Genomic DNA, 110,056 nt, shown 5'->3' with positions numbered 1-110,056 from the left:
AAGATTCTAATTCTAATTCTAAGACTCTAATTCTAACTTTAACTCTAAGATTCTAACTCTAAAATTTAACTTAGATACTTTGTATTACTCGTAGTGTTATACTAGAATAAAAGTGTTATATATATATATATTCTAAATTCATTCTAAATTAGTTCCAACCTCGTGTATCTCCAAGCCTATATTATTTCTAAAACGCATCTCGAATTCTCTCGCCTGCACATGCCGAATAATCCATTCCTAACAAATTATTATTCTATAACATAGAAATATTTTCTGAACCTCGTAGTGATTATTCAGAGAGGACGAACCGCTCATAATCTCTCGCCGAAAGCAACAACAAACAGTGAGGACCGCCGCACGTTAATTATTGCAGAAGCGAAACGACGTTCAGAACGTTTAAATTTTACAATGCCTAAAACACGCGTCAAGTAATCCATTCCTAACAAATTATTATTCTATAACATAGAAATATTTCCTGAACCTCGTAGTGATTATTCAGAGAGGACGAACCGCTCATAATCTCTCGCCGAAAGCAACAACGAACAGTGAGGACCGCCGCACGTTAGTTATTGCAGAAGCGAAACGACGTTCAGAATGTTTAAATTTTATAATGCCTAAAACACGCCGTGCAGGAAGAAAGAATCAACTACGGCGTATAACAGCACGACTACATCGCACTGAATCAACACGTGGTCTCTCTAATTTCATTGGAATCGACTATCATAACGACGCGGAATACGATAGATTGTTCGGCGACTCCGTGCCTTTTAGCATTAATAATAATAATAATAATCACGCGGACGTTAAATTACGGGAGTGGCCTACGCAATTGCACGCGATCGAAATCAAGAATTCCAAGGTGCCATTGAACGACATCCCGGACAACGATCCACGCCGTACAAGGTATCTGCAGAAAGGTCTGGCATCCTGTACACCCTCTACAACGCGGGTACCCCGGATCATCGCCATCCAGTCGTTGTCCATTCCTTGGAAATTAAATAAGGTAGGTGCTCAAGATATTTCTTTACAACACGAGCCTCCCTTCTGCCCGGGAACCCGCGAAATACAAGAATCTATTTCGGAAACTACGTCTACGCATTTTTGAATCACTTAACAATAATAACTAATAAATTCTCTTGCAATTTTAGAAATATTAGCTTACCACGTGGTTTCCAGAATATTCTCTGCGCGTCTTAAATTTTCACCATCTCCCAAAAAGAGAAATCGTGCGAAACCTTTTTTTTTATCAAGGGTCAGTTTATGGCCCTCATAAAACTGCAGTAGGTATCCTACAGTCAACCCTTTGGAAAATTCTAAATCTTTCCAGAATATCTAGAAACTTCGTGAACGTGTTAGAACATTCAAATCGACCTCATGGCAATTATTTATTTTAACTAACATTAGTTTAAACAATCAACTCCTATGTGTCCAATAATACCGTCACACTTGGACATCCCCACCACTTTGCTTCTCCCCGAGGATGATTCCGAGGAAGAAACTATTGAAGAAACCCTAAATAACCTCCCGTATTGCCAACGGATAATCGGTTTTATTAATAAGGAAACAAGTGCCGCTCTCTGTACGGATTGCCATATGCGTTTACCTATTGGCGTGCAATCTGAGTGGTTAACTTGCGCTAAGCATCTCCTCGTTATCGGCGACGTACCGACCGGAGTCGTTTGCTCAGTCTGCAATTTTTACCGACTGTCGAAAACACGTGACATCGACCACCCTTGTTATCATTGCCAACGAGCTTACCTTCTGTACCGCCGTGGTGAAGAACCCTACCGTATCGACTCGGATGGTAATACAGTAATCACTATTTTCCACTCCGTCAACGATTCACTCGAACGATTCCGCGGATACATGGACTGATTCGTCAGTAATCGAACCTATACGAAACGCTCCCTTTCTCCCAAAACGCAACCGTGACCATAAAGGAAATACCTGTCGTCGTGGGTATCCCCGGAGTAATTCCGAAATACGACGTAGTCCGCCCCGCAGTTCGAGTTCGTAGGTCGCGATTTAAATTTCGTAAAATTTACGCCGCAACTGCACCCCCGGACGTAACAAAACTGGTGACAGCGGTGGGATACTGAAATTTCCGAGCTATGGTCGGGACGCGCGGAAGACAGGGAGATAAGGAAGAATCGGTTGAAAAGGAATTCGCGGGAAAGGAATTAACTGAAGCACAGCTCGCGGATATACAAGCAAAATTAAAGCAAAAGGAAGTCGAAATTATCGAAGCTCAGAATCGTATTAGAACTAGGGAAGCTCTCGCGAAAACCAAAGAAATCAGCCTAAGAGAGGAGGCCGCACTCCTCGAAGAGCAACGGAAAAGAGCAGATAAACGAGAACGCGAAATCGAAACGCTCCGCGAAAATATGGAAAGGAATCCGGGAAAGAGCCAACTCCAGGGCACTATCCCTGAGGATATGAATTCCCTCAAAAACGATCTCCTCGCGGAAATCGAAATATTACGCAATGAGGTGAATCGGCTGCGGCGAGAGCCCAGTCCGTCTATCAGACTCTCGGGCCAACCTCTACTATCGCTCGACGACTCCGCCGGGCATTCCGAGTTACCATCCGGACGACCCCAGTCCCCCAAGGTCTCCTTTCGCGAAGCGACCGAAACCGTGCCTACTTTCGACGGTTATAATATACCGTTAAGGCAATTTACACGGGCATGCCAACGCGCGAAAGAAATAATTCCCCCGACATCCGAACGCAACCTCACCAAACTCTTACTTAATAAGCTTAGCGGGCGTGCCTATAGCGCCGTCGAGGGGGAGCCCTGCGAAAGCATCACACAACTGATCGACCTATTAAATAACGCATTCGGGCCCGCGAAAACGATCGATCAATACAGGGGAGAACTTAGTATCGTATACTTAAAACCCCAAGAGCACATGTTAGATTACATCAGCCGCGTCAAAGATCTACGATCCGCGATTCTAGACGCCGAACGCCGCGCAATGGGACGCATAGATAATGAGACAGCCCTAAGAATCGACGAACTCACGGCACGATCCTTCTGCGAAGGACTCCCTCTGCAGTACAGATTGCAGATGGATAGACGATTATACTCCGTCCCGTCTGAGGCGTTCGCGAGAGCGAAAGAACTCGCAAAACGGGAAGAAATAGACCGCGATCGATATAAAACACGTGACCGCCGCGAACCCGAACCACCGCGAAACGAACATACGCGTCGAGGATACGCTAATACGCCTCCGCGCAACGAAAATTATTTTCGGGAACGCTATCCGAACAATACGCGTAACGATCCGGTGAGATTCTCCGACGAACGCCCAACATATGGCGATAGACGCCAAAATTACAATAATACTAACACAAACACTAATGCGCCTACTCGTTACAATGACCGTCGCAATAAATGGTGCCGCTATTGCAAAAACAACGGGCACGAGATAGAAGAATGCAGAAAACGTGAATATAATAATAACGTGCAAAAAAATGAGTCGGGAAACGCACCGAGCCCCGCGGGAAGGTCGGGTACACCTCACCAAGGGGCCTCTTCTCAAACGAACCGCCCGATAAGAGCGATAAGCACGGAACACGATCCGGAAACACGCGAATCGCAATGTTAACTCCGAACGATTTTTCACATGCGCCCGCGGTCACCATAGCCGCAGGTGGATTATCGACCGAGACATGCTTTATGATAGACACAGGTGCAGCGCCTAATCTTGTTAAACAAGGACAAATACTCCCCAGCAACGACATTGATAAAAGTTCGACGATCTTCCTTAGCGGAATCACGAACGATAAAATCAAAACGCTCGGGACTATTAGCATAAAATACCTCGGTCACCAAATCAAACTCCACGTCGTCACCGACGATTTTCCAATCTCGCAAGACGGAATCTTAGGTTCCGAATTCTTACAAGACGCGTCTAAAATAGACTACGTCAAACGCTGCATCATTTGGCATGGGGCTTCAATCCCTTTCAACGCCGAACAAACATTCACGATCCCAGCAAGATCGCGAACTACACTACCGCTCCGTGTTAGCGATACCAACGTTAGCGTAGGGTATATATCACGGATCCACGTAAACGATGACATCTACTTAGGAGACGCCATCGTCACCAACCGCAACGGCATAGCCTACATAAAAGCCGTCAATACAAGCGATAAGGATCTCAAGTTCAACTTACCTAGAATAAGTCTTCAAGAGATAGAAAAACTCTCCACATCCCATCCTCGAGACCATGAGGGCTCACCGCCCCCTTCTAAGAGTCGTAAAAGCACTCTCTCCAAATCTCATCCCTCGACCAAGAGTCATAAAACCTCCGAAGCCGCTCTCCCAACCTTAGGGCATGAGGAGACCTTCGCTAAGAAAACACAGTACGTCGCAACACTAAGTAAACAAAACACATCCCGTCCCGACGAGATTAAGACACTACTGCGACTCGATCATCTAAACACGGAAGAAACGAAACACGTACATAACCTAATACACACTTACAATGATCTGTTTCGCCTTCCTACCGACAAACTACACTCTACTAACGTCACCACACACACCATCCCAACGACCGACGAACTTCCGGTACACACAAAACAATACAGATACCCGCCGATGCACAAGGAGGAGATTAACAAACAAGTGCAAGAACTCATTGAGAATGATGTAATCCAACCATCTATGTCACCATACAACTCCCCCTTGTGGATCGTGCCCAAAAAACCGGACTCACAAGGTAACAAGCGTTGGCGAATGGTAATAGATTACCGAGCACTGAACGAAAAAACAGTCGGGGACGCTTACCCCTTACCAAACATAGTAGAGATCCTCGATCAGCTGGGGAGCGCGAAATACTTTAGTGTGTTTGACTTGGCATCGGGTTTTCACCAGATAAAGATGAACGAATCCCACACACATAAAACCGCGTTTTCCACTCCGTATGGGCATTATGAATTTAAACGAATGCCATTCGGGCTCAAAAATGCCCCCGCGACCTTCCAAAGGCTCATGGACCAGGTACTGTCGGGACTTCAAGGTGCCGAACTCTTCGTGTATCTCGACGATATAGTATTGTATTCCAGTTCGTTGCGAGAACACGAAATCAAATTCCACAAACTAGCGGAACGACTCAGAAGGGCAGGACTGCGCCTCCAGCCCGACAAATGCGAATTCCTCCGCAAAGAAGTCACATACCTGGGCCATGTAATAAGTGAAGCCGGAGTGAAACCCGATCCCAAGAAAATAACAGCGGTCGAAGATTTCCCTAGACCCAAACACGCGAAAAACATAAAACAATTCTTAGGACTCGCGGGCTACTATCGAAGGTTTATACCTAACTTCTCCAAGATAGCACAACCTCTCACGAATCTGCTAAAGAAAGAGGAATCATTCGTCTGGAAAGAGGAACAAGAGTCGGCTTTCACGCAGCTCCGCAATGCGCTTTGTAATGAACCGATTTTGCAATACCCAGACTTCACTAAACCGTTCATTGTAACTACCGACGCATCCGGATATGCGGTTGGAGGAATACTTAGCCAGGGCACTATAGGGAAGGATCTTCCTATAGCCTACACATCGAGACTATTGAATAAAGCAGAAATAAACTACTCTACCATTGAGAAAGAACTGTTAGCAATAGTATATAGTGTAAATTATTTCAGACCATACCTATATGGCCGACAATTCCAGTTAGTAACCGATCATAAGCCTTTAGTATGGCTACACTCAGTAAAGGACCCATCATCGCGTTTAGTCCGATGGCGTCTAAAATTACTAGAGTACGAATATAAAGTAGAATACAAAGCAGGTAAAATAAATGCTAACGCCGACGCGTTATCTAGAAACCCTGTTATCGAACAAATTCTCCCGCTTGTAAACACATCCGACTCCGACGAATCACTATTTTCGACTAATCAACATAAGAAAACACAAGCCCCAACAAATGTCGATTCTCCCATACCAACAAATGTAAATTCATCAACAAGAAATAACGTTGATGATACCGCAGAAAATGAATCCGACAAAGAAATCGAGACTGACGATAGCTCCAGTTCAGACGAAGAGAATCAAATCTTCGATAACCCTAGAACCCCCTTTGAATTACGAGAACCGAACGCGAGATTCAAAATAACAACTATTCCAGATAATTTTATAACCAGAAAAGACAATCTTGTTATATTTGCTACGCAACAAGGCGTACCGCTGGGACGAGGAGCTCAAATGTTGCATGATAATAACATACTACCCGTAATTAAAGACGCCACGTTGGGCAGAACAAAAGTTAATTGCAACGGTAACAGACACTTAATATCACTTATCGCTAAAGAAAGAGTCTCAGCCGCCACTGAAATAGAAATTATCAAAGAAACGCTACGCTCACTAAAGGACGTAGTTACAGAATTGGACCTACAGTCAATCTCGATATGTCAAGACAATGTAGATAGCATTACCTGGAATATCATATATTCATTGCTGCAGCGTACATTAAGCGACACTAATCTTAAGATATTCGTATGCGCAAACAAGATCGAAATTCCACTCCCTGCAGATAGAGAAAGAATTATAAAAGATAACCACAGCTCAGCGATAGGAGGCCATAAAGGAGTAACCAAAACGTATAACCGACTAAAAGAACGATACTCCTGGCCAAAGATGAAGGAAGACGTCTGTGAATATATTCGTAAATGTAAAGATTGTCAACTGAAAAAATTAGTAAGAGTAAAAACTAAACAACCAATGGTGCTTACAGATACGCCAGGCACAGCATTTGATAAAATCTCAATGGATATAATGGGACCTCTTCCTACAACTTCTTTAGGAAATACATACATTCTTACCATACAGGACCTTTTAACTAAGTATTCACTAGCCATTCCATTGAAGCACGCATCCGCAACCGACGTAGCCGATGCACTCACTAACGAATTCATATGTATATACGGCGCTCCTATAGCTTGGTTAACTGACCAAGGGTCACATTTCCTTAATTCTCTGTTGCGCAATATAGCACGTAAGTTTAGAATTAAGCAATATAAAACTACAGCTTATAGACCGCAATCGAATGGTTCGATTGAAAGATCCCACCATGTACTATGGGAATATCTTAAACAATATGTTAATAAAAACCGCGAATGGGATCAATTTTTGAAGTTAGCTACGTTCTCATATAACACTAGTGTACACGAAGGCACGCGATACACTCCGCACGAACTTATATTCGGCAAAATAGCGCGTGTCCCCTCCAACGATCCGCCACTAGAGAACGAAGAAAACGAAACATACTCGCATTATCTTCGAGAATTGTTCTCTAGAATCCGCGACGTACAAGATAACGCGCGCGAAAATTTAATAGAAGCTAAGATTAGATCTAAGAAATATTACGATAGGAAACTAAATGTAAAGGAATTTAAGGTAGGAGATAACGTATACCTATTAAAAGAACCCAAAAAGGGGAAACTATCCGACCAATATACAGGCCCCTATAAAATTATACAAATCCTAAAAAACCATAATGTTAAGCTAGCTATAAGTAATAATAGGTTTAGAATTGTACATATGGATAAGCTAAAACCCTCGCCACATCAAGCCCCTACCCCGGAATACCCCCACTCCGAAGATGACTATATCTCGGACACCCCGACGGAGGACGGGCCAGTAACCAGCCAACCACGACAGAATGAAGACCTACGCAAGCATACTAACTGCAATCGCACTGTTAGCCCTAACCTCTAATGGGCTAATAGGGTACGACTGCGGAGGCCGCGGTTTAAATATCACTACGCTCTCACTATTGGACATAGAAGAATGCAAAGTCGACGACATCGAGCCAAAGAAGGAAGAGGTCTACGTACAATTGCTACAGTTGAGCGAATTCGAGCACACATCAGGAATCCAGTGCAAAATTGAAGTCGACCGAACTGTCTATTACTGTGGGATGCACTCACACATATCTGCCGTACATAACGGCAGACGCGAGTACATTCACGAAACATCGGCCGATACTTGTAGAAAACTGCACGAAACGGGAACCATCTCCTTAGGATTAAACGGACATCTCTCCGACATTAAACCAAACGCTACCAATCTGCGCGCAGTAACATTCGCAGGTTCCGTAAAAACCGACGGAGGATGTAGCGGGACTCAATACAGCGATCCGTACGGCACCTGGGATAACGCAATCGTCCAAGCCTCAATACGGATCACTACCCGGAAGCTGGAGTTACCCGTTAAACACAACACTAACGAGGTAATACTCCCCTCAGGTGTTCGCTGCCCCGTGACAACAGGAGAATGCAACGACGCAGACGGAGCCTCCACATACTGGTCGGTGTTACCTGCCGACAATTGCCATTTCGGCCGATACGATGTCCTATACGAAGGATTGGCACATCGCTTATCACCGAAATCATCGCATAAGGACTCCCCAACGGTCTACACGGTAACGACACAAGATACCACGTTCGCGCTGGCACGCACAACCGAGACAAACATCTGTGGATATAAACTCCTGCGAACTGAGCACCCCAAGCTCTGCGTCCTCGAAACGCAGCCAGGACGCGTGTTCAAAGGTCGTTCAAAAATCAAAATCGACAATCTTGATATTTTCTCGTACGTAAACTCCAAGTTTATTTACGTAGAAAAACACCTCAGAACACAGCTATCACAACTATACAGAGACATAATGGAACAGAAATGCGCCCTAGAGAGACAAATCCTGCTCAACGCTCTCTCCCTTGCAAGCATTGCACCAGACGAGATGGCGCACAGAATTATGAAATCACCAGGGTACACCGCCATTACAGCTGGCGAGGTTATCCACCTCATCAAATGCGTACCTGTGGAATGCCGAGTACGACCCGTCGACAATTGCTACAACGAGCTTCCCGTCACCCACCAGAATAAATCCCTTTTCCTACTACCCAGATCAAAAATACTCACAAAATCTGGAACACTCAAGGACTGCAACGAACTCCTACCAGCGATGTACCAAGTGCACAACATATGGTACCGACTGACACCGAAACCAGTGGAGTCAATCGCACCTCCGACAATCCAGCCGTTGACCAAGCCGTCATGGAGATACGTAAGCCCTGACTCGCTCGCCTCCAGCGGCATTTACACCAGCGAAGACCTGGATCGTCTGCGCGACCACATCATGTTCCCGATGGAAAAACCCTCAATGCTCAACACGATCGCCAGGGGAGCAATGGGACACGAAGTCCCCACAGGAAGTCTATCCATGCTAAACCTGCTAGACGAGAAAACACTCGACAAGCTAGCAGAAAACACGGGAGCACGCTTATGGAAAGGTTTCATAAGCTTCGGATCCGCCAGCGCCGGAGTGCTGGGCATCTTTGTCGTCGCACGACTTGCCAAATTAATAATAGACACACTGATCCATGGCTACGCGCTTCACTCCGTTTACGGATGGAGCCTACACCTCCTGGGAGCCGTATGGACATCAGTCACGAACATATTATTACACATGGGAAGACCGGCCGACGGAGGACAAAATAACAAAAGGAAGCAACCACCACTGGGACCACTACCCGTACAGGAAGAATCAACACCCCTAGCCCCCCCCTCACAAGAAGAAGACTCCCCACAAATACAAAAAGTGAAAAGTGAAGCGCATGTAAATTATAAAGAATTGCGCAACCTCCTCAACGAAGAGGTATAGACTCGTTCACCACTAAGAAATAAGAAAGTGTTAACCTTAACATTAAGCATAAATAAAATTATACCCACTATGATATAGAACTGAAAAAGTTAGACATGGTCCAACTTTTTCTTCTAAGGGGGGAGGTGTCACGTCCGGCTACTTAAATTTTTTCACTCTTATGCAAAATAATTCTAAGTTCTTATAACACCGTTCGAAATGCGCGCCAATGCCGGCCATGACATCTAACTCCGCCTAGTGCCTGAGCGCGGCGCTCCGCAGCACCTGGGAACTTCCCTACCACGGCAACTCCCTACCCTAGAGAGTTCCCCCACTCTCGGCCGCCGCAACCGAGCTGCCGAAAACCGAAGGACCTCAGAGCGAGCCCAGAGGAGCTCAGTTCAAATCGCGCCGTCAAGCAGAGCAGTCACCTTTAAGACTCTCTCCGAGTTCTAAAATTCAAATTCTAACTCTAAGATTCTAATTCTAATTCTAAGACTCTAATTCTAACTTTAACTCTAAGATTCTAACTCTAAAATTTAACTTAGATACTTTGTATTACTCGTAGTGTTATACTAGAATAAAAGTGTTATATATATATATATTCTAAATTCATTCTAAATTAGTTCCAACCTCGTGTATCTCCAAGCCTATATTATTTCTAAAACGCATCTCGAATTCTCTCGCCTGCACATGCCGAATAATCCATTCCTAACAAATTATTATTCTATAACATAGAAATATTTTCTGAACCTCGTAGTGATTATTCAGAGAGGACGAACCGCTCATAATCTCTCGCCGAAAGCAACAACAAACAGTGAGGACCGCCGCACGTTAATTATTGCAGAAGCGAAACGACGTTCAGAACGTTTAAATTTTACAATGCCTAAAACACGCGTCAAGTAATCCATTCCTAACAAATTATTATTCTATAACATAGAAATATTTCCTGAACCTCGTAGTGATTATTCAGAGAGGACGAACCGCTCATAATCTCTCGCCGAAAGCAACAACGAACAGTGAGGACCGCCGCACGTTAGTTATTGCAGAAGCGAAACGACGTTCAGAATGTTTAAATTTTATAATGCCTAAAACACGCCGTGCAGGAAGAAAGAATCAACTACGGCGTATAACAGCACGACTACATCGCACTGAATCAACACGTGGTCTCTCTAATTTCATTGGAATCGACTATCATAACGACGCGGAATACGATAGATTGTTCGGCGACTCCGTGCCTTTTAGCATTAATAATAATAATAATAATCACGCGGACGTTAAATTACGGGAGTGGCCTACGCAATTGCACGCGATCGAAATCAAGAATTCCAAGGTGCCATTGAACGACATCCCGGACAACGATCCACGCCGTACAAGGTATCTGCAGAAAGGTCTGGCATCCTGTACACCCTCTACAACGCGGGTACCCCGGATCATCGCCATCCAGTCGTTGTCCATTCCTTGGAAATTAAATAAGGTAGGTGCTCAAGATATTTCTTTACAACACGAGCCTCCCTTCTGCCCGGGAACCCGCGAAATACAAGAATCTATTTCGGAAACTACGTCTACGCATTTTTGAATCACTTAACAATAATAACTAATAAATTCTCTTGCAATTTTAGAAATATTAGCTTACCACGTGGTTTCCAGAATATTCTCTGCGCGTCTTAAATTTTCACCATCTCCCAAAAAGAGAAATCGTGCGAAACCTTTTTTTTTATCAAGGGTCAGTTTATGGCCCTCATAAAACTGCAGTAGGTATCCTACAGTCAACCCTTTGGAAAATTCTAAATCTTTCCAGAATATCTAGAAACTTCGTGAACGTGTTAGAACATTCAAATCGACCTCATGGCAATTATTTATTTTAACTAACATTAGTTTAAACAATCAACTCCTATGTGTCCAATAATACCGTCACACTTGGACATCCCCACCACTTTGCTTCTCCCCGAGGATGATTCCGAGGAAGAAACTATTGAAGAAACCCTAAATAACCTCCCGTATTGCCAACGGATAATCGGTTTTATTAATAAGGAAACAAGTGCCGCTCTCTGTACGGATTGCCATATGCGTTTACCTATTGGCGTGCAATCTGAGTGGTTAACTTGCGCTAAGCATCTCCTCGTTATCGGCGACGTACCGACCGGAGTCGTTTGCTCAGTCTGCAATTTTTACCGACTGTCGAAAACACGTGACATCGACCACCCTTGTTATCATTGCCAACGAGCTTACCTTCTGTACCGCCGTGGTGAAGAACCCTACCGTATCGACTCGGATGGTAATACAGTAATCACTATTTTCCACTCCGTCAACGATTCACTCGAACGATTCCGCGGATACATGGACTGATTCGTCAGTAATCGAACCTATACGAAACGCTCCCTTTCTCCCAAAACGCAACCGTGACCATAAAGGAAATACCTGTCGTCGTGGGTATCCCCGGAGTAATTCCGAAATACGACGTAGTCCGCCCCGCAGTTCGAGTTCGTAGGTCGCGATTTAAATTTCGTAAAATTTACGCCGCAACTGCACCCCCGGACGTAACAATGTGGTATATTAGGCTGTCTGTGTCGGTGTACATTACCCGGCATCTGTCATGATACAGCGGTGACATGTACTCATGATGAAATTCATATAAACATGTTTTGGAGATGTCGAGTATGCACATGCCAACATAGATTGGTTTATAAAATTTTACCTCGAGTTTGCGTAATTCGACAGCGATTAGATTTTCAGAAAAGATGCTTCTACTGTGGAAATTTGGTTTCGCAATCATTGCCTCTGCACCGTATCTTCCTTCCCAATGTGTGATAAGTTTTACATCAACCTGATAACGCACATTTTCCATCGTTTTGCCGAATACTGCATTATTCATCAATTTATATAAATTTTTTTCAAAATCAATTTTTGCTTGCGTTCTAAATTGCGTATTAAGTTCGATATAATTTCGAAGCCATGGAGATTGCGCGAATTGTAATATGCGATGTATTTTTGCAACGCGAAGGCCGTGACGCGTACATTGCTGCAGGTTGCGGTAGTGTATCACATATCGCTTCTTGTCGTGCTGACAAGCGAGAAGCTTATCTTCCCTGGCAGCTTGTCGCGTGTCGGGCAAAACGGTAGGTCAGTGTGCGTGTCGTGAAGATGTCGCGGATATTCTAAATCTACCTCGAGGATGTAGCCTGTGGATGAATCTAGCAATAGATGATGTGTCGAAATTAGATACATCGTCGACCCATTGAAAATCATCATAAGGCAATGGTTGACACATTGCCCATCCATACAAATTATTTACATCGAAATACATTAGATATGAAGATGGTTTCAATGGATCATACGACTGCATGTACTTGTTATTAGCATGTGCATATCTGTTTGAACATTGACTCAATCCACCGCGTATACCGCGATCGATAAACATTACCATGTCAACGTCTGTAAGTAATTCGAACTTAATTTTTGTGTGGTTTAACATGGCATCCCATGTATACCCGGGTAGAGTATAGTAATACGCGGGGTCAAGCTCATAACTTTTAATACAACTATCGCGGAAATTTTCAAAAATATCTGCTGTCACGTCCGGCCGCTAAACATTTTTCATTTTCTTATGTTTCTCATACAAATAATTCTAAGTCCCCTAACGCTGTTTGAAAAGCGCGCCAGCGATGGCCATGATGCCTAACTCCGCCTAGTGCCTAAACGTGGCGCTGCGTAGCGCCTAGGAACTTTCCCACCACGGCGAGCGTTCCCACTACGGCAAGCGTCCCCCACCATGGGCCGCCGCAACTCCGAGCCGCCGAAACGAAGGACCTCAGATCATTCCCAAACTTAGCCAGTTCTAATCGCGACTCCAACCAGAGCAATTCTACTCCGAACGCTCTCTAACTCTAAATCCTAGTTCAAATTCTAATTCTAATTCTAAATCTAATAATAAGCTCTAACTCTAAGATTTGATTTTTTTGTATTAAGTGCGTCTGGTGTTAACTTTAAATAAATTGTGTGTTTTATATAAACAATTCTAATATTTATTTGAAAATACAACCTCATCTTTAAGATCACGCGTTTCTAGTTCTACATCTTATATTTATTCTCAAAATCTCTAAATTCAGTTGTTTCTCCAGCGTGCACGTGTCGTATAATTACTTATTAAATAAACTATTATCGATTGAATTCTAGGCTGCGATTTAGAGAGGACGAACCGCTCATCGTTGCTAAACAATTCATTTCTTCTATTAAATTCTGGAACCTGTAATGACTGTTTCGAGAGGACATCCCGCTCACAGTCATATACCGAAACAATAACCGACAGTGAGGACCGCCGCACGTCGACTTATTGTGAAAGTAACGCAGTCTCCAGAATGTTCTATATGATTTATAATGCCTAAGACACGCCGTGCAGGAAGGAAGAATCAGCTTCGTCGAATAGTCGCGCGTTATTACCACCCGGCAAAACCAAACGAATATTCAGCTATTATTGGCACAGATTATTACAACGATCCTGAATACGAGGCATTATTCACCAAACACGTGCTATTAAGAGAATGGCCCGCGAAATTATCGCAAATCGACATCGAAAAACCTGAGTCCCCGCCAGTCGACATCCCAGAAAACGACCCCCGCAAATCCGGTTACCTCCAACGCAGAGCTGAAGCCTTGCACGAGCAATACGAGAAGCCACTCCAAAACATCGTGGAACTGCCACCCACCAACTACAAGCTCGACTAAAAAGTAAGTAGAAAAAATATCTCTCGTCAACTTATGATCCTTCGGTCACTTAAAAGTAACAATAACGTTCTATTTTAACTGTAAATGAACAACTTCTTCAACGGGCAAACCAAACTAAAATAGTACGTAGCTACAGAGTAATAAAAGTGAAACTCGGGTCATGATAGAAAAAAAGGGTCAGTCATAAAAGTGAAACTCGGGTCCGATAGAAAAAAAGGGTCAGTCATAAAAAAAAAGACAAAGGAGCGATTTCTCTTTCCAAATTCTTTAGCCGGTTTCGCTTTTCGTGCTAGAGTAAGAGAACGGATATTTTCCAATATTAACACGCTTTAATTGTTTAAACAATATATTACTCATGTGTCCGCGTAGTTTTTCCAACTATATTATTCCACCCTTTGAGGAGGAATACGAGACAATCGAGACTGTCGAGACGATTTATTGTCAACGTGCCACAGGGTACATTCATCTAGGTACGGACGCCGCGTTGTGCATACGTTGTTACTTCAAATTAAGCACAAGCGAAAAGTCTAATTGGGTAATTTCAGTAAAGCACCTCCTCATAATCGGTGAGTTGCCCACTGGGATAACGTGTTCCGTGTGTAATTTGAACAGATTGACACAAACTCGCGACCCACACCACCATTGTCTCGTGTGTCAAATCGCATATCTAAAGTATCTCGACGGAGAAGAAACTCCCTACACGAACAGTGACGGCAATACAGTAGTGACCGTTTTCCACGCGATTAATTATTCGTTCGACAGGTACCCAGAATACCTCTAACTAAACAACGCAAATTCGTGTTTCCTATTCACTCTTGTATCTATCCGTTCTGGACGCGTGACCATATATTCGGATAGCCTCCGTCGCGGGCAATCCCCGGAAGTAAATCTCCGAAAAGCGACGTTGTCTTGCGCAATAGTCCGAGTACGTTGTTCGTGAAAATATATTCCGCGAATTATACCCCGCGACTCCGCGCGGACGTAACACTTTACCGATTTCTCCCTGACTCAAGACTCCTCCGACCGCGTACCCTGAAGCGTCTGTTGTGACGATGAAAGGTCGCGTAAAATCGGGAAACTGGAGAATGGGTTTAGAGCATAGTGCGTCGCGGAGTTTCGTAAAGGCTTTTTCTTGTTCATCCCTCCAGGTAAATGGTTTGTCCTTCTTTAATAAGTCGGTAAGAGGTCGTGCGATTTTAGAGAACTCAGGGATGAACCTACGATAATAGCCAGACAGACCGAGGAACTGTTTTATGTTCTTTGCATGTCGGGGTCTGGGGAATTCTTTAACCGCGAGTAACTTAGACGGATCTGGTTTTACTCCCTCGTCACTGATTATGTGACCTAGGTATCCGACCTCTTTACGTAGGAACTCGCATTTATCTGGTTGGAGTTTTAGGTTAGCCCTACGCAATCTTTCGGCCAGTTTGTTGAATTTGATTTCGTGTTCGCGTAATGAGTTCGCGTACAATACTATGTCATCGAGATATACAAAAAGTTCAGTTCCCTGTAGTCCGCATAGAACCTGGTCCATGAGTCGCTGAAACGTCGCTGGGGCATTCTTTAAACCGAATGGCATTCGTTTAAATTCGTAATGCCCATGAGGTGTTGAGAAAGCCGTCTTTTGCACGTGCGACTTATGCATCGGGATTTGGTGGAAACCGGATGCGAGGTCAAACACGCTGAAGTATTTTGCGCTCCCTAACTGGTCGAGGATTTCGGTTATATTTGGTAGCGGGTACGCATCGCCTATTGTTTTTTCGTTTAACGCTCGATAATCGACGACCATTCTCCAACGCTTGTTTCCCTTTGAATCGGGCTTTTTAGGGACGATCCACAGGGGCGAATTGTAGGGAGACTCCGAGGGTTTTATTACGTCGTTGTCTAATAATTCTCTAACCTGTTTGTTTATCTCGTCCTTGTGGATAGGCGGGAATCGGTACTGTTTAGTGTGGATCGGCTGGTCGTCGGTTGTTGGGATTTTGTGAGACATTTTGTCTGTGTAACCAAACATCTCGTTCGATAGACGGAATAGATCGTTATGTGTTCGTATCAAATTGGTAACGTGTGTTAACTCTTCTTCATTTAGGTGTTCTAATCGGAGAAGCTCTCGGACGGCAGTGGCTCGATCTTGAGTATGTTCGTCTGTTGCGAGAGGGGATTTAGTAAACACCTTGCTCTTTCCGGTTGGAATATCGTTCTCGCGTTCGGCGGAAATTTGGTCGATCTCTTGTAGATCTATCGTCGGGATTACTAATTCACGGTCGGTGTCGCTAGCGTTAATAACGTGAAGGTATGCTTTCCCATTTCGATTAGTGACTATCGCTTCCCCGAGGAATACGTTCTCGCAGACGCTAAGACGCGGAATGTATCCTACTGCGATGTCGAGATTTTTTATATTGACATAGAATGTCGAGCACGATTTGGCAGGCACTACCACGGTTTCGCGTTGGGAAAATGGAATTCGAATATTTTGCCAATGTACTGACCGATCTTTAAAATCGATACTACTAGCATCTCTAAGAAAATCGGATCCTAGGATCCCTTCTTGAGGAATTGGAAAATTGTTTGACACCGTGTGGACGTAGAGGGGATGTCCCATGTAAAGAACTTCGGCGGATCCGAGGGTTTTTATCTTTCCGTCTGTTATACCGCTAAGGTACAACGTGTCGTGTTGTTGAATTTTCGTCTCGGGATGTAAGTTTCGGATTTTAATTAGATTAGGATAGGCCCCTGTATCTATCATGAATGTTGTTTCGTGTAAAAGCTCGTCAGCAACTAACGCGACGGTGGGCGCGTGCGAATGCCCTTGCAGATTTAGAGTTGCGATTCTGGCTTCTCGGTACTCGTCCCTTCGACTAAATTTACCGGACCGGTCGTTGAGGGGGATCCCCTTGGTGAGGTGTACCCAACCTTCCCGCGGGGCTCAGCGCGTTTCCCGGCTCGTTCCTTTGTAAGTTGTTATTATACTCGCGTTTCCGGCATTCTTCGATTTCGTGGCCGCCGTTCTTGCAGTAACGGCATTTGTTGGGACGGTCGTTATGGCGAATAGGAGCGTTCGTATTAACATTGGTGTTATTATACATTTGTCGTCTATCGTTGTATGTTGAGCGCTCCTCTCTCTCTCGCGTTACGGGGGGTCTGACTGGATTGATACGTAGCGTATTATTCGGGTAGCGATCGCGAAAATAAGTTTCGTTGCGGGGTGCTGTCTGGGGGTATATTCGACGAGTGTGTTCGTTACGCGGCGGTTCTGGTTCGCGGCAATCACGCGTCTTATATCGGTCCCGATCCAGCTCTTCTCTTTTTGCGAACTCTTTTACCTTAGCAAATGCCTCAAGGGCGGCGCCTTGGGCGTGAACTTCTGAGTTCTTTTGCATTTTCTCCTGGAGGAGTTCTATTTCGCGACCTCTTTTATCCTGTTTCTTCCGCTGATCTGCCAAGAAGATGGTTTCGTCTCTCAAACTATTTTCCCTGTCTTTTAGCTGAGTTTCTTTCGTCCTAAGTCTATTTTGAGTTTCGGCTATCTCGGTTTCCTTTTGTTTAAGTTTCGCTTGTATCCCTGCTAACTCTGATTCGGTTAGTTCTTTGCCTGCGTTCTCCCTTTCTACTGAATCTTCCTTATCCCCCTTATTCCCGCGCGTGCCAACCATATTACGGAATTTTCTATCCCACCGCTGTCACCAATTTGTTACGTCCGGAGCGCAATCGCGGCGTGAAATTCGCGAGAAATAATTATCGCGGTCCACGTGCTCGGACTATCGCTCTGAACAACGTCGTATTTCGGAAAACCTTTCCGGGGATGCCCACGACGAAGGGTGTTCCGCCAAGTCTACACGCAACGGTTCAATGCTTGCGGAGTGGAGGGTGTCGCCTTAAGATTCGTACGAGGGAGTTGCAAATATTACTCAGGAGTATGGGGATATTATCGAATATAATCCTGAAAACGTTCGAGGGAATCATCGACGGAGTGGAAAATTGTAATTACGATGTTACCATCGGTGTCGATACGAAAGGTTTCTTCGCCGTTGATGTACCGTAGGTAAGCGATCTTGACAACGGTAACAGTGGAGTTGAGGGTCGCGAGTTACCGACAGTCGATGGGAATTACACGCTGAGCAAAGTATTCCGGTTGGTAAGTTACCGATTACGAGCAAATGTTTGGCAATGTTCAACCATTCGTTTCGAGCAGTACCGCGTAAGCGCATATGGCAATCTACGCAAAGGGCGGCATTTGTTTCTTTATTAATAAACCCGACTGATATTTGGCAGTAAGGGGTTCCCTGTTCAATAGGCTCTTCTTCCTCTTCGGGAAGAGGCAAGATGTACGGGGCGGTGAGGTACTGAGGCCTTATTGGGCACATGGGTGAATTATTTAAATAAATGGAATTAAATAAATGAATAAAACGTTCGCGTTATTTTATTCGGAATTCTAGAATATTCATTGAGTGTGCTACGTTAGCTTAGTTTGCAAAAGAGAAATCGTCGAGACCCCTTTTTTTTATCAAGGGTCTAAGGGTCAGTTTTATGACCCTAGGCAAAAAAAACAGAGTTTCACTTTTATGGCCCTTGGAAAACGCAATTTTCCAAGGGTCTTTACGAATATTCTAGAGACCACGTGTAAAGTTATATTTCAAATTTCGTAGAAAATATAAATTTTAAATATGTTTAAACAATAATTATACACGCACGTATGTGTTTGAAATTATTTTGATAATTTGGCTATTTGTCACGGCAAATAGTCTTATCCTTTAGTATTAGAATCTTAGCGTTGAATTTTATTATTTATTTCAATTGTTCATAATAGTTGAGACTTACCTTAGTTGATCTCTAGGGGGTGGACAGTGGTACCCCGATGCTCTGGAATAGGCGCGTCATAATGGGTGTGCAGGATGTCCGCCCTGATTTGCAAGTACCGGGTGCGACGAGGATCGTTGTCCGGGATGTCGTCTCTCGGAATACGAGGGTTCTCGATTTCGATTGGAGTCAATTGCACTGGCCACTTTCTCAGTTTAACGTCTTTATTATTAACAGCGAACGGCGCGGTTCCGTCAAATAAATTATCGTACTCCGAGTCGTTATGATAGTAGGTGCTGATGAGATTTGAATATTCACTCGATGATGCTGAATAGTAGAGTTGCGCGGTTAAACGGCGAAGTTGGTTTTTCCTGCCTGCACGGCGTGTCTTAGGCACAATGATTTATAATATAAAACATCCTGAATATTGCGTCACTTTTACAATAAGTCGACGTGCAGCGGTCCTCACTGTCGGTTATTGTTCCAGTGCGTAACTACGAGCGGTTCGTCCTCTCAAAGTAGTCACAGCAGAATTCAGAAATTATAAGAAAAGTGAAAACGTGCGGCAGCGACGAGCGGTTCGTCCTCTCTAAGTCGCAGCTTGGATTCCACTAAGAAAATTATTTATATAATAGATTTTCTCTACACGTGCAGATTGGAAGAACTCATTTTAGAATATTTTAGAAATACTAAAATCGTAATATTAGAATAGTAATAACATTAAAGCAAAATATTATATTGGAAACGCGTGAAATTGGAATTGGAATTGTTTAAAATAAATGTGGAGAATTATTATAAATGAAACACACACTTTTATTCTAAATTACACTACACGATACAAAGTTAACTAAAGTTAAAGTTTTAATACTAGAGTTAGGACTTATAATATTAGAGTTAGAATGTTAGAATTGAATTAGATTTAGAATTAGGAGAGCGTTCAAGGTATGACTGCTCTAGTCGGAGTCGCGATGTGATCTGCCGGATTTTGGGACCGCTCTGAGGTCCTTCGTTTTCGGTGGCTTGGCGCTGCGGCGGCCGAGAATGGGTGACGCTCGGTGTGGCGGGGGCGTTTCCCTAGTGGGAAGTTCCTAGACGTTACGCAGCGCCTCTCTTAGTCACTAGGCTGAGTTAGGCATCATGGCCGGCACTGGCGCGCTTTTCAAACAGCGCTTAGAGGACTTAGAATTTATGTCATGTGAAAGTAAAAATTTTATGTGACCGGACGTGACACATCGCGATAAAGTGAAAGAGTTAATAGACGAGTGGGAGAAACAAGGGATAATCGCGAAAGCGGCGAAACCTTACATAAGTCCTCTCGTTGCAGTGATAAAAAAATCAGGCGATATTCGTGTATGCCTAGACGCGCGCGAAATAAATCGTAAAATGATCGGAGACTCGAAATGATCGACACAACCTCCAACGATAGATGAAGTGTTTAGTAAAATGGGGAATCGGAAATTCTTCACAACGCTAGATATAACACAAGCCTTCTGACAAATACCGCTAGAGAAGGAAAGTCGAAAATACACAGGTTTTATGTTTTAAAACCAAACCTACGTTTTTAAAAAATTACCATTCGGTCTGAAAACGGCAGGGGCATCGTTCACGAGAGCGATGAATCGAGCATTAGAAGACGATGCGTTGGATTTTGTAATCGTATATTTAGACGATATTCTAATCGCGTCAAATTCACTCGAAGAACTTTTGCAACACATAGATACTGTATTAGAAAGACTAGATAAGGTAGGATTCACAATTAATAAAAGCAAATGCGAGTTCCTACATAAAAAGATTAAATTTTTCGGACACACGTTCGACGAAATATCCGCGAGTATTAACGAGGACACGAGAAGTTCCGTTAAGAATTTCCCAAAACCTAAAAACAAAAAAGCAATTCAAGCTTTTCTAGGGCTAGTTAATTGGGATAGACGATTCATAAAAAATCTCGCGAGACTCACAACAGCTAGAAAACCTTCTTAAAAAAGACACAAAGTTTACGTGGACCGGAACGGAACAGGAAGCGTTTAATAATATAAAGATAGCATTTGATGAAGCACCAACGCTATACCTAATAAAATCGAAAATGAATTTCGGGGTAGACGTAGACGCGTCAAAGACTGGTTTAGGCGCAAGACTATCATTTCAATGAATCAGAACCGGAAAAAAGTTAACAATCGCATATGCGAGCCGTAGCCTAAAACCCGCAGAGAAAAACTATACGATAACGGAGTTAGAATGCTTAGCATTAGTATTTGCTCTAAAAAAATGGCACGTTTTATTAATGGGAAGACGCGTGAAAATAAATACAGACCACAAAGCTATTCAGTTTGTGAGCTCGTGCGCGAACGCAAGCGAGCGGATAGCTAGATGGATGTCGTTCTTAATGGAATTCGACTTGCAAATAAATCATATTCTCGGTAAAGAAAATATAACGGCAGACGCGTTATCGAGACAATTCGCGGAAAATAGCAGCGCAGCGATTAACGACAATGAATTCAAAATATACCCGGTGTTAGCACGCGAACAGCGACACGATTCAATTGCATGGATCGAAATGATTAAAAAAGCACAGCAAAACGACATTGAATTGCAACAAAAATTAGTATCACAACGCGATAGATACAAAATTAGAAATGATCTAATTAGAATAGAAAACGGACCGGAAGAGCGAATAGCAATACCGGACAAAATAGCGTGGAATCTAATAGATTCAGTCCACAAGTTCCTATTGCACTTCGGAACTGACAATACGCATTTACAGCATTTACAAAGCAATATTTTAAAATCAGAAATCTAGACAGATTAGTACGTGACGTAGTAGCGTCATGCGAGACGTGTTTAGCGACCAAGTATTATACCAGACCTACGCGAGGACCGGAATACTACGAGTTACCGGGAGATAAAAATAAAATTATATCAATGGATATATTTGGCCCGTTACCGAGAACACAATCGCAAAATAGATATATATTAGTTACTATGGACTAATTCTCGAAGTTCGTTAAATGTTATCCGATGACAAATCAAAAAATTGAAACGATAATCGCGAACATAGAGAACAATTATTTACGCGAAATGAATACACCCGAGACTGTGGTAACAGACAACGGCGGTCAATTTCTTACCGAACGGTGGACGCGATACGCGGAACAAGCCGGTTTCCAGGTGAAACGCACATCGCCATACAACCTGCAGTCAAATCCAGTAGAGCGCGTAATGCGTGAACTCGGACGCGTGATTAGAGCGTATTATCACGATCGACACACACACGATGGGACGAGATAATTCAAAGGTTCCAAGATACGATCAACAACACAAGTCACTTCAGCACAGGAGAAGTACCGACGGATCTATATCCACAGCTGCAACCCAGCCTAACAATCGATCCAAGGTTACAACCCGAAGAACGTGAAAACGTAAATCAAGCTGAAAAAATCGAGAAAGTCAAGCGATATCTCGAAAAAAAGGCAAGTGACAGGAAAAAACAAACGGATAAACGGCAAAAGGATGAGGCGGCAAAAAAATTCCAACCGGAAGACAAAGTCTGGGTGAAACTTCGCAGATCTGATGCAAGCCGGAAAACTACTAAGAAGATACATCTGGTTTACCAAGGTCCGTACAAAGTACGACAGGTAATCAGAACCAACGCCTATTTAATAGAAACGTTAGACGGAAACGTCATAGGCACGTACAATACAAGGCAGTTGCGACCACACAGGGATCCGACATTAAAAACGATCGACGAAGAAGATGTACCAGCGATAAATGTCATCACAGTAATACTGATCGAAAGATTAATTGAGACACCCGGAATACTGCAAAACAAAAGAAGAAATTCCAGTTTAGAAGGGGGCGTCGTAAACAAGAAAAATAACAACGCCGAGAAACCTAAAAACTTACCGGAATTAAAGGAAACGAAGAAATTATCCTTTTTCATCAGAGACACATCTGAAACACAAGAGAAACAATTGGGAAAATCAAGATCCAAGAGATACTTACCTGAGTCGAAAATCCATCCTGAAGGAACAGCAACGAAGAACCCAATACCTGAAAATAAAAAGAAAGGGGATATAAATCAAATTGATTTTCAAATATCTACGGATAATTCAAAAGTCATACTTAACAAAAATTTGACGAACCAAATTTTCAATTCAGAAGAACACTTGTCCAAGAAGGAGGGCGAAGAACAGCTTTCAGCGACAGCGAAGATCAATTCCGATCGAGAACCTGAAAGTGATGTCACGTCCGGCCGCTAAACATTTTTTCATTTTCTTATGTTTCTCATACAAATAATTCTAAGTCCCCTAGCGCTGTTTGAAAAGCGCGCCAGCGACGGCCATGATGCCTAACTCCGCCTAGTTCCTAAACGTGGCGCTGCGTAGCGCCTAGGAACTTTCCCACCACGGCGAGCGTTCCCACTACGGCAAGCGTCCCCCACCATGGGTCGCCGCAACGCCGAGCCGCCGAAACGAAGGACCTCAGATCAGTCCCAAACTTAGTCAGTTCTAATCGCGACTCCAACCAGAGCAGTTCTACTCCGAACGCTCTCTAACTCTAAATCCTAGTTCAAATTCTAACTCTAATTCTAAATCTAATAATAAGCTCTAACTCTAAGATTTGATTTTTTGTATTAAGTGCGTCTAGTGTTAACTTTAAATAAATTGTGCGTTTTATATTAACATTCTAATATTTATTTGAAAATACAATTTCATCTTTAACCTCACGCGTTTCTAGTTCTACATCTTATATTTATTCTCAAAATCTCTAAATTCAGTTGTTTCTCCAGCGTGCACGTGTCGTATAATTACTTATTAAATAAACTATTATCGATTGAATTCTAGGCTGCGATTTAGAGAGGACGAACCGCTCATCGTAGCTAAACAATTCATTTCTTCTATTAAATTCTGGAACCTGTAGTGACTGTTTCGAGAGGACAACCCGCTCACAGTTATATACCGAAACAATAACCGACAGTGAGGACCGCCGCACGTCGACTTATTGTGAAAGTAACGCAGTCTCCAGAATGTTCTATATGATTTATAATGCCTAAGACACGCCGTGCAGGAAGGAAGAATCAGCTTCGTCGAATAGTCGCGCGTTATTACCACCCGGCAAAACCAAACGAATATTCAGCTATTATTGGCACAGATTATTACAACGATCCTGAATACGAGGCATTATTCACCAAACACGTGCTACTAAGAGAGTGGCCCGCGAAATTATCGCAAATCAACATCGAAAAACCTGAGTCCCCGCCAGTCGACATCCCAGAAAACGACCCCCGCAAATCCGGGTACCTCCAACGCAGAGCTGAAACCTTGCATGAGCAATACAAGATGCCACTCCAAAACATCGTGGAACTGCCACCCACCAACTACAAGCTCGACTAAAAAGTAAGTAAAAAAATATCTCTCGTCAACTTATGATCCTTCGGTTTCACTTAAAAGTAACAATAACGTTCTATTTTAACTGTAAATGAACAACTTCTTCAACGGGCAAACCAAACTAAAATAGTACGTAGCTATAGTCATAAAAGTGAAACTCGGGTCATGATTGAAAAAAAAAGGGTCAGTCATAAAAGTGAAACTCGGGTCCGATAGAAAAAAAGGGTCAGTCATAAAAAAAGACAAAGGAGCGATTTCTCTTTCCAAATTCTTTGGCCGGTTTCGCTTTTCGTGCTAGAGTAAGAGAACGGATATTTTCCAATATTAACACGCTTTAATTGTTTAAACATTATGTTACTCATGTGTCCGCGTAGTTTTTCCAACTATATTATTCCACTCTTTGAGGAGGAATACGAGACAATCGAGACTGTCGAGACGATTTATTGTCAACGTGCCACAGGGTACATTCATCTAGGTACGGACGCCGCGTTGTGCATACGTTGTTATTTCAAATTAAGCACAAGCGAAAAGTCTAATTGGGTAATTTCAGTAAAGCACCTCCTCATAATCGGTGAGTTGCCCACTGGAATAACGTGTTCCGTGTGTAATTTGAACAGATTGACACAAACTCGCGATCCACACCACCATTGTCTCATGTGTCAAATCGCATATCTAAAGTATCTCGACGGAGAAGAAACTCCCTACACGAACAGTGACGGCAATACAGTAGTGACCGTTTTCCACGCGATTAACAATTCGTTCGACAGGTACCCAGAATATCTCTAACTAAACAACGCAAATTCGTGTTTCCTATTCACTCTTGTATCTATCCGTTCTGGACGCGTGACCATATATTCGGATAGCCTCCGTCGCGGGCAATCCCCGGAAGTAAATCTCCGAAAAGCGACGTTGTCTTGCGCAATAGTCCGAGTACGTTGTTCGTGAAAATATATTCCGCGAATTATACCCCGCGACTCCGCGCGGACGTAACAAAGAAAAAAGAAAATTCTAGTCAATAACAAGCGTACAATAAAAGATTACGAATTGACAAGGAATGAAGACAGATTAACAATAATAAATAAAATTCCACTAATTGTTAATACGAGAACGAGAAACATAAGAGTTGTCAACGCAGGAAGTTCAAGCGAAGACGAAAGCACTACTGCTCACGCAGGGAACGAGAGTGGGGTTAGCGATCGAGACGAAGAGGACGACCGAGCGGCAGACACAGTATACATTCGTCAAGCGGCCAAACAACTTGCCGAAATGGACAAGCGACTAAGAATATTAGATCAACGCGAAAAGGAACTGCGAGATCGTGTAAATCAGTTATCTGAAACACGAATGAACGCGTTTCACAGCGAATCGCGAAAAAAGGAGCTAATAAAGAGACTCGAAAAATTAGTCGAGATGCTCGAAAACGCACCTGAAGTACCTGAAGATAGTGACGGGGATGAGACTTTAACCGACCTAATACACAAGATCGATAGAAGTTCACATCGCACCGAAACTACAATTGACAAATTCATCTTTGTAAAGGTGGATGATGGCACAACATTCTCCGTGACGACCAGCACCACGATAAGATCGAGTGCAAATCAAGAAAAAATTAAAGACAAGAACATTCGAATCACTAAAGACATGATAGATTCGACAATAACATCAAGATGCGAAGCACCGTGGGCGACTAAGCTAATCGTATGCGAGATGAAAAACTCGAATATGGAAGTCGAAGGCGATAGAAGAATAATCGATCTGAGAACATTATCACAAGACGAAAATAAACTCAACGTGATTCAGTAGAATGAAATTCCATCCACTTCAACAGCTGAACAAGAGATCTGACAACGACTCTGTTTCAAATTCATCGAGACAGACAGCGATTACCGGAAAAAGCGACAAAAAGAACAAATTTGCATTGAAACCCAAACCAATTCTCAAAGACATGCAAATGGTCAAAGAAGTTCCAAGAGAATTAAGAATAATACTCGATTCTCTTGATATTGACCGAAAGAAGAGAGAGGAGACGAAGCGAACACGCAAAAGAACTTCGTACACTGAGGAGCCATCCGAAGAGGAAGACGACATCATCTGCAAATTCAAAAGCGAAAAACGCAGAAAGCATTGGAGATGAGGTAAAGGCGGTAAAATCGACGAAAAGTTTAACAAAAATGACGACGAAACGGACTTACCCGAGCTATCCAAATCGGCTGCGTCAACTTCCAAGGCATCTGACGAATCCGAAGAAGGGGGTATGCGACCGACAGGCGCTAACAGCTCGAATATTCCCGTTTCAGCAGCAGAGCCGAGACCTGGATCTTCCAAGGAGTGAAGCCAAGGTACCTGTAAATAAAAAGAGAGACATGTATATATAGTTAGCTATAAGTTTATTTAAAATAATAGTTATAGAGTTTAAAAGAAAAAAAAGAATTATAATTAAAGTTATAATTGGAAAAGGAATAAAAAGTTAAATAAAGTTAAAATGTAAAATAATATAAATTTTTAGAATTAGATTAAAATAGATTTAAGTTTTAAAGATTGAGTTTTGAATAAAGAAAAGTTGTTTTTATTTTGGTTAGCAAACTTTAGGTTTGATGAGATTCTAATTATAGAGTGCGCAAGAGCAAAAGTTAATTTAAATAATAAGAGCGCAAAAGTAATAATTGATTTTGATTTAGAATCAAAAGGAAAGATAAATCCTATAGTTATTTTGAGTTGAAACATTAATTAAAATATACGCACGATAGAGCGTACGAACAGAAGTTTGTAATATAATTAATCATAACATTTTAATAATTAGAATAAGTTTATAATATCGCAAGAAAGCCAAATATATGAAAACAAAATAAAAAGAAAAGAATTAGAGAACGATCCGTATGATCAGTGCGAGGTCAATAAACGAAAGTTGACGTATTGTTATAAAACTCTAATGACGTAACCCTATACATATTTAAAACACATTCCAATCACTAATTCAGTCACGAAATGATTTTGAAATAACGTAATGCAAAATCAACAATAAACAAGTGTCGAAAAATGAAAACACTGATTGAAAGTTATTTTATAATTTAAAACAAGCAGACAGATGCTATTCATTTTAAGTTTCATTAGAATTATTAATTGACGTTATTTTTAGTTGTGAAAATCAATCATGGTATGAAGTCAATTACCAATATTAATTTATCAATATTATATTTGAGAAATAAATGATGGAAGGTGAAAATATGTAAATATGTATGTACAGATAGTTTTAAGCATTTTAATATAAGCGAAGCGTCCGCTAAGTACGCGAGAAGGGAAATGATGCGATTGGCTAGCGCGAGCGCGATGGGGATGACTAGGTGACTACCCAGGGTCTGAAGCGCGGACCATAACGAGAGGCCCAACGCGCCATTGGCGCGCTGAACTACAGCCAGCGCGGAGGACACGGATTGGCCGGCGACCCAGCAATGGGGAGACGTATTATAAGAAGCGGCGATCCGAGGACTCGAGAGCTTTAGACTCACCAACTGCCGACGCGTAAGGATCGCTCGGCGATGGGGCTTCCGCTCATACCCTCGTACCGCGTACAAAGAACACGTTCAGACTCGTTGACGCGAACGCGACAAAACCTGTAACGAAACGTGACGTGATGTAAGTGCGAGAATTGTAACCGCGTTAATACCTGCCATAGTAAAACAGCGCGAGTTAATTTAATTGAGATTCCCTGTAATAACACAATTTCATTAAAATAAATATATATTCAAATATATATGACGTGTCAATGACAATAAAAATCAAGTGTTCACTTACCTGTAATACTTACCCAATCCTAATCGGTTGAGTTGACCATCCTTGTGACTGGTTGTCCTGTCGATGATTCCGGATCCTACGGGCAGTGCATCGATGTCCAACGGCGACCTGAAACAGAAAAAGAAGGAAGTCTAAATCGAGGAAATAGGGAAATTGGCCTGAAGAAGGATCTTTGGCCAAAGTTGTCCATCGATACTTATCAAACAACCAAACCTTGGTATTTCCATTGGTTAAAATACCTGGCGACCGATGAAACTTGGCGAAAGCGTTGCAACCTGGGGACTGGTGAGTGATACGTACCACGCGTTACTCTCTAAAGACCGGTCACAACGTGGGAAGAGAGGAAGATGAAATGGATGTTGGGAGAGATTGTGTCACGTCCGGCTACTTAAATTTTTCACTCTTATGCAAAATAATTCTAAGTTCTTATAACACCGTTCGAAATGCGCGCCAATGCCGGCCATGACATCTAACTCCGCCTAGTGCCTGAGCGCGGCGCTCCGCAGCACCTGGGAACTTCCCTACCACGGCAACTCCCTACTCTAGAGAGTTCCCCCACTCTCGGCCGCCGCAACCGAGCTGCCGAAAACCGAAGGACCTCAGAGCGAGCCCAGAGGAGCTCAGTTCTAATCGCGCCGTCAAGCAGAGCAGTCACCTTTAAGACTCTCTCCGAATTCTAAAATTCAAATTCTAACTCTAAGATTCTAACTCTAATTCTAAGACTCTAATTCTAACTTTAACTCTAAGATTCTAACTCTAAAATTTAACTTAGATATTTTGTATTACTCGTAGTGTTATACTAGAATAAAAGTGTTATATATATATATATTCTAAATTCATTCTAAATTAGTTCCAACCTCGTGTATCTCCAAGCCTATATTATTTCTAAAACGCATCTCGAATTCTCTCGCCTGCACATGCCGAATAATCCATTCCTAACAAATTATTATTCTATAACATAGAAATATTTTCTGAACCTCGTAGTGATTATTCAGAGAGGACGAACCGCTCATAATCTCTCGCCGAAAGCAACAACAAACAGTGAGGACCGCCGCACGTTAATTATTGCAGAAGCGAAACGACGTTCAGAACGTTTAAATTTTACAATGCCTAAAACACGCGTCAAGTAATTCATTCCTAACAAATTACTATTCTATAACATAGAAATATCTCCTGAACCTCGTAGTGATTATTCAGAGAGGACGAACCGCTCATAATCTCTCGCCGAAAGCAACAACGAACAGTGAGGACCGCCGCACGTTAGTTATTGCAGAAGCGAAACGACGTTCAGAATGTTTAAATTTTATAATGCCTAAAACACGCCGTGCAGGAAGAAAGAATCAACTACGGCGTATAACAGCACGACTACATCGCACTGAATCAACACGTGGTCTCTCTAATTTCATTGGAATCGACTATCATAACGACGCGGAATACGATAGATTGTTCGGCGACTCCGTGCCTTTTAGCATTAATAATAATAATAATAATCACGCGGACGTTAAATTACGGGAGTGGCCTACGCAATTGCACGCGATCGAAATCAAGAATTCCAAGGTGCCATTGAACGACATCCCGGACAACGATCCACGCCGTACAAGGTATCTGCAGAAAGGTCTGGCATCCTGTACACCCTCTACAACGCGGGTACCCCGGATCATCGCCATCCAGTCGTTGTCCATTCCTTGGAAATTAAATAAGGTAGGTGCTCAAGATATTTCTTTACAACACGAGCCTCCCTTCTGCCCGGGAACCCGCGAAATACAAGAATCTATTTCGGAAACTACGTCTACGCATTTTTGAATCACTTAACAATAATAACTAATAAATTCTCTTGCAATTTTAGAAATATTAGCTTACCACGTGGTTTCCAGAATATTCTCTGCGCGTCTTAAATTTTCTCATCTCCCAAAAAGAGAAATCGTGCGAAACCTTTTTTTTTTATCAAGGGTCAGTTTATGGCCCTCATAAAACTGCAGTAGGTATCCTACAGTCAACCCTTTGAAAAATTCTAAATCTTTCCAGAATATCTAGAAACTTCGTGAACGTGTTAGAACATTCAAATCGACCTCATGGCAATTATTTATTTTAACTAACATTAGTTTAAACAATCAACTCCTATGTGTCCAATAATACCGTCACACTTGGACATCCCCACCACTTTGCTTCTCCCCGAGGATGATTCCGAGGAAGAAACTATTGAAGAAACCCTAAATAACCTCCCGTATTGCCAACGGATAATCGGTTTTATTAATAAGGAAACAAGTGCCGCTCTCTGTACGGATTGCCATATGCGTTTACCTATTGGCGTGCAATCTGAGTGGTTAACTTGCGCTAAGCATCTCCTCGTTATCGGCGACGTACCGACCGGAGTCGTTTGCTCAGTCTGCAATTTTTACCGACTGTCGAAAACACGTGACATCGACCACCCTTGTTATCATTGCCAACGAGCTTACCTTCTGTACCGCCGTGGTGAAGAACCCTACCGTATCGACTCGGATGGTAATACAGTAATCACTATTTTCCACTCCGTCAACGATTCACTCGAACGATTCCGCGGATACATGGACTGATTCGTCAGTAATCGAACCTATACGAAACGCTCCCTTTCTCCCAAAACGCAACCGTGACCATAAAGGAAATACCTGTCGTCGTGGGTATCCCCGGAGTAATTCCGAAATACGACGTAGTCCGCCCCGCAGTTCGAGTTCGTAGGTCGCGATTTAAATTTCGTAAAATTTACGCCGCAACTGCACCCCCGGACGTAACAATTGCAGACGTGGAAAAGAGGAAGGGGAATAGAGTGTGGACAGGATATGGGAAAATTAGAATTAATGAATGCTGGTGGATATGGGATGAAGGGGAAGGTAGGCTTAAGAACTGTAAGGGAGTGGTAAGAGAAGTGAGTGAAGAGAAGGGGGAAGAAGGGGACGGAAGAGGGAAAAGGAATAAGGAAATGTTGAGAGGGGGGTGCGGAAAAAGGGGATAGGAAGGAGTAAAGGAGAGAAAAGATAGAGGGAGAGGAGGGGATGAGGAAATTAGAAAAGGAAGGAGGGGGGAGTGGAGAGAAGAAGAGAAAAGGTGGAAGGTGGGTTTCTGGAATGTGGCAGGAGTTAAGAATAAGGGGGAAAAATTTTGGAAGGAGGTTAAAAAGTGGGATGTGGTAGTGATGGTGGAGACATGGATGGATGGAAAAAGTTGGGTCAAGGTAAAGAGAAGTCTGCCAAAGGGATACAGATGAGAGAAACAGCTGACGTGAAGGAAGAGTAAGAAGGGGAGGCCGATGGGTGGGATTATTATCGGTGTCAGAGAGGAAATGGGGATGGCAAAGTTGGAGAGGAAGAGGAGGAGGAAGGAGTGATGATGGTGGAGGTAGGGATAGGAGAGGAGAAATGGAGAATTGTTGGGGTATATGCGAAAGGGGATATAGAGAGAAAGTTAGAAGTGATAAGGGTTTGATTGGAGGAGCAAAGAGACGATAGGTGGACGTTGATAGGAAGGGACTTCAATGCGAGGACGGGCACGGGGAGAGGGATAGGAAGGGAAGGAGAGGACGCGGAAGTAGAAAGATTGTCGAAGGATAGAAAGATAAATGGAGAGGGGTGGAGATTAATAGAGGGGATAGAGAAAGTGGGATGGGGAATTTTAAATGGGAGTGTGGAAGGAGATGAAGAAGGGTAGTTCACGTATACGAGGCAAAGAGGAGAATCGGTAATTGATTATGCTATATGTCAGGAGAAAGTGAGAGACAGGGTGATAAGATTGGAAGTAGGAGACTGTATAGAGTCAGATCACCATCCGATAATAGTGTCATTAGAAAGGAAGAGTGGGTGGTAAAGAGGGTGGAAGCGGAGTGGAGAGGAAGGTTGAGGGGGAAATGGACGATAAGGGGAGGAGAAAGGATAAGGGAAAGGATAGTCTGGGAGGGGGGAGAGGATGGATCCCTAGAGGAAGAATTAGAGAAGAAGGTGAGACAGATAGGAGAGGAGCTGAGGGAGGGGGTAAAAGAATGTGGATGTAGGTTAAGGAGTGGCTGGTGTGACGAGGAGTGCGAAGCGAAAAGGAAAGAGGCGAGGAAGGTTTTAAGAGATTGGAGAAAGAAAGAAGGGGGAGTAGGAGGGTACAGGACAATTAGGGCGGAGTACAAATTGCTGTGCAAGGGAAAAAGGGAAGAGGAAAATGAAAGATGGATTAAGGAAGCACAAGATGCAAGGACGGAGGGGGAAGTCCTGGAGGATAGTGAACAGGGAGAGGAAAAGATAGAAGGGAGTAAATTAAGGGATAGAGTTGAAGGAATGGAAAGAGTATTTTATGATGTTACTGGGAGGGGTGGAAGGTAGAGTGCTGAAGGGGTAAGAGGTAAGAGGACAGCGGATGGGGAGCAGGAGATAGAAAGGAATGAGATAAAGATAATTTTGGTGAGATTAAAGAAGGGGAAAGCGGTGGGGGGATAGCGTGCCGAACGAATCGTGGAAATTTGGGGGGGATAGGGCAGAAGAGTGGGTGAGGAAGTTTTGCAATAGAATATGGAAGGGGGAGGAATGGCCGGAACAGTGGAAGGAAAGGATAATAGTGCCGTTGAGGAGAAAAGGGGCGGGAGACAGGGTGGAGGATTATAGAGGGGTGACGCTAATCCCAACACTGTACAAAGTATACATCGGAGTTTTGACGGAGAGGTTAAAGGAAGAGATAGAGAAAGTAGAAATGATCCCACCGAGCTAAACAGGTTTTAGAAAGGCGATGGAGGTTGTAGACATCATTTATGTGTTGAACTATTTAATGAACAGGCAGGTAGGAAGAAAGGGGGGAAGGATGGTTGCAAGCAGCGATGCCAATTTTGCCGCAACTTACAGCATACGCACACAAGCGAGCGGTCGTATCGGTGCGCTCGGGCAACTTCGGGCGGGCTCGGTAGAAGAGTACAGTCATGCTGTCTCAACTCGCCGATCGCCGAGCTATAGCTATAGCTAACATCGCCAGGGCCGCTGACGCGTGAGCCGCGAGAATGCTAGGCGTGTTTATTTCTATCTCCCCGCTCGTATGCCCTTTCTTTCTCAGATTGAATAATTAAATAAATCTTTATGTAAAATTAAAATATGTATAGAATACATGAAATAAAGTAATATAATTATATATAATAAAATACAAAAGTATGATATACAGTAATGATATAAAATAATTAAAGAAATAAAGAACACAAGAAGCGTAAATGATAAATAAATCCACTCTTGGCCAATATGTACGTTTTTTTCTTAAACAAGCACCGTTATTAATTAGAAAAATAACTTAGTGTTAATGTAAGAAAAGTGAAATTAAAAATTAAACTAAATGTATATTTTGTAAAAATTATTATATTAGTACAATCCCATATTATTGTAGTATACTTTTAACTTGCTAATAACAAATACATCTAGTAAAATTAAAGGAAAATATATTATTTTTGTAATAACAGTTCTAACATATTTCATTTTTACAAATGGATTACGTACATATTGTTGCTCAACGGAAACCGCGAGAAGGTGGTGGTTTCTTCCGTCAATAGGAAATGTAAAAAATTTTTTTTAACATTGTAATAATGTTAAAACAACAATTTTTTACATTTCCAAAGAATGTGGATAGGATAGGTATAAATCAGAGCTGTCCACGTTTTGCACTTTTCGGCCGATTTCCGAGGCTCACCGCCTAGCGGCCCCCACTTACGCTCGAGACCTTAGCAACTACGGTTATCGGGCCACGCGTTGCTAAGGCCTAGCGGCCCCCACTTACGCTCGAGACCTTAGCAACGCGTGGCCCGATAACCGTAGTTGCTAAGGTCTCGAGCGTAAGTGGGGGCCGCTAGGCGGTGAGCCTCGGAAATCGGCCGAAAAGTGCAAAACGTGGACAGCTCTGCTCTAGTATTAAAAGGAAAAAAGTGTACATGCTTTATACCTAATATAATATTAAAAATAATACATATGTATATGTATAAAGAGAGTACAAATATGTTCGCGTAAATTGTATAATTATGGCTAAACTACTATGGATATGCGCTATGACTTATTATTAAAGTTAGTAAGACATATATAAAAACTTTACTGAAAACAACAGGGATAAAACTTAATTTATTTACCACAGGGATTATCATGTAATAAAAATAAAAATAATATTTCTTTTTTACACATAATGATCTGTGGGAAATAAAATGCTTTATATTATTTGTTGCTTTCTGTTCTCGATCGGATTCTCCACCAATAAAAGTCGCTGAAAGGAATCATTCATTAAAACAAGATCATAATAATAATTAGAATGAGCGCCCGGCTGCAGGGGCGTACGATCGCCCCTTACCCCATCGCGTCTTAAAATAAACCATCGCTCTCGTATAAAAGGTAAAGCTATAGATGAACGCCGCGGTCGCTTGAGTGGAAACAAAAGATTAACAAAGTTAGAGCCGTTATAATCGTTATGATGATTTATTCTTTTCCTTAACGACCTTTCCATTTTCACAACGCTCGAAAACAATCGAGAACGTTCGAGAAAGCTATAGCTATATAAACCTCCCCTCGAGAGACCGCGGCCCTGATTCGACTTAGCTATCGAGGAGAACAGAGTGCATTTTTGAATAAGAAAAGTATTGCTCGTCCTTCCTTTACGCGTACCGTCGCTCGCGGAGGTCTCGATTTATTACTCTCTTTGTTACTGTAAATTCTTTATTGTGTTGACTTGTGATTAATTGTTATAAATATAGTTGTTGACGTTACGTGTCGCTTGACTCTATTGCCCGCCAATCTCACTCCGACGTTCCGTCGTTCACATAAAAGTGGTCCTTCGAGCCGAATATTCTTCGTGAACTGCATCTTTACTCAGTGTCGACGGGATAGTGCCTGTGATTTTGTGCAGCTGAAACAAAGGAAAGGATGAGTCCAGAAGTGAAGGCGACCGTGGCTACTGCCAATATACTGTATGATAAGATATCACGAGCCCACGAAAACTTGCTGAAGTTCGGCGTCGAGAAAATCACCGTCGGGGCGACCCAAGCTCGCTTGCAGAACCTCGAAAAACTGGCAGAAATTCGACGCCTGCAACGACATCCTTCTAGATCACCTTGACAAAGTAAAGTGTAGGCTTTAGGTCAGGATCAAATCGGGAATGTCAACGTTTACTGAGATAATATCCTTCGGATATATGTATATGTTTATTGCGTAACTCAGTGGTTGACAATGTAGTTTCGGCGGTATCAGAGTTCCGAGAGAGAGCTCTTCCTCGTAAATCGACGCTTTTATACGTGGTTCCCAGAAACGCCCTACTCCGAAACAGCGGGCCAATTAGAGTCATTTTGACAATGAAGGTAGAGGTGAAGACATCGTTGCTCTTTCCAAAAGAGAACTCTCGAACGCGATCTCAACGAACGCGAAAATAAATAATAATCTCGGTCAAGATACAATAACACAAGGTCGCGAACAAAACATTACAGAATAATGGCTCTCTCTCAGACGACATACATATAAAATGCCTACAAAAGGATGATCCATATATGACGCAGGATGTACCTTCTCTTGCGGAGGAGGCTTACCTTTCAAATAAAGGCCTGATGCTCGATTTGATGCGCAGGCGTCGAGGCTAAGGCACTCGCTGCCGTTGCACCGCTTCCAGGGACGTCCACACCAGCGCCTCGTACCACGCTCCCTCGTATCCAGCTGCCGATCTTCACTGGGAAATATGAAGAATGGCCTGCTTTCCGTGACCTCTTCCAGTCACTCATCGGGAAGGACAAAATCACCAAACCTGTGAAGAAGTTGCATTATCTTAAAAGTTGTGTCAAAGGCGAAGCGGATCTCTTCATACGCAACCTCTACACCACGGAGGATAATTTCGATCGCGCCTGGCAAACATTAAGCGCGTATTATGAAAATAAGCGGTTACTAACTCGCGCCTATTTAGTCAACTTCTTAGCGCTACCTAAGATGAAGGGAGAATCTGCGAACAAACTAAGGAAGATCTTCCACGGCATCAAATCCACGGTCAACTCGCTGGAGAGCATTAACCGGCCTGTGGACACTAGCGAGGACCTGTTCATTTATCTTGCCGTCGAACTCCTCGATCCCCGCTCTCGCCGCGAGTGGGAGAACTGCATTAGTGACTCGAGCGACCCGCTGACATACCTCGTTGGAACTATTTCTCGAACGGCGTCTATCACACGTTGGAATCCATGTTCCCCGCGAAAGTCGACGGCACAATAAGCAGAACCAGCGGAGGAAGTGGAGATTCGGAAGCTACGCGTAGCCACCACGCGCGGAAGCAAGACTCGAAGGATAGGGCACACGACCGCTGTTCTTTCTGTCAGGGCGACCATTTTGTAATGTTCTGCGAGGAATATAGAAGGAAAACGGCTTCAGAGCGCAAGCAACACGTGTCGGACAGTAACTTGTGCGCGAATTGTCTCGGACGACACAAGGCAAACGAGTGCTCCTCGAAAAAGAACTGTTCCGTGTGTGGTAATCGGTATCATTCGTCGCTCCACGACGCCTTCTGCGAATCCGAGACCGTCAAGACGTCGCACGTCGCGCAAAAATTGATCTCGGCCCCTGTGTCAGTGCTCCTCGCCACAGCTCGCGTTCGCGTACTCGATCACCATGGTTCCTGGCATCCCGCTCGCGGTCTCGTCGACCAAGGTTTGGAATCGTCTATAGTTTCGGAACAGCGGATGAAGCTATCTCGATCGTCGGCCTCCGTCACGGTCTTCGGGGTCGGCGGGAAAAAGATTGGCGTATCGAAGGGAAGAGTAACACTAACGCTGCAGTCCCGATACGGCGGTTCCTCCATCTCCGTCGCCGCGCTGGTGCTACCAAAGCTCACTATCTACGTCGGAGGGTGCCGCAGTCGGGCGCAGAATTGGCCCCATCTCCAGGGATTGGAGCTCGCGGATCCAAACTTCCACTCAGAGGATCCCGTGGACATCCTTCTAGGAGCTGACGTGTACGCTACAATCCTTGGTCAGGGCCTGCGAAAAGGAAGGTCTCATGAGCCAGTTGCACAACACTTCGCTAGGGTGGATACTGTCGGGTGCCGTTAGCGAGACGACGACCGGACATCACATCATCACTCACCAGTGCCGCATTGAAGAGGACCTCGCTGGCCTGGTGTGTCGCTTCTGGGAGCAGGAAGAGCTTCAATGTCCTCCCCAGCCCTTCTCCAAATCAAAGCTGGAGTGCGAAGAGCACTATCGGCGCACCCACTAGCGGACGGCCGAGGGACGATATATTGTTCGCCTTCCCACCATTGAGCCTCTACCCGACCTCTCTGGAACTAGACGGGCGGCCAGTAGAGCGCTGCAACAAGTGACGAAGAAATTTGAGAGGGAGTGTGGCTTTCACTGCATGTACGCTGAATTCATGCAGCAATATTTAGCCCTCGATCACATGAAGCTAGCGTCATCAATATCCGCCGATTCAATGCAGAGGGCCTGCTATCTGTCACACCACGGCCTTCTGCGCGAGGCCGGCGCTTCTACCAAACTGAGGGTTGTCTTTAACGGCTTGAGCTCCTTGCCAAACGGAGATTCCCTCAATCACTTCCTGATGACGGGACCCAATCTGCTCCCCTCCTTGGCCGACACCTTGCTCAGATGGAGACGACACCGATACGTATTTGCAACCGACATCGAAAAGATATATCGGCAGATCCTGGTGTACGCTGATGACCGGAGCCTGCAGAGAATTTTATGGAGAAAGAATGCAACGGAAGACATTAGAGTATACTGGCTGACAACCGTCACTTACGGATTGTCTTATGCCCCGTACCTAGCCATCCGCACTTTACGCCAGCTCGCGGAGGACGAAGGCCATCAATACCCTCAGGGAGCCACTGTTCTTCACTCAGACGTCTATATGGACGACATCCTGACCGGCGCAGCCTCTCTACCGGACGCCAAGGAGATCCTGCGACAACTGGTAATGATCTGCAGGGCGGGCGGCTTCCCGCTCAAAAAATGGTCTGCGTACCACGCTGACCTGTTGGAGACCTTATCTGCCGAGGATTGTCTGCAACGAGAGTCTAGATGGTGGCTGCCTTGAGAGAGCCAAACCACGTTGGGGATGCGTTGGCAACCTTGTGAAGACCGCTTTTCCTTCTCTACACGCCAAATTCCACTCTCCTCGGGCTCGAAGCGATCGGTCTTGTCGCTGACTGCCAAACTATTCGATCCTCTCGGTTGGTTGTCGCCGACTAGCGTGCTCGCCAAGATCCTCATCCAGTCGACCTGATTGCTCGGGATCGATTAGGACAGCCCACTCCCGGACGCCGAGGTAAACAAGTGGCGCCGTTTCCAGACCGAGCTTCCGTGTCTGGAGAGCCTTCACGTTCCGCGATGTTTGGGCGGAGGAGTTCCTGATTGTAGCCTTGAAGTACATGGTTTTGCTGACGCCTCAGTTCGCGCCTACGCCGCGGTCGTTTATCTAAAAACGACCTGAAAGGGGAGGAATGATGTCGTACTGGTCGCTGCTAAGACTAAAGTCGCCCCCCTAAAACAGGTCTCCTTACCGCGACTGGAGTTATTCGCTGCCACTCTCCTGGTCCGATTGGTCGCCCAAGCTCTTCCTCACATCGGTGCTGAAAAGGCGCTCCATCTATGGTCAGATTCCACCGTCACTCTTGGGTGGATTCGAGGACACCTGTCGTCGTGGAACACCTACGTGGCCAACCGGGTCAGCGAGATCCAAACTTCGCTCTCGGATGCCCTCTGGCATCATGTGCCCGGTCGCGACAACCCGGCCGATTGCGCTTCCAGGGGCTCTTCCCGGGAGAACTGGTGGAGCATCCTATGTGGTGGCAAGGACCCTCTTGGCTCCTGACGAAGAACGGCCCTTGGGGTATCTACGGCGAGGACCTCAGTGACGTCGACCTTCCAGAGAGACGCAGCCGCTCTCACGCCGCCACTGTCGACGACCGAGGAGACGACGAACCGGAACTACTGCTACGCTATTTCTCGTTAAACCGACTGCACCTAATAACTGCATGGTGCCGACGTTGGTTGCGAGGGCGCCGACCTTTCCGCCTCCACGCCCACTCTCACGGAGGGATCAACGCTGACGAGCTAGACGAGGCCCGATGTCACTGGCTGCTCATCATCCAGGCTGCAAAATACAAGGAGGAATTAACGGCTCTGAGAGGGAGAAAGCCGCTGCCGACAAGAAGCTCCCTCAACAAACTAAGTCCGTTTTTGGATGAGGCGGGAATCCTTCGCGTCGGCGGGCGACTGCGCCACGCTCGGATGCCGTACGACACTACTCACCCTGTAATACTACCGGGCAACTCACGATACACTCACCTCGCCATCGATGCACACCATCAGCGAACACTGCACGGCGGAACCCAGATGACCTGGTGCTTCATCCGCTAAGAATACTGGATTCCTCGAGGCTGTATCCTGGTCAAGGGCCACATCCACCGCTGCGGTAAGTGCTTACGATGGCGAGCGGCGACCTCGCAACCGTTAATGGCGGATCTTCCGGTACCAAGGGTCACACCAGGACGTCCTCCATACCGGCGTCGACTACGCCAGGCCAGTCTGGTTGTGCACCACAAAGGGTCGCGGTCACAAGGCTACAAAGGCATTCATTGATATTTTCGTTTGTCTGAGTTCCAGGGCTGTCCACCTTGACGTTGCCTCCGACTACTCCTCCAACGCCTTCGTTGCTGCCCTGCGTCGATTCGTCTCCCGGCGAGAAGTGTGTCATGTCGCTTTACAGCGATTGCGGCACGAACTTTGTGGGAACTGACTCCCAGCTGAAGGAGCTGTTCTCCTCTACTACGCGGGAAGGTCAACGGGTCGCTGCATTTGCTGCTCAGGAGAGAATTCGATGGTTTTTTAACCCGCCGGCGGCGCCCAACTTCGGCGGTCTCTGGGAATCGGCGGTCAAATCGAAGAAGTACCACCTTCGTCGAGTGATCGGTGATGTCACCCTCACCTATGAGGAGATGGCCACCTTACTCTCCCAGATAGAGGCCTGCCTAAACTCTCGACCGCTTCAAACTTCGTCGGACGATCCTGAGGACTTCAGCGCTCTGACACCCGGGCACCTGCTGATCGGCTCCGCCCTCACTGCCATCCCAGAGCTATCTCTCGCCAAGGAGCCTCCGTCACGTCTCTCCCGGTGGCAACTGCTGCAGCAAATGAAGGATCATTTCTGGCTTCGGTGGTCCAGGGAGTATTTACATACCTTGGCTCATCGACCGAAATGGTGCAAAGTGAACTGGGAGGCTCGTGTCGGACGGCTCTGCCTGCTGCGCAGCGAAATCACGCCTCCTACGAAGTGGCCCCTAGCACGCGTTATCAAGCTGCATCCGGGAACGGATGGCCACGTGCGCGTCGTCGAGATCCGCACCGCAACCACCACTTTAACGCGCCCCATCAGCAAACTGGTCTTCCCCGACGCTGACGAACCGGCCCTAGCGAACTCATAATAGACGTAAAAAATCGGCATTACACACGTTTCATGTCACTATTCATTCACTTCTTACTCACCTGCATCCATTTTCATCCATGCTTTCGTACTCACCACTTACCATAATTCTGTAGCACCACACCCATACATGTCACATTTTCACTCTCGGCCCAACTCGCGTTCATTGTATCACTTGATACGCGCGGTTCGATAGACCTGCCCGAACAGCTGTAGCAAAATCACTGAATAGCGCCGAATTCCAGCGTCACGCTCGATACATGCGCTTGCACGCGCGCGACACGTGTTTTTACCACGCGAGAACGTGCGTAGTCGCGTGATCTCTCGCTCGCGCGAGGAATTTCTTGCGATGCTAAATTCTTTGCAGGCCTGTACCTGCAAGGCGGGCGGAATGTTCTCGATCGGATTCTCCACCAATAAAAGTGTTTCATGAGCTTGAAAAAAAGCATTAAATGCGTTAAAAAAATTTTAAACATATTTTAAAAATAGAAAATAAGCTTTAGTGTCTACATTGCTCATTACAGATAATAAATATTCTCCCGATTTTATTTTTTCGCTCACGACTATTTCATTAAGGAAATGTTTTATAGTGTCCCACGATTCTAGAACTCTATCGACACATGAATAATGTGAGCGCCACCGCGTGGCGCATAACTTCAAAATTTTGCGATTTTTTTCTTGAAAATACTCACAGAATTCTTTAAAAATAGCCGAACGTTTTGGACTGCTGGTATATAATTCGCAATTTTGCGGAGAAATTCTTCACAAAATTCGGGTATTTTAGTACATGCAGCGTGCGCGGCTAATGCGGCGGAATGGCAAGGACATGAAAATGTTAATAAGTTTTTACATTTTTCTTGCAGTTTCTTTTTAAAAGATAAATGTTTTCCTATCATAACAGACGCATTATCGCACGACAGGGATTGAATATTTGAAAATGGAATTTGTAGTTTATACATTTCTGATTTAAATGCATTAAATAATTTCTCTGCACTACAATCTCTTGCATCAATATCAATTAATTTCATCAATTGCAACTGAACATCTAAAGTCTCAGAATGTACGTATCGAACAAAAAATGTCATCCATTTATTGTTCGTTATATCGGATGTTTCGTCAATAAAAATAGAAAATTTCGTGTTCTGAATGTTATTAACAACACGATCCGTCTCTACCGGACATAAAACATTCGATATTATATTTTTACATTTCGTTCGACCCAAAGTCATGGCTTTCAACACTTGGGATCTTCTCCCATCTGTTGAAACATTTTGAGAAATTTGTTTGCTGTTTGATGAGAAGTATTAGTTTCTGCAATTAATGCAGCCAATCGAATCTCTGCAACATTTTTACGCTCATCAAACAACAAAAGCGGTTTGTCACTTTGCGTATTCAAATCTTCATTCGATTTGTTCGCTTCTCTACTATTTTTCGATTTATTTCTATGCATTTTGGATTCTGCGTGTCGATATATTGGTGTTAAACCGCTGGTTGTTAAACCAATTGATTTATTACAAAGCAAACAAAACGCAGAGTTGATATCAATTGGCATTTCGCGTAACCATGATTTAAAATCTTCTATATCCAACCATTGTTGTTTAAATTTTATTTTGTTTCCTTGGTTTCCTTTCATACTATTTTTGTGACACGCAGAATCCGCGTGTCTGGAAACATGCGATCAACCACACTGTTTGAATAAAAGGCAATTACTATTAGGTAACGCGAAACTTGAAATAAAGCAATAAATAAAGCAAATAATTCAATCGTTTGGTGATTATTATTTCTACGATATTTACACGTTATTTACAGGCAGATTGAAAAGGCAAGCGACCTTATTCATATCGACTTAGTAGCACGACTAAACTGGCAACGAGGTGTCTCGAATTATACAGCCAGAAAAAAAGCCCGGAATGTCCGTATGCGTCGCTTTTATTCTCTCGGCGTTCTCGAATCTTCTCTAGCCTTCTAGAAAAATTCAATTTTTGCCACCGGCGGTGACTCAATATTTTGGTGTGCTTGTTTGTAAATTTAGAAGGTGATTGTCGAGCGGCGACAAGCTGGAATAACATCTGTTACTACAGCGCTCCTTAATACTCTCGACAAGACAAATAATATATAGGTATATATAATACTAAGGTGTTGTAGAGCGACGCTCAGGCTTGCATTTCGAACACACACAAAAAATTTTTGTTGCATATATTGCAGTGATATAAGCTATTATCATGCGATACTTGGCTTATCCAAGACTTGTAGCGATCATCGCTGAGCCATGCTTCAACAAATTTTCGCTTACAAGATAGTTTTGATTTATCGCATGTCTCCATGATGAAAGAACAGATATAGAAAAAAGCAAGGAAGCAGAAAACACGAAAAAAGAAATAGAGAAAGAAATAGAAGCAGAAGCAAGCACAGAAGAAAATGAGAATGAGAAAAGAATTGTGAAAAAGAATGAAGAAAGAAGAAAAATGGAAAAAGAGCTAAAAACAATGAAAAGAGAAATTAGAAAAATTAAAATTAAAAAGATTAGAAATACCGTGAAATTAGGAGGAGCTCTCTAGGACACAGGATTAGCGATCAGGACAACAGCAAAATGCTCTTTAGAGATAGCAATGAATGCGTTGTTCTTGGCATCGAAAAAAACAGACGATCGCATAAGCGAAGCGCTTGCACAGGACCGTAATATTTAGGAGTAATATTTAATTTGCTGTACGACAAATTTTTAAACGTGAGACTAATAATATTGTTAAATATCCTAATTTAAGATCACTTCTGAATGCGATTAGAGCACTTCCGAACTCAAATGCCGATTCAGAAAGAACATTCTCTATGTTAACAAAATTGAAAACTAATAAAGGAGAAACAGACTTTCTCCTACCTGTATTAATGCGACTTGCGTATTCAAGTCTGCGTTGAAGACGAGGGGGGAAAGTGCATTAGACATGAAATACGTAAATGAAAAACATTTATCTCTCATGTCTACAGATAAGCTATATGCAACCCCTGCAAAAAAAGCTAAAAGCACTTTAAATCTATATGCTGCGGATATACCAGGTCCCTCCTCATCTAAAGATGCGCAATAGTAATGTTCAAAAAATAAGACATTATCTATTGGACATTATAATACATATTATATGAATAATAATGTTAAAAATTAATACATTCTCTCTTTGTTTTTGTCTCTCTCTCTCTCTCTCTCTCTCTCTCTCTCTCTCTCTCTCTCTCTCTCTCTCTCTCTCTCTCTCTCTCTCTCTCTCTTTCTCTCTCTCTCTTTTATAACATTATTGTTCATATAATATGATGTATGGGCATACAAAGTTTCAAGATCTTAGAACACACACACACACATGTACACATAGATACACACACACTATTATTAGTTTGAAATAGGATTTTTTCCTTGACAAGATTTAAAGCTTTCTTTATTTTATTCTGAATGCCTAGATTTCAAATCAATAAACATCATGTTGTTTATTGATATGAGATAATCGATTTACATTTAAAATGTACAAAAGGTTTATTACATTTCATTAAAATCATAAGATATATATTGTTCGAAGTTAATATTGCATTATGTCCATTTGTAACGTATTTCCAAAAGTTTGAAAAAAGCAAAACAAATATGTAATTTATTTATTGAAAGCAACAAATAATATAAAGCATTTTATTTCCCACAGATCATTATGTGTAAAAAAGAAATTTTATTTTTATTTTTATTACATGATAATTCCTGTGGTAATTAAATTAAGTTTTATCCCTGTTGTTTTCAGTAAAGTTTTTATATATGTCTTACTAACTTTAATAATAAGTCATAGCGCATATCCATAGTAGTTTAGCCATAATTATACAATTTACGCGAACATATTTGTACTCTCTTTATACATATACATATGTATTATTTTTAATATTATATTAGGTATAAAGCATGTACACTTTTTTCCTTTTAATACTAGAGATACTGAATTATTTTTTAATTGATTTCTTAAATTAATATTTTGTTCGTGTTAAAAGTGAAATTGTGGAGAATTTTACCACTTAATTATTCTCTTGAATATAATGAAAACTGCATAAAAATGCGGCTTTAACACAACGAATTCAATATTAATTTCAAAAAACAAAAAACGTGAATTATAAATCATGAAGAGTGACCTTAAAATAAGCACATTCTCTATGCATTGCGTGTCTCTTTCTATGTTCTATTTTTTATATCTTTCTATCAATTTATAGCTTAATCTGCAGCTTTTCTCTCTCCTTTTTTTCTATCTATCGTCTTTCTATCTTTTCTTTCTATCTATTTCTATCTATTTCTTTTACGTGTGTCCTTTCTCTCTCTCTCTCTCTCTCTCTCTCTCTCTTTATGTATCTTTTATACCTATCATTTATACCAGAGCTGTCCACGTTTTGCACTTTTCGGCCGATTTCCGAGGCTCACCGCCTAGCGGCCCCCACTTACGCTCGAGACCTTAGCAACTACGGTTATCGGGCCACGCGTTGCTAAGGTCTCGAGCGTAAGTGGGGGCCGCTAGGCGGTGAGCCTCGGAAATCGGCCGAAAAGTGCAAAACGTGGACAGCTCTGTACTAGAGATACTGAATTATTTTTTAATTGATTTCTTAAATTAATATTTTGTTCGTGTTAAAAGTGAAATTGTGGAGAATTTTACCATTTAATTATTCTCTTGAATATAATGAAAACTGCATAAAAATGCGGCTTTAACACAACGAATTCAATATTAATTTCAAAAAACAAAAAACGTGAATTATAAATCATGAAGAGTGACCTTAAAATAAGCACATTCTCTATGCATTGCGTGTCTCTTTCTATGTTCTATTTTTTATATCTTTCTATCAATTTATAGCTTAATCTGCAGCTTTTCTCTCTCCTTTTTTTCTATCTATCGTCTTTCTATCTTTTCTTTCTATCTATTTCTATCTATTTCTTTTACCTGTGTCCTTTCTCTCTCTCTCTCTCTCTCTCTCTCTCTCTCTCTCTTTATGTATCTTTTATACCTATCATTTAATTTATACCTATCCTATCCACATTCTTTGGAAATGTAAAAAATTGTTGTTTTAACATTATTACAATGTTAAAAAAAATTTTTTACATTTCCTATTGACGGAAGAAACCACCACCTTCTCGCGGTTTCCGTTGAGCAACAATATGTACGTAATCCATTTGTAAAAATAAAATATGTTAGAACTGTTATTACAAAAATAATATATTTTCCTTTAATTTTACTAGATGTATTTGTTATTAGCAAGTTAAAAGTATACTACAATAATATGGGATTGTACTAATATAATAATTTTTACAAAATATACATTTAGTTTAATTTTTAATTTCACTTTTCTTACATTAACACTAAGTTATTTTTCTAATTAATAACGGTGCTTGTTTAAGAAAAAAACGTACATATTGGCCAAGAGTGGATTTATTTATCATTTACGCTTCTTATGTTCTTTATTTCTTTAATTATTTTATATCATTACTGTATATCATACTTTTGTATTTAATTATATATAATTATATTACTTTATTTCATGTATTCTATACATATTTTAATTTTACATAAAGATTTATTTAATTATTCAATCTGAGAAAGAAAGGGCATACGAGCGGGGAGATAGAAATAAACACGCCTAGCATTCTCGCGGCTCACGCGTCAGCGGCCCTGGCGATGTTAGCTATAGCTATAGCTCGGCGATCGGCGAGTTGAGACAGCATGACTGTACTCTTCTACCGAGCCCGCCCGAAGTTGCCCGAGCGCACCGACACGACCGCTCGCGTGTGTGTATGCTGTAAGTTGCGGCAAAATGGGCATCGCTGTTTGCAAGCTTTGTGGACCTGAAGGCGGCTTTTGATTCGGTGGACAGGGAGGTACTGGGGGAAGCGATGAGAGAGAGAGAGAGAGGGGTTAGAGAAGGGCTGAGGGTGAGGATAGAGGAGAGCTTTAAGAAAACGAAGAGTAGAGTAAGAGTAAGGGTGTGGCAAGGGGAGAGTTTTTGGCCGGCAAGGGGGGTAAGGCAGGGGTGTCCGATGAGTCCATATCTGTTTAACTTGGTGGTGGCAGACGTGGATGAGGTGCTAAGGAGGCGAGGATGGGGGGGAGTAATGTTGGGAGAAGAGAAGGTATATTGTTTGGCGTATGCGGATGATATGGTTTTGCTCGCGGAGGATGAGAAAGGGATGAAGCATATGATGGGGAAGCTGGAGGGGTACTTGGATGTCAAAAAGCTGGAGATTAATGTAGATAAAACAAAGGTGATGAGGTTCAAAAGAGGAGGTGGTAGGATGAGGAAGGTGAAGTGGAGATGGAAAGGGAAAGAGGTAGAAGAGGTGAAAGAGTTTACATATTTAGGGTATAGGTATATGTTGCAGAGAAACGTGGGTCAGGAGGCACATGTGAGAGAGAGGGTTAGGAAGGCAGGGGCGGTCATTAGACAGGTATGGGAGATAGGAAAAAGGAGGTTTGCGGGGAATTGGGATAGAAGAATTTGGTTATGTGAGAAGCTAGTAGGAACGGTGATGGAGTATGGAGCGGAAATATGGGGTTGGAAAGAGAGAAAGGAAGTAGAGACGATGCAAGATAGGTGGATCAGATGGACATTAGGAGTTGACTGGTGTACGCCGGGGTACATGGTAAGGGAGGAGATTGGGAAATATAAGTTTAGGATGGAAGCAGGGAAAACGGCGGTGGGGTTCGAAAAAAATAGAAGAGGGGAGAGGCGGAAAGCTGGCGAAGAAATGCCTGGAGGAGATGAAAAAGAGGGTGAGGGAATGTAGAGAGCTATCGGGTTGAGATGAGGAAAGGAAAAAATTCTTCGAGGAAAGGGGAATAGAAATAAGGGAGATGGAGGAAGGGGGATGGAGAGAGGAAGAGGTGAATGAAGGTTGGGAGCAGCGGGACAGAGAATTACAAAGGGAGGAGAGATGGGAAAAGATTAGAGGTTTAAGGAACAATAGATGATATGGGGAGATAAAAGAGGAAGGGGTATCGGCATATCTGAAGAAGGGAAGGGGGAAAGTAGATGGAAGAGGATGATTAGGTACAGAATGAACAATGAGATGAGAGGTGCGAAGTACTGGGAAAAAGAGGAGAAGAGGATGTGCAGGAGATGTGGAGGGGGGAGGAGATATGGGAGCATGTGTTGGGAGAGTGCATGGGCGAGGAGGGGAAGGGAACTGGTGGGAGAGGATGAGGGAGATCTTAGAGCAGCAAGAGGGAGGAGAATGGTGGTTGAGGGAGTTAGAAGGGAAAAGAGAAGGGAAAAAGTAGGAGGATGAGGCAGGGGAGAACGATGGCGGGAGGGGTATGGACGGATGGAAGGAGAACGTATGAAGGAACTGGAAGTCGAGGCGGCGGAGATTAGGGTCAGATCTCTCTTTCTCGATAGTTTAGAATAGGGTATACACGTAAGATAGTTCGTAAGATAGTTCGTAAGATAGTCGTAAAGAAATGTAAGAATTGTAAGTAGTTGTAAATAAGATGTAAGTTAGTTTAAGGAAGCGGCGGAACGAACAGAGAAATGGAAGAAAGGCCCGGTAAGAAAGGAGAAAGGAGGAAAGGAGAAAAGAGGATAAGGGGAGAGGAAAAGAGGATAAGGGGATATGGAAGAAGAGGAAGAACAGAGGAGGAAAAAAGGGAATGAAAAAAAAGATGGGGAAAAGGGGGGAAACGGCTGCTAATAGTGGATTGTGAGGTCGCATATGGCGAGCGGGATCCGTTAGCGCACGGTGCGATAGCGCACAACCCGATAGCACACGAAAAATTGAACATAATTCCCGATAGCCCACATCCCTTTAGCACACATCCCGATAGCACACAATGCAAAAGGCGCATCATCCCGATAGCGCGCAATGAAAAAGGCACATTATCCCGATAGCGCACAATGCAAAAGGCGTATTGTTCCGATAACACACATCCCGATAGCACACATCCCGAAAGCGCACGGTGTGATAGTCCACAGCCCGATAGTACACATCCCGATAGCACACATACCGATAGCGCACGGGGCGATAGTCCACAGCCCGATAGTCCACAGCCCGATAGCACACATCCCGATAGCACGGGTCCGAAGCACCCCCTCCATTCCATATGGTGCGCGTTAAAGTCTCCCAATAAGATAGAATGAGAGAAAGAACTACAGAATTTAAAAAGCGAATTGTACTCCTAAAGAGAAAGAGACTCTGCAGGATGTCTATATACCTCCCCCGTGGGTCACCACCTTGTCGTGGTAGGGGGGCTCACCCATCTCGTAGAGAGATGGGTGCCAAGAGTGACCCGTACCTAAGTCTAACTTGGGTACAACAACTCTCTGGACTCTGGGTGTTCTTCCAGAGACTAGGGGGCGTGAGATAGAGTCTCCGGGTGCTGGTGGAGGGCTTGCTCTCATCTCAGCGTCCCGGGGACGGCCACTCCCGGGCCACCCGGGCGTTTCCGGGCTCGGGTCGGTAGGGGCGGGGAGTCGCCGGGGCCGCTCGGACGTATTCCGTGGCAGGGCCCGGCGACGAGAGGTATACTTCCGGCCGGTCGGGACCGTTTCCCCTTCCGAACCAGCCGGTCGGAAGAGGCGCCTGCCCACTGCTGGCATTCGTCCCCCAGCGGTGGGCGTGCTGGTCGCCACGGCGGGCAAGACTGGGTCGGGGAGCGGTGATCCAGTCCCAACCGTCAAAACCCTCGCACCTGAGTAAAGGGCTGGGACCCGGGAGGGGGGCTTTTGGTCCTTCCTCTTTGGGTGTATGCTGTCCCCCGGGGCTTACCCCGGGCCCCGACCGGAGATGTGGTCGGCCAAGTTTCGGGGCACCTCTGGTCGGGTGGGAGATACGCCGGAGAGCGGAGCCCTGCCGGGAAAGTGGGATAAACCACGATGCAGAATACAAATAAAAACAACACGGCGAAAAACAATAAAAAAGCTCCAAAAAGGAGCAGCGAAAGCGAACTACAAGAGGGAGTGAGCACGGACGATGCAAGCTCTGTGAGGTCATGTGCCTCACCCCAAAGGATTGGCAGATGGCAACTGGAAAGATTCCAGCTGTCATCTTAACAAAAGTTAGCCCAGCGGCGAGCCTCTCATCTTTGTATGCAGGGGAAGAAGAGAAGGGAAACCCCCCTCCTCCGGGAGGAAATAACAGCCAGCCAACAACAACATCAGCTGGTGGTAGTCTAGCGGACCCTAATAACGCGGCCCGCTCGACGTACAATAAGCTGTTTCCAAGAGGAGAGGAGGATGAAGCGCCTGTCCCGGTAATTCCTGAGACAAGAGGACCTGGTGGGGGTGAGACGACCGGGGAATATTGCCTAAAGCAAGCGAGGGAAGAGGAGAGGAAGATCCGGGCAGAGATAGAGAGGCTGTAAAAAATCCTGGATCCTCGAGAGAAACCAGAAAAAACCAAATCCTACATGGAATTTGTTGAGGTCAGGAAAAAGGAGGCCGAGTATAGACAACGACCTATACCTGATCTGGAGGCACTAGCAAACAAACAAGCTATTGTGCTATATAAGATCGCCGTGAAAAGCAACAAGATGCAAGGAACACTGGCAAAAGGGACAAAGGAAGCGGCCGCACAAATGTGCGCGGCAGCAACCGCTCTGGCAATCAGGGCCCAGAACCTAGCTGACGTTCCAATAGACGAGCAACTGAGAGATCTGAGGACCGAAATAGCCAAACTGAGGCACCAGAACGAGACTGCCAATCTCCTCCTTAAAAAATATAAAAGGGAAAATAGTGAGAAAAAGGCTCTTGTATCTGTAGAGGGAGGGGATTTCTTGGAATGAAACTCGGGAACTTCACTACCATCAGAGGATGGGGAAATCCCAGAGTTTCAAGAAAGGGAACCGCCACTATCCCAAAGGCCAAGGAGGAAGAACGCAAGGAAAGCAAGAAAGGGATGCGAGGAGGCCTCGCTTCTGCCCGAGGACAGGGAGGCCTCCACGCATCAAGAGGAATCTGGAACCTCACTTCCGCACGTATGCGGGGAAATCCCAGGCCCCTCGAGGATGGAGGAAGAGGAGGAGGACGTGGTAATGGAAGAGGATACCGAATCCCTCGCCACATGGAACCCCTCACCTGCGAACGTATTATCGCAAACAATCGGCAAGACAATGGGAGGAGAAAAGGAGCAGCAGGAGCAGTTCTGGGCGAAGATGGAAGGCATGGTGGAGCGCCTACTCGACAACAGACTAGGCATTCCACCAAAGAGCCACGACCAATGGAAAAGGGAGAAATTGAGGGCGATCAACAGCCCTCAGCAAATTAGCGCCGAGCCAGGCCCCCCTGAGAAGAAGAACAATGCATATGGGGGGGACAGCGAAAAAGCGAAGGAGGGAAAGAAGGGGAAATCGGTGGCGGCGACTACATTAAATCCCCCTGCCAATCCGGAGAAAAGGATGGTCGCAAAGCCCCCGAAGAAGAGGAAGGAGAAAGAGAAGGCCCCAGAAGCTGTAGAACAGCAGCAGCCGATGACCACGAAGAGTGGACAAAAGCTGCAAACCGCCAAGCCGCAGCAGAAACAGCAACAGCAAGCGGTAAGGCCTGCGCAGCAGAAAGGAAAGGAGGACAGCACCTGGGCCACGGTAGTAAGCCGCAAAACGGCCCAAAAAGAAAAGAAGGCGGCGCATGCCGCCACACAAAGGAAGGCAGCCAATGCGGAGAAGAAGGGACCACCTTCGGCCTCCAAACCAAAGAACGAGACAAAGGCCAGGAGGGAGCCAAAGTGACCGTCACATGCCTTCCTGGCCAGTATGAAGAGACAATGAGGGAAGCCAGGATGAAAATCAACCTGGCTTACTTTGATATCAAGGAAGGGGTTAAAATCAGGAGAGCGATAACCGGGGCCCTCATATTTGAGGTCCCCGGAAAAAATGGCAACGCACTAGCGGACAAGCTAGCGCGTAACCTCAAAAAAATATTCGCGGAGGGACAATATCAGGGTGGATAGACCCACCAAAATGGCGGAGATCCGCCTGCGAGGACTCGAGGAGTCCATCACGCCCCTGGAGATAGCCATGTCAGTGGCGCTATCCGGAGGATGTGAAGTGGAAGAGATCAAGGTCGGGAGCATTCAAATGTCTCCAAATGGAATGGGGACGGCCTGGGCAAAATACCCCCTCACTGCGGCAAACAAGATCGCAGCCGCGGAGAGGATTAAAATAGGATGGGCAATAGTTGGGGTACAGCTGCTCGAAAACAGGCCCCTCCAGTACTATAAATGCCTGGAGGGAGGCCATGTCAGGCAGCGGTGCCCCAACAAGGAAGACCGAAGCAAACAATGCTTCCGATGCGGCAAGGAGGGACACGAGGCGAGGTCCTGCCGGAAGAAGGCAGAATGCCCTATATGCAGGGATAAGAATCTCCCGGCGGGCCATCGCTCTGGAGGCAAGGCGTGTCCCTCTATAAAGAAGGGAACAAGGGGGTTAACTCTTAATACTATGAGCAAGAAGAACCACCCCACCATACAGGAAAGAAGAAACGAGGAGGAAAGGAGACTAGCCTCCTCCTCCTCTTCCTCCATTCGAGCTCCAACGCCCGCCCCTGAAAGGAGAAAGGCGGAGGAGGAGAACACCCTCCCCAGAACTGGAGTGGGAAAAAGGAGGAGGGTGAAAGAAGACTTAGGAGAGAGGGACTCCGCTTCTGAAATGGAAGCAGAGTGCGAGGAGGGCGCCGGCTTCGAGAGAGATGACCTGTAGAATCATACAGGCCAACCTCAACCGCTCGAAGCCGGCACAAGACCTCCTGCTCCAGCAGATGGCATAGGAGGATTGTGGCCTTGGGATCCTCTCGGAACCGCACCAAAGCGCCCGAGAGGATCCCAGGTATGCCGTAAGTACAGACGGCCTAGCGGCCATTACTTGGAGAGAAACCACGAACTCCCCCCCATGGTGAAGCACACCAGGGGAAGAGGATTCGTGGCAGTGACCTGGGGGCTCATCGCAGTGGTGTCTGTTTAACTTTCACCAAGCATACAGCGCGACGACTACGCGCGCATGCTGGGAAAGGTGGGCATACTAGCTAGAAGACTTTCTCCACGACCGATCATTGTCGCGGGAGACTTCAACGCCAAGTCAGGCGTGTGGGGATCCCCGCGGCGGGACTGGAGGGGAGATATGGTTTTAAATTGGGCGGCGGACTGCGGTCTCGGGGTGATTAATTCTGGCGCACAAAACACGTGCGTCAGAAGACAGGGGGATTCAATAGTTGATTTGACTTGGGCGAACCCCCTTGCAGCCAGAATCACCACGGGATGGAGGGTAGCGAAGGAGAAGGAAACACTCATGAGTATATAACATTCTCCGTCGTTGCCATTCCCAGGGAGACCGTGGCCCGGCGCAGGGAAAAGGAGTCCCGGCCAAGCGATGGGCCCTTAGGAAACTTGATGAGGATGCCTTCATGGCGTCCATCCAGTGAGCCCTCATGACTAGAGGGGGCGCTCTGGAGGAAGATCTGGAGGGCAAGCTCCATTGGGCACTATGGAGACTGCGTGCGAAGCTTCCATGCCTAGGACCAAATTCCAGCCACCAAAAAAGGCTTACTGGTGGTCAGAACAAATAGCGGAGTTGCGGCAAAGATTGGTCCGCGCAAAAAGGCGGGCCATTCGATGCCGCAACCGGGAAGGACATGATGAGGCATGGGGGGAATATTGGTCTCTCCGAGACGAACTCAGGAAAGAGATCCGAGTGGCAAAGGCGAAGTCATGGGGAGAATTGCTCTCCTCTCTAGATAGGGATCCATGGGCGCCCCTACAAGCTTGTGCTTGGCAAGCTGAAATAGGCGGCGTCCCCGATCACAGAAGCAATGGATCCGCTCTTCCGGAAGGTCATCGATACTCTGTCTCCGGATATGGAGGATGGGTACGATGACCAGATTCCTGAAAGAGAAGTGGAATGGGACGAGGAGCTGATGCATGTCTCGAGAGGAGAGCTGAGGGATGCCGTCAGGAAAATCAAGAGCGCGAAAGCGCCGGGACCTGACGGCGACCCGGGACGGACATGGCGCCTTGCTCACAAGGATCTCCAGAATGAGATGAGGGACCTGTATACCTCATGCCTCAGGAAGGGGAAATTCCCCCCAGTATGGAAGGAGGCAAATATAGTCCTCCTTCCTAAAGAGGGCAAAATGCGGGACAAGCCCTCCGCGTACCGGCCGATATGCCTTCTGGACGAGGCGGGCAAAATCCTAGAGGATTATTTGCGACTGCATCGTCCGGCATTTGGCCCGAATCTCGATGAAGATCAGTACGGGTTCCGGGTCGGGCGCTCTACAATTGACGCAGTCAAGAGAGTGCGCTCGATCGCGGAATCCGTCATGGAGGAAGGCGGGGTGTTACTGGCAGTATCATTAGATATATCTAATGCTTTCAACACCCTGTCCTGGCGTCGGGTAGGGGCGGCGCTGGAATACCACCAGGTGCCCCCCTACTTGATAGCGATGGTTCGGGACTACTTCCGGGACAGGAAGGTGACCTACTACGACCGGGACGCGGAAAGGACGGAACGTAGAATGTCGTGTGGAGTTCCGCAGGGGTCCGTGTTAAGACTGCTCCTGTGGAACATCACGTACGACGTGGTCCTGCGGACTGCCCTCCCTTCCGGCTGTCATGTCGTCTGCTATGCAGACGACACTTTGATCCTGGCCGGAGGGAGAAACTGGGGGGAAGCTATAGCCAAGGCCAACTTGGCTACTGGGAGGGTGATAAACACCATTCGGGCGGTAGGGCTTAAGGTGGCGCCCCATAAAACGGAGGCAACTTTTTTCCACAACACAAGACATGGGGCGTCACCAAGAGCCCGAATACGAGTTGTCGACACCCCGGTCGAGGTGGGGGCCCATCTGAAGTACCTGGGCCTCCACCTGGACAGTCGGTGGACGTTCGGCGAGCATTTCTGGCAAATCTCCCCCAGGGTGGAGAGGGCGGCCATGGCACTGAGCCGCCTCTTACCTAACCTTGGGGGACCCGCGGAAAAAGTTCGCCGACTGTACGCTGGTACTGTACACGCCATGCTTATGTACGGTGCCCCCATATGGGCGGAAAAGGTGATGGCCACTCGGCGTCTGCGCGATGCCTTGAGACAGCTACAGCGTCGGGTGGCTAACCGCATATGCAGGGGGTACCGGACAGTGAGCTGGACGGCGGTGGGGGTGCTCTCAGGAGTGCCCCCGGCGGAACTCCTAGCCCGCATGTACTCTGAGGTATATACCAGAGTAAAGGAGCTGCAGCGGGCGGGAGTTCTCGTCACAGACGGTATCAGGCGTACAGTGAGGGGGCAGGCCCGACGTGTCCTCATAGAAAGATGGCGGGGCATGCTGGAGGATCCCAGCTTGCCCGGCCAGAGGACCATCGAGGCCATAAGACCTCATCTCGTCCACTGGCTGGACAGATCTCAAGGAAGTGTGTCGTACAGAATGGCGCAGGTGCTCACCGGACATGGTTGCTTCGGTGAGTACCTGTGCCGAATCGGCAAGGCGAAGTCTAGGGTGTGCTGGTTCTGCGACTATGATTGCGATACGGCCCAGCACACTCTGGAGGAGTGCCCAGGATGGGCGGGGGAGAGGGCGGAACTGGCGGGGGTGGTGGGCGGGGACTTGTCTCTGCCCACCCTGGTGGGTAAAATGTTGGGAGACGAGCAGAAATGGAGGGCGGTCTCCTCCTTCAGCGAAAAAGTCATGTCGCAGAAGGAGGAGAAGGAAAGGGAGAGGGAAAAGAGCGGAAGAAGGGGAGACTTGTTCTCTCCCTTGAGTCCCGGGAGGAGAGGGACGACCCCTCCTGGCTGCCCAGGCGAAGAGGTCGCTGTGGTGGGGGCCAGGGGAGGGTCGGGCCCCGTCCCGCCCTAGACGATACTGGGGTGGGATGAGGTCACCGGGGGGGAGTGCTGGACGCTTAAGTCCGGCGCTCTGCCCCCGGAGACCTCGAGGGAGGGACAAGGGCGGATTCCCACGGCGTAAGCCCTGGGGAGCCGCCTGAACCCTGAGGAGGGCCCTCCGGTTGGCGGTCGGATCCGCTGCCCCCAGTGGAGAGCGGAAGGGGCCTCGGCCGGAGGGCGGAGGGGCCGGGGCTCGAGCGGGAATACTCGAGCCCCGACCCAGCCCCCCCCAACACCAATGGGAAGGCGTGACGTGGAGCCGGTGTCCGCTCCGCGTCACAACCGGGAGGCATTCGCACGATGGCGGACGGGGAGGTGTCTTGGCCGCAAGGTTAAGGCATCTCCCCGGAGAAGGCTAGGCGGGGGGGGGGCGTCCGGACGGCATGGGATACCAGCACCCCGGGCGCCCCCCAACCAACGCCTGAGAAGGACACCCGCTGGGGTTTTTAGTGCAGTAACATTCTGTGGCTTATCACGGGGAAAACTTCGGTTCCCCCTGGGATAAGCAGAATGAGTCCCACATAACCCATGTTCTCATCCCGGAGGCATAAAAGGTTTCCCCAGCGAACAAAAAAAAAAAAAAATGTCTATACAGAAATGATAGCTAAGTCAAATCGTTCAAAATGAATAATAACGACCATATTTTCGAGTTTATTTTCAACATAAAAAGTATTCTTTAAAAGTGAATAAGGAATAGAATTGCGTATAGCTAGAAGCAACCCGCCACTTCTGTTAATTTGGGAATCTGCTCGGAGAACGGCAAAGTCTCGAATACAGATCTGTAACTTATCATTAAGCCAGGTTTCAGATAAGACAATAACATCATATTCTATGAACAAGGGATTTAATATATCTACTTTATTAAGCAAAGAATGGCAATTCCACTATAGAATTTTAAGGGCTGCGTTGGCAAGATTATTCCGGGGATGAGCCATTAGATGAGGGTGTATTAGAGATCACCGAGGAAGAGTTTAAAGAATGTAAAAATGAACTCAAGATTTCTGAAGTAGCTTTATAAATTCCAAAAAGCTTAAGAAAGGGACTTAGCTTATCCATTACGAGATCAGCAATTTTTTCGAGGAGCTGTTTAATCATTTCTGGATTTATTGCAGAAGTATTTTCCGAACCAGAAAAATTATTTATGGATGGAGCAGGGTGAGGGGAAAAAGAATGAGCGTAGTGTTTGAATACCAGCCCATTCCCCATCGAGTCAAAAGGAAACCTGCCGTTACGCGCAGCACACCTTGAAAGAGTGTGCTGCGTGGGACGAAGAGAGGGTGAACCTCGCGGCCGTGGTGGGGGCGGATTTTTCGCTTCTGGCCGTGGTGGCGACATAGTCCAGGGGCGAAGCGGGGTGGAAAGCCTTCCGGGGAGAGGATAATTTCGCAGAAGGAAGAGGCGGAGAAAGAACGGGAAAGACGGGGAAGGCGCGTGCGCATTCCGGGGTCCCGGGAAGAGAGGGACGACCCTTCCTGGTTGCCTGGGCGAAGAGGGGGCCCTCGCCGAGGCAGTAACCAGAGGAGAGTCGGACCCTACCCTTTTCTTTTTTTTGACGCTGTGGAAACCTCCATGAGGTATCCTTGCCCCCTGGGTAGAGAGCAAGGGTTATGTGGGATTCCTTCTCCTCATCCCAGGGAGAACCGCGTTCTTCCCTGTGTTGGGGCACAGAAGGGGACCGCACTAAAACCACAGCGGGTGTCCTTCCCGGGCGTTAGGTAGGGGGCGGTGAAGATGCTGGTATCCCATGCCGACTCGCCGCCCCCCCACCTTTCCATCTCGGAGGAGAGCCACGGAGTGGCTCTCCCCTCCGCCATCTTTCGAACTTCGCGGTTGCGACGCAAGGTGACACCAACCTCACGTCGCGCCCTCCCAAAGAGCTTGGGGAGGGCGGGGTCACGGCTCGAGTATTCCCGCTCGAGCCGGGGCCCCCCGCCTCCAGGGCTGGTGCTCCCTCCGACCCCCAGAAGGTGGTCGAAATCGGCATTCAGCCCCGGAGGCCCTCACCAGAGGACCCTCCACAGAAGGAGAAGGGTCCTCTCCACAGCGGTGGTGCCCCCACCCCGGTGCCTTGCGACTCCCGGTGTGAGGGCACCACTCGCTGCATCTCCGTCCGTGGGGGGAATCGCGCGCCCCGAGCAACCAGGCCGAAGCCCGGATGCCCGGGGAACGCGACCCCCCCACCGTCCTCCCTGATTGCGACTACTTCCGCCCCGAAGGGGGTTAGAATTCGGCCGCAACCGAGGAGGTTGCCCGTTTGGGGGCTAGAGCGAGTGCACCCTGCCGAAGCGAGGGCCAGCCGCCCACCCCTCCAATTCCCGAGAGGCCGCCGGGGGAGGAGTTCAGGACTTATGTGTCCCGAGTCCCCCCCGGCGACCTCATCTCACCCCAGTATTATCTGGAGTGTGGGGAACGACCCTCCCCCGGCCCCCACCACGGCGATTCCCTCGCCCAGGCAGCCAGGAGGGGTCGTCCCTCTCCTCCCGGGCCCCAGGAGAAAGAACGTTGTGGCGGGTGTTTCTTCCCGCCCGCTCTCTCTCCCTCACTGCCTCCTCCTTCTGTGGGAGAACTCTCTCGCAGTAGGAGAACCCACTCTATCTCTCTTCCGCGTCCACTATGGCTGAAACCACAGTGGGCAAACTGAGGTCAGCCCCCACTGCGGCCGTAAGGTCCGTCTTTCATCTAACCATGCAGAGCAATCTGCAAGGATGTGTTGGGCATCATCCCTTAGGTGGTCACAGTGGTTGCACTTTGTTGTCCTCTCCCTCCTAATTCGACCCAGATACTCCCCAAAGCAGCCATGCCCGGTTAGCACCTGGGTTATTCGGTAAGATACACCCCCATGTGCCCTGCCAAGCCAGTCCTTGAAGCAGGACAGGACAGCCTCGACGGTCCTACGGGAGGGTCCGGTTAGCGCACGGTGCGATAGCCCACAGCCCGATAGCTCACATAAAATTTAATATAATTCCCGATAAACCACATCCCTTTAGCACACAGCCCGGTAGCACACAATGCAAAAGGCGCATCATCCCGATAGCGCACAATGAAAAAGGCGCATTATCCCGATAGCGCACAAAGCAAAAGGCGCATTGTTCCGATAACACACATCTCGATAGCACACATCCCGATAGCCCACAGCCCGATAGCACACATACCGATAGCGCACGGTGCGATAGCCCACAGCCCGATAGCACACTGTGGGTGGGGGTGTGGGGGTGTGGTTGGGGGGGGGTGCTTAGGACCTGTGTGCTATCGGGATGTGTGCTATCGGGCTGTGGGCTATCGCCCCGTGCGCTATCGGTATGTGTGCTATCGGGATGTGTTCTATCGGGCTGTGGGCTATCGCACCGTGCGCTTTCGGGATGCGTGCTATCGGGATGTGTGTTATCGGAACAATACGCCTTTTGCATTGTACGCTATCGGGATAATGCGCCTTTTTCATTGTGCGCTATCTGGATGATGCGCCTTTTGCATTGTGTGCTATCGGGATGTGTGCTAGAGGGATGTGGGCTATCGGGAATTGTGTTCAATTTTTCGTGTGCTATCGGGTTGTGCGCTATCGCACCGTGCACTAACGGATCCCGCTCCGGTCCTACGTCCCGGCAGCCGTGGGTCTTGAAGGTTGCCGGTCCATCTGTCAATGAGGATCTGTCGATGATGGACTCTCAATACGCAGCGGACACGGTCCGTTATGGTTTCTCCCGTCGCTTGTAACTCGCGCGTATGCTGATATACATCGGCGTACATACGCGCGAGTAGTTCCGCAGGGGGTATTCCAGCGAGTACCTCCACTGCGATCCCGCTAACTGTACGGTACCCTCTGCATATTCTGTTCGCCACCCGCCTCTGGACCTTGTGGACAAGGTCCTTTAATTTGTGGGTGGCGTTCAGTTTCTCCGCCCACACTGGGGCCCCGTACAGTAACATAGAGTGAACCGTGCCCGCATAAAGTCGGCGAACATTCTCGCTAGGTCCCCCGAGGTTTGGCAGTAGCCGATTAAGCGCCATAGCTGCTTTCTCCACCCTCGGGGTTAGTCTGCTAAAATCCTCGCCGAAAGTCCACCTGCTGTCCAAGTGGAGACCCATGATTTTATATGGGTCCCCACTTCGATGGGGGCGTTATCCACCCTTATGTGACTCATTGGTGGCATCCCGTGCCTCCCCTTGTGGAGGAATAATGCCTCCGTTTTTTGGAGTGCCACCTTGAGTCCCAACGCTCTGATAGAGCGTATCACCCTGGCCACCGCAAGTTCAGCCCGCGCGATAGCTTTCCCCCCGTTATTCCCCCCAGACATGACCAGTGTGTCATCTGCATAACACACAGCTGTGCAGCCGGGGGGAGGGCAGTCCTAAGGATATTGTCATAAGCAAGGTTCCACATTAGGGGCCCTAGTACTGACCCCTGTGGAAGACCGCATGACATTTCCCTCTGTTGGCCCTCGGTATTCCTGTCTGTATAGGCCAAACTTCTATCCCGGAAGTAGTCTCCGACTATGTTGATTAGATATGGGGGGAGGAATCTCAGGGCTTCCCCCACTCGACTCCAGGGCAGGGCGTTGAATGCATTGGAGATATCCAATGATACTGCAAGCAACACCCCGCCCACCCCCATAACGGCCTCCGCAACCGAGCGCACACGCAAGATAGTGTCTATAGTTGAACGTCCTGTGCGGAAGCCGTATTGATCCCGATGTAAGTCAGGACCCTCCCGGGACAAGTGGTGGACGAGACGGTCCGAGATTATCCTCTCCAGGATCTTTCCCGCCTCGTCCAACAGACAGATCGCCCTATACGCCGAGGGCGAATCCTTGGGCTTGCCCTCTTTGGGAAGGAGCACAATGTGTGCTCTCTTCCATTCTGGGGGGAAGAATGGATAGGTGGGGGTCTTTCCCCCTTTGAGGCACTCTGTATAGAGTCGCCTCATGGGTTCGGCCAAGTCCTTTGACGCAAGGGCCCAGGCCTTACCATGGATGCCATTTGGACCGGGGGGTTTCCCCTTCTTGATATTCCTGATGGCATCCCTTAGCTCTCCTCTGGAGACCCCCATTTCATCTTTGTCCTACTCCCGTTCCCTCCGCGGAATAGGATCTACATCCAAATTCCGCTTTGGGAACAGGGTGTCTATTACTTCCGTGACGAAATGGGGGTCCAGTGTCTCCGTCAATGGGGACGCCCCTCCTTTAAGTTTGTTCAAAACTAATCTATATGAGCGCCCCCACGGATCCCTATCTAGTGAAGAGAGCAACTCTCCCCAGGCCCCAGCCTTGGCCGACCTTATGGCGATGCGAAGGGTGTTCCTAGTTTCTCTGTAGGCGTCCCACGCTTCGTCAAATCCTTCTGGGTCGATGTGCGCGAACCATTTCCTACGGTGGACATTCCTTCGTGCTCGGTCGGAGGCTCGCCGAAGTTCGGCGATGTCCTCCGACCACCAGCACGCTTTCTTGGGAGGTCTGAGCCTGACTTTGGGCATGGCTGCGTTACACGCCTGTTCGAGTGTGTTCTGCAGCCACTCTTTGGTCGGACCCTACCCCACTCCAGATAAGGCTGGGGTGTGATAAGATTGTCGGGGGGCGGGGGCTCGGGGCACTTAAGCCCTTTTTTTTGACGCTGTGGAAACCATCTTGGTACCACTCACCCCCCGGGTAGGGGATGAGGACTATGTGGGACTCCTTGTTCCCCTTGACCGATCCACAAGAGGATCGACCAGGGGGCCCAAGACCTACCGCACTAAAACCACAGCGGGTGTCCATCGCGGGCGTTGGATGGGGGGCGCGGAGGATGCTGGTATCCCATGCCAACTCCGCGCCCCCCCGCCCCGCCATCCCGGAAAGGAGAGCCGTCTTACGACGACTCTCCCCCTCGCGGATGCGGCGCAGAGCGACACCGACCCCACGCCGCGCCCTCTCAAAAAATCTGGGGGGCGGGGTAACGGCTCGAGTAGCCCGCTCAAGCCGCCCCCCGCCTCCGGAGCGGTGCTCCCTCCCCCTCCCAAAGGGAAAGGGGATTCGGCATCCAGCCCCGGAGGCCCTCACCGGGGGGGCCCTCTCAGAAGGGGAGAGGGACCTCCTCTACGGCGTTGATGCCCTCCCACCAGTGCCTTTCGGCACCCGATGAGAGGGCCTTCCCGCCGCATCTACGTCTAAGAGGGGAGAGGCCGCGCCACGTGCGGCCGAGCAAAGCGCGACCGCAGGCACGCGACCCCTCCCCCGGCCTCCCCGGCTGCGGCTCCCTACGCTCCCAAAGGGAGTTAGGATTCGGCCGCACCCAGGGAGGTGCCTGTTGGGGGCGCGGGCGCCCCGGCCCCCAATTGGGACCGACACGCCCGCGCCCCAATTCCCAAGGGGGTGACGGGGGAGGCCCAAGGCTCCAAAAGAGTCCCAGGCCCCCCATCACCTCCGCACTGTGCCCTGTGTGGCGCAGGTATTAGGTATTATGTTGGGGACGCCTCCCCCCGCCCCCGCCACCACAAATGTGGATACCCACCAAAGTGGACAACCCCACCGACGACGGGAAAAAAAGGAGAGCCGCCCCACCCTCCCGTGAGGCCGCGGGGAGGGGAGTTCCGGGACTTTAAATGTCCCGGGTCCCCCCCGACGGCTTCATCCCGGGTCGACGCTTAACTGCGCCGAACCGGGTGTGGGTCCGCCCCCCCGGTTTCCGCCGTCTGCGGGACTACCCGCATTCGGCGGAGGAGAAGGGGGAACATCCCCGCCGCTTTCTTCATCTTCCTCCCCATTTCCAATGTCAGGGGGGGGGAGTTTCTCCTCCCCTCCCCCTTCTCTCTCTCGCTCTTTCCTCCTCCTCCTTCCGCGACATTACTTTCTCGCAGAAGGACTCTAGAAGAGTGTGCTGCGTGGGATGAGGAAAGGGAGGAGCTAAAGGGAAAAATAGGTGGAGACCTCTCCCTCACAGCAGTGGTGGGGGAGATGGTCCAATCTAAAGAAAAATGGGGAGCCTTCTCCTAGAGTGTGCTGCGCGGTGTCCTCCTCTGCTCCACATTGGTGACACCGCGTGGTGCGCTCTTTGCCTATTCGACTCAGGTACCTACCGAAGCAACCGTGCCCGGTAAGCACCTGAGTCATTCTATAAGTCACCCCCCCTTAGCCCCACCTATCCATTCTTCTAGGGGGGCCGGATGGCCTCGACGGTCCGCTGTCCCGGTAGTCTCGGATCCTCGAGCATACCGGTCCAACTCTCCATCAGGGACCGTCGAGCTTGGGCCCTAATTCCGTATCGGTCACGGTCCGTTATTGGGACACCCTTCCTTTTCAGCTCGCATGTACGCCGGTAAACCTCGGCGTACATTTGAGCCAACAGCTCCACGGGGGATATCCCCACGATGATCCCCATCGCCTTCCAACTGACGGTCCGGTAGCCCCTGCATATACGACCGGCCACCCGTTTCTGCAACTGGTGGTTTTGCTTTAATATCGCGGGTGGCCGTGACTTTGTTCGCCCATACAGGGGCCACGTACATGATCATCGCATGGACCGTGGCCGCATACAATCTTCGAACCCTTCCGTCAGGCCCCCCCAAATTTGGTAATAACCTACTCAGGGCCATAGAGGCCCTTTCTATTTTAGGGGTTACCCGGCGAAAGTGTTTCCTGTAGGCCCATCTACCATCCAAGTGGAGGCCCAGGTATTTAATTTGGGCCCCCACCAAGACGGGGGTTCCTTCTACGTTAATATGGGCTTCCGGTGGCTTCCCGTGAGAGCCGTCATGCATGTATACGGCTTCTGTTTTTCGGGGAGCCACTTTTAGCTCCAATCTCCTTACTGCGCGCACCACGCGGTTCACCGTTATATTTGCTCTAGCACGAGCCTCCCCCCAGTCTACTCCCCCGGCCACAACAAGTGTGTCATCCGCATAGCACACTATGCCGCAGCCGGAGGGGAGGGCAGTCCGCAAAACCGTGTCATAGGTGAGGTTCCACATCAATGGCCCCAATACTGAGCCTTGCGGAACCCCCCCCACCCGACATCTCCCTCTCGCATACCTCAGCCTCGCGGTTGATATAACCAATCTTCCTCTCGCGGAAGTAGTCCCTCACTATGGCGAAGAGGTAGGGAGGCACTCTGTGATGTTCCATCGCCTCACCTACCCTTCGCCAGGGCAGGGTGTTGAATGCATTGGATATATCCAAAGATATAGCCAATGCCACCCCGCCCTCTTCAGTGATGGCCTCCACAACTGAGCGGACCCTGAAGACCGCGTCTATGGTGGACCGCCCAGCCCGGAAGCCATACTGGTCCTTATTAAGATCAGGACCACTCCGCGAGAGATGGTCGACGAGTCGGTCGGCAATAATCCTTTCTAGGATTTTGTCCGCCTCGTCGAGTAAACAGATAGGCCGGTATGCAGAGGGCTCCTCCAGCGGTCTGCCCCCCTTTGGAAGAAGAACTACCGTTGCCCTTTTCCAGACCGGGGGGAATATTCCCTCCCTAAAACAGCCGTCATACACTTGCAGCATTTCCTTCTCTAAATGGGCAAAGGCAGTGGCCCATATCTTACCATGTATGCCGTCAGGACCTGGGGCTTTGCCCCTTTTTATCTTCCTGACGGCGTTTCTCAGCTCCCCTCCCGTGACCCCCATCTCGTCGCCGGACCACTCGAATTCCCTGCGCGGGATTGGTTCCCCAACCCACTGTATCTCCCGCGGGAATAAGACATCGATGATCCGTTCGACGAAACAGGGGTCCATCGATTCAATCAGCGGGGACGCCCCTCTCCGCAGCTTATTGAGAACCATCTTGTATGGACGCCCCCACGGATCCCTATCAAGGGAAAGGAGCAACTCGTTCCAGGCCACCGCCTTTGCCTCCCTTATCGCTGCACACAATTCATCCCTCGCGGCTCGGTACGTGTTCCATGCGTCCTCGTCCGCGTTTTCTCCCCGTCGCCTTCTTCGAAGTCGTCTCCTGGTTTGGTCGGTCAATCGCCTTAGATCGGCGATCGTTTCCGACCAGTAGGCGCATTTGGGGTGTCGGAATCTAACTCTAGGCATGGAGGCGTCACACGCCGCTCCACTGTTTTTAGCATCCAGCCCAAATGCTCCTGCAGATTCCGACCCCCCCCCCTTCTACCCTGGCTAGTAGAGCCGCTTGAAGCATAGCTCCGAACATGTCCTCGTCAAGCTTCTTGAGGGACCATCGTCGTCGCATCTTCTCCTGGGCTCGGCGGCGCTCCTGCACCTCGGGCGGGACGACGGAGACGGAGAATTCAATGTACCTATGATCGGACAATGTCTCCGCCTCCGTCGCCACCCTCCATCCCTCCGATAACCTCATTGCGGAGGGAGTCGCCCATGTCAGGTCTATGACCGACTCCCCCCGCATCCTAACACATGTGCTGGTGCTCCCCGTATTCATTACGGAGAGCCCCAGTTCCGCCGCCCAGTCCAGGACTACTCTTCCTCTTGCATTATTTTGCGGGGAACCCCAAGCGTCAGATTTGGCGTTGAAGTCCCCCGCAATTATAGATGGCAGTGGGAGATGCCTCCTTACACATTCTCCCACTGCCCCTAACCTCTCATCGAACTCCATGCCTCCCATATTTGGAGAGGCATAGAGACTTACGACGACAATGGCCCCCCATCTTACCGCGACATATCCTACTCCGGCTTCGATCTTCGAAACCGGAGGGGAGTTAGTTGCCCCTCTCCATAGAATGGCAGCCGAGCCGTCCGTGCTTCCCACCCAGTTTGGGTTATCTTCGCGAACACGGTACGGCTCGGATACAATGCCAAGTCCTCCACCACGCTCAGCAAGGCTCTCTATAAACAGATCCTGAGCCCTTCTGGCGTGGTTCAGGTTTCCCTGCAGCAATGGGCAGCTCATGTTGAGCTTTTGCTTGGCCTTTCTTCTGGTGCCACCTCCATTGCATTCGGACCGTCCTCACTCAGATTCTTTCTTAGTCTTTGCTTCTTATTTCCTCCTTCCCTTTGTCTCTCTTCTTTTTCCTCTTCTTTCCTTGCCCTTGTCCTCATCCCTTTGACAGGGAGGGGCACTTAAGCCCTGAACCCCTCCCCCGACGACCTCGCAGGAGGGATAAAAACGGCTCGCCGTGACGTGAAGTCGCGGCCAGCCGCTTGAACCTCGAGAAAGGACCCTTGTCTGACGGCCGAATCTGCTGCTCCACGGGGGATGGAGGGAGCCACAGCCGAGAAGCCGAGGGTCGAGCGGGAACGCTCGAGCCCCGACCCCTACTCCCCGATTTACACCGGGAGGGTGTGGCGTTTGGGGGGAACCGGCCGAGGGCGGCATCCCGCTTACACCACAACCGCGACGGTCCGCACGATGGCGGTGGGAGGGAGTTGCTCCTGAATGGCTCCCTTCCCGAGAAGGAATAGGCGGGGGGAGGCGAGTCGGCATGGGATTCCAGCATCCTCGCCGCTCCTTACCTAACGCCCCAAACAGGACACCCGTGTGGATTTTAGTGAATATCTTCCTTCGGAGAGGGACTCCCACATAATCCCCTAACTCTTACCCAAGGGCGGGGGTATCCAATGGTCCATGGATACTATCCATAAAGGATTTCCCACATGCATAAAAAAAGACCTGCCGTTAGGAACTAATAACGAAAAGGGAGTATGACTAGACTTTTGACAATTAGAAGAAAAAGATGATAGAGAAGTTTCTGGATATCGCTGAGAGCGCTTCAGAGAGGAAGATGCTTTACTGTTGACATTATGATTGAAAGAGGATGATTCACCCTTGTCGATCGGATGACCTGACAGCGGGATCCACCCGTATACGTCCGGTATCGCGGAGAGAGAAGGCGAAGGAAATCGGATAGAGACAGATTGAAAGAAAGAAAGAAGCTCAGAAGCGTCCTTCCTCCTACGGTTCAGTCTCTTTACTGACATGACCACCACATTGTAATCAATTCCTCTGCGAATCTCCTCATCGGATATATCCAGAGAAACGGATATTTCCGATCGGATAATTCCCTTCGTATTTGTTCTAAACAAAGAAATAAAAACCTTGAGTTTGTCTTCAATATGGGGTTAGAAACTAGATTATTAGCCGCTTCCCTTGAACATTTATTTTTGAAAAGCCTATTTTTTAATTTCGCTGATGTCTTTCTTTAAGAACGAGTATAAAATACGACCAACAAATATTGGGTCACACACAATAGATGAGGTTTTATTACTCTCTGAATCAGACTGGATTACAACATCATAAGGACCCCTTGCGGTAATATCATATTTATTGTCTTCAGCTTGTGAACTACTATTTGAATTAAACTTTAAATTGAAAGTGGAACCATTAGAAAGGAGTTATCTGAGCTTTTTATCTGGAACGTTTTGTTCAGTTTTATTATCTGGAAGGGATGACGCAATCGTTTACTCTGTCTTTCGTTTGTTCGAGATCTTTCCCTTAAGGTCTAGTGGATCTTTAGAATTCTTTGGCAGTGCAGAAGGGCCAGAAGGCTCCTGACTATAATTAGAAAGGAAAGAGTTATTAACTTTAAAGCTTTTACCAGATGCAACAGTGTTAAGCTGCGCATTAATATCACAGTCCATGTCGTGGTCCTTGGTTTCAATGGGGAAGAGGAGAAGCGAGGCAATGGAATCTAGCCTTTGTTCGTCGTTTCTAGAAGTATTTGAAACGCCCGTCATTGCATCTAATGTTTCCCGAGCAAGATAATCTGACCGAGAGGAGTCTCCTCCGGGTCTTAAATGGACATGGTTCACAGACCACTTAAATATTTAAGAAAATCGACCATTAAAGCCGAGAGAAAGGAGACGGTGGGCGGCTGCAGCCGCTTGTGACTTCTCTCTCGCAGGTTATAATAGTCTCTCTCTTGTAGTAAAAACTTGTACTCGAATGGATACGACTGGGAAACAATTCACTGGCTTGTTGTATCAGCCAAGACAGTAATAATAAGTCACAGGACTGTCAATACTTGTATTACAAAATTGCAGTATAACTTGACACGTGTATTACTTCTCAAGATGGCCGCGCGACTCCCGTTTGTTTGAGAGTTAAGTAGTTATGTCCTCCCTCTGACTCTTCCTTACCTGAGTCCGGACGTAACAGAGCAATTAACGCTAGTTGATGAAGAAAACAATTTTGAATACATAATTACTGTTTTATTAGAAGATGCCGAAAAAATAAGAAATGGTAAGTGTATTTATTTTTTTATGTAAATGCACGTAAATATTTTTAAAAATATCTGCATACAGAAATCTGACATAACCTGACATGATCTGTGTATTAAATTAATATTCATTAAATGTTCTTACTTTATTTCTAATTTTTAACAGATCCCAAATTGCAATATTTTGCATTGCAAGAATTTAAAAGAATGCGAATGCAGAACAATTAAACAAGAATTTTAACAAGAAAATTCTATCTGAAGCAGGTTAGATTTAAAATTATATTTATACTTATTTATTATTGACTTATTTATTTGTAAATATTATGAAAAGTTTAATAAAAGATGCTTCTGAATCTAATATGTCAAATTAATATTTTATAGAAAATACAGATGACACGGATGCAATTGCCAGTTGTGAAAACGATGGAATGTCTGAATTAAAAGGTAAATTAAAATTGAGATTATTTGAAAAAATATTAACAAGTTATTCATTTTGTCTAGATCAACATATATGGACCCGTTCTGAAACGATACATCTGATAAATGTATACAAAGAACACATTGAAAAATTCAACAACCCTAAAATTTCAACAAAATAGTGTTGGCGCATACTGTTTGAATCAAAGTCCGGTGAAAATTCTGGTGTTTGGAGTGAGGCGGAAATATTTTTGAAAACCACAAATTATAGTAAAGGCGATGTTTCACTTAACACAAAAAAAGTCTAATTTATTATTCTATAATGTAAGGCAAAAATTAATACTGGCCTTCGGCCAATTAACACAAAATAATAAATGAAAGAAAAGAAACTAAAGTAAAATGTCTTTGGTATTAATGAAGAGAGAAGCGTATTTTGAGCAGTCCGAGGGATATTGAGACACGTGTCTACCAACGGAACCATTAATGGCCGCACAGAGTATCACGCCGCACTTGAGTTGTCCATGAGATTTACTTGTAACAGTCCGCAGTTGAGATAATAAAACCGATAATTGTTCCTTGGAGATAGAGAGAGTCCCAGAGTAGCACTGATCCGTTGTAGAGTTCCTGATATTCACCTTTTGATCCTTTTCACTTTCTTGTTCACACGTGTGTAGATGCGAGCGGGATCCGTTAGCGCACGGTGCGATAGCGCACAATCCGATAGCACACGAAAAATTGAACACAATTCCCGATAGCCCACATCCCTTTAGCACACATCCCGATAGCACACAAAAGGCGCATCATCCCGATAGCGCACAATGAAAAAGGCGCATTATCCCGATAGCGCACAATGCAAAAGGCGTATTGTTCCGATAACATACATCCCGATAGCACACATCCCGAAAGCACACATACCGATAGCACACATACCGATAGCACACATACCGATAGCGCACGGGGCGATAGCCCACAGCCCGATAGCACACATCCCGATAGCACACGGGTCCGAAACACCCCCCACACCCCCCACACCCCAACCCCTTTGTGCTATCGCACCGTGCGCTATCGGGCTGTGGGCTATCGCACCGTGCGCTATCGGGATGTGTGCTATCGGGCTGTGGGCTATCGCTCCGTGCGCTATCGGTATGTGTGCTATCGGGATATGTGCTATCGGGATGTGTGTTATCGGAACAATGCGCATTTTGCATTGTGCGCTATCGGGATAATGCGCCTTTTTCATTGTGCGCTATCGGGATGATGCGCCTTTTGCATTGTGTGCTATCGGGCTGTGTGCTAAAGGGATGTGGGTTATCGGGAATTATATTAAATTTTATGTGTGCTATCGGGCTGTGGGCTATCGCACCGTGCGCTAACGGGACCCTCCCATAAGTAAGAATCTCGAGGTAATATGATAGGATGCTTGCAGTCTGTGTCCAGATGAGAGTGTTTGAGCCGTCCACCGACTCTGAGGATGCCAGAATAATCGATGAATGCAGTGAGCTTAGTGAGAGGGTGAGATCTTGACAAGTGTGCTCCGTTTGAGATGACTCCGAGCTCCGATGAGAAGTACGCCGCTTGAACCGTCCATATCCAATGCAACCGAGCTAATTCCAGGTCTCCGTGGGTGAGTAGTGTGGCCAGAGATGATTGTGGTATTTTCTTTCGAACCACGCAGACCCGTTGGCAAAGGGCTGTGATTCGAAGCAACTGGTTGAGAGAAGAGTAGTGATAGAGGAGCTTCCAGAGAGAAGGTTGCTTCACCGTTGATGTGAGTAGGAGACCTGGCCGTTCCGCGAGAGCCGCCATAGATTCTGGACCAATGTTGAAAAGACTGCTAACCATGAGGGTCCGTTCCACTAGAGATGATGTTCGAGAGAGCTGTATCGGAGAAAGGCTACGAGATGCACAGTCTGCCGGATTTTCCTTCCCAGAGACAAACCGCCATTGACCCTGAAGGACTTGTTCTTGAATTGCCGCCGCCTGATTGCGAACAAAATCCTTCCAGCGAGATGGATGACCGTTGATCCAGATGTGATACCGAAGAGTCCGTCCACAGGAAGATTAAGGCCTGAAGAATTTCTAGAGTCCGCTTCGTGATTTCCGCCCGTGATGAGGCCTTGACCGAAAAGGAAAACTGATCTGACCGATGTTGCCAAGTGGGTCCTAGAATTTTGCCCTGAGGATTGTCATATTGATGAGATTCTGTCGAGGTGTCATCCATTGAGTGCTTTGAATAGTTCCGGATATTTACTTTGCCACTTGGCTAAGGAGAAGCTGCCCGCCGTGCAGAGCTCGAGTACCTGCGCTGCCGTTGACATTAATTCCGTGATAAAGATGTATCGATGTAGGCGGATCCAGAGGAGCGCGTCCAAAATGTTCGATTGAAAGTTGGCACCCGTGTGTACGAAGTCATTGAGTGAATAACCCGAACTAGTGAGGCTGGACCCGTTGAAGACCACTCTCAGTGTGGTGGTGATAATATCCGCTCTGAGAATCCCTTGATGAGGAGGATAAGAAGCTGTGAGAAGTTCCGCTGCCAAGAGAGGAACTCTGACCATGTGTTGAAGACTTTCATATTCTGAGAGGTTGTAGTGCACTTAGTCAATCGAGAAGCGCCACAGTGTGCGATGTAGGCAGCATTGCGCCGTTGATCTGGTTTATTATAACGTTTTATCACAACATTGACAACATTGTTATTATAATTTTCATATCTGACTAAAAATGTATAAGTATTGTTACACCGCTGATGCGCAGAGAAAACAGGGTATAAAATAAAAAGTTACGGAAAAATGTCACGAATAATACATACGTTTTATTGAACATGAATAAACTTTGTAACTTTTGTCTCTGTACATAAATCTCAATGTATTATCTTAATTCATCCTTACAGTTAATACATCCTTACACACATACTATTAATATTTTTGACCCAAGTATCCTTAATCACAATGATATGTTGGGATATATAGATCTCGTTGTGATAGATGTCAGTATAGATTAAAATATATCAGAAATAACTTGCTATAATTATATAAAGTTTAAAGAATACAGATTATATTTATGCAAGCGAGTGAACGATTGGCATTTGCAACGTGTTAAGGGAACAGGTAAGCATTCCCAATTTATGTTGATGAAAAATGCACAATTTTACCATATCCAAGCGAATGGTGTATATTTATATAACGTGTTCAAATGCACAGGTCGCGTCTAAATGCACAAGCCGCGCATCTTCGTGTCCAAATGCACAAGCCGCACATTTTCGTGTCCAAATGCACAGGTCGCGCATTATCGTGTCCAAATGCACAAACCGCGCATCTTCGTGTCCAAATGCACAGGTCGCGCATTTTCATGTCCAAGTGTACAGGTCGCGCATTTTCGTGTCCAAATGAACAACAAGCATTTCTTTTTGTGTTTAAAAGTACTGTGTCCGAAAGAACCGTGTCGAAATGAACAGTGTCAAAATAAACGGTGTCCAATTGACTGTGTTCAATTGATCGTGTCCAAGTAATTGGTGTCCAATTGTACCGTGTCCCGTAGAAACTATCAGTGCCTCACGGCCTTGTGTTACAGTTGCTTCGTTAAATGTGCAACTCGAACTTTGTTAAGTCTGTACGCGTTGCGGAAAAAGACTTTGTACTTGCAGAAAGTCTGCATTCGTTAGCCGTATTTCGCAATTATTGACTTTGTGATAATTATTGCGCGTTTCTTTGTGAAAAGACTTCGGCTTTGAGAATCGTTGTCCGATTGTTACCCGCGGCATTAAGAACTTCTGTATAACTTCTGTGAACATTTATTTAAACCTATGTTTTCATTAAATATCTATTATAACTTTAACAGTGATTTGAGTGCCTGACTGAGACCTTTTCCTGTGATTGTTGTGCGCGCGAGTAAGACGCTTGAACATATAATTAATTAAATAACTATTCGTACCAAAGAATTCCTTATAATAGTTTATTGAATTATTCGTACATTTCTTACAATAGTATGCGCCAACACTGTTTTGTTGAAATTTTGGGGTTGTTGAATTTTTCAACGTGTTCTTTGTATACATTTATCAGATGTATCGTTTCAGAACGGGTCCATATATGTTGATCTAGACAAAATGAATAACTTGTTAATATTTTTTCAAATAATCTCAATTTTAATTTACCTTTTAATTCAGACGTTCCATCGTTTTCACAACTGGCAATTGCATCCGTGTCATCTGTATTTTCTATAAAATATTAATTTGACATATTAGATTCAGAAGCATTTTTTATTATACTTTTTATAATATTAAAAATAATATTTACAAATAAATAAGTCAATAATAAATAAGTATAAATATAATTTTAAATCTAACCTGCTTCAGATAGAATTTTCTTGTTAAAATTCTTGTTTAATTGTTCTGCATTCGTATTTTTTTAAATTTCTTGCAATGCAGAATATTGCAATTCAGGATCTGTTAAAAATTAGAAATAAAATAAGAACAATTAATGAATATTAATTTAATACACAGATCATGTCAGGTTATGTCAGATTTCTGTATGCAGATATTTTTAAAAATATTGTGTAAGCATTTGGATAAAAAAATAAATAAACTTACCATTTTTTATATTTTCGGCATCTTCTAATGAAACAGTAATTATGTATTCAAAATTGTCTTCTTCATCAATTAGCGTTAATTGTTCTGTTACGTCCGGACTCAGGTAAGGAAGAGTCAGAGGGAGGACATAACTACTTAACTCTCAAACAAACGGGAGTCGCACGGCCATCTTGAGAAGTAATACACGTGTCAAGTTATACTGCAATTTTGTAATACAAGTACTGACAGTTTTGTGTCTTATTATTAATGTCTTGACTGATACAACAAGCCAGTGAATTGTTTCCCAGTCGTATCCATTCGAGTACAGGTTTTTACTACAAGAGAGAAACTATTATAACCTGCGAGAGAGAAGTCACAAGCGGCTGCAGCCGCCCACCGTCTCCTTTCTCTCGGCTTTAATGGTTGATTTTCTTAAATATTTAAGTGGTCTGTGAACCATGTCCATTCAAGACCCGGGGGAGACTCCTCTCGGTCAGATTATCTTGCTCGGGAAACATTAGATGCAATGACGGACGTTTCAAATACTTCTAGAAACGACGAACATAGGCTAGATTCCATTGCCTCGCTTCTCCTCTTCTCTATTGAAACCAAGGACCACGACATCGACTGTGATATTAATGCGCAGCTTAACACTGTTGCATCTGGTAAAAGCTTTAAAGTTAATAACTCTTTCCTTTCTAATTATAGTCAGGAGCCTTCTGGCCCTTCTGCACTGCCAAAGAATTCTAAAGATCCACTAGACCTTAAGGGAAAGATCTCGAACAAACGAAAGACAGAGTAAACGATTGCGTCATCCCTTCCAGATAATAAAACTGAACAAAACGTTCCAGATAAAAAGCTCAGATAACTCCTTTCTAATGGTTCCACTTTCAATTTAAAGTTTAATTCAAATAGTAGTTCACAAGCTGAAGACAATAAATATGATATTACCGCAAGGGGTCCTTACGATGTTGTAATCCAGTCTGATTCAGAGAATAATAAAGCCTCATCTATTGTGTGTGTGACCCAATATTTGTTGGTCGTATTTTATACTCGTTCATAAAAAAAGACATCAGCGAAATTAAAAAATAGGCTTTCCAAAAATAAATGTATTCAATTTATGTTAAAAAAACAAATTATTATTTATGTTAAATAATTATCTCACGCGTAAAAGTCATAAGAAGTTTCTGTAGAACTCGAGGAACGCTACGCAGAACTGTTATTAGATCGGCTAGAACTCGTAAAAAATTTTTTTTAAACAAAAATTGAATTTTAAATGTTAAAAATTGCTTTAATTAGAAAAATAATTATTTTACGGGAAAATGTTATAAGAAGTTTATGTAGTACTCGAAGAACGCTACGCAGAACTGTTAGTAGATCGGCTAGAACTCGTAAAAAAATTCTTAAATGTTAAAAATTCTTAAATGTTAAAATTTTTAAATGTTAAAAGGTGCTTTAATTAGAAAAATAATTATCTCACGCGTAAAAGTCATAAGAAGTTTTTGTAGAACTCGAGGAACGCTACGCAGAACTGTTATTAGATCGGCTAGAACTCGTAAAAAATTTTTTTTAAACAAAAATTGAATTTTAAATGTTAAAAATTGCTTTAATTAGAAAAATAATTATTTTACGGGAAAATGTTATAAGGATTTTTTGTAGAACTCGAGAAACGCTACGCAGAACTGTTATTAGATCGGCTAGAACTCGTAAAAAAATTTTTTTAACAAAAATTACATTTCACATGTTAAAAATTGCTTTAATTAGAAAAATAATTATTTTACGGGAAAATGTTATAGGGATTTTTTGTAGAACTCGAGGAACGCTACGCAGAACTGTTATTAGATTGGCTAGAACTCGTAAAAGAAATGTTATAATAAAAGTTGATTTTTCATTACTAAAAATGGCTTTAACTTGAAAAATAATTATTTTACGGGAAAAAGTCATAAGAATTTTTTGTAGAACTCGAGGAACGCTACGCAGAACTCTTATCAGATCGACCAGAACTTTTAAAAATTGCAATTTTTTTACTTGGTTTTCAAAAATTGATTTTTTGCGTTTAATTGTTAGAACTATTGATGTAATTGATATAGAACTCTAGAACTATTGTAAAACTAACTAGAACTCTGAAGAAATAATATATTTTCATGATACGGTGCGCTGCGTGAACTTGGCGCACCATATTTTCAAAATCGATTTTTTTGTATTAAATCATCGGAACTATTTAAAATACTCACAGAGAATTCTAGAACTATTCCAAATAATGCCAGAACTCTATAAAAAATTCAAGATTTTAAAATATGGTGCGCCAAGTTCACAGGAGTAATCTTGTCCCCTCTAAAACCATACTCATCACCTTTAAAGGCCAACAGTTACCAAGGTATCTATTCTTATATAAAGTTAAACATGACGTAGAGCTCTTCGTGTCCAAGATTTCCATGTGCTATTCCTGCTTGCGATACGGTCATTTAAAATCCCAGCGTAAAGGTCGTCCCAGGTGTAATCTTTGCGGTGAGAATGAACATGATAATCCAAGACTGTGCACTAAAAGAGAGGGATCTCCAGTTTGTATAAATTGTAAGGGCCCACACAAAGCTACAAGCCCTAATTGCCCGGAATACAAAATTCAAAGAAAGATTAGGGAATTAGCAGCTATAAAAATATTTCTCTATTAGAAGCCAGGAAGAGAATAAGGAACTCCACGCCAAATATTTCCACTAACTCTTCTAATACTTTTAAAGATTTTCCCCTACTTAATACTCCTTCCCCTCCCCCGACCTAGGAATATAACAATCATTCCTCCCCAATTATTTCTTACGCTCAAGCTTTAAATTCTAACCCCAACAGTAATTCCTCTGTTGGAAGTACGAACGTCCGGAAGCGTAAATATTTTCGTCTGCGTCCTGCTTAGGTCGCGCGATCACGGCCTCTACCCGGTGCCCAGGTGGATCAAGTAGCTTGGAGCGCGGGGGCTGGAGAGCCGGGGTGTGCGATGAGCCTAATCGCAGGATCCCGCGGTTTAGCGAGTCAGTCGCCGTTGCGAATTATAAGAGTCAGTCAGACAAGTTTTTTTAACTAAAATTTTTTTATTTTTTTATAATTTGTATTAATTTTTAAAACGTAATATCAATATGGTATGATTGGCTATGAGAGCAATAGCGCGGTGTGTTAGGCGCGGTATGTTTTAAAAAATTTTGTTTAAAACATTTTTTTATTCAGATGTTTCGATACATATGAGACGTACGTTTCGGCTCTTTTTTTTTAACCTTCTTCAGCGCAATACAAAATTAACAGCGCATGAAATATCATTAAACAGTAATATATGGATTAAATTCGGTAAATTTAAGAGACCGCATGTTGGGGTGCAGTGAATGTCAAAGTGGTGTTCCGTTTCTTGACAAATAACCATAAATTATATTCTATGTGGCTGCATCTGAGGTTAAGGAATATTATTACCAATGGGTAATTTACAATAATTGGGGTACAATGTGCAAGTACTAAAGATAACTCACAGAAATAAAAACTTGGTAGCCATATCAGCGAAGCACCATCAATATTCGAATTAGACATCGATTCGACCGCAAAGCAAGGTGGTAATGTACTAATCTATTATCTCGGCGATACAGTGAATGATCTCGAGTGTGACAAATTTAATATGTAGATGTTTAGAGTTAACCCAAACGGTATCAAACAGTACACTAAACATAATAAATATCTAAAAAGGTCGACAAAGACTTCAAAAGTGTAATAAAAATAATATGAAAAAGCGTGTGTTGACATAAAATGGCAAGCCTACTGTAAAATTCAAATTAAAATAAAATTTCTTCTGAAATAAGATTTAACAATGAGAATAGCTTCAAAATGAACACAATTATCGCATTATAGTTACTTATAATTATGCAACTATGTCGACACTGTGTATTGTTTTTATTATATTTTAGGAAGTTTATTAATTAAAGTTAAATAAATATCTGGCAAAAGTTCTGTATCCGTTTGTAAATTTTTGCTATTTTCTTGTCTCTTGATGGACAACATTTCAGAAGTTAATCGCTTCGCTAATATGGGTTCCTTGTCTAATAATTGCACATCATCCCATTTAAAATCGTGGTCAAATTCTAGTCTGTGTTCGGTAATGACAGAGCGATTTCCAGAGTTCCACCTTATGTGATTGTGATGTTCTTTAATTCTCGTCTGTAATTGTCTACTCGTTTGGCCCACATAAGACGCCTCACAATTTTTACAGTCTATTTTATAAATAACGTTACATTTGTTATTATTTTTGAGAGGGTCTTTGTGGACCTTAATGATGTTATTCATTTTATTAAGGCCAGTGTATGCAATTCTATGATTTATTTTTTCAGCGATATTTTTGAATTTTTCCGAAATAGAGTGGACATAAGGTATGACGAAAAATAACTCTTGTTCCTCGCTCTGCTTACAAATGATGTTATCTTTATTATCGTATTTTTTCTTAAATATAGTATGTAGCCGATTATCTATCGTTTCAAAAACAAAGTTAAGAGGATAGCCATTCATTAATAAAACTCTGATGCATAATTCCAAGTTTTTCTGATGATAACGTGGATGAGACAAGGAGATTGCTCTATCCACTAAACCTATTATAGTTCCCCGTTTTTGGCATGTCGGGTGTTGTGAATCAAAATTAAAATATCTCCCTGAGAACGTACTTTTGTGGAACCAGTCAAAATTAATATAGTTATTATTTAAAATGAGCGTCAAATCCAAAAAGTTCAGAATGCCATTCACTTCTATTTCCATCGTAAATTGAAGGCGCGGATGGAAGGAGTTGAATGTATTTAGAGTGTGATTATATTTAGAGGAGAGTAAAGTAAGTACGATGTCATCAACATATCTAAGGAAGAAACCCGGTGTGAATTTAAGTGTTTCCAAGGCCTTATTTTCCAGATCTTGCAGAACAATATCCGCAATGATCGGAGAAAGTGGAGAGCCCATCGGTGTTCCGAACGTTTGCTTATAAATCACTTCGTCAAATACAAAAAAGGTTGAGTCCAATATAAATCTAACTGCTAATAAAAATTCATTTTGTGGGATAGAACATTTATGCTCAATAAAAGGCCATCTATTTGAAATGCTGTCCATTGCCAAATCTATGGGGATATTTGTGAAAAGAGATATAACGTCTAGAGATACTAACTTCATGTTGTCGTTGATAAATGTATTGGATTATTTATTCACTGCTTCCAAGCTGTTAGAAATATGTCTTAGAAGTCCATTTAAAGGCATCAACGATGTTTTTCAAGTTTGCCGGCCTATGTTTACATATTGAACATTTTCTCTAACTGTAAGACGAGAAATGAGACAAAAATGTTGTATTACAAAAATCTTAATAACTCAAAAACTAAATCATTTCCGGACCTATGTTGATATAACTTTTTTCTTCTTCTCTAAGCATGAGGAATCCATTCCTGAAGTTTGGCCCATCACTTATGAAACACCGTGTATATGTGATTTTCTTTTATGACAACCTTTCATGTTACGCTATCATCCTACTATTTCTTCATAAGTTTATAATTATTGATATAAAATAATGAAGTGAATAAAAGCTAATAATATATAATAAATAAAATGTAAAGAAAAAAATTATAAATAATATATACATTTTTGATAGCTCAAAGCACTCATAATAGTGCTATAAGTTATCAAATTTTCATTACTTTTTTGCTTCTTTGCTTCTTTATTTTAAAATGTGTTAATAAATATATGTATACTACAAAAAAGAATGATATCCATAAAAAAACTTTCCTTTAAAAAAAAGGTAAAAAAAAGCGCCAAGTTTACGCGCTATGTGAAAAAGTGTTAAGAAAAAACAGTGTGTTTTAGAGTACTGTAAACTTGTGTTAGTAGGAATACAAGGAGAGTTCTAATCCTGGTCCTCCGAGGGGGGCGCGGGCGGGGGGGTTCTCCGTGGCGAGGGGGTATGACGTCACGCGGGGCGGGGATCTTGTAGGCGAGGGGGGATGACGTCACACGGGGCGGGGGCGCTTATCGCTGTGCGGGAGACGCTTATCGCGTATTGTTTTTCATAAACAAAACAGCGTATTGTGTTACTTTGAATTATCTAACATGTTTTATTATAAACAAAACACCGCAAAGTGAGCGCCGATATTCGGCCGCCCTCGCGGTACTTCCCCTCCCCTCCCCCATAAGGCGACGCGCTTTGGCGGTACTTCCGCCCTCCCCCTCCCCTGCCCATAAGGCTGCGACGTTTCTTCCTCATTGTTTAGGAAGAATTCTTTTGCGATAATTTTGCCGACATTCGGCCGCCCTCGCGGTACCTCCCCCTCCCCTCCTCCACCTGAGGGGATCTTGGGAGGTCGCGCTTATCGCAATGAACACGTCGGGACACGTGTTTTTTTCGCGGTAAAAGACCGTATTGCATTACGCGCCGATATTCAGCAGCCTTTGCGGTACCTTTCCCCTCCCCCTAAGCGGAATTCTTTCTCATTGTTTAGGGAGCGCCGAGTCCGGCCGCTTGAATTTTTATAAACAAAAATGAGCGCCGATGTCCGGCCGCTCTGTGTCAAAAGCGATAACGTGATGAAGGGAGATTACCTTTCTGATATGAAATTAAACAATCCGTTAATCATGAAGAGGGGAAGAAATGATTAGATGAAATATAAGGACTGCTGCCACTTCAAACCATAGTACGTAATTTGCAAGCGTACAGATACGTTAGTCAGTCGAAAAAAGTATAGCGGGTGCAAGTGCTCTATAGAACGTGATTTTAAAAAGTGTGGAAAAATTGTGCAGTAATGTGTGAAGAATGGAAAATAATAATTTCGAGGCAATATTAGACGAGTCGTCTGATGAAGATGTGATTGTCATCGAAAATGGAGAAGAGGTCTTCGAGAATAATGAGGCCATTGTGGAAGATGAAGACATGTATATAGATGTCGAAGAAGTGGACAATGAAGAAGTTATGAACATAGAAGAATCATCCGATGATGATGATGATAATATAAGAATTTTAGAAGACTCCGATTATGATAGTGAGTGTAGTGCGGACCTTACTGAACAAAAACAAGTGCGGGTTCTAAAACGAGCTGATATCCACGATATTGACGAACTACAAAAAATGTGTTGCATTTCTTTTTATTATGAAGTTAATAATGACAAATTTTGCACAGCATGTTTTTTGCGAGTCAATGACTTATTTTCACGTGCTCGTGCTGTGCGGAAACACGATACTGAAAGATACATTTTACTTTTGGGAGATAGATGCTGCGAATGTCGATTATCAGTGTCTCAAATAGTATCGTGCAGTCTGTGCCCTATTTGCAGACAATAAACTGTTTAAAAATTAAAACACTTAAAGTGAGAACTCTGAAAGTGAAGATGGCGTCTCAGGAAAGATTGAAGAACATTCCAGTGACTTCGATGGTGCATTATTTAAGAAATCGCGAACTTGATGTGCAAAAACCTTAAGCAAGAGATGTGACCCATTTTCTGCAATTTCATGAAAGGAAATTAATGGAAACTACCGTATGTAACTGCGTCATATCATCTAAACACAACCGAATCGCGTGTTTTCAGCGTCGATATCAAAAGGTATTGCATTTTTTAAGTGGACAAATAAAAGTTTGTAGGAACCCAATGAATATGACATTGCCACCATGGCCACCATTGCTATTGCCATCCAACTCAGATGTGTTGCCATCCAAATCAGATGTGTTGCCAGAACATAATATTCCGGATGCGGACCTAGAAAGCGATGAGTTGGATGTGAGGGAACCGAGATTATATTGTAAGTACTCATAATTAAATTAAAAATATAAATAAAAATATATAATTATTAATTAAAAATATAAAAAAATTTTTGTCTGTTATAGAAGGAGCATCCACGGCGCAGCCCCCACCATCGCCTGCCGCCCGACCGTCTCACCGCCTCGCAGCCACCGCCGTTATCACATCCACTGCCGGGGGTCTATTTCTTATTATTAATTTTTATCATTTATAATATTAATTCATTTTATTATCTATTACCTTTTTATATATTTTATATCATATTAATAATAATTTTTTTTTAAATTCTATACTCTTTTTTAAATTTTATAGTCATATTTTAAATTCTATACTCTTTAAATTTTTATATTCTTATATTATTCCTTTTATATTATATTTAATATCAATTATTTGATATATTATTTTTATATATTCAATTTTTTTTCTTATATTCAGACACACATGTATTACACGCATATATGATTAAAAATTATTAATATTAAATGAAAAATATATATTTATTCTAGAATAAGACGTCCTTCTCCCTCGCGACATTATTTAAATTATTTAAAAAATTATTATTAAAATATTAGTAGAATTAAATTCTCTCTGCTTCGCGTACGCCTCACGCTCTCATGTTCGCCTCGCGCTCTCCTTCGCGTTCCTCTCTCTCGCGGTCCCTAGCGTCGCGCTATCTTTCTCTTTCATGTACCTCGCCGAGCCATCTCTTTCTTCTCTCGCGCGTCATCTCTCGCGCTCTTCACCGCTACATCTCTCTCTCTCGCGCGCTATCTCTAGTAAACGCTTCACGCTCTCCTAAAGCGTTTGCTCTCTCGCGGTCCCTAGCGTCGCGCTATCTTTCTCTTTCATGTACCTCGCCGAGCCATCTCTTTCTTCTCTCGCGCGTCATCTCTCGCGCGTCATCTCTCGCGCTCTTCACCGCTACATCTCTCTCCTTCGCGCGCTATCTCTAGTAAACGCTTCACACTCTCTCTCTTCTAAGCGCTCTCGTGGTCCTTTTCGAGGGTATAAACAAAACAGTATGACAGTGAGTGCAGGCAGCTCGAATTTATAAACAGATATTTATCACTATGGTATTCCTTTGTGGAAATTTTGAGATGGAGCTGAAGCTTATGGAGAGAGTCTGTCTCCACATCAAAAAGTCTCGAACAGTCGCCGAGCGAAGTGCCTGTGAATAAAGTGTTGTGAATAAAGTGAAAAATGCCGTTTGAATTAGGGGCATATTGGGCTCCAACTTTTTAGAGACCCTAATAACAGAATTAATTGGAAATATGCCCTTCTTAGGGCTGCAAAGAGTATTAGATTACAGGAAACCAAAATCATGGAAGGTCTCATTTATTGTCAGCATCATAAGGGCTCTGTTTTTAACGTGTGCGTTGTCGGTAAGTTTTTTTATTATTTGATTATATTATTCAATTTTTATCTAATGAATCTAATAAATTTGTTAATTTTAGAACATGAGAGAGGAATTCCCAGGCGTCGACGAGTCGATAAATGGATTCATCGAAATCCATGGCTTTATAAATGTGTCGAAAATAAAAAAAGTTCGAATGTTGCGGCGACGGAATCACCAAAACTTGGATGAATTGTGGGGAGGAATGGGCGTATGTAAATGAGGTGTGGTGGACGGATATTTTCCGACTTCGAGAATTTTTTGAGGAGATCGAGATTATATGTAAGTATCTCTTTTATAATAAAAAAAAAAGAAATATATATATGTTTGTCATGTATAATTAAGAAAATACTAATAAAAAATGTTTTTTATGTTATGCAGGAGTCCCGCCTCGCAGCAGTCCCACGGCCGTCGCCTTGCCACCCCCACCATCGTCGGCTCAGCCGCCCGGCCGCCTCACCGCCTCGCATCCATCCACCGCCGCCGCTTCACAATCGTCGGCTCCACCATAGCCACCTCCACCACCGACAATTTTTATATATTATAATATTCATTTATATTCATTTATATTCATTTATATTCTTATCTTTATATTTATTTATATTCTTATCTTTATATTTTTATCTTTATATTCATTTATATTCTTATCTTTATATTTTTATCTTTATATTCATTTATATTTTTAAAAATTTTATATCCATTTTATATTATAATTTTATATCCATTTTATACCCATTTTATATTCACATTTATATATTCACATTTATATCCATTTATATTCTTTTAAACACACACACACACACAATTATCAATATTACACATACTCATTTTAAGAATAAAAATTATTTTAAATATTAAAAAATATATAGTTTATTTTAGAATAATTCCTCTTTCCATCTATATTAAGAAAATTATTATAAAAGAATTATTATATATTAATATTATTATAAAATAATTATATAATAATATTATTAAAATATTAATAAAAATTTTCTCTCGCGAACACCTCGCGCTCTCCTTCGCTTCATCATCTCTCGCAACATCTCTCTCATGCATATACGCCTCTCGCTCTCTTTCTCTCGCGTTCACCTCGCGTTCTCTCTTTCTCTCCTAAGCGCTATCTCTCGCGATCCCTAGCCTCGTAGATCCCTAGCCTCGCAGTCCCTAGCCTCTCGGTCCCTAGCCTCGCGATCCCTAGCCTCTCGGTCCCTAGCCTCTCAGTCCCTAGCCTCTCGGTCTCTAGCGTCACGTTCCCCCTTCCCCGCATGACGTCATCCCCCGCAAGGACCATGCAACTATTGGGAGCTATACGTATAAGAGCTAGGGAGCTGCTTACGGTGGGAGAAAGATGGAGAATGGAAATGCATGCAAAGAAATTACATCATAATTTAGACTTAAAAACTCTTTATTCTTCTTTTAAATATTTTTTTTCTTACATATTATGGACTAAAAACTCTTTATTCTTCTTTTAAATATTTTTTTTCTTACATGTTATGGACTAAAAACTAAAGCTGCCAGCTCACAATCGATGAGCTGATACTTGTTGAAGGCGTCGCTAGCGTGTATTACATTTAATACTTCTTTATTATCCTTTACAGTGGACGCGATATTTGAAAATTGCGTAAACTTGATATCGACTGTATTGGTAATTTTAACCAATCGGTCAAAAGTTACATCGATGCATGGATCGAGATCGAACATACGGTGTAACGTCGATTCGATCATCATCATGCATACATTTGAAGATTCAAGACTTATTAACTTGGCGTCGTTAATCGTACGAACTCGCACTGTTAGTGGTCCAACGCTTATAAAACTGTAGGCATCTTTAGAGTCGTTTCGAAGCAGATTCTGAATATTGTGACGTTGCTCGTAGAGTCCCTTCCACGCTTCGAGAGATAGTATCAGTTCCTTTCTTCGATGATCTCCTATGGCGATTTCCACGTAACTCGGTGGATCCACTTTGATACCAATTTCGAGGAATTTAAATCCCGTAGCTGTCAATGCATATCGTTTGCATGGTATACGAACCGCATGAGGTTTTAATGAAAAGCTGTAAAATGAAATTAGTTTAAAAATAAAACAATTTGTAAAAAATATAAAGACATAAAAATAATCACGCGATCATGTATGATGAGACAGTACGCAGAGGTATTCATCGGCACGTTTTCCTTACACTCAAATTCCAATCTCACATCCACGGTTGCGCTCTTGATCGATTTGTTTTGTCGAGAACAATCGATGATTACGAATGGGCCGTTACGTAGAAACATTGAGACGGTGAGACTCGGCTCGAGATACTCGTACCCGTAATAGTTTTTGCAGAAACGCGCATACGTGTCGTACAGAATCGACCATCTGTTTTTATCGAAGTCCAGATTCATGTCGTCGTACGGATAACATTCCGAGTTCAGATAGAGTTTCACGTTGGTCAATTTACAATCGTCGAATCGACTCATATCCTCAGACATGTCATTCTTCCGGCCTGTCTGCAGAGCAAAGATAACGTATCGTGGTTTCTCCAGCTGAGTCGCGGTTTTAATGGCCCATGAATGCTTGGTTGTACGCTGCAATAGCGGAAACTCATACAGATCCCACGAGCGAAAACCCATGCTGAGGTAGCGTCCGCTTTCCAGAGCGCGCAGCATAGACAGCTTCTTAATCTCGCTCAACAACACATGTGGCATTCGCCATTGTATCTTGAATATGTTGATCACAGGCTCCAGCGTCGAATCTCCAACCAGACAATTGATGTCGTTGCGCGATAGTATTAAGATCAACTCGTGACGAGCGTTAATCACCACTCGTCTGTAATCCTCGCAAAATCCCAATAACATGTAGAGCGGCACGCAAAAATTGAAGTTTCCATTCACAGTAATCGGATCACTCCAGCTGGCGTTTCTCATAATCACGCTTCTATCGGATGATATCGTTACATAGTTTGTGAGCATACTTGTTATTCCCACGTTTCTGTTGCGATCAATCTCCACGCCATCGAGTTCATATCGAATCTCATCAAACATGAATGCGACGCAATTATTTCCCAGTATCACATCAGATCCTTCGGCTGGTCTATTTATCCTTAATTCTCCTTCGATGTATAGAAAACTGTCAAACGGCAACATATACAGATCCTGTTGTTGTATGGGTATTCTTATCTCATCACTGTGTCCGAACGTGGTGTTGGCGAACGGGTTGTACATGTGAGTCTCAATTTTGATGATGCGATCGTCGAAGATTGTCTCTTCCCCGATGTTGAGGATGTCGGTCATTGTTCAGATATTTCGCACCGCGAATCTCAAAGATTGTAAAAACGCAACGTTTGATGCGTTCAGTTTCTTTTTCTTGGCGCAACCGGATGATTGGATATTAGCGAATGTGGACATTGTTGTTGTCGCTGGCTCTGTAAAGATTGTGTTATCTCTCGTGTCTTTCGATCCGTTCAACACAAGCATCTCATACGCCGCACACGTACGTTATCGCTGTCGTCGTCGTACGTGCAATCTAATGGTGATCTCTTCTCCTCGAAAATCGAGCAATTGTCTGTCCTGGTCGACAACGCGTAACGTTGAATCCATAATGCTCCGCGCGATGATCGGCAAGTAAATGATGTGCGCCGGTGTTTCCGATATCTTATATCCTGGTGATACCCTCGGTGAAAATTCATGTATCGTATGAACGAGTTTGCCGTTGCTGTACGCGCCCGCGGTCACGTTACACTCTACGCGGATAATGTTCACGTTGATAATGTTAATCGGCATGTCCGACTCGTACCATTTTCGCGGCTGCAGTATACGGTTCGAGAATCCCAGCAGTGATCCAATGTTGTTAGGCTTGTTAAAATTCATTCTGTAGGCGCATTTGATCTCACTCCTCATCGTATTGTAATTAGCGCGGAGCACTATCGGGTATTCTTCATCTTCAAAGTCACCATTGTCAATGTGTATTTTATCGTCATCACGAACAGCGTGTCGCAAACGTTTTCGTGAAATTGCATGTTTCAAAAATCATGTATCGCTTGCAGCTCGTACGATCCCTCGAGAATCGTAATTTCCGCGTCATCTTTGCCAAAGTAAAATGTATTATTCGAGGAATTCACGTTCGATATCGTGTGATAAGTCTCAAAATCCGCTAGACCGAGTTCGTATTCATCGTCGCTCAAATCTATGGCGGGAAAGTAGTTTGCCGCGAGGACGCTACTCTTTCCAGTCAGCGTGAATGTCATAGACATATCGGCAAAACTGTTTAACGAATACTGAGTTAAATAATGCAATGTCCGTCTTTAAATTCACGTATCGACTGTTCGGAGAAACTGCAAACACAATTGTCCACAGATGCTCTGATCATAAGTTTGAACAGGTGTATGATTGTACTGTATCTTTGTCACATTCCGCCCGAAATATTGCACCAATACATTCGGTGGTCGAAGATTGCCGAAACTGTCGAAATATATAGCGCGATTCCCCCTCTTTGCGTACGCCACCCAATGAGTACCTGATCCTTTAGCGTTATCCAAATTTATGATGCTGCTCTCGTTTTGATATATACCACCGATCGGTAGCGAATCACGCATGAAAACACCTCTAAAGTATGGAATGCGCACGTTTTGCCAGTTGCAGCAATTGTATATTAGTAGTTTCGCCCTTTGGCATTTTCTCTTTGACGTTTTTTTTTTCTTCTCCTTGAAACTCCTCGTCCACGTTTGTATGGAGCGAGATACAGTCCATGACCTTCCATGGCGCGATTGTGACGTAACATCTCATGCAACTGACGTTGCGAGGCTTTTCCGTCGTTCACCATCTTTGCTACACCAGCCGCTCCACCAATCATGGATCCAAGCGCGCCCAACATTGGTAGAATTGGCAATATGCCACCGCGTTTCGATACCGGAAGTATCCGTTTCTTCGTCGTCTTTTTCTTTGTCTTCGTCTTCGTCTTCGTCATCGTCTTCAGGCCCATACCGAGCTTCGTCTTGGTTTTCATCGCTGCCCAGACAGCTTTGGCGACGGCTCTTTCACCGAGAGTCGAATCTCTCGCAATGATACGAGTTCGCGCTTTGTCGGCGAGTACCTTATCCGCCACGTGTCTCTCGGTGAGAGCGTTGCTCCAAGAGTACGCAATATCGTGTTCACGGCACGCCGTGTCCAATGGGTTGATACCTCGATCGTCTCTGGCTAATCGCTTTCGTAGCCGCGTGCCCGGACCACAAAACTGATAGCCGGGGATATGGAATTCGATTGGAAGTGCGTTTATTGCGTGATTTAATAGTCCTCTACCTATTTTTTTCGCTGACATTCGCTGCAATCCTTTATCATCGGCGCTGGACCGTCGATGTGCGTTCGCTGCCACGGTCGATTGTAATGTTCGAAACAGCGGCGACAGGCCTGAATCTCTGGATCCGCCTTTATGTGTTTCGGAAGCTTGTCCCACACGTAGTGGATGTGATTTTCACATTGCAGTAAAACTGCTTTTGGCACAAATTGCAGCTGTTCGGCGCTTAAACCGTGAATATCGGAAGCACTTGTTAGCAGAACAAACATTTTTTCGTTACTGAGCGATTCGTGGTTCCGCGCAGCTATAAATAGGTAAGCGTTCGATTCAATCGGGGAGTGGGAAAATGAGATTCGTGCGACAACCTTTGACCATACGCGTGACGAATTGCGACGACAGATTACGCTCGGTGGGGGACAACGCGAAGTTGCGCAGACATGGTACGATGTTGCCGACTACTATACGCGCGATCGTATGCGGCCCCTCGAATTGCGGTAAAACTAACGTCTTGATTAGTTTGATAGAAAGCCCGCACGGTGTTTGCTTCGAAAACGTGTACGTGTACTCAAAGTCACTGCAACAGCCGAAATATCGGTATCTAGAGAATTTATTGACGTCAATCGAAGAAATCGGCTACTTTACATTCTCCATTAACAGTGACGTCATTCCACCGAGCGAGGCATGTCCAAACTCGATTTTCATCTTTGATGACGTGGCGTGTGACAAACAAGATACGATAAGAGAGTACTTTTCAATGGGACGCCACTCGAACGTTGATTGCTTCTATCTCTGTCAGACATACGCGAGAATACCAAAACATCTTATACGCGACAACGCGAACTTACTGATCTTGTTTAAACAGGACGGTACCAACTTGAAACACGTGTACAACGATCATGTGAATACCGACATGTCGTACGAAGATTTCAGTAAATTATGTCGTATTTGTTGGCACCAAAAGTATGGACTATCAACCTAAATGAGCAGCAGTGAACAGGTTAGGAGCGGCTATCGAACGGTTATCAAACATCTACGAAGGGTTATCGAACGGCTACAAACAATTATCGAACGGCTACGAAGGATTATCGAACTGCTATCTAACTACAATGAGTGGTAGTGGTAGTGAACGGCCTAGCAACAGCTGCGAACGAGGGTACGAACAAGTCATTAAAGGCTACATACAAGGCTACTATCAACTCAGGAACGGCTGCGAACGGGTTAGGAACGGTTGCGAACGGGTCAGGAACGGCTACGAACGGGTTAGAAACGACTGTGAACAAGGCTGCGAACGAATCAAGAACGATTTTCGAATGGGTCAAGAAGTAAACGGAAGTAAACAACGCAAGAACGGCTATGAACGGCTCAAGAACGGGTCAAGAAAGACTACGAACGGCTCAAGAACGGCTCAAGAACGGGTCAAGAACGACTACGAACGGCTCAAGAACGGCTCAAGAACGGGTCAAGAACGACTACGAACGGCTCAAGAACGGCTCAAGAACGGGTCAAGAACGACTACGAACGGCTCAAGAACAGCTCAAGAACGGGTTAAGAACGACTACGAACGGCTCAAGAACGTGTCAAGAACGGCTACGAACGGCTCAGGAACGGGTCAAGAACGGCTACGAACGGCTCAGTAACGGAAATGAGCGATAAAACAAGCAGCAGTAAACGACGATCGGGAAAAAAACCGACGAAGCGATGAAACAACATAGTTTGGAGAGACGGCAGTTGGTGAACGAACTGCACGCGCCGGCGAGAAAAAATTTTCCCCGAAGACATGTCATAGTGCGAGGATACGATGATCTGTGGCAAGCCGACATCGTCGAGATGTGTCCGTATTCTCTTTTCAACAAAGGTTATCACTACATACTCACCATCATCGATGTGTTGAGCAAGTACGCGTGGGCAGTACCACTCAAGAGTAAAGGTGGAAGCGAGACGGCTGACGCTATCGCCGAAATAATTCGAGATAGCAAGAGATCCCCGAAAAACATGCAAACTGATATGGGGAAGGAATTTTACAACGCTGATGTGCAACGGCTTATACGGAAACATAACATCAATCATTATTGTACATATTCGGTAATGAAGGCATCGGTCGTCGAGCGATTCAATCGTACGCTGAAGAACGACATGTGGAAGATGTTTACGCTGAATGGAACTTACAAGTGGATCGACGCGTTGCCGCGACTCGTATCGGATTATAACGCGCGCAAGCATCGAACAATCGGCATGCGACCCGCCGACGTCACCCCCGCGATCGCTGATAAACTTTTAAAAACGGTATATAGTAACATAAAGATTGCCGCTCCGGCGAAATTCAAAGTAGGTGACTCGGTACGCGTTAGCAAGTACAAGAAACTTTTCGAGAAGGGTTACACGCCAAATTGGACGACGGAGGTTTTTAAGATTGTTAAAGTGCAGCGTACTAATCCCGTAAGCTATCTACTCGAGGACTATCGCAAAACATCTGTCGCTGGAGCGTTTTACGAGTATGAGTTGCATCGCGCGAATTATCCGGACGTATATCTTGTGGAGAAAGTACTGCGCAGGAGGGGTGACGAGATTTACGTGAAATGGCTGGGATTTGACAATTCACACAATTCTTGGATATATAAGGACAATGTGATTTAATTCATATAGACTATTTATTTTAAGAAAAATATAATGTGTACAACGTACAAAATATATAAAATATACATGAAATATATGAAATACAAAATCTTTATTAATACATCCTTTCCTTTAATCGTTACAATATATTACACATATGTTACATAACAATATATTACACATATGTTACATAACAATATATCATACACACACACACATTATATTTTATAAGGGTATCTGGTAATGTCCCCATGGTAATGTGTCGGTCGAATCAGGTATAATATACCGCTTATCGTCGTACGGACTTAGAGCAATTTTTGTCTCGCGGATGGTATACACTTCATGCAATTTCGATCTAATACATGACTGCTGACGTGTCATTTGAATCTCGTCATTCAGGCACCGCGTATAATCGTCGAATGTTATACTACGCGCTACGACATTACTTTTGACACCTTTTGCTTTTTTAGTGTCTTTTTTGCCGTCCACCCTCACCGCGTACATTTTTGCTCTAAGCCCGACGAATTCGGACATTATCGCGCCGTTATTCTTGTCTTTCATCAAGCCTGGCACCTTTTTATTTGCATGCGCTATACCGTACGCATTGTCAATTGGATAATCGCTCGTATCGAATCTAGCGATATCGCGTTTCATGTTCTCGTACACATCGTCGCACTCGATGTGATATATTAAACTGTCGGTGTCGGTGTACATTATCCGGCATCTTTCACGATAGAGCGGTGACATGTACTCGTAGTGAAATTCATACAGACACTCTTTCGATATATCGAGTATACACATACCAACATAGATTGGTTTGTTAAATTTTACTTCTAGTTTACGTAATTCGACGGCGATTAAATTTTCCAAAAAGACGCTCCTGCTATGGAAATTTGGTTTCGCGATCATCGCTTCCGCACCGTATCGTCCGTCCCACTGTGTCAATAATTTTACATCTACATGATTTCGAACGTTTTCCATAGTTTTGCCTAATACCGCGTTGTTCATCAATTTGTACAAATTTTTTTCAAAATCATTTTTCGCTTGTGTTCTAAATTTTGTATTGAGTTCAATGTAATCGCGGAGCCATGCGGATTGAGTAAATTGTAATACGCGATGTATCTTTACGATACGAAGACCGTTACGTGTGCACTGCTGCAGATTGCGATAATGTATGACGTAACGCTTCTTGTCATATAGCGTCGCGAGGAGCTTATCTTCCCGCTTGCCGGGCGGCTTGTCGCGCGTCGGACAGAACGGTAGGTCAATGTGTGTGTTGTGTTTATTTTGTGGGTACTCTAGATCAACCTCAAGAATATAACCTGTGAGCGAATCCAGAGCGATCGCGTTAACGTCAAAGTTTGAAACGTCTTCGACCTATCGAAAATCGGCATAATGCAATGGTTGACACATTGCCCATCCATACAAATTATTTACATCGAAGTACATAAGGTACGATGGATCATATGACTGCATGTACTTGTTATTAGCATGCGCGTATCTGTTGGAGCATTGACTTAGACCACCGCGTATACCCCGTTCAATAAACATAACCATGTCGATATCGGTAAGCAGTTCAAACGTAATATTTGTATATTTTAGCATCCCATGTATACCCGGGAAAAGTATAATAATACGCAGGGTCGAGTCCATAACTCGCGATGCAAGTGTCGCGGAAATTTTCAAAAATATCTGCTAATAACAAGACATCAGTTTTTAAGTACAGATCGCTATATTCGCCTAGAGTTCGAAGGGAGAATCGATTCCAGACGTTCTCAGCGTGCGCGTAATCGCTCTCGGATACAGTGTCACCGGTCAAGGAACTATAAAACGATTCGCGCGGCGGTAAACGCATGTCCTGCAGCTTGTCCACGCAGTCAATGTACTCGTACGGAAAGACACCTTTTCGCGTCAATAATTCGAAATTGTGAGTGGATAATGCGGAAAAATTGAAATGTAAAATTTTTAACTTATTCTTATAGAGAAAAGATGCTAATTTGTCAAGACTAGCACTGAGAAATTTGTATGAATCGATGAATCGTAATTTTATGCAAGCTTTCCGATCTTTGTCGTCATCGTCGGTACTATTGACAGTCTTTGTAAATGAAATGTATTTTTCTTTTGTTATTGGAAGCACATCTACACGTCCTTCGTATGCGGTAGCTATTTCTTTTATGATAAAATGTGCGTCATAACCGGATAGATTGTGGAAAACTACAGGAATGACATAAGAGTCTTTGTAATTTAGATTACAGTTTGAGTGTGCGGGACCCCTGTATCGCCCAGTTAGATGACAATGATCGCGTACTCGATTATCGTCCGGCGCAAACGGTTTTTCACAAATGTGACATTGCGTGGCGCTATGAAATTTTTCCCACTCGTCTGATGTTAAATTTATCATGGGGACATTATCAGATAAAATACCCTTTATGCGATGCGCTAATTCTTCGAGTTTGTTGGCGAACCACGCGACACAATCGGTACCGCGATAAGATCGGTATGTGGATAATGTTTCATCGTACGAGCATTGCACATAGTACCCAACGCTAAATACCTCGTGATGTTGATCGTATGACACGTGTTCCGATGTCTTCCTCAGCACACACTCCAAGTCGGCATACACCATGAATGGAAGCCGCTCTTTTCTGTTGTAGTTGTCGAAGCCGAGCCACTTATCTTTATCGCTTGGTAACCGGATAGCGCAGTCATTCATTTCTCCACAGTCTACCGTATGTGCCTGCAACTTGTCCTCTGATCCGAAATAATGCAAGCATCTGTGAAAAAAAAATTACAATTTTATTTACAATTTTATTTACAATTTTATTTACAATTATATATAATTTGCAATAAATATACATACCGATCACAGATATATTTTTGACCATTGTGTTTGCTCAGTTGCGAGCTTACGAGGCGAGACAGATTTTTGATATACGCGAAATGTCCAACGTTGTCGTCCTCCTCCTCCACGTACAGCAAATTCACATGTTTTTCTTTTTTCTGATCGGCGAGTCGTATCGGAAGAATTGATAGTTCCTTCTTTCTCTCGATGCCGTAGACGTTGATTGAGATATTGTTTATATGTTCAAACTTTTTTATTTGATTCAACGTTATCGGAAACTCAATGTTTTGTAAATTTAACACCGTTGTATAGTGCGGATATGAAAATTCCCGTTCCACATGTCTTTCAACGGGGTACAGAGCGGCCACCACTGACCACGCGAAACACGCATTATCCGTTGATCGCACATTAATTACCGCTCTCTTCGTCATAATTTCTCGCGGTAATTTAATATGGCATCCCGCGCGCATAAGATTGCACTTGTTGACGTTGACCGTAAGATCGAGGATTCGTGACAATGCCCATCCGCTATCACGTTCCTGGAACTCTTCGAGAGACGTCAATGTGGTTTCGATGACATGCCGCTCATACCACTCGCGTAAATCGGACGTGCGAAAAAGTTCATAATTTCTTGTGTTAATACTTTTGTTGGCGCGCTTATCACTTGTCACAAACTCACCGTTGAACACAGTATTTACTTTTACACAGTTGTGTATTTTTATAACGTCTTGCACTTGCTCGAGTACTACACTACTAGCATCTTCCAAAAATTGTCGCGGTTCGATATAGTCTGCGTTAATCACCGCACCGGTCAGTATACGATTTTCAAACGCGGTATCGATCTCTCGCCAAACGAGTCTTCCCGCGTTATTGTCGCCACTGTAATTACCATCACTGGATATAAACTGTCTCTGCAATCGAGTTTTTGCACCCTCGAGTCGCGCGATTCTAGCAACCAAAGATTGTCTATATCCAATCGAGAGTCGCGGACGCTTGACACGGCTGTTTTCTTCGAGCAGTTTGATAAATTCCTCGCAGCGCAGCGCCCATTCAAAATACTCGCCCAAAGCGGCGACTTGATGAGACCGCTCCAACAAGTCGCGTTCAGTCTGCTCGATGTTTTCCATTTTTCCACACTTTTTAAAATCACGTTCTATAGAGCACTTGCACCCGCTATACTTTTTTCGACCGACTAACGTATCTGTGCGCTTGCAAATTACGTACTATGGTTTGAAGTGGCAGCAGTCCTTATATTTCATCTAATCATTTCTTCCTCTCTTCATGATTAACGGATTGTTTAATTACATATCGGAAAGGTGATCTCCCTTCATCACGTTATCGCTTTTGACACAGAGCGGCCGGACATCGGCGCTCATTTTTGTTTATAAAAATTCAAGCGGCCGGACATCGGCGCTCCCTAAACAATGAGAAAGAATTCCGCTTAGGGGGAGGGGAAAGGTACCGCAAAGGCTGCTGAATATCGGCGCGTAATGCAACACGGTCTTTTACCGCGAAAAAAACACGTGTCCCGACGTGTTCATTGCGATAAGCGCGACCTCCCAAGATCCCCTCAGGTGGAGGAGGGGAGGGGGAAGTACCGCGAGGGCGGCCGAATGTCGGCAAAATTATCGCAAAAGAATTCTTCCTAAACAATGAGGAAGAAACGTCACATATGGGCAGGGGAGGGGGAGGGCGGAAGTATCGCCAAAGCGCGTCGCCTTATGGGGGAGGGGAGGGGAAGTACCGCGAAGGCGGCCGAATATCGGCGCTCACTTTGCGGTGTTTTGTTTATAATAAAACATGTTAGATAATTCAAAGTAATACAATACGCTGTTTTGTTTATGAAAAACAATACGCGATAAGCGTCTCCCGCACAGCGATAAGCGCCCCCGCCCCGTGTGACGTCATCCCCCCTCGCCTACAAGATCCCCCCGCCCCGCGTGACGTCATACCCCCTCGCCACGGAGAACCCCCCCGCCCCGCTCCCCCCTCGGAGGACCTGGGTTAGAACTCTCCTTGTATTCCTACTTGTGTTGCAAAATTAATATTTCTAAAAAAAATAATGATATCAAAAAGTTGCGCCAAATAAATAAAAATTTATACAAAAATATTGAAAATAAAAAACTTATGCAAAAATTAAAAATTAATAAAACTGGGAGAAAATTTTAATCTCCCAATTACAGATACCACTAAATTAACAACTGAATTTATTAAAAGTATAGAAAACAATCTTAGGAAAATCCCACACACAAATCGAACGGAAATAAGACACGAAACTACACGCATCATTAATGGCCTTCCATCATACAATTTTCCAAAAAACAAAATTAATAACTATCTCATGAATTCAGTTTCCTTCACAAAAAAATTTTTAAAAGAACATCGGAACTTAATTATAACACGCGCAGATAAAGGGAGCGTTACGGTAGCCCTCGATAAAGATAAATATCATGAAAAAATAAACACAATGCTTAATGATAAATACACATATGAGGTTTTTAAAAGAAGTCCGATTAGTAAGCTAACAAAAAACTTACGTGATATTTTGACAAGATGGAAGAAGGCGGATTACATTACCAGGGCTACATATGCGTATCTATATTGTAGTGATGGGATTTTACCGAGGGCTTATGGGCTCCCGAAAGTACACAAACAAAACTGCCCTTTTCGGATAACAGTATCATCTTTAGACAGTCCGTTATATAATTTAGCTTCGTTCATTCAAAAAATCATGTACACTAATTTTCCGAAATCTAGTAGCCATATTTCTAACAGCTTGGAAGCAGTGAATAAATTATCCAATACATTTATCAACGACAACATGAAGTTAGTATCTCTAGACGTTATATCTCTCGTAATCGCTGAGTTATCAAAATCTTATGACTTTGTCTTTACGTTATTTTTAATTTATTTCATTATTAATTTTTAATAACGTTTTTATTTTATATTATACACAATTATTTTTTTCATTCACATTTACAAGAAATTTCCTATTCTCTTTTAATCAATTAATTAATAAATTAATCAAATCAAATCAAATTTAATCTACATCAAAACCTATGTGTCAAAATATGTCAAAACTGATAACCTAATGACATTCATGGAGTGACATCAACGCTGTCTTGCAATGAATGCTCGAACTGGACATTTTCTGGTACATGCGCATTGAGAAGGTCGATGACGACCAAAACTTGAATCAATTTTTTATAAAAATAAACTTTACATTATAATATCTCCGTTTATGAAGCATATAGTGAAAAAATAAAGACACTTTTATTATATAATATGAACTCAATCTATCGATTAAGAGTAGTAAGAACTCGATCGCTTCAGCCGTTATTGCGTATCAGAAATATATGATACTCTCAACTCTCAACTATCCGACTCGCGTATAGATGCACGGCATATGCCTCGCGGTCGCTACGCACAGCTACGCTCATTAAACTTGGCGCGAGACACTACCGTGCCTCTTGATTCAATCTTTGTAATTAATCATAATAGGTTATGATCAATTATCGTATGAGACATTCTATTTCATACGTAGATAAAAGTACAATTTGTCCAAGTTATCGTAGAAAATGTAGGCTACATATTTCATAAGATTATTGTTTGCGTGTCTTGAAAAATATGATATATAAAATGTTATATTGTTCAATATACATATGGTTAACTTCGTGATACATCGTAAATTTTGACAAAATATGTATAAAAAATATAAGTTTTATATAATAAGCATCCGAATAATGAATGTAGAAAAGAAACAACAACATACATTTTCTAATATTAATAGTTGAAAAAAAGAAATAAAAATAAAGTCAATAATATAAATTAATTAAAGATTTTTAAAAATGTAAAACTTAAATGTCATTGAAATTTGCATTCCTACTTTTATTAGCGCTTAACAATTTTTTTGTCTTTTTCTGGAATGGAACATTAACTTGAATATTACTTTCGGCATTATCGTACAATATCCTTGATTTTTTTTATCATAAGTAACAATGTAGGCTCCCTGCATTGATAAATTACAAATTCAAAAGGAGGCTATACGGAGCCACGCGTAGGGTGTAGGTACGCAAATATTAAAAACAAACTTGTTGGAATAACAAATTTATTGAATCTAAACGTTTCGGTCCTTTCTTTGGACCTTCTTCAGTAAATTTAATACAATAAATAATAATGGGGAATCTACATACTACCGCACGTAGCGCAAAAGCCATGAGCCCCCCCTATCGATATCCCATTAGATAGACAAAGTGACATAATATGTCAGGTACTCAAAAGTGGACTCTAATGACGGGTATAGTGAGGAATTTCCGAAAGGGGGCTCACTCTTACTCACACTCTCATCCATCGCACGTTCACACGACCGTACGCGGACGCGCCCGACGCACGAGTGAAGAAGATATTCGTTTTGATGCTATTTATAAGGCGCCCTACCACGGCTCATAGCCTGTTATCGAAGTCAATGTCAAACAATGTGTGGAATTTATTTCTCCTTCTCTCTCTCTCTCTCTCTCTCTCTCTCTCTCTCTCTCTCTCTCTCTCTCTCTCTCTCTCTCTCCCTCTCCTCCTTGGAATCTTGGAAATTTTAAGATTCTTTGTTTATTTAAATGGAATTACTATAATTTTTTATAAAATCGATTTTTTGCAATATTCTGCATAAAAAGTTATTAGGGTACAGTGACCAAAAAGTGAATAGTTTACGAGATATTTTATACTAAAGTAATTTTACATAAACTATAAAATATTTTGTAAAATATTCATTTTTCGATTATGTTACCTGGATACTTTTATGTACAAAATAATAAGAGGAAGAATTGGTATAAAAAAAACAGTTGTTTAAAAAAATATAATTGTTAGGTGCAAATTACATACTTTATTTAAAAAACATAATTTTATGTTTTCTTTACACTATTTTTCTTATTATTTTTGTGCATAAAAGTATTCAAGTAACTATCGAAAAATAAATATTTTACAAAATATTTTATAGTTTATGTAAAATTACATAGTATAAAATATCTCGTTTCACTTTTTGGTCATTGTATCCTAATAACTTTTTATGCAGAATATTGTAAGGAATCGATTTTATAAAAAATTATAGTAATTCCATTTAAATAAACAAAGATAATCTTGAAATTTCCAAGATTCCTCCACCTATCGAATTTTTATTGCGATATTGTAATGACCCCTTCAATCTCGTTCAACGTCTGTGTTCAATTTTTTTAATTCAAAATTATTTAGAAGATATATTGACTTATATAAATGGGTCACCCTGTATATATAATCGTAAAGTAATATGTTGATTTCGTTTGCATTTAGTGTCTCTGAGCACTGAGTTATAAAAAGATACAACTATTTTCTTTTTTTTCTCATTGTTTGCATTTAGTGGAACTCAATCTTCTCTATCTATCCATCTGTTCCTTACATACGTGTCGTATGTACATCATATATAATCTGTGTGTGTGTTTGTGTTTATTCGTGTAATTTTAAAATGTAATATATTATTTTTGTTATATATTTTTAATATGAATGTATATAAATATATAAATAACACAACCTGACAAAAAAAATTTTTTTGTCAAGTAACTAATCAGAGTTGGTGTTTCTCTTATACATTTTTGGCTATAAAAAACAATGCCGTTGTCCTAATTGCTCCAGTACATCAGATTCTAGTTATTTTGAAATCAGAACTTAGCGATTTAGAGGCAAAAAATATAACATAATAAATATATTCATAAACACATTTTTGGTTACAAAAATTAAAAAGAGAATATTTTCTCACATTGAAATTTTAAAACGTCTTTGAGTCTAAAAAATTTGTTCCAGTCATTTTAGAATTGTTTTTTTAAAATATTTTTAAAACGATAACTTATAACATTGAAATCCGATTATTCGTTTTCACTAATATTGACAAACATGAAATATATGCCTGCTATTCTATATTTTTCTATATTCTCTTACTATATTCTTGACATATAAATGTTACGTCCTATGGACTCCACGATTCTTTTCTTTCGGAGAATGCAAGGCGATATTTGAAATATTGCAGCTGCACTAATAAACTGTGATCTGATAACCGAGAAAAACATACACAGAGATAGTTTAATAATAATAGTAAAAAATCGTTACGCCCTGTGGACTCCACGATTCTTTTCTTTCGGAGAACACAAGGCGATATTTTAAATATCGCAGACGCACAGATAAACCGACAATCTGACAGGCGAGACAAACATATTCCGAGACAGTTCCATCGTAAAAGTAAAGAGTAAATACAGAACTTGAGAAGTAAACAGATCAACTCATAAAATTCAAACTATAACTCATTATATTCTAAGAAGTTAAACTATAGTCGACAGTTCTCTAAACGAAACCAACACTCGGAAACTAATAAAAATTTAGAAGAAAGACTAACAACGATAACCGAACCTAAACAATTCTCGTCTGACAGATCGTCGTTACGCGATATCTGCCTGAGATAAATTCGAGAGGGTAATAAAAATATCAACCTCACTTGACTACAACAAATTCTCCATTGGTCGAAATCTAGAGCTCTAAACAAAAGCCCTAACCAATCGTAGTAAAATTAAAAGAGACGCCTCCGGGACCTAAAGGGCGTCATTGAAAAATTTCCTATTCGTCAGGAAATGTTAATAAACCAATGGAGAGGAGGAGCAAGAAGGTTTATATACCCGCGATATCTCTCGAGAGATTAGATTTTAATCCGAACTTTCGAGCGCAATTTGCCGTGTACAAGCTATCCGAGCTCGTATCTAGACTCTTCGGACTTTTATATACTTTCAATTTCGAAATCCGCTTTCAACTCAAATTCCGACGTTCGTTAGAGTGCAAGTGAAAAAACATAGTGGAAGTCCGGAAGACCACACACGGTAAAAAACATTTTGTATTTCTGTTAAAATTATCTCGTGTAGAAATTTTTGTGTTAAATTTTTAACATACTCTTATGTTAATGTAACATATTGTCGTTGTGTTATTTTGACATTTCTGTGTTGAGTTAATATTCACTGTTTTTAAGTGTTAAAACAACACAATTAAATAAAAATGTACGAATTCTTGATGATATATTTTGTATGTTAAATTAACATACTTATAAAGTTAAATTTAATTAAAATAAAATGTAATTTTTACATTTTTTGAAATAGTTGTTTAAAGGTTTTAATGAAATTAAAATGTTAAATTTACATTACCGGTCTGTTAGGAATTCTATATTTTAACATAAAAAAATGTTAACGTAACATTTTTTAAATGTTTGTTGTAACTTATGAACAGATAACTTATGTTATTTTTCTCTCTATTACAGTTTTTATCTGTTAAATCGACATATCTTTTATGTTATTTATCATAAAGAGATATCGTCTTTTGTTTTCTGGCGGTTACTGAGTGCAAGTGCGGACATGATTGCTGTGCGGCGGCTAATGCTATACCTCGCAGTCGCTGCGCGTGGTTTTGCTTACGCGGTACTTGGCGCGAGACACTACCGTGTCTTTTGATATACGTGCTGAAGCTATTGTGTAGCCATTGCGTGCTTTGCGTATATATATAAGGTGAGTATCGCGAATAAGTGAGTGATCCTTTCAGTGATATATAAGATAAGTGAAACTAACAATAAGGTATACATATGTGATAAGAGAATTATTATTTCAAATAATATAATAAAGATTATGTCTTACAGGCATTGTGAATATATTAATGGAAATATGATAGTAAATGAGTTTGATACTTTTCCGTTAAATAGATTGATAAATAGATAGATTGATCAATAGCAATCGGTTAGCATATCTTAACATGTTTGCAACCTTATAAATAAATTGATTAATTATAATCTTCATAACCTAACCTATCAAAAATTATAAACGTGAAAAGTATGATAGCAAATGAGAACAGTGATTAGTCAATTACTTTAAGTTTTACTGTTTTTTATGTACCAAATGTTGTTTTAATGTTAATATATTAATAAATATCTGGATAATCTGCTCTATTCAATGTGTATAACTAACCGTAACTGTAGAGTTTTTATATTTCATATTAATATATAATAATTTTGTAATATATCACATTAATCATAATTCTCATATTATTTTTACAGCCTTTATTTGTTTTCATTATGGCATTCATGAATGAAATTAACCCAAATTATTTGTTTTGCGTTTTGCAATACGGAGACGATAAAATATGGGCCAAAATTGAAGAACCATGTAACTACGAACATTTTATTGAAAAAGGTTATTTTTAACATATTTTCATTAATATATTAAAGTTTTATCATTTTTATTTAATTGCAATGTATATTTCATTGTAATATATGTTTACAGCTGAAAACATTTTTCCATCATTAAGGAATACAGAGTTTATCTTTACGGATGAAAATGATGCTAAACTTCAACCAGACATTTTATCAGAATTTGTTCGAATAAATCCACGAGGCGTTATTATAAAAATTAAAACAACGACAAATATTATTGATATTTGTAAGATATGAATAGTATACATATTTTATTACATTTTACCAGTTTCTTTTATATTTTGTTTCTTAAAGAACATTACAATTTTTTTTATAGCATTGTCGCAAATCCCTAAAGAAGTGAATCAACCATCTACAAGTTCAGATGTAGATACATGTTCTATTAGAAGTTCCGTTATATCAGATTTCTCAAATAGTGAGTATGAAGAAAATGCATCGTCTTCCAAAAAATATAAATTAGATACTACCGTTTCCGAAAGTACTGAAGTTATATCAAAAGAGGTATGTTGAATTTTCCTTTTTTTATAAATTATAAAATAGAAAATTAAAAATAAAAAGTTTATGTTGTATTTCTGTTCTATTAGAAGTTGCATGAAATAATAAAAAATTATGCGTGCGGACAAGAAATACTTGACAATTATGAAAAAAATAAATATTTATCAGAAAAGTACAGAAAGCTTTTAATAAAAATTGTTGTGCAAAGTTTATTAGAATATAAAAAAAAAGTAAATAGACAAATCTATTCTTGGGAAAAGTCTAAATATGCACAAACAATTATTGAACTCTTCCCAAATTTAAAAAACTGTGAAGGTGATCTTGGCTATGTAAGTTTTTATATTTCAATTATCATAACATTAATTTTTTTTTATATATATAAAACAAGATTGCATTCATATATTTTACAAAATTTATATAATTTATAAATTTATATTTGTAGATATTCTAAAAGCACTGCCATATAAGCACAATTAATCAATAATTTTTTACTTTTTAATTATACATATTCTACTGTTTTTCTATCACTTTGTAGGCTGCATTCTTATTACTTTCAAACTTAATTTAAAAATATAATATAAAAATATGTTGAAATCTTTCTATTTCTTTGTATCATCTATAAATAGAATCTGGATTTCATTATTTCATACATGTAAAATATTAAAAGAAACAACTTACAATTAATAACAGTTTTGCAGAAATAGACAATTACAATGTTGCTTCTATTTATCAACAGTATTTAAAAAAGAATAACTTGGTTTTGCTTGTATACATTACAAATAGAAAGCAATTTTTAGTTTTTGTAAATTGATTAACATGAGAGTACTATTAGAAACATACAAATAATATATTATTTATTTATGTATATATCTGTATACATATCAAAGAGAATATTTTATACTTTTGCATTGTGCATAATTGTTTATTAATATAATTTTATAGAAACACTTTTATAATCCTAAAACTGGGACTGGATATATTGCTTCACGTTTATCAAATGTACAACGAAAGGGAAGCATCTCAAAAGTAATTGTGGATAACAAACAAAAAGAAAATATTGATAATAATATAACGACTGAGCCTGTTGATGAATCGGACATCATTAAAGATTCAATCAATTTTATGAAACATGCAACATTAGAACAGAAAGACCAGATTATAGAGAAAACTAAAGAAACTTTTAAAGTTCGTCGATATTTATATCTAAATAAGAATTTTTTTAACCTATTTCCAAGATTTTTGGATATGCCTGAACTGGTAAGCACCATTACTTAATTGTAAAAATATAATAAAAGTTATCTTGCGCCTTTTTAACTCAAAAGCTAAATTTTACAATGTTATGGTTAATTACTAATTTTTCTTAATTTATTTTTATATAATTTATTATCACGTAATAAAATTTCCCATATTTTACATATACATAATTATTTCATATTATAACTATATTCTTGCCAAGCTGAAGTGTATAAAACTTGTTTGATTTACAAATAGCAACATCATATAGAAATTTTTTTCTGCGCATTCCTTTTATTTTTAAAACTAGATTTTTAATAAATTTTTTTTATTTAGATTGATGTAGAATTTAATCTACTTTTTCCTGAAATTGATCAAGATAGATTTTGTAAAATATATCCACAATATATCGATGCTATTTTGTCAGTTTTTAAAACTGAAAAAAATAAAATTCCTCTTGGTACGTTAATTTTTTTATATGGAAATTACATATTAATATTATTAATATTGATTTTTAACGTGTTTTAATATTTTATTTTTAAGAATGGAATCTTATTACTAACTCATTTATTGCCTTGGCACTATTATTACCACCAACAGCAAGAGGAAAAAAATTAGCTACAAGAGATAAAACAAATAATATAATTAGAAAATTGATTGTTTTTGTACAGGTAAAAGATTAAAATTATTTTTTTTACAATTATTAATTTTATTTACAATAATCGCAATATAACATTAATTGTTTTAAATTAATTGTTTTACTTTTCAGAATGGGACACCCTTGCATTCAAATGAAAACGTAAATCAACCAAGAATTATTGTTGTTGGTCCTAATAAAATAGCACCTGAACAATATTTTCTTGAAATAGACAAGAAATTTATTTTATTACCAACGAACGATATTATTAAATCAATTGATTACCTTTTCAAGGCTCACTATGCTTTTCATGTAGAATTTGAGAACGATCTTAAAAATTTTTGGATTTTTCTACAACACTATTTCTACACGATTCCAAGTAAATGTACGAGTAAAGTGATTGAAGTACACACGAAACTTGAGGTAACAAAAAACAAATTATCGTTAAATTAAAGGTATTATTCAAACAATTTAATTAAACATAATATAACATTCTCATATTATTTAAGAGATTATAGAAATAATATATAAGTATTAAAATATTGAACATTGATATTCATGCAAGAGTTAAAGTTTTTTTTTTTATTTTTGTGAGTATAAAAATGCAAATATTAAAAGAAAGGTATATATATAATTTTTTGTTTATTTAAAAAATAAGATTATAATATAATATTTATTATAAATTTCATTTTTCCTTTGTACACTTTTTCCAACGTAATTATAATTAAAAATGTCTCTTCAGTGTTACTTATGCGAATATAAAACATTACAAATCAAAGATATATGTCGTCACTTACGTAATGTACATATGCTGTTTGAGAGCTCTAATCTTATTTTAAAATGTACGAGTTGTACAAATTGCCCTGTTTTTAGAACATATTGTGGCTTTACAAAACATTTGAAAAAATGTATTCTCCAAAAAAAAAATATACTTTCCAAAAGTAACGCTTATGAAAAATCAAATGCTGAAAATGTTGAGATTTTTGAAGAAGTTGATATTAATGATAATTGTGATTTGATTGAAAATGAAACTGTAACATCAAATAATTCAGAGACTGAGAAAAAGCAACTAATGCAAGAAAATATATCTAATTACGTAACACACTTATATTCTTTAGGTTTACCTGATCTTATTATAACAAGTATTTTAGAATCAACATCAAATATAATTTTTCCACTCATTGATGATATTATATCACTTTCACATTTAGACGAACGTCAAAATCTTGCTCACGACTTTAGATATGCATTTGACAATCACATGACTGTATATAAACGAAATAAAAATTTGCCACAAAATTTTGTACAGCCTATCCAGAAAGCTCATGGTGTTGGAATGAAAAAAAAATACGACAGTACAGCACAATGCTATAGACAAGTTCCAGTTACACGTACTTTTACATATATACCTATATTAGAAACTCTTCAATTTATATTAAATAATGAAGCTACTCAACAATTCTTTACAAATAATATTTTTGAAAATAATAATGCTTACACTAATTTCATTGATGGTACAGTTTATAAAACTAATCCTTTTTTCCAAATAAATAAGAACGCAATTCAGATTCAACTTTATTTTGATGAATTTGAGGTATGTAGTCCTTTAGGAAGCAAAGCTAGAATTCATAAAATTGGAGCGTTTTATTTTACAATTAATAATTTTCCTATTCATATTAATTCAATGTTGCAAAATATTTTTTTAGTAGCTTTAAGTTATAATGCTAATATTAAAAAATTTGGTATAAATCCTGTCTTAGAGTTCATTGTAAATGACATTAAAATTCTAGAAAAGCAAGGAATATTTATTGAACCTCTGAATACTTATGTGAAAGGTACATTAATATCTTTATCTTGCGATAATTTAGCTGGAACTATGTTGCTTGGCATGAATGAATCTTTCAATTCTCATCACTATTGTAAAATTTGTACAATGCATAAAGAACATGCCCAAAAAGCATGTGTTGAAGATTTAAATTTATTACGAACAACAGAAAGTTTTTGTCATTTATCATATCAACGAAACTATGCGAACAGCGATACATTTAATTTTTTTGGAATAAAACATAAAAGTGCTTTGTTAAATATAGCTTATTTTAAAGTTTCCGAAAATCTCAACATTGATGTAATGCATGATTTTTTGGAGGGCATTTGCCACAGAGATCTAAAATTATTCATAGATTTTTGTAATAAATCTGGACTAATAACTTTAAATAATTTAAATGATAAAGTACAAGCGTTTGATTATGGCTTTTGTAATAGAAAAAATCTTCCAAGCATTATACATTTTAATAAAAAGTCAAATTCAATTGGACAACGTGCAGCACAAACTCTTTGTTTAACAATATTTTTGCCTTTAATTCTAGAAGATATAGTTCCAAAACTGGGAGAAAATTTCAATAAATGGAAAATAATTTTATTACTCATAAAAATGTTAAAGATTGTTTTATCACCAAAAATTACGCCTAATATGTTACATGATTTACAAATAACGATAAAAGAACATCATGAACTTGTAATAAAAGAATTTTCTGTTCTATTAACTCCAAAAGATCATATAATTACGCATTATCCTACTATAATAGAAAAAATGGGCCCTCCAAGAGCTTACTGGACTATGCGATTTGAAGCTAAAAATGGTTATTTTAAAGATTTAGCTCATAAATTAAAAAACTTTAAAGATATTGCGTTTACTTTATCGTTACGTCATCAAAAATATATTAACTATGAGTGGAAAAATAAGTGTAATTTTATTGAGGAACAGCCAATCCTCCAAAATTTTAAAAAGGAACATTTGAAGTCTACAGACTATGGAGCAATAATTGCAGAACATTTAAATATTACATTAAATACATTAATTTACGTTGGAAAAAACGTACAATTTAGAAGTACAAATTTAAAATTAAATAAATTTATATGTACATCTTTTTCTGAAAAGTTTCCGAATTTTGGTAAAACAAAATTATATTTTTCTTTAAATTCTACAATATATGTTTTATATGAAAGTTGGAATACTATTGACATATCTCCACTAAATTTGGGATACATCATAAAAAATAATTCTTCCTTCTTTATAATGAAAATGTTCAATTTGCCATTTACCAAAGCTTGGGAAATGTATAAGACATCAGAAAATGATACGGTTATTGTAACAGAGTATTTTTTGTAATTTGTAATTTTTATACAATTGTAATCTGTTTCTTCAAATAAGGAACAGATTATAAATTTGATTGACTATTATTAAAATGTGCAATTTTGTCAAATGTATCCGATAACATTTCTATAATAAATAAAACACTTTGTGGAAAAATGTGTTATTTTATGTTATATAACAATAAATAATATTAATATATTAGTATTATAATACTGCAATATTATAATACTATAATAATAGCAATAAACATTTTAAAAATGTAACATTAATATTTAGAAAATGTAACGTTAACATTTCAAAAATGTAACGTTAACATTTCAAAAATGTAACGCTGACATTTCAAAAATATAGCGTTAACATTTAAAAAATGTAACGTTAACATTTAAAAAATGTAACGCTGACATTTCAAAAATGTTACGTTAACATTTAAAAAATGTTGCGTTAACATTTAAAAAATGTTACGTTAACATTTAAAAAATGTTACGTTAACATTTAAAAAATGTTATGTTAACATTTAAAAAATGTTACGTTAACATTTTTTTAACGTTGAAATATAAAATTCTTAACACACCGGCTGTGTAAATTTAACATTTTAATTTCATTAAAATCTTTAAACAACTACTTTAAAAAATGTAAAAATAACATTTTATTTTAATTAAATTTAACTTTATAAGTATGTTAATTTAACATAAACTTTATTTCCAGATAACATCCAAGTGTTACATTTTTGTGTTATTTTTTCACATATTACGTGTGTTATTTATTTACATATTTGTCTTCTGTTAAATTGACATTAAAATTAGAGTGGATAAATTGGGACATATGAAATGTGTTAAATTTAACACAAATTTTTTTACTGTGCACAACCAGACTAGAACCTTGCAGCCATTATTAACAACGCACTCTACTAACAGTAAGTCAAGACACACATATATGTATATAAAAAGGGAAAAACATAAAGTACAATTTTCACCCCGTATCAAAATAATTCTTGGATTTAAGATAAAGCCATCTTCTTTATCTCCTTTTGCGCAAGTCAAATCATATCCAACCCTAAACCTTCTTCTCCCTCTCTCTTTCACCCTGAAAATCACTCAGGATTTCCCGTGATAACGGCGAGATCCGTGATTTCATCCATCTCCAAAAATCACTCAGGATTTCCTGTGATAACGGCGAGATCCGTGATTTTATCCATCTCCAAAAATCACTCAGGATTTCCCGTGATAACGGCGAGATCCGTGATTTCACCCGTTCCAAAAATCACTCAGGATTTCCCGTGATAACGGCGAGATCCGTGATTTCATCCATCCCGAAAAATCACTCAGGATCTCCCACCCTGATAACGGAGAGATTCGTGATACCGTTTCCCATACCTTTCCCCTACTCAACATTATCCAGTCTCTCTCTCTCTCTCTCTCTCTCTCTCTCTCTCTCTCTCTCTCTCTCTCTCTCTCTCTCTCTCTCTCTCTCTCTCCCACCCTCTCTCTCTAGAATCCTACAAGCGCAAGGAATAAGAAATAGAATTAATAACGACAGAATGGAAAGAGAATAGTATTCCAAGAATTATTTCGAAATTGCACTCCATCGCCTCGATCGATTTTTCTTATCGTTCGTCATTCTTAGTGGACGACTTAAGGGTCGGCAGGAGACACGGTGGAGACCTCCAGCGGCCGGCCGGAAACTACGGATTCGTTTATTCCATATTTTAGTCGAAATACTGAATGAATCTCATTAAAATCATGATATTTATAATCAGTAGGATTGTCCGCAAGTCGGTAAAGAGCTATTTTTTTGAAAAAAAGATGAAAATAAAATTTACATAAAACTTGGGGAAATGCGCAGCTAGCAGCGGGTAAGGTTGGGTTAACTGCGAGTCCGTATTTAATTTATTATAAATTTTTAAGAGCGAAAATGCAAAATCCAGCTCTTTACCGACTTGCTTCATTATATAAAGAATATATTTAAAAAAATTTCACGAAGCTATGTAACTTCTTCGATGTAAAATCTGGAATAAACGAATCTCACTAGATCTATAAGGAGCAAAAGTCATGGGGAAATTTCTGTGGTAACATACTGACAGCTTGACAAAGAGAGAGTATCATTCTGTCTTCGTCTTTCTTGTATTTGATTGTAACGTCAGTATAGATACAAAAACCAATACTACACACACGGATATAAAAAATGATATTTTTAGATAAAGATTTCCTCTTAGACATCTGCTCATCGTCTTGTAGTAATAAGTCAGATAATGTAAAAGTTATTCAAATTTATTTATAAAATTTGATTTATAAACGCATGAAAATCGCATGAGTGCTATGCATATAGCATATATATAGCATATATAATTGGTTATATTATGGATAGAAGTAAAGATATGATTTTGCAAAGAGAAAGTTAAAAAATAAGAACAATTTTAAAAAAAGGACGTTTTTATATCTTATTTTTTTTCTTCTATTATTCGAGTAAATATGTATAATGGTAAATATATAATTACTATATAAATAATAAATATACAATAATTACTATATAAATAATTAACATTAATACATAGAACTATTTATGGATAATAAATGCGTATAGATAATTATATATTAATTTATAATATATAAATAATTATATATAAAAATATCTATAAATTATCTATAAATATAATTATCTATACATTTATATTAATTATTTATATTTATTATTATATATTATATATATTATATATAATATATCAATGTATAATTATTTAGATTTTAGATTATTTAGATATTTAATTATTTTATATATTACACACAGTATATTTACCACATATTACACCTTTACTCGAATAATAGAAAAAAAACAGAGAAACGTCTTTATTTTTATGTTCCTATATTTTTTAACTTTTATTATGAGTAATCATATATATATTTACTTGTAACCATAATAATATTATGCTATGTATAATCGATCGTTATGTATAGCACTCTTGATTCATATGAAACCTACTCACAATATACTAAAGTTAAAATTAGAAGAAATTTTATAAATCAAATTTTTTATAAATAAATTTGAATAAATTATTAACAAAGATGATGAGTAGATGCAATGTCTACAAGAAAATCTTTAAAAATAAATCTAAAAAAAAACGCTTATGTAAACATTTGCTCATTATAAGTACTTACTATACATTAGTATATTGTAAGTACTGATAATTTGAAAGCATTAATAAGTTAAATGAATAAATATTATGCCGACAATATTAAGTACAAGATGTTCAGTCTGTGCCATATAAAAGCTCAAAGCTTCCATCAATAATTAATAGTCCAATGAATATAGTAATCGCAACAATTATTTTTATATAAAATTGTATATTTGAATATATAAAAATAATTGTTGATTACTATATTCATTGGACTATTATTGATGGAAGCTTGAGCTTTAAACATATATGGCACAGACTGAACATCTTGTACTTAATATTGTCTGCATAATATTTATTCATTTCTTATTTATAAAATATAAAATATAAGTATATATATATATATATATATATATATATATATATACACACACACACACACACACAACACACACGTACAGCTGCTCTATAGATTTATTACTGTATTAATTTATTTACAGAATTATTTTGCATTTATATGTCCCAGTACTCTGCGTTGATACCACTGCT

At 42.3% G+C, this 110,056-nt stretch overlaps 5 protein-coding genes across 5 annotated transcripts; 3 read left to right on the top strand and 2 right to left on the bottom strand.

The window, feature by feature from the left end:
- Positions 1-37,698: 37,698 nt before the first annotated feature.
- On the top strand, positions 37,699-38,394 carry LOC145940216 (uncharacterized). The gene has a single exon (XM_083045129.1). The coding sequence runs from the start codon at positions 37,699-37,701 to the stop codon at positions 38,392-38,394; it is 696 nt and encodes a 231-aa protein (XP_082901255.1).
- Positions 38,395-40,054: 1,660 nt separating this feature from the next.
- LOC145940215 (uncharacterized) lies at positions 40,055-40,783 on the top strand. Its single transcript, XM_083045128.1, has one exon. It carries the CDS (start codon positions 40,055-40,057, stop codon positions 40,781-40,783), a length of 729 nt encoding a protein of 242 aa, XP_082901254.1.
- Positions 40,784-64,667: 23,884 nt separating this feature from the next.
- Positions 64,668-65,471, bottom strand: LOC145940213 (uncharacterized). The gene has a single exon (XM_083045127.1). It carries the CDS (start codon positions 65,469-65,471, stop codon positions 64,668-64,670), a length of 804 nt encoding a protein of 267 aa, XP_082901253.1.
- Positions 65,472-72,128: 6,657 nt separating this feature from the next.
- Positions 72,129-77,494, bottom strand: LOC145940212 (uncharacterized). Its single transcript, XM_083045126.1, has 5 exons — positions 77,404-77,494; positions 72,740-72,880; positions 72,497-72,541; positions 72,305-72,367; positions 72,129-72,247 (listed from the first exon to the last, which is right to left on the bottom strand). The coding sequence occupies exons 1-5, from the start codon at positions 77,492-77,494 to the stop codon at positions 72,129-72,131; spliced, it is 459 nt and encodes a 152-aa protein (XP_082901252.1).
- A 9,227-nt stretch (positions 77,495-86,721) lies between these two features.
- LOC145940211 (uncharacterized) lies at positions 86,722-103,697 on the top strand. The gene is made up of 8 exons (XM_083045125.1): positions 86,722-86,985; positions 100,724-100,832; positions 101,196-101,380; positions 101,464-101,703; positions 102,317-102,631; positions 102,944-103,067; positions 103,151-103,278; positions 103,377-103,697. Exons 1-8 carry the CDS (start codon positions 86,722-86,724, stop codon positions 103,695-103,697), a joined length of 1,686 nt encoding a protein of 561 aa, XP_082901251.1.
- The last annotated feature ends 6,359 nt before the right edge of the window (positions 103,698-110,056 follow it).

Source organism: Prenolepis imparis, unplaced genomic scaffold (assembly GCF_030444845.1).
Source record: "Prenolepis imparis isolate NDT839.2.m4 unplaced genomic scaffold, iyPreImpa1.0 SCAF_9, whole genome shotgun sequence".
In the NCBI taxonomy this organism is placed as follows: Eukaryota; Metazoa; Arthropoda; class Insecta; order Hymenoptera; family Formicidae; genus Prenolepis; species Prenolepis imparis.
Note: the sequence above shows the minus strand (reverse complement) of the source record. Positions and strands in the feature narration are given on the sequence as shown.

Excerpts from the sequence above, each read along its gene's own strand:
- LOC145940212 (XM_083045126.1), bottom strand. The coding sequence starts at position 77,494 with ATGGAAATAGAAGTGAATGGCATTCTGAACTTTTTGGATTTGACGCTC. Across the intron at positions 72,881-77,403 it reads TTTTGACTGGTTCCACAAAA|AGTTAAGTAGTTATGTCCTC; the intron begins GTACGTTCTCAG and ends CGTTTGTTTGAG. Across the intron at positions 72,248-72,304 it reads TGGAACGTCTGAATTAAAAG|ATCAACATATATGGACCCGT; the intron begins GTAAATTAAAAT and ends CATTTTGTCTAG.
- LOC145940215 (XM_083045128.1), top strand. The coding sequence starts at position 40,055 with ATGTCGCTTTACAGCGATTGCGGCACGAACTTTGTGGGAACTGACTCC.
- LOC145940213 (XM_083045127.1), bottom strand. The coding sequence starts at position 65,471 with ATGAGCTGCCCATTGCTGCAGGGAAACCTGAACCACGCCAGAAGGGCT.
- LOC145940211 (XM_083045125.1), top strand. The coding sequence starts at position 86,722 with ATGGATCCAAGCGCGCCCAACATTGGTAGAATTGGCAATATGCCACCG. Across the intron at positions 101,381-101,463 it reads CTGAAGTTATATCAAAAGAG|AAGTTGCATGAAATAATAAA; the intron begins GTATGTTGAATT and ends CTGTTCTATTAG. Across the intron at positions 102,632-102,943 it reads TTTTGGATATGCCTGAACTG|ATTGATGTAGAATTTAATCT; the intron begins GTAAGCACCATT and ends TTTTTTATTTAG.
- LOC145940216 (XM_083045129.1), top strand. The coding sequence starts at position 37,699 with ATGTACGCTGAATTCATGCAGCAATATTTAGCCCTCGATCACATGAAG.